Source organism: Balaenoptera musculus, chromosome 7, assembly GCF_009873245.2.
Source record: "Balaenoptera musculus isolate JJ_BM4_2016_0621 chromosome 7, mBalMus1.pri.v3, whole genome shotgun sequence".
Classification (NCBI taxonomy): Eukaryota; Metazoa; Chordata; class Mammalia; order Artiodactyla; family Balaenopteridae; genus Balaenoptera; species Balaenoptera musculus.
This window is the reverse complement of record NC_045791.1, coordinates 63784371-63928549: the sequence shown is the minus strand read 5'-3', so window position 1 is coordinate 63928549 and position 144179 is coordinate 63784371. Positions and strand designations below refer to the sequence as shown.

At 37.2% G+C, this 144179-nt stretch overlaps 1 protein-coding gene across 1 annotated transcript; it reads left to right on the top strand.

Moving 5' to 3' along the window:
* The first annotated feature begins 26978 nt into the window (after positions 1-26978).
* LOC118897959 (F-box only protein 5-like) lies at positions 26979-124566 on the top strand. Its single transcript, XM_036857652.1, is given in 5 exon segments — positions 26979-27316; positions 27319-27563; positions 27565-27767; positions 29286-29396; positions 124380-124566. Coding segments are annotated over 5 exon segments (972 nt in total). The 5' UTR covers positions 26979-27090.
* The last annotated feature ends 19613 nt before the right edge of the window (positions 124567-144179 follow it).

Below are 144179 nucleotides of genomic sequence, written 5' to 3'. Positions count from 1 at the left end.
CAGTAAGGAACTGGCACAAAAACAGAAATATAGATCAATAGAACAAGATAGAAAGCCCGGAGATTAACCCATGCACATATGGTCACCTTATTTTTGATAAAGGAGGCAAGAATATACAATGGAGAAAAGACAGCCTCTTCAATAAGTGGTGCTGGGAAAATTGGACAGCTACCTGTAAAGGAATGAAATTAGAACACTCCCTAACACCATACAGAAAAATAAACTCAGAATGGATTAAAGACCTAAATGTTAGGCCAGACATTATTAAACTCTTAGAAGAAAACATAGGCAGAACACTCTATGACATAAATCACAGCAAGATCCTTTTTGACCCACCTCCTAGAGAAATGGAAAGAAAAACAGAAATAAACAAATGGGACCTAATGAAACTTAAAACCTTTTGCACAGCAAAGGAAACCATAAGCAAGATGAAAAGACAACCCTCAGAATGGGAGAAAATATTTTCAAATGAAGCAACTGACAAAGGATTAAACTCCAAAATTTACAAGCAGCTCATGTAGCGCGATATCAAAAAAACAAACAACCCAATCCAAAATTGGGCAGAAGACCTAAATAGACATTTCTCCAAAGAAGATATATAGATTGCCAACAAACACATGAAAGGATGCTCAACATCACTAATTATTAGAGAAATGCAAATCAAAACTACAATGAGGTATCACCTCACACCAGTCAGAATGGCCATCTTCAAAAAATCTACAAACAATAAGTGCTGGAGAGGATGTGGACAAAAGGGAACCCTCTTGCACTGTTGGTGGGAATGTAAACTGATACAGCTACTATGGAGAACAGTATGGAGCTTCCTTAAAAAACTAAAAATAGAACTACCATATGACCCAGCAATCCCACTACTGGGCATATACCCTGAGGAAACCATAATTCAAAAAGTCATATACCACAATGTTCATTGCAGCTCTGTTTACAATACACTGGACATGGAAGCAACCTAAGTGTCCATTGACAGATGAATGGATAAAGAAGATGTGGCACATATATACAATGGAATATTACTCAGCCATAAAAAGAAACAAAATTGAGTTATTTGTAGTGAGGTGGATGGACCTAGAGTCTGTCACACAGAGTGAAGTAAGTCAGAAAGAGAAAAACAAATACTGTATGCTAACACATATATATGGAATCTAAAAAAAACCAAAATGGTTCTGAAGAACCTAAGGGTAGGACAGGAATAAAGATGCAGACATAGAGAATGGACTTGAGGACATGGGGAGGGGCAAGGGTAAGCTGGGATGGAGTGAGAGAGTTGCATGGACATATATACACTACCAAATGCAGAATAGATAGCTAGTGGGAAGCAGCTGCATAGCACAGGGAGATCAGCTCGGTGCTTTGTGACCACCTAGAGGGGTGAGATAGGGATGGTGGGAGGGAGACACAAGAGGGAGCAGATATGGGGATATATGTATATGTATAGCTGATTCACTTTGTTATAAAACAGAAACTAACACACCATTGTAAAGCAATTATACTCAAATAAAGATGTTGAAAAAAAAAAATAAAGAGATGTATTAAAGAAAAACTTGCCTGAAAAAAGTGAAGAAGAAATTATGAAACAAAAAGGCTAAAGCGTTTAGACTCAAACACTCAGGAAATTGCCCAGAATGCTGCATAAAAGGACAAAGGCATTTTTTAAAAGAAAGAACATTCAAGAAATACAGAAGAACAAGAACCAGTCCCGGCCATGATAACTGTTTCATAACTGCTGTATTTAGGTATAATTTACATACAATAAATTCAACCATTTTAAAGAAAAAAAAAAAAAGAAATATGGAAGATACATTGAGAATCTCCAGTATACACATAAGAGGAGTTCCAGAAGAAAAGAGAATAGGCCATAGGAGCAGAAATATCTGAAGAAGCAATAACTAAGAAATTTTCAAATGTGAAGCAGTACGTGTATCTTCAGATCAAAAATGCACTGCTAGTACCAAGCATAATAAATGAATTCACACCCTGATGCATTACAGTGAAAGTGAAATATCATCAGGAGTGAAAGCATATCAAAAACATACCCAAGTAATACATTAGACATTTTTATCCACATTATTACTTGTATTTTTAAACCTCTCGCATAGTATTTATTTCTCTACTCTTTTTAAAAAATATTTATTTATTTAAGTTATTTTGGCCGCACAGGGTCTTAGTTGTGGCATGCGGGATCTTTTTTTAGTTGTGGCATGTGAACTTCTTAGTTGTAGCCTGTGGACTCTTTGTGGCATGCTTGCAGGATCTAGTTCCCTGACCAGGGATCAAACCTGGGCGCCCTGCATTGGGAGCTCCAAGTCTTACCCACTGAACCACCAGGGAAGTCCCTATTTCTCTACTCTTAATTTTCTTGTCCTTCTCTGATTTAATCTTCACTGTAACTTTCTGAGATCAGTAGTATTATTATTTTACTATAATGTGAGACAAATATTATTATTTCACTAATATTTTAGTCCATAAGGACAGAGACCATGTACTCTTTTTCACAGTTGTAACTCCAGCACTTGGAAATGTCTGGTACATAGTTCTAGTGCCTAATAATGTTTAATAGTTGAAAGAGTAAATACTCTAAGAAATTAAGTGACTTCCCCACCTCTGACTCCTAATAAATGATAGAGCTGAACAACTTGCTGTTGACTGTTGACTCATTGAGAATTCACCACAGGGTCAAATCCTTAAGTATTCTTTCTACATAGGCTACTGCCCATCCATTTCCCCTTCATCCATTTCTGGGCCAACGGTTTCTATTAGATCAATGTTATAATTAATCCTGCTTTTTTTTTTTTAACCCCTGTCTTCTTTTTTGGCTCTTTATTTTGTCATTCAACATGTTATCAGTCACAAATTTAGATAATCCTCAAATTTATTGCACATATTTTTATATCTATATACAAGTTATTGGGACAAATATACCTCAGAAATAGGCAAGTCAAGAAAAGATGATGATTTGAGGAGTTAAGCGCAACTCAACAAATATTTTTTAAGGCATATGTTCACAGCAAGATGCTAGGTACAGCCCTCAAAAATATTATGTAGTATATTAGAAAAGCACATTATAAATATATAAATATGATAGAGGATGATGCTGGGGGAAAGTAATATGCTACAGCATTCTAAAAAGGAAAGATGATATCTCTTTGGGGAGCATAGGGAAACATCATGGAGTACGTGCCTATTGTGAGGGCCTTGCAGAGAGTACCAGCACATTGACAGAAGGATATGGAAGTAGATAGAATTCCAGTTCAAGAAAAAGAATGAGCAAAAAATTGGAAGCAGAAAAATATGGGACTTTTTAAAATGCAGCAATCTCTTAACTTGGTCTTCATGATAGAGTATGTGTGGAAAAGTAACAAAGAAGAAGAAAAGGGTTGGAAATATGGCTTGAGGATATATAGAGCCTTGAATGTCATACTGGAGATCTTGTATATAATTTAGTAGGCAACAAGGAACCATTAAAGACTTTTTAAAAGGGAAATTGTATTATATCAAAGATACGCTTTTTGGAGTTTGAATATGGAGTTAGTACTTATACCCATGAATTTAAGTTTTGGCAGAATATCTAGGAGGAAATGCACAGTTGAAAATGAAAGATGGCACTCAAGAGAGGAACTGGAGCTAGAGACGATGATTAACATCTTGGGAGTGAATAGGGACAAAGACAAATGTAAAACACATTAGGCAGCTGTTCAAGGATCCAGTCAGTGAGCTTGGGGCAGTCAGCAATAATGAGTGCTTCATTAAGTCAAGAGGAAATAAGATTAAGAAAAAGACCCTGGATTTGGCCTCTAGAAAATGTTCTTCAATGATAAATATCAGTACCAGTGGGATGGGTAAGGGCAGAAGCCTAAATGGTAGAGATAATAAATTAAACTGTAAAATAGGAGAAAGAACTAATGTCCTACGGGAAAATCTGGTAGAAAAAGGTGACCACTAAGAGAGTGGAATGGGGTTACTTAGGATAAGGGAATCCTGAGCATTCTTTTGACATAGGGGAAGAATTAGGGCTCTTCTCTTTGTGCTAATGTCACAAACTCTCAAAGTACTCATTCCTCTGTCTTGTGATGCCTGTTCACTGCTCATTCCTCCATGCTAGACTGTAAGTTAATCAAGGGCAGATGCTGTGTCTTATTCACTGTTGTTTTCCCAGCAACTAACCCACTGCCTAACACACTGAAGACACTTAACACAAATATTTTAAGGTTCAAGAAAAGGTTTAAAAATGGTATGAGGGAAAATGAAATTGGTATAGCAAGGTCCTGGAGGGTGTGTGAAGGATTAGGATCAGGAATAGGATGAAGGGTTAAATGTGGTGATAATAGTGGTTTATTATCTAATTATCCCCAGTGGTTTATTTGAAGAGTTTAAAAAGTCTCATTATAGAATTTTTGATATAGAAAATAAATACTAACCTATATAGGTAGTATATATTCTTTATTCCAAAGTAGAACACAGGTAATCTGAGAGTTATGTCACTATATCAGGAGTGTTCTGTTTTCAGCTTTGAAACACCCATTCAAAAAAGTTTGTGTGATTTTAAATAATATTTTAAATAATAAATAAATAAGCTTGAAAGTTAAAGCAAGAAAAATTAATCCTGACTCAAGAAGAAAAAGCTGGAAAATCTAAGAAATCTTTGATGAGCAGAAAGGGGAAGAAAGTCACATAGCACAGAAGCTATAGATAAAACTCAAGAGAATATTCATCGTCCCTATACTATCCCCACTGCCTTCTTTGCTTGTTTGGTTGGCTGGTTTGGGGGTTTTGTTTTTGCCAAGTATTTCTGGCCCTGTGAGAATAAAGAAGCCAGGGTATGGATGTTCGTATTTCAAATACACATGAGTGTCCAGCTTGTTCTATGGTACCAGTTGGAAGCTGCATTCTAAGAATTTGAGAAAAAGAGGAATAAAGGCATCACTGTACCTGCCAGGAATCGACTTGGTTCCCAAAGTAGCCACATGGTGAGAACCTGTCTCTTGGAGGGTCTGGAGATAGAGTCTATCTTGATGTCCAGAAGTTTTGGGTGAGGTCAAAGTGATTGAAGGTGGCAATGTTTTCTATTCCAACTTATCCAGGTGAATAGATTGCAACAGAATAATTATTATGTAAGATGCCTCTAGTTTCAGTTCCTGAAATTTCAAATATGAATGGGATTGGGGGAGGTAGTAGCAATGGACACAGACAGCTGTAAGGAAGTAATGGTGTTTCTCCTGATTTCCCAATTAAGTGAGAGACTCCATAAGAGGAAAGCAAATATGCCTATGCCCATTAGGTATGCTGTCACCTTCTGAACTCATTCAGATGCAGCAACTGAATCTCAGATGTGAAGTGATTTGCCTGTACAGGCACATATGGTGAGCTAATCACAGTGCCTGGATCAGAATGTATCATCCCCCAATTTTCAGTCTGTTCCTGAGTCTTGAGCCATTAGCCTATTATGATTTTACTCTTCAGTTTATCCAGAGATATTTTTATTGCATTTACATTGTATTTCTGTTTAATGTTTCTCTTTCCACCCAAGCAGTCTGTCTTCTAAAACTTTGCTGGCCTTCACAATTATCTCTTTCCCAGTGTGATACCATCTTCTCCACAGCCCTCCCAGTGGGCTAGGTTAGTCATAACTCTGTAGGGATTTTCAGGTTTTGAAGAAGAAGGTGATTTCTCATGCAAAAGCAAACCGTTACACTGGTTTCATACATCCCTGGAGCACTAATCTCCTTAGAGTTCTGGTCCCAGAAAAACAGATGTGTTTCTCTAGTCCTAACACCGAAATTACTCTTTTGGTAACTTTTAATGCTGTTGAAGAAACAAAACTCCATAATAGAGGGAAAGACAAAATAACATGCCAATACTACCAGAGAAATTTTCAACAGTAAGTATGAAATTTGCTTTTTTAATTTCTTTTCATTTCATGAAATATTGGGCAAACACTAATAATTGTCCCTCATTCTCTCTCTGAAAACGAATCCCTTTTTATAAGAGAAAAAAATACTAAAACATGGAGAATGCTTTGCTATAATTCATTCAAGCCAGATCATTTGCACATCAGCATACCAAACTGCTTTTGCACATCAGGACCTAGAATCATAAATCAACTGGCCATGCAAGGCACCAAAAAGTGATCTAGTACAACTCACTACCTTCATTAAGAGGGGGACTCTCAAATCACCTAGTATAGAAGAGGTTTTTAATGACCTTTAAAGAAAAATATATCTTTGTTCTTTCTAATATTTAACAATGCTGAAAGGAGGGAAGGAAGGAAGGAAGGAAGGAAGGAAGGAAGGAAGGAAGGAAGGAAGGAAGGAAGGAAGGAAGAAAGGAAGGAAGGAAAGAAAGAAAAAAAAAAGGAAAGAAAAAAAGAAAAAAAGAAAGAAAGAAAGAAAAAAAGAAAAAGAAAAAAGAAAGGAAGGAAGGAAGGAAGGAAGGAAGGAAGGAAGGAAGGAAGGAAGGAAGGAAGGAAGAAAGAAAGAAAGAAAGAAAAAAATGCCATTATATCCAACCAAAATACTTTAAGGAGCAACAGTAAAATAGCATCAGAGTTTTGTTTTATTTCATAACATATTGTTAATTTCTTAATGACATATTTGATGACTATGGTGGGAAAAGTAAAATTGCATATGTATAATTTATATAATTCATAATTTATATAGCTTTATATTTCCAAATATTTAATACTGGCTCTTAAAAATAACAGATCATTGTTTAGGATGATATAAACAAACAGCATGAACTAAGCCTCCTACACAACATGCTGTTACATAAAACCTGGAGGAAGTAATTCTAGAGGCAACTTTGTATCTTAGAAATAGTTATATTTAGTGGTAGAAGCAATGAATTAATTTAAATAAAAAACTGAACTGAGCAATAACTGAAGAATAGTTTTCTTTCCATCATGTAAGACTTGGACAATATTCCCTTTTAAAGGGATTATGTAAGTGAATTATAGTTTCTAAAAGGGGTATTATGTTTTCACAAAGATGTTTTTTACAGACTAAAATTTTAGTAGGCAATTATTTAAAAACTTTTTCTTAACTTTAAATCTCTTTGAGTTTGTATTGCCTGATATTTACAGTTTAGCTCCCAGATTTGCACATTCCAGACTCAGTATTTTTTTTTAAATCACCAATAGCTTTCTTGTTACAATATGATGTACCTTTTATTAAAATTCCCTGCCCATGCTTGTGCCACCATTTCCAAGGTTACTCCAAACAGAGGATGCAGAGAAGTGACAAGGTTGGTGACAGATAGAGGTCATGGATTTCTAGGAAAAGTTTATGCAAAACTTCAAAGGACTTCAAAATTCCTAAGGGTCATTTCATTTGCCATTGAAAAGAAGAATCAGAGCAATTCCTAGGTCATGGTACACATGAGTTGTTCAAGGACCTTCTCTAGATTTTGTTATTGTCCAGATACTTATGTGCAATCTTCACCTGTATACACAGACCCCCAAGGGGACTGTGGATAAAATTCAGGGGATCAGTGAATGTGGATTGGAAAAAGTAACATTTTTATTTTCACTGACCTCTAAATGAAATTTATCATTTCCTGAAATTATGAGGCAACAAACCACAATGGTATTAAAGTCCTTATGACTTTGTCACCAATAGAAATCATAGATATTTCCATATCACAATATGGTTGTTGCAGATATTCTAAAATATATGATTCATTTATGTTCATATCTACCTTAAAGTAGGGTAGTTATGTACGCTGATAGAGTAGGGGGTCTCTAGAGAAAGAGAACCAGGGATGGCTTTCTTGACATGAGAAGCCATTTTAGACATAAGCCATTTTGTGACCTAAGCCTGGCCACAACAGCTTGCCCCTGAACAGGTCTCAGTAATTAATGATCGTAAGGAAACAGAGGAGTGCAGGAACAAAGGAAAAGCAGTCATGAAACAATAGTTCAGAGATAAAATAAAGTCCTAGTTCCTCCTCGAGGTACATACATAAGATTCTGATACATATCTTTGAGTTCTGTAGTAACTAAGGTCCCCACCCAGGTGGAGGATGGAGACTACCAGCTAAGACCTCAGACTGGTCAGTGGGAACCTGAGGAATGATGGTGTTGACCTTTTCTGGCCCTCGTGACTTCAACCAACTAAAGTTTGGACTCTGTCAACCTTTGTCCCAGTTCTATGCTGAATTCTCCTCTGCTGAAGCCCCTTCATGAGTATGCATATACCAGCCCAGCTCATATGTGAATATGCATGTACCCTTTGCTTAAAACTTCTCCAGTTTAGCTGTTCCAGGAGACACTGCTGGTGTTCTCCAGACTTGCCCCAGTTCTATGCTGAATTCTCCTCTGCTGAAGCCCCTTCATGAGTATGCATATACCAGCCCAGCTCATATGTGAATATGCATGTACCCTTGGCTTAAAACTTCCCCAGTTTAGCTGTTCCAGGAGACACTGCTGGTGTTCTCCAGACTTGCTGCAAGAAACAAATCCTTTCTTCTCCTGATCTTTGGCTTGGCTGTGTCTTTTAGCTCAACACCCACCAAGAGACGAACCCAGTTTTCAGGTAACAATTATTATTATAAAATCCACAATTTTTAAATCTTTTTATGACTACATTTAAATATAATTTATTTCCTTTGCAATCCTATATGTTTCACTTTATACATTTAAAAATTATTCTATAGACACAGAATTACAAATTCTACTTGTAATCCTATATGTTTTACTTCATGCATTTAAAAATTATTCTATGACAACAGGAGTAGCTTTGTTAACCTGTTCCCCAATGAAACTGGTGAAAATTATTTTTGGAAAACAATCATTCATAGACTCTGGAAATAATCCTAAGTACAAACAATTTAAAAAAAAAAAATCAATTCAATAAAATCTATGAAAATTCAATTTAAAAAGATGAGAGTCTGTGGTATGTGAATTGAGACTGTTCCTTCCCTCTCTTCTCCCAGCTCAGCAAGGTGGAGACTCCATCCAGACTGCTGTAGTCAAGAACATAGGACTCCCTCTCTCCCCAGCTCCAGGTCAGAAGGCTGGGACTTCAGTGTTTCTCCTCCTGTCCCCAGCTGCCTGCTGCTGATGTTCAGCCCCAGGTAAGTACTACTAAGAGGTGAGGGTTCTCTTTTTTCTGTCCAAACCCTACACATGGAATGGAGGCTCTGCCTTTGGTATGGCACACTGAAAATATTGGGACCCCATTAGCCCTTTCCCCTACTCATGAGGTAATGGCTCCTTACCAGGAAAAGCAAACCAAGAGGACCTCAGGATGCTAAGCCCCCTCCACTGAGTACTTAGCTCCTAGAGCAGGGATGTCACTCAGAGAGAAGCTTGCCATTGTCTCAAGCCAACCTCCAGAGCCCTAATTCAGAGATTTTGCCTGTGGGGAGAAGCAGACTGTATAAATAAATAAATTTTTTTAAAAAAGCTCCTATTCCCAAAGGAACAAATGTCATCTGAGACAGAAAATGAAGGAGTTTAAGCCTAAAAGGACTCTCAAGAAGAGTAGAAGTCGTGATGAAAGGCAGTTGGGAAGAGATGTGTGCATCTAATGAAAATACAACCTAGATGGTAAATTGGCTAATTTGCAGTAGAGAACCAGGGTCAGGAAATATCAAACACTGACCTCAGGAACTATAAAGGAGCTACAATTTGATTAGATTCGTTTCTGTAGCAAGTTATGTCCCAGGACATTGCTGGAAACAATAGCGCAATCAGTCACCAACTAGTGAAATTTAACAACTGGGTATGGTTCGGGAAAAGAGTGAACTACTGGGACCACAGTCATCCCAGAATGACTGCTGGCATACCCAATCTGCACCTCCCTGAGGTGCAGTATCAGAGATTTAACACTGTGTGGGGGTGGAGAGGGAGAGGAAAATAGACTTCATTAAAATAATCCTGGCAGTCATTATACAAATAAACAAGGGAATAACAAGAAGAAAGGGGTGGGGGGGGCAGTTGGAACCATACACAGATTTGCTACAGTGTATCAAAAACATCCAGTTTCCAACAACAAAATCATGAATCATGGAAAGTATTACACCAGAAAAAAAGCTGGCAACAGAAGCTGCCTGTGAGAGCGTCAAAGTGAGAGATGTCAGATTTAAAAGAAAAAAGATTTCAAAGTAGCCATTATAAATATGTTCACAGAGCTACAGGAAAGAATGACTAAAGAAGTAAAGAAAGGGATGATGGCAATGTTTCATTAAATAGAGAACATCAATAAAGAGATAGAAGTTAGAAAAAAGAACCAAATGAAATAGAAAAACACAATAACTGACATAAAAAATTCCCTGTAGGGACTCAAAAGTAGATTTGAAGTAGCAGAGGAAAGAAATAGTGAACTTGAAGATAGATTGGTAATGATTATGCCAGATGAAGAACAGAGAGAAAAAAGAATGAAGAAAAATGAATGGAGCCTCAAAGAAATGTGGGTACCATTAAGCATACCAACACACTCATTGACGGAAGTACCAGCAGGAGAGGCGAAAGAAGAGAAAATATATTCAAAGAAATAATGGCTGAACACCTCCCAAATTTACTGAAAAATAATAACCTATACATACAGGGAGCAAAATGAACTCTAAGCAAGAAAACACAAACAAATACATTATGGTATAAAAGTCAAAAACAAGGAGAAAATGTTGAAATCAGCAAGAAAAAAATTTGTTTTGAGAAGTTCAGGCACGAGACTGCCACAGGGTCCAATGACACAGAACAAAGTTGAAGACCCTCAGGCATAGTCATATAGAATAAAATAACTGACCACAGGGCACAGTGGGAGGGGGAAAAAAACCCCAGTTTTCAATCTGCTTTTATCAAAATGCTGCAGAAGAAAAAGTGTCCATCATCAAAATGAAAGGGGGGGAGGGGCGGATGTTGGGTTAAACAAAATTAAGTAGATTTTGTTACTACAGGACTTGTCATAAATTTTAAAATGTCACTTGTGACTCTCAAGGTATGGGTAAAACTTACATCATTTCCCAAATTACTTTAACCATAAAAACTTTTTTGGGGTACCTCTCAGGGCTCAAGGTTTGAAGAGCACTTTCAGAAACACTGACCTGCAGTTAATAGAAGTGAGGGGTACTGATAACTGCTGGGGTCAATTAGCAGCTCTGTTTCCCGTATGTCTGCATCAGGCACTACTTTCCTTTAAGGGCATCCATAGTAGACCACTACCCATGTTTTCAAGGACATCCTAGTCAAAGGCTGTCTGAGGTTCCTGGTAGTGCTGCTTGCAAAGGCCCCCAAGTTTAAGTCACCCTAAGGGGTGACTATGCCCTAGCCTGTCTTTTTTGATCTGGGGATCACATTCTGTTAAAAATCTTTAGACTCTATTAATGAGTGCAGAAAAGGACAACCACTGCTAACGGGCTTCTATGCATGGAAAATTTCTTCCCGCTCCTGTTTCTAGTCTTAGGCGCTGGTTTATAATAACAGCCTATCAAAATGTTGCATGCCGCTTCAAAAAATGTAGTTATCATCTGAGAGCTATACTTAACACCAAATGCCAAGGCAGATTTATCAGCAGCTGGGGCCTGGAGCACAGCCAGTTCATGGCACTGAAGATTTGCTCACTGCAACTCACCATCAGAGGGTGTATGTTAGAGGAGGATGGACTCAAGCCAGATCAAGAAGCTATGGCTCAGCAACTTGAATCAGGGTGACAGAAAACAAGGACTGGAGGAGCGGCATAAAAGCACACGAAGACAACTTCAAGAAACATAACATTGCTGTTGCCTGTCAGAAAATAGCAATAGCAGCACAGAGGCCAACCTTAGTGTGCCAGGAGGTGAAGTGGCTTTTTTTGTTTTTTAACAAAAATGCTTACAGCCTCTAAGAGAAAATGTGACTCATAAAAAGAACTAAGCACTATCTACAATGCAAACAGACAAATAAATAGATGGAAACTCACTATGGAAATGACCTTAGTCTAACCAAGTCTAGTGTATCATCAAATAGAAATATTCTACATAGAAAACATGGTTCCTATATATTCTATATGGTCGTTGACCTTTGCTTCTCTAATCCTTCTAACAGTTATGTGAGTTTGTAAATCTCTGAACTGAATCCCATCCAGCCTGAAATACTTAGAATGGTTTCTGTTTTCCTGATCAAAATAATTGTACTGCATTTTTCCAATTAGGAAGGCCATGGACAATCAACTGAATGATTGTAGGGACAGGATTTTACTTTCCTAGAAAGTTGTGCACAAGTTAGTGAGCATTAAATACTGACTCTTTAACAGATTAATGAAAGGTTAGAGTAGAAGTCTATCCTAGCTATGGTGGCCTTCCTATAAGCAAGCCTCTTTCTGAGTAGAAAAAGGAGCAAGTGAGGGAAAAATCTACTGCATGCATAAGATAAAACCAAGAGACAAACAATTACCAACAGCAACAAAAGCAGACCTCAAGGACCCAGAACAACTCTGGGTAACAAAGGGGTGGCAAGCAGGAAGATAAGCATCATAGATAAAGAATATCTTAACTAAAAGAGAACCAAGAGGCAATCAGAAATCCAAGGATTATACCAAGAATCTGTAAAATTGAAAGAGCTCACCTATCATATTGACTTTTTTTTATGATAATATCTCATTTTGGCAAATTCAGAAATGCAACCACTTATACACAGTGCTGATGGGAATACAAATTGCTACACTGATTTAGGAGAGCAATTTGGTGATATGTTTTAAATGTTTAAAGATGTTCAGGGTTTTGACCATGCATTTCTACATCTAGAAAATTTTTCTACCAAAATCACATCTTTGTTTAAAGGAAAAGCCTATGTGTCTCTAAGTGCTTTAAGAATGGCTGGATGAACAGTCTACAGAATACCAACTTATTCCTTCTGGGTATCGAAGAAACTGGTAAATGTTTGTTTTCTGTTTTAATCTTCTTCATTTTTTTTGGAATCTTCTCTGATAAACAGATACTAATTCTATAATACATAAAATAAAATACACTCATATAACAATTGAAAGGGCAATAGAGTGAAAATACACACAGGTGTCAGGAAAACTTGATCATAGTTTTATGTCTCTTGTTAATTATTCTGTGGTTCCAAGGAGGCAAGAGTTAATTTTAGATGCGTTGCTTTAGACCTTACAGTTAGGAACGGTAAAGGGAGACTCCTAATCAAAGTGGTGAAGGCAGCAACTGAGGAGCAACAATTCCTAGTGGAAAAAAAAAATTCCAAAGCCAACAAACATCACCCTAACACAAATAGAGCCTCCAATCTCTGACTCTCATTCAAAAATATATATAGGGAGACTTAAGAGGAGTGGAAGGGAATAGCATGATCTAGTCTAGGAATAGAATAGAAGAGAATAAACATTATCTTTGCTATTTCTGCTCTTCCAGGCTTTCTAAAGCACTCCACATTTCACCCATTATGCCTTTTCAGCAAGGCCAGGAAAATTGTTTTAAAAAATCAAGGAAAAGGAAAACTTCAAAAACAGAATAATGCTAATTTTTTAAATTCAATGAAATTTCTTTTTCTAATAGTCTGTGAGACCCAGGAGGACAGTGGCCTAGTCTCAGTTGTCTTTTCATTTTCAATGCTTAGCAAAGCATGTGGCTCAAGGAAGTCTGATGAACAAATGGATGAATGAATGAATGAACGAATGAATAAACGAATAACAATTTGAATCTTTTCAATAAGTCTCTAAAACCATCCCATTTTATACAGAAAAGTGCCAGTAACAAATCAAACCAAGTATCTTTTGAATAATATGCAAATATATAAAATAAACTTATAAGAATCTTCACTACTTCAATTTTATTGGTATTTGTGTTAAATTCAACTCCTACCCCCATTCATCAGGCTCCTAACAAGTCTATCAAGAGGATGCCGGTTGCCACACTTCTTCAGGTATTTCAGGGCCTTGTGCTTCATAACTGAATCGTTGAGAAGAAACATTTAGGTAGCTGACCCACAGTGAATTTAACAAGAGTTTGACATGCATCAGCAGTATCAAAGCCGACTCATACACAGATGAAATTTGTGCTGACTGGGTGACAGCCTTTACTGTGGGACAGTGAGGGGCTTGAGGGCCTTTACTGTGAATGAGAATGACAGCACTTCAGAAAGGCCTGATGCAAATTCTTTGACAGGTTATATAGTCACATACAAAAGTATTCTTGCTGCTGTCATACATCATCATTACTTTTTAATGTCAAACCTGTATTACACTGAATAAAAAAACTAAAGAAAAATTCTAGTCCTGATTGCATGTGAAATAACAAATTAAAAATGATTTCAATCCCAAATCCAGACCATGATAAAAGAAAACCAGTGACCTGTGTTGTTCTCATGCTCATGGTTTAAAAAACAATTAGATTATTTTATTAGCAAATATATTTTAACTTAATCATTTCAATTATTTAGCAAATACTTGAACAATATCACAGTATCAATGGATTTATAGGGGTGTGTTCCATTTTTTCCAAGAAAATTCATTCAAGGTCAAATTCATTCTGGATTGAGTAAGTTTAGTTATCTCCTTTCTAGGTTCCTGCCTTCATTTCTTGCAAAAGTAGGCCATTCCCTTTTTTATTCTCAGTCTAGCCCTTCTATGAGCTAAATGCTCCTACTATAGTTTTCACACTCCATGAAACTATTGCCTGCATAGACCTCTATTTAGTGCCTCCTACTGGACTTTCTTGACACTGTGTTTTGCCCACCTACTTTTGGGACACTTACTTTTTCCCTGCTTAATAACAGTAAAAGCTCTAACTTACTGAGCATAACCTAGGGCTGTCACTGCACTGGAAACTTTATACCAGTTATCTCTAATCCTCACCACAGCCCATCAAGGCAGGTAATAGCATCACTGTTTTACTGGTGAAGAAGCTGGAGCTGAGAAGACTGAGCAGTTTGTCCTGGGAGATGATATACAGGAAAAGCACATGGCCTTGGAGTTAAAAAAATCTGAGGAGTCCTACCATTAACCAAGTATATGATCCTAAGCAAGTTCATTTGACCTCTCTAAGCCTCAATTTTCTCATGAGTAAAGTATAATACTAAAGTATTATAGGTAGTTTAGGGTGGGGGGCAGGGAGATGTTCACCTGTGGAGCTGAACCTCCTATGACCATGCCATATAATTTTTCTTTCCTGATTAAGGGAAAAGAAAATATTAGTAACTTATAATTACCATCCCCAGGATGGATTGCCTAAGATCATTGCATTCTCTCATTTAAGATTTTTACATGTTTTCCTGAGGGCGAATGAATGACATACATAAATCCCACACCCTGACTTAGGCATACTTCACCTATAACATATCAGTTGCCCCAAACTATATAAGCAAATGCTTGTCCTTTTTTTAAGGCATTGCACTTTGCCCTTTTTTGAGCCCAGCAGAAAGAGCCAGTAGGATTAAGACCTAGAGAGTCTCAAGATTTCTTCATTGGCCACAGCCTCTACCATCTCTGGACCTTGGAAAGGTTGTAATAAGTTGCTAGAGAAGGATAGTCCAGAAATTCTCAACAAGTATCCAGCAGTCAGTTTCTGTGTTGCCCTCTGACTTCCACTGCAAACTTTAGCATTTAACAAGGCTTGACATAGGACCCTCAGACAGCTGAAATCTTTCACTTCCTAGTAGGTAGCTAAAAGTAGGCTTTGAGTACTTCATTAAAAAGAGGGAATCAAAGGTCATATGAAGACTTTGACCAGTTTTTATCTGTTCCTGTCCTGATACTTACTTCTCTCTGCAATTAAAAGGATCTCAGTCTGGCCCAGAGAAGGGAGTCACTCATAATTTTCATGAGATCCTACAGCATAATGGCAAATGAAAATAATAAAACCCTGCTCTTTTAGATGAAAAAAATATAGAATCAGAAATATGATTCTATCTTTAAGAAATTAGTCAGTTTTAATAAAAGTAGACTCTGAGGTACCCACCTGAAGTTTTTGTTTATCCAGAGGCAGTGGGATATATTGCCTCTGGCAATACCACTGACAATGCCATTTTGGGTTACCAAGCTCTTTGGTGGACTACCGCCTGTGAGCTAGTCTCAACTCTCCCGTCTTTCCTTCTTCATGGGTGTTCACCCTCCCTAAGTTTCCTGGCATACAAGGTCAAGGAGATAAGAGCACTCTCACATTTGTACAGAACTGTCTTTATACTAGAATATATATACATATAGTACATATTAAAAAATAAGTTTATAAATATGTGTTCATATGTATGTGTATATGTGTGTTTATATAAACAGAAGTGTTGGGTGAACTTTGAGCTTTGTAAAATATGGAATCATAATACATGACTGGTATTAAAAATATCAACACATTATAAATCTGTACCTGATGCAAACTGAAAATCATTTATGATATAAACTTGCTCTGGTTTTTTTTTTTTCTTCCTCCTTTTCCCATCTCTATCTTCTTTTTTCTAAAAGTAGAAAACTCAGTGTAATTTCTGGTGCTTGAAAAGTAATATACTCTGAGCGTCACTCCACGGCAGTGGTTTGTAGGAAGTTTGTATTATTAAAAATACTTCTAACAATTTCTACCCCTAAAAACAATGCTTATATTATTTTTAATCTTTGGCAATAATGTCTACCTCATGGGGTTGCTGCAAAAATTACGTGACATATTTATAAAGTACTTAGTATGCAATACATAATTATATGATATTCTCTATCACTTACCTCGTAAGTAATGAAACACAAACCCAGGTTTTGCCATTTCGGTCACTTAGGCAAATTAATTTACTTTTTGGTACCCAGTTTCCTTGCCTATAAAAGGGAGATAATAATAGTATCTATCTCACAGGATTGTTATGAGGATTAAAGTTAATATATGAAGCATCCAGACCAATGCCTGGCATGCAATAAAGCTCATGCATTAGATACCATCATCATCATCATTATTATCATTCCAGGCAGGCCTTTAACACACATCTATCTTTAAAACCTGCAAGCTTCTCAACCTATTGCCTACTAGTCTGAACCTAGTCCGATTTCCTGCTGCCTGAAATATCCAAAAATGCCTTCTCTACTTGGTTTATCTGATATTCAGGTTCTCAGGTTGGGAACAGGCTCCCTCTGGCCTTCCATCTGCTGACTAAACCTTGATTGGAGAAATAACCAAGCCTTTGATGAAGCATCTTTCCCCTCTTCTAGGGTTGCCAGATAAAGTACAGGAGACCAACTTAACTTTTAATTTCAGATAAGAAATGAACATTTTTAGTGTAAGTATACTATCTTAGTCTGTCTGGGCTGCTCTAACAAAATACCACAGACTAGGTGGCTACAAATAACAGAAATTTATTTCTCACAGTCCTGGAAGCTGGAGGTCCAAGACCAGAGTGCTAGCATGGTTTTGGTGAAGACCCTCTCCAGGTTGCAGACTGCTGACTTCTTTCTGGTCCTCACATGGAAGGGATGAGCTATCTCTCTGGAGCCTCTTTTATGAGGGTATTAATTTCATTCATGAGGATTCCACATTCATGACCTAATCACTTCCTAATACCATCACTCCGGGCATTAGGATTTCAACATATGTATCTGGGGGGGATACATTCAGATCATAGCATATACCCTAAATATTGCATGGAACATACTTATATTACAAAAGTGTTTCTTGTTTATCTGAAATTCAGATAACTAGACATCCTGTATTTTTATTTGCCATATCTTACCAACCTACCCTATTCTAATCCAGTTCTAACATGATAAATATAGGAAGATGAACTTCTACTTTAGCATCCATTACTATGGGTCTTGTTTTTCTTTGACCTTATTCATTTGGCGGGTGGGGTTGGGGGGCACAGTAAAGGGTGGAGGGGCTGAGGAAGACAAAACTATAGCATAGAATTTCCCCTTATAATGCCAACCTTAATAGCAGCTAATTTCTTTATATAACCGAGGTTGTTTGGGATTCTCCTCATATATTCCAAACCTTTCTTAACACATAAATCTCTCACAACAAATAATGTTACCAAATTTCATAATCTTAACATCAATACTTTCTATTTTATTTAAGTCAACGTCTCTTTCCTTTTAAAGTTTGTATGATTTCAAAAAGTCTCTGGGATCTTAACAATAGAACAAAATTTCAAAAGCCATCATCATTATCATCATCATCATCATCATCATCATCATCATCATCATCATCATCATCACCATCATCATCTCCTAAGGACTGAGAGAGTATCTCAAAAGGCAAAAGTCATGTGGTTTGGGAACTAGCAGTGGGCAGAGCTTAGAATATAGGCTGAAACTCAAATGCCTACACTGCTAGTCAGGTAACTTAAAATGAGTTAAGTCAGCTGTAGAAGAGAATTTGCATACATGCTATGTGCAAGAGAATAAGAAATGGAAAGCATACACCTCAACTGAAAGGGACAATAGACCCTGTGTTGCCACACCATTTGATATTTTTTTTAAGAGAAGCCAAAAATCCTGACTTTTACGTGAAATCCTTCCACTGACTTTTTATTTATAAAACATCATGCAGGTCTAACACAATATACATATAAGAGGTAGTCTTTCTCTCCACACCCTCTCCAGCATTTATTGTTTGTAGATTTTTGGATGGTGGCCATTCGTGTGAGGTGATATCTCATTGTAGTTTTGATTTGCATTTTTCTAATAGTTAGTGATGTTGAGCACCTTTTCATGTGCCTCTTGGCCACCTATATGTCTTCTATGGTGAAATGTCTATTTAGGTCTTCTGCCCCATTTTTAATTGGGTTGTTTGTTTTTTTGATATTGAGCTCCATGAGTTGCTTGCATATTTTGGAGATTAATCCTTTGTCCGTTGCTTCATTTGCAAATATTTTCTCCCATTCTGAGGGCTGTCTTTTCATCTTGTTTCTGGCTTCCTTTGTTGTGCAAAAGCTTTTAATTTTCTTTAGGTCCCATTTGTTTATTTTTGTTTTTATTTTCATTAACTAAAAGTAGAACTACCATATGACCCAGCAATCCCACTCCTGGGCATATACCCTGAGAAAACCATAGTTCAAAAGGACACATGTACCCCAAAGTTCATTGCAGCACTATTTACAATAGCCAGGACATGGAAACAACCTAAATGTCCAACAACAGATGAATGGATAAAGAAGATGTGGTACATATATAAGATGGAATATTACTCAGCCATAAAAAGGAATGAAATTGGGTCATTTGTAGAGATGTGGATGGCCATAGAGTCTCTCCTACAGAGTGAATGAAGTAAGCCAGAAAGAGAAAAACAAATATCATATATTAACACATATATGTAGAATCTAGAAAAATGGTACAGATGAACCTATTTGTAGGGCAGGAACAGAGACGCAGACGTAGAGAATGGACATGTGGACACAGTGGGGGAAGGGGAGGGTGGGACAAATTGTAAGATTAGGTTTGACATAAATACACTACCATGTGTAAAAGAGATAGCTAGTGGGAACCTGCTGTATAGCACAGGGAGCTCAGCTCAGTGCTCTGTGACGACCTAGATAGGTGGGGTGGGAGGTGGGAGGGAGGTCCAAGAGGGAGGGGATATAGGTATACATATCGCTGATTCACTTCATTGTACAGCAGAAACCAACACAACATTGTAAAGCAATTTTACTCCAATAAAAATATATATATATAAAAACATAAAAAAAAGAAAGAGGTAGCCTTTCAAGCTTTGCTCACAGCTTCCAAAATTCAAGTTCCTTGAACTTCAGCAAATTTGGTCCTTATGGATACTTTAGGAAACTCAATAATAACTGAATTTTTAATTACTGATAAATGTAATTCATTTTGAGTCTTCAAAAACAGTTTTCCATTCACAATAAACCTGCCATTCAACATTTTGGTCAAAGGCAGTTCTGCTTTTCAAATCTAGGTTCGTAGACACCATGGGTCTGTCATTGTTTCCTATGCATCCACAGACAGCTGAGGAAAATGGCCATTATGCTGATTCTGAGTCATTTAAAAATGCACATTTTTAAACAAAGATGCTTTAACAGAGCTTTCTTTCTTATTAAATTAATAGAACATTACGCCTGTTGCTTCTATAAAATGTTATTTTTAGACTATAAATGTAAGGCCTAGGAAAGTCATTGTAGAGACATAAACTACTGAATGTTTTTCAGTTTAAAAATATCTTTACTGTAATCATTTTTCTTTATATTTCCTGCAAAGTCATCTGAAATGCATTCTCCAGGATGGGTAAATCGTTCCTATTATAGCTAGTACTTGGTCATATGATTCATGGGGCTTTACACTGCTTGGGTAAGAAATCATTTAAAGTGCTGAGAATTGGTGAATGTAACATGGAAGTCCATCATGGGAATTCCAGCTGCTGCTTTGATGACTTGGGTTTCTGATTAATTACTCAGATAAATAGATAAATATGCAATTACTTTGAGCCAAGGCAATAGAAAAAAATCCTTTCTACCACCCGATTAGGAACAATGAGTTGTGCCCTCAGAAGCCTGCTGTTACTCATCACCAGTGCCTCCAGTGCAGGTGTTGTTGTTGTTTTAAGAAATGAAATGCTTCTGGTGAACGTGAGTTTTTAAGTTTTTTATTAACTTTACAAAAAAGAAGAAAGAAACTAAATGGAAGTTTTAAAGGCACTGCAAACTAATGCTAGGATAAATCTTTTGTGTTCCCATATCTTTATGGTAACTGGAAAGATTACAAGCTTTGGAATAAGCTCAGATGCGGGTTCAAATCTGCCTCTTAGTGCAAGGAGCCCAGAGACAGGACAGAGATTATTGTGTCATGGTGACAAAGTGCTGCTGATGCAGGCCAGTGAAAGATGCGACGGGCGTTGTCTGTGTGGGGCTAGAGGCCCCAGGGGCGGCAGGGAGGCTGCCGGCAGGGGCAGCGGTGGGTCTTTAAAAAAAAAAAATCTGCCTCTTAGCAGACCTCGAGAAGTGTCCATTAATGACTCTAAGCCTCAATTTCATCAGAAAATACAGGTTAGAATACCTACCCAGTAGTATTCTTATAAGAATTAAATGAGCACAATGTCTACTTAAGGGCATTTATATTTAATTTATGATTATATGATTTATATTCCTATACATATATATTTACCAAGTACCTCTCTCCATGAAATAAATGCACCTAGAAAATGAAATCCTCCTAAGAAAAATGAAGCTCACAGGATGAATGCAACTCCTGAATTTAATAAAAATGCTCATTATATAATTGCCACCTGATTTCCTCTTCATGTTTAGTACTGTCTGCCATGTGCCCAGAACCACTTGTATATTAGAAATATTCACTGTTAAAGGAAAACTATTTCTCTACTCTCAGCACTTCCGAAGTCAAATGTGTGGGGGTTTTTTTCCCATGTCGATCAACTTTCCAACTCTCTGAACACCAACTAAGTGTCCTATAACTTAATTCAATACCAGGACTTAGTGTCCAGCTCCACAGATTTAGGGCTCAGTCTAAAAGCCCTCACTTCAGATGTCAGTCACAAGTAATGGGTCTGTCTAGGACTTCCCTGGTGGTCCAGTGGGGAGTGCTTCCACTGCAAGGGGCACAGGTTCGAGCCCGGGTCGGGGAACTAGGATCCCATATGTCATGCGGCAAAAAAAAAAAAAAAAGTGTCTGTCCAACTTGGCTGCAAAGTCAGGAGCTCCTACAAACCTTCCCCCAGGTTAGAATGGCTCACAAAACTCAGGGAAACATTTACTTATACTTACCCATTTATTGTGAAGGATACTATAAGGGATGCAAATGAACAACCAGATGAAGTATACAGGGTGAGATCCAGAAAGATCCAAAGCACAGGAATTTCTGTCCCCTTGGAGTTGGGGTGCACCACCCTCCCAGCATGAGGATGTGTTCACCAACCCAGAAGCTCTCCAAACCCTGTGGTTTAGCGTTTTTATGGAGGTTCCATTATACAGGCACGATTGATTAAATCATTGACCATTGGTGGTTAATTCAATCTCTAGCTCCTGTCCCCTTCCCAGAAGTCAGGGGGTGCGGCTGAAACTTCCAACCCTCTAAATGTGCCTTCATCATTTTGGTGAACAGCCCTCATCCTGAAGCTATCTAGGCGCTGCCAGCTACCAGACATCTCACTAGCATACAAAAAGACACTCACATCGCTTAGGAAATTACAAGAGTTTTAGGAGCCCTGTGCCAGGAGCTAGGGACAAAGATCAAATATCCTACTTTTTATTATATCATAATATCACACCAACCCTGAAGAAAGGCCCAGGAGTGTCAGGAGACAGGAAAGAGAAGCCAGTAAGCCCATGTCTTGGAGGGTAGTAAGCTAGAAGACAACACCTTCCCTAAACAATTTTAAGTATCTCGAGCAATATGGGCTTATATCTTTCAAGCAAGCAAGGTACCAGCATGGAGGTTAGCGATCAGGATGGGGACAGAGCAGGGCCTTTGCCCCTCAAATACCCCACAAGCACACTCAGCTGGTGGTGTTTTCCTCACACAGGAGAAACCAAGCATGAAATACACATGGAATCCAATTCAATTCCAGAAACAGTTCGATCACCTATTTAGAACAAAGAGACTGTTATGTTTCTCACAGAAGCACATTTAAGGAGAGCTGAGCCATGTTTAAATTTTGACAGTGCTACAATTCTCTGGGGACCAGCTGTCCAAGGAAAAGCAGCAAGCCCATGACATTCCCTGAACGGATAATGGCCGCCTGTCAGATCCTTGTTCACGGCGCACACTGACTGCACAGAGCAGTAGCGGTAGCGTAAGATGGAGCACATTGATATCCTGCTCAGGGAGGGAGGTCTAGACGACAAGAATTTTATCTGTTTCTGGTCAATTCTTTAGTCTGTAAGGAACTCAAGGTAACCTCTGGGGGGAAAATGGCTGGGGAGACAGGATTGTAAAGCTATTGCCTCAAACATAGAGGTAGCTTAGTGGACTGACCTTTCAGTCACGCCCAGAGGTCACATGGTCTCTCACTTCATCTCTGGGAAAAATCTGTGTCCCAGATTATAATTTCACTTTTTCATAAATCCTCATGGTCCCAACCCTACCATGTAGTTCCCCTCTTTGCATCCTTTTCATCTCATCCTCCATCTTTAATTGCAAGGATCACCCATGTTTTATAGTGAAAAGTACTGGGAGAGAATCTGATATTCCAAACTCATCTCTTCCTGTCATTGCATGCAAAGGTTACTACCCAGACCAGCTGACCTTAGCTCAAGGTGACCACTCTTGGTCAGTCAGTTGAAAGAGAGTGACTGGGGAGGGAAGAATCAGTGGTTTGCCCCAGACCATGGTTATGAGCCTGCATTCTGGCAAGCTCACTGACGGCCTTATCTATACACCCCCGAAAGGGTAAGCGTAAAAGAAAGGGCAGCATTTCCTGGCTCACTAAGCCTAACTGATATTGTGAACAATAGAAGTTGTCAAAAGGTATATAGACAGCTGTGATTGATAATGTTTGGAACTTTCTTCTCTAAATTCCACCAGGAATTTTAGAATCACATTTAAATGCAAAGTTCAAAGTTTCAAAACACATAAAATTACTTAGAGCAAAAATAAGATTAGTACCCAGTAAAGGTCCATTGGACTTAAAATGAAAACCTGGACATGTTTTCCTTTTGAATTAGACAGTATCAATTTGGCAAACATATGAACCAAAATACTGAGTAAAATGAGTTTTACGCAGCCTTGTTAAGGTTTTTTCATATTCTCTAAATGAGACCAAAAGTTTCCCAAGTCAGGTAAATAAAATAAATAAAATATGCAGTGTTATCTTAGTGCTCACCACATAATAACTTTTTGGGTTTTTTTCTTGTTGGCCACACCACACGGCACGCGGGATCTTAGTTTCCCGACCAGGGATCGAACCCGCGCTTTCACGGAAGTGCCGAGTATTAACCACTGGACCTCCAGGGTAGCCCCCATAATAACTTATTGACCTCACATCTCAAAAGGACAGTGAATGATATATCCTTTTAGATGTTTTTTAAATGATAATGAAAAGTGAATCTTAATAATAAAAATGACCATACTGATTACTTCCCACTTCGAAAAGATAAACAGGTAAATGAGATAGCTGGAGTTTCAAGGAGAGTAACGTGAATGAAATCTGACACTTGGCTACTATTTTACTTGCCCACAGAAGGAGTGATTTTGATACCAAAGGTTGAAATAGGCTTTTCTAGGAGAAAAAGAAATTCAGGTCAAGTCAGAATAAGAGATGAAGGCATATATTGACTAAAGAACAGCTCTGCTGGATAGCTCTAAAATGGGAATATATGGAGGTGGAGTTTAATCACAGATTCCTTAAAGGTCAGGGGAAAGCAGGCAATGAACAAGAACTGCTTTTTGAACAGCTTAAAATTATAAGAATGTTCCAAACATAAGATTTAAGCTTAGGAATAAATAGGTTACTCACTTTTGTATTTTATTATTTCTAAACTGTCATTTAAGAACTTGGGTATTGTTTACCTATGGTACTAGGTTTACTTTATTCCCTACTACCTTTTGCTCCTCTTATCAAGATTTCACAACAGAATATTATATCATTTTTGGGGGATTAGTTCTAAATTACCACATCTTTTTTGTAACCTAACACATATGCCAATTATCTTAGTTTTTCCAAACTCTAATTCCCAGAGCCGGTAGAGACAAACAAATCCATTTTCACTTCCTTCTTTTGATTTGAAAAACAAACTTTTTATCATTCATATTTGTATCTAAAAGCACTAAATTCCCTTTATCATTGTGTATACTCTAAGGGTGACCATAACAGTTTCCTCAGTGTAGCCATAGCAACACTCAGGGCTTTAAAATGGCCAACTGTGGCTAGTGATCTTAATTCTTTTCCATAACAAAAACACTATCTGATACATATATCCCCTTTCAAAATCACTTGCTGTTACTATTGCTTTTTCTCTCCTGAAATGTTATCTTACTTCCCTACCATTGCTTAGTGTACTAGCCCACTAATCTTCAAGACCCTGGACTTTATCTTTTTTCTGTGCTTTGAAAAAAATATATCAATAAAACACAAATGAGAAAAGAAAGATAAAAAAAATAAACACTGCATTATTTATGCTGATAGTAAATAACCAAGGCAGGGTAAGAAGAGAGCTGTCATCAACAGCAACATGACCAATGACAACAGGAACACAAATTTGTCACTGGCTTTCTGTCCAGTATCTATAATTTTCTCTCTGGCTAAACATTATTTATTTGATAAGGTTTAATTATTAGATAATATTCATTAGTTATCAGCATTGTGTACATTGTTCTATTCAGAGAAATGAATATAAAATAGATAAATTGCACAACAGATACAGATCACAAAAGATGTAGGGTAGAGTGGAGAACATTCCAGAAAGCAGGAAGAGCATGTGCAAAGACACAGAGGCATCGGGGAGAGGGAGGATGCAGCCTGTATCGATAGAAACTGAAGGATGTTTGATGCTGCACTAAAGGTCAAGATGTGCACAGGAAGTAGTAAGAGGAGGTCAGAAGAGTCTGTGAAAGAAGGCAGGGATGGCAAGGCCACTGCAAAATAAAATTCAGATGGCTGGCAATGGTTGGCAAACATTCCTGTCAAAGGCCAGACAGTATGCATTTTAGGCATAGGTTCAGGCCACCTATGGTCTCTGTCACAGATTCTTATTTGGTTTTTTGTTTTTCAAAGTGTGAAAACCATGCTCAGATCACAGGCAGTACAAAAGGAGGCCAGGGCTAGACTTGGCCCGTAGGCCTCAGTTTGCTACTTCTGCTGTAGTCAATTGTTTACCTGGTCACATTGCCAGAAGCTCCAGGCACTGGAGAGAGAAAGAGAAACCTAAGAATTACTTCAAAGGAGCTAGCAGGACAATGAAGGATAAGTTGAGGTGGCCTAAAAACAATCCACCTGGCTGCCCAGGATGGGCTGTAGTGATATTACTGTCCCCCCATCCCATGGTTCATTTTAGTTTTTGAACGCTGAGGTGACAGAGAATAATACATAACTGAACATTTTGGAAAATAATACATACACAGGCACAGATTTAGGTTTCTTGGTATGATAACAAGTTTTTTGATCTTTAGAATTACTTGTCCTCTAGCTATCAAGAAAGGCTTTGCTTTCAGAACCAGATCACCATGCAGTGAGTGCAATGTCCTTTTGCATTATAATTCATAGGCTCCTTTGAAAAAGCTTCTGAGTAGAAATCTTACCTGAGCAGTATTTGATTCTTCCTGCTTACTGTATCCATTTCACAAAATAAAAATCTCATACACAGAAATAAGGGGCTTAGCTATAGAGATTTTCAGGTATGTTCAGTGAACCTAAATTAGCTCACAACACACGCCGATAGCCAGTGGGGGCATATCTCCCTGCAAAGAACAAGCACCATATCTGTTTGGAAGACTCTCCATAAAAGATGAGGAAAAGAGGGCACTCTGCAATTATAGCTCACAGTTTTTTCCTTTGCCACCTGTATATCAGTAGCTAGAGGGGTAGCCATTAGACTGACTTAGTACTCACCCTGGGGACCAACACCCTCCCTATTGTGAGTCTAGCCGGGTGATAAAGCCCAAAGTCTTCCTGTGTCTGAGGCACATCCCTAGGCTGCTTCTATGCTTAAAAAAAATCAAGGTTTGTACTCAACGCAGGCATTAGACACCCCAGTTTCCAACATGCTAGTTCTACCCCATGTCAATTAACAGTTTCACCAGAATCTAATTTTAACTAACTAAAAATTTCAACAAACTAGAACATAACCATCACATATTTCTGTATCTGGGGGAATAAACAAGAGTTATTGGGGTTATATTCTTAATAAAAGAAAAACACAATGAAAATTTTAAAAGAATAAACATAAAAACACAGTTCAAAAACTTAGAAATGAGCACAAATTAAGGAAAGCATACAATTAAAAACAGAAAGAACTGACCTTAGAACATAACATGGTTATATTTTGATTACCCAACTAACAATCAAAATCAGAAATGTGAAGTCTCCACAGCTCTGAGAAGTGGGTGGCCTGCTTCTCTGCCGCAGGTGCAGCTCCCTCACCTGAGGCGGACCCCACTTGCCCTGGCGTGAGCCGGCGCCCCTGCAGCTGCTCCCCACGGCGCCCTCCGGTTCCTGCCACTGCAGCTACGGCGCCCTCGCCCCTCGGACGGTTGTAAAGAAGAAAGTCCCACTCTCTCCGTCAAAATGAAGTGGGATTTTAACTATTACCACGTTCATTCTGGAATTAAACCGGTAAAGCCTGATGACAGAAGACAAGGTTCCTACACTACTGCATATTTGGAAGGTTCTTATATAGACTGCATTAAAGACTATGAAAGGCTATCAGATTTTGGGTCACCGATTGTGAGCCCCAGGATCGTAGAACTTGAAACTGAAAGCAAACCCTGGCATAATAAGGAAAATCAACATGTACGACACTTAACAGTTCAAATGACATAGAAGAACTAGAGACCAGTGGACCTTATGAAGACAGTGGCTACTCTTCATTTTCCCAACAAAGTGGCCTCGATGAACATGAAGACAGTAGCCTTCCCCTGGTGAAAAATTTCAGTGACAGTCCACAATCTTGCCCGCTATGGACGCAAAGCGCAGACCAAGATCCCAACAAAAACTTGCTGCCGGCTCTTCATTCTGAAAAAGTGGTTTGTTCAACATTAAAAAAAAAAATGTAAACAAAATCCTAAAATAGACTGGGAGAAGCTGAGGGAATTTATATCCAGTGGAAATTTTAGACTACGGAATATAATTGGCAGGAAAACAGGCCTAAAGTGTGTAGATATTCTCAGTGAACTCTTTCGAAGGGGACTCAGACATCCCTTAGCAAATATTTTAACACAGCTCAGTGATATGGACTTAATCAAGTAAGTATTGTTGTTTTGAGTTCATTAGTGTAAGCCATGAACACTTTTGTTAGGTGGCTCAGCACCACCAGCTCATGCAAAGACATAGCAGGGTAGTCTTGCACTATTGTTCAATTGAGGTGATGACTTTTGTCTGGTTGCTGGTATTTTACTACCTATGTGTCACTAAGAGGAAAGAAAGATAATTTTTAGAGTATGCATTTAATCCAGTTATTTCAAATTTCATATCTATGCTATTAGAAAACTATTTCTGTTAGATTGGGATCTTTGTTCCTTTGGTTCTGAAATTGTTCATAGGTAAGCTACATCTTTTAGTCTTAACTATAAAACAACAGCCTAGGTCTGGTGTACAGGTCCTATAGGCATTATGATTTTTTTTTTAATTAATTTATTTATGGCTGTGTTGGGTCTTCATTTCTGTGCGAGGGCTTTCTCTAGTTGTGACGAGTGGGGGCCACTCTTCATCGCGGTGCGCGGGCTTCTCACTATCGCGGCCTCTCTTGTTGCGGAGCACAGGCTCCAGACGCGCAGGCTCAGTAGTTGTGACTCACGGGCCTAGTCGCTCCGCGGCATGTGGGATCCTCCCAGACCAGGGCTCGAACCCGTGTCCCCTGCATTGGCAGGCAGACTCTCAACCACTGCGCCACCAGGGAATCCCAGGCATTATGATTTTTGTCACACTTGAAAGTATAAAATAATTTCTGGTTTTGTTAGGCCATTTTCAAATTTGACAGTAAATTTGACAGTGATGAAAATACAGAAACCCACAAATGGGTCTGATTATTACTGTCTCTTAGAAACCTTATACTGACCCCCCTTTCTCATTCCACCAAAGAAAACCTGTTAGGATGAAGTAACTGAGAATTAAGATGATTATCTAATCTATTGAATTAGATTGCCTCCAACTCAACTGGGTGCATTTTCGGCTTTTTGAAAAATTTTTTAGAGGTACTCTTTGTGTTACTTTACACTGGTCCATGAAATATAGCTGAAGCAAAACAGACATAAGTAAGGATTGATTTTTATTATTGGCCAGCTTCGTGAGAGATAATCAACATCACAACATTTCTGTTAACAAAATGGATTTTTTAAATTGATTTCTCCTAATAGCAGTGTGTCCTCAAGTTCTTTGAAATTTGTCTAATGTTAATAAATAACCAAGATGGTGCCATATATACAATGGGGCTTCTTATTTGATATTTGTGGATATTGTGAAAAAACGAAGTACGAAGTGTAGTGGTTCTTAAGCCTGGATCCACTTAGAATTACTTAACGGTGAGCTTTTAAAAAAAATACAGAGCCCTGGCCCCCATTTTAGATCAATTAAACCCAAGTGACTAGGCGTGGGCCATCCTTAAATTTTAAGTGCATGCCCCAGGCAATTCTAATGTATAGCCAGGTTTGAGAAGCACTGCTAATAGAAATTTCTTTTTTGCACTGTTAATGTTTCTGTAACATATGCATCTTAGCTCTTTGTAGTGCTTTAATTGTTTGCTTTATAATCATTTACTTTTCCAGTGTGTCTAAAGTGAGCACAACTTGGAAGAAGATTCGAGAAGATGATAAGGGGGCATTGCAATTGTACAATAAAGCAATACAAAGAATTACCATAAAAAAAAGGAATATGAAGTTTCATTAATGTTTTGTATTTTTTTAACATCTTTATTGGAGTATAATCGCTTTACATTGTTGTGTTAGTTTCTGCTGTATAACAAAGTGAATCAGCTATACGTATACATATATCCCCATATCTCCTCCCTCTTGCATCTCCCTCCCACCCTCCCTTTCCCACCCCTCTAGGTGGTCACAATCATTAATGTTTAAGTGGGCAAGAGAGCCTATGAAAAACAGCTCTATCTATTGCAAAGCTTATGTTCATTATTCAAAACACACAAAAGAAACAACAAACAAAATGTTATAAGGTACCACTATACCAAGTACCATACTAGATATGGGGATATAAAAATGACTAAAAGATGTCTTGGGCCCTTTTACTATAGCCCAGTGGAGGAGAAGATACATATGAATAGAGTAAAATGGAAAAAAATACCATTAAAATGGTATGTGTAAATTATTGGAGATATCTAAAGAAGGAAAAAAATAAAGCCTTCACAAAGGTGACATGTGAACTAGCTCATTTGAAACTGTGATTTACTACACAAATGAAATGTCTCATCATTCTATTTATAACAAGAAATGTACGTTCTTAGTCGGATGATGTAAACCACACATGCTCCCTGAACTGCCCCTGCCACATCGGCCCCTGTGGGCCTTTGTCATACCTCTGGATCCCTCTAGATCCCCAGAGTGAACAGTGTCTGTGGCGGCCAAAGCACATCCGCGCCTGGGCAATAAATAGGTCAGTGACCACAAGTGTGTAATGAGTTTAAAAAGTGCCGAATATTTTGGAAGTCAAGAGAAAGAAATTTAAAGGAGAGAAACTCTCCAAAACAGTCTGTAATAACCTATAAGAATATTTCTGAGAGACCTTAATGGAGTTCAAAACAGAGAATTTGACAAGTTGAATCATTGGTTCAAAGGAATAAATCCCAGATACTCTGTAGATATCGTTTTCCAAAACTCTGACTTTTGAGAACTCAAACTTTTTCTCCATAATAATTACCATCTTTCAGGTCCATTAGTTTCATGGATGTTGTCTATTGTTATTTTCTTCTTTCCCTCCTCCTTTCCATGAGAAACTGCTTCTTATTCCCAATCCTCAAAATTTTTTAAGTTTTATTTTTGAAATATTATTAACCCAAATAAACTATATATACAAATATCCCTTCTTTTACTGATACAAAATAAGAATGACATCTTCTCAAGTTTACTAGTTTAAGAACAGGAAGGTACAAATTCATGGTAGATTTCATTTTTACTTGATTTGACTTGTTACATGTTTAAAATTTTGGCAAAAATAATCCAACTAACAAAATAATTTAATTGACAAAATGGAGCATATTGCCTACAGTCCTGTTTATTGCATGAAAACAAGTGATGTTAAGTGATATTAAGCAGGCTCTGTGCTACCCACTGTCTTTTATGTTGCCTCATAAGCATCATCTCAGAAATTATCACATATTCAAGCACTTTCAGACACTAGTAAGCAGGTGGACATGGTGTTGTCTTAATATAGGTATGATGTTCAGTGATGTTCACCTTTTTAGTGATAGGAAACCAACATTTAATTTACACTCACTCACCTAGAATGGAGCCTATGTTTGGTCCAGACCACACGCTAAAACATACTGGGCCAGCCATGAGGAACTGATTTTCAGTCTGGAAGCATCAGTGGACCACAGTGGTTGTCTACAGTGGGCATTACTCTAGTTGTTGGTAAGCATATTGCACAAGTTGTTGAATAGTTTTAATATCATCCCCGCAGCATGTGATCAGCCAAGGCAAGCCCTTCTCTTAATAATCAACAGCACATGAAAAAGTTTTGGTAACGCCTCCTCTCAAATTTTACATGGGCTACCTTAGCCCCTAATGATAAACAGTCAGTGCTAAAGATCTCTCATTTCTTCTCAGAGCAGAGAGAGATTTTTATTTTATTAGTCCAGTTTCTTTTTAGTCTGCCAGCAAATAATTATTATCACTCTCAAAGTGAAAATAAGTTTCAAAAGGTAGGAGCATCCCCTTGGAAACTTCCCAGGTATGAAATTGGCATAATCAGCAATCAGCTTCTAATTAAACATCAGTGGTCATGACACCAGTACAGTCTTGTTAAATCAATTAATTAATTTCTTATTAGATACCATTCAGGATAGGAATCATGCTCTGTTTTTATGTTCAAAAATTAGATCACACCTAAATTTTTATGCCATTATATAATATCTTATTAATTGCTTTAAATCTCCTCTTATACTCTTGTATACAGCTCTCTTACCTTCCCAGCTCAGCTCACTCTGATTTTCAAGGTTATCATACAATTTCCACTCTTTTATTTGACTCAGCACTCATAATTAATCCTTACTTGACAATTGTATAGATCCTCCCAATTTCTCCTTCTATCAGGTGAATATGGTCTCAACTCCCAGAATCTTATCAAATAAATTATATCTGGGCCTATTCCATCTGGATCATCCCAGGTCAATGTATTCTCATCAGGTGTTTATTTTTTTTCCAATCTATATCTTAGTTATCTTTTTTTAAATGCTAGGAACAAGTATATGAAATTTTGTTTAGTTATTCAAAGTTTCATAAAGTTTTTTGACAGCTCCAACTATTATTATTGTTTTCAAAGAATGCGACTTATTATTCCATGCATCATAGATAACTTTTTCTTAGTGTTCATTAAAATGATAGAATAGCTCTAATCTCTAAATGTCTGCCATTTAAATGAAGAACTAAGTTATTTGCATCATAGCTGCCATCACCTACAATGCTGAGACTCAATCAATTTGGCATTTTGAGTTATATTCACGGCAGTAAGAAAAATGGTAATGACTCACTTCTTTTTTCTGTGGTTGTCAGATATTTCTACAGAAAGGAAAAAAATATTGCGCTAACTTTCTTGTTGGACACTCATTTGCAAATACCACGGATCTCAGTAATTGACAGTGTAATGAAAAAAAATAAATTTTCATTACAAACTGTACTTCCTTTTCTGCTACAGAAAAAAAATCTATCAAAGTAATGGCAAAAATTCAATGACTGTTGTTGGCAAAGGAATGTTTTAAGTCTCTACATACAAACCAGTATGTACCAACTGCAGCCCATCTTCAGAGCTTACCGGATTTTAAAAATAATGGGTGTAAATCTCAAGATTTGAAAACTTCTGTGGTTGGTACTTAACTGCTGTTCCATTTTGGCTGACATAGGGACTCAAAAACTCAAAAAAAGACACACTTTTTTACAATAGCAAACTTTTAACAGCATTAAAGTTTATGAGACATCTGACTTAAATGCTGTTTTGAGAAAAGTTTCATTAGGAACTCAGAGAAAATGCTAAGCATGAGCTTGAAGACCTTGTTAATGACCCTTTAATGGTATTTTACATGATGTTGTCACACTCCATATTGACAGATTTTGACAGCTTAATAATATCCTTGGTGAATCAGAATCAATTTATGCTTCAGACCTATGACTCTCTTATGCAACTAATGAAGTAATTACTGCTCCTTCCTTCTCAGGAGAAAGTCTTTACATGGTACTATGTAATAATATAAAATCTCATGCTATGACCCACAATAGCATCCTGAAAATTCTCCCTTCCAGGATACCATTTGTTGAGTTTTCAGTAAATAAAATATAGACATTTAGGAAGGTATTTATTGCCAAAGCAAAGATAATAATTGCTAGTATAGGCTAAAATGTGTTATTTTAGAATTGCTAGCTTCCAGCTTGCAAAAGGCAGCAAAAGTTGAAGTAAAAATACTGAAACATTATTTATTGATATAAAGTTCTTTTTACGGAACTTCCAGAATATTGATCTCATACCTTGACCCCTGAAAGTTAATTTATCAAGTAACTTCAACTCTTCAGAAACTTTCCAAAACTCAAATGTAGCCACAATATCCAATTAGAAATATACCAGAATTTAGCATTCAGGTTTATTTATAAAAAATATTCTTTCCAATATTACTTAGACTAGCTTTGATCTACAACCATTTGCGTATCTACTACATTAAAATACTACTATAAACCATCTCACACTTAGATTTATTCACAGAAAAAAATTATTCTGAAATAATTTTGCTATAAATGTTAATCAACCAAAGAACTAAAACCAGCTTATGCAAAGTGCAACTATCAGAATTCACGGAGGAATGTCGTTCTGATCGTGTTCCTTTGTAGAAATGGACTCTGATTTTGTTATTAATGTTGTGGTTGGAACTATTCTACACCAAGGAACACAAACTATTAATGTGAATGAACCGTTGTGAGTATTATCTTAAGAAGCTAGTTTGAGAAAGATCTATGTCATCATGTTTTCATGTTGTTCATCTGCCATTTAATTGGCTATTGGTGATAGGAGGCCTGTCAAACCTAAAACAAAGTCCTCTGTAACTTTGGGTCTGGTATTTGGGGAAAAAACAAACCCAAATATTATAATCACTGTAATAATTACATAACTAGTACATTTTGGGTCTATAACAGAACAAATTATAGAAAAACTAAAAATTTTTTTCAATTTTAAAAAGGCCAATCTCGGAGCCCAGCTCAATGTCACTAAGCCTGGGCTCAAAAATAACTCAAAAAGAGCTCATGACCAAGCAACTGACAGCCACACTTGGGGATAGGAGGAGGGAGTTGGGTTGAAGAAGGTCCTTACATACTAAAGCAGGAAGGGGAAATGAAAGAGAAAGGAAGTCTCATTTATTTAGCAAATACTATATGTCAGATCTATACTGACTGTCTTCATCCATAAAAAGCTGCCTTAATCAATGTTTACAATGACCTTGTGAGAAAGGTAAGACTAGCCTTATTTTACAGAAAACAAAATCACTTATCCAGGGGAGCAGCTGTGAAAGATAGAGCTGAAGCAGAAATCCAGCTCTCTTCATCCCAGAGACCTCCATCTTTTCACCAGTCTATGCGAGGGGAATTTTCCCTGTACAGGAAGAGAGGATGATTTAGGGCATCAGTCTGTAACTCCATCACCCACTCAAAGATTACCATGAGTTCTTTATCTATTTGGTGGTCCTCCTGAGCCCTGAATTTCTAGAAAGAAAAATTTATAATTTGCTTTTGGTTACTTAGTAATCTCTGACACCATCATTGAACACTTTATCAGTGACTTTTTTCCCTGCAGCACCCAAGAATCACTGCTCTGTACCCAAATGTAACATAATACTAATGGTGCTATAAAATCAGGTACAAATGAAAAAACTTTCTCTCTTATCACAACCAACTTAAGCAGTACTATAGGCATAAGAATGCAACCTCTCAGTGTTTGCTATTAAAGTAAAAAAATAATTCTATTTTCATATTGTAACAGCTTCCCCATAATGAAAGATCTGTGAATGTGCCATTAGTTAGAAATAAGTGCAGTAGTTTGAAGATGACCTTAATGGACATGTATGATACTTGAAGTGTTGTGAGGCTGACTAGCTATATCAATTTAATAAACAGCCCATCAAAAACGCTAGAACACTTTATCCACTGATTTTAAAGATAGAAGTGCCATTTTAAATTTCTTACACATTAGGCTAAATATACAAATAATAATAATAACAATAATAATTACTTGTATTTGCTTTTTAATCTAATGTATACCATGCTAAAATTTTCTTTGCTCAATTTTGTTCGATGATTCATATTCCAATAAACTTAAATAACTATAACATTAATGTTCCCCAGAGCAAGTTTCTATTTGTTCAAGTATCTCTCTTAGTCCAGCCAAGGGAAGGAGGTAATTAAATTTGATATAGTTTGGGGACCATGGCTAAAACTATCAAGCCCTGAAACTCCTCTTTAATGCCAAATCCAGAATGCTAAACCACAGATCTTTCCAGCATATGTCTCTTTTAAAATAAGACTGGGCAGACCAACAACCTTGAATTTCTCACTTTCCCCTTGACATTTCATCCCAATCACATCTCAGTATCCAATTAAATGCTTTCACTTACCATTAGAAGGACTGATTATTGCCAACCTTTTACAACAATGCTTATAGCCGCCTGACAAGCCAGTATCAGTTAATCCCAAGAAGGTCCACTTCAATTTGTCATTGTCCTAAAGGTTTGATATTCCTTGGATATAAATTCAAGACAGGGATGCTTAAACAGTCAGATGGCTTAGCTCAAAGCTGAGCACAGCTGGTTTATGGATGCATCATTATGGGCAGAGTCAGTCAGCATCTGCTCTGGTAGTAGACGTAAATTCTTGCTTCTAAGTGCCAGATACTTGGGCAGGCACCAGCACAGCCTTCTCACTCTAAAGCACAATGACTGCTTCAACATCAGCACGCCTTCACCTCTTTGCAGAGGGTGCCATGACACCTACACTCATAAAACCATTTCAGGAACAAGTCTCCTTCACTTGAAATCTTGAGAAAGATGTTTTCAAGCATTGGAGAAAGAATGTTCTGAAATCATATTGTATCCAACAGTATGAAATTAGAGCATTTAGGGCCAAGGCAGCAGCATTACTCCTTTATATTCATGAAGAGATTTTCTTTTACAGCATTTTTCAGATACGATAACATCTGTCTGCACAACCTTCCCGCAAGGGATGCCAGTGGGAGGATGATTAACCAGATTTTGTACACCAGTAATGACATACAAAGCTCAGAGAGAGAGCGCAAGGTTTTATATTCCTTGTCCCTGGAGAGCTGAGGAAATAATTCAGGTCTTCCGAGTCTCAGGAAAATCTGCTTTCTTTTAAATAGTAAGCTAGCTTTGTTACTCATTAGAGAGCTTGTTTTAAGGGGGATACTCCTTTAAAAGCCCATTAAATGCTTTTATATCAATTTGAAGGATTTGAATCAGAAATGAAGGATGGCTATTAGAAGGTACATGCTGTGCCTGTAGCACAAGGGAAGAAATTGCAGTTACCCTGTCAGATCCAAAATTTGCTTAACGTTTACATTCCTAGGACTAGGACTCTCTGCAGACTTTGGAATCGACAAATTTAGTCAATTTGTTGTACCTCTTATTTCAAATTGGAATCATGATATTTATCCATTCTTCCATGAACAGGGATAAAACAAAAGTCAATCATTTATAGAGTCTCTTAGCACTATTTTAGGTCTCATGTGATATTTAAAATACAATAAATCATCCACCAAGTTCTCAATACTTAGAATGACATGTTGTTCTAATGCAAATACACATGCCAAAGTCAAGAACACATCATTCCCATCCATCCTACTATGGCCTCTCAGCCTTTTATGCAACTTAGCATATAACCAACCTCACATCTCAATTATTTTCCATAATTTATTCATTCTCCTCAGAGAATTTATAGTCAGAGAAAACCACAGCCAGAGAAACTGCCTGTATCTCTGATTAAATATTTTTCCCCGACAATGGAAAAGCCCTGGTCAAAATTAAAAGGCCTAAGTAAAATTTATTTTTACTGCTTTACTCCCAATCAAAAACCTTCCTAGATTAATTTTGTGACTTTTCTTTCATGCCTCAAAGCCACATGAAAATAAAGAAAAAGGAGTGATAAGCATTTATGGAATGTAAAAGGATACCAATGCAGTGTCCTAACCCTCCCCTGCCTGGCTTTTCCTAACACCTACCCACCTCCCTCCTCAGGGCTGAACCCAGGGCGGGCTGAACCCAGGGCAGGCTGCCCCCTCGATAGTGTGTGTCTGTTGCGCACAGTTCCCCATTTCCATCCCATCAGCCACCTGTAGATTGTGCCTGTGAAATATTTCTCAATTTTACCTCCTTTTCTCTAGTTCCACTTCATGTTTTTAGTTAATGCTGTTTTCATCTCTGGCCTGAAAGGCTGCAATATTTTTCTAACTGTGGTCCCAGATGCCAGGCTCATTCCTTCAAATCCATGAATTTTCTAAAGCAAAAATGTGATCATATAGGCTCTGCTTAAAATTCATCAACCATTCCCCATAACCTTCTGGAAGATAATACCGAAACAAGGGAATCACAAGGCCTTCATTAACGGACCTGCAGGCCACTCCCGCCTCGTCCCTCCATGCCCTCAGTACGTCAGACACACAACTATTGCTCCTCTTCTTCTGCTACACACTGTGTCTCTGCCAACATGCAGGTCTTGCTTTACAGACTGCTCCTCCTCTCCCTCCCACAGTTAGCTTGTACGCGTCCCTGAAGATAGCTCAAATTTTAAATCCCTGGTAAAGACTTCTCTATTATTGGTATAACCTTTATTTGCCCTTGTTTTACTATATTAAAATTATGTATAATTTTTATTTACTCAATATTTATTGAGTTCCTCCTCTGTTCGAGCCATATAGATGTGCCTGAGCTCCGAGCATAAAGTATAAGCAAACCAAACATAAACTCAGTCTCATGACAGTTACAGTTTGGTGGGGAAGACAGACCTTCACCAAATAATCACAAAAGAATATGATTACAAACTACAGTAAGTGTTATGAAAGAACAGTAAATAGAGCAACGAAAACGTGAGCAGGAAGACCTGATCTAGTCTTCAAGGTGAGAGACGGTCTCTCTGAGGAAATCACTTTTGAACAACTGTAAAAGGGAAGACAGGAGGAAAGGAAGGAGGAAGGAAAAAAGGGAGGAGGGAATCCAAATAAGTTCAAGGGCATCCCAAGCAGGGAAAAGAGCATAGCTAAAAACCCTGAATCAGAAGAGACCATGAGTTAGTCCTAGCCTACATGTTGGTATACAGAATGATTCTTTGCTACAAAATGGTTTTTTGCTATCTTTCCCAACGTAAGACTCTCTGGTAAAGTGAAAACATATATATTCCGGTTTAATATGGAATTCCTAGAATAATCTCATCTAAGTCAAATGATAAAGATTAGACTCACAATGACACAATTAGGATAGGTATAAGGCAAGTCTTATGTACTTAACACTGGACTCTTATGATTCATCAACATTTTATGTAAGTGACATCAGCAAATTTCTCCTGACCAGGACCTTCCTGCTCCAGTAAGAAATTATTCTCCAATTGCACAAGTGTAAACACTATGAATTTGAAAAAAGTGGAATTTTTGCCTTGAATAATACAAATCATGCAACCCTCAACTTTGTCTCAGTTGCATAGATCTGTTCTTATCCAGATAGAGAGCATAGAATTCAGATCTAGAAGGCTGCTGAAGAAAGAATATAGCCCAGGCATACATCACTAATTGCCCACAACCATCTTTCCCATGGACTGTCAACTCAGCTTCAAAATCTTTCTCCTGGATCACTCCAATTAATTACTTTTAATAAATCAAAACTTTTTTTCAATTCAGATACATTTTGGCATTCCAGTTCTAATCCAGCCTTCTGCCTTGAAGTTGAATTATGTATTTGTTAATGTAATTTTTGTTATAGTAACTTTTAAAATAAAATTATACCTGCGTTTTCCCTAACAAACCCTGATTCTTCATTCATATTACAACTGATGGGACAGGACAGTGTCTGTTTTCCATTTGGAACACTCTGAAGAATAAAAATGATTTAAGAGTTCCAAAGGTTTGAGAGTAAGCATTAATATACAATGTTGGTGAGAAAGAGGATGGATGCTCACAAAGTAACAGCAGGGTGGCCCTTTGCTCTCCTTTGCTTCTAATGAGCTAGTCCTAAATAAAAGTAGTGCATTTCAGAATATACTGCAACTGGAATTCTGGCTCCATATCAAGACAAGACAAGTCAGGACCAAACTCCTGAAGAAGTCATACACCATCCATTGTCATACATAGAAGGACCTGCTTAATTATACTAGGAAGAGAACATGTGCTTAAAAGCTACTGAGGAAGGCTTCAGCCACAACTTGATCTTGGGTAGGAGGCAGTATCAAAATGCTTGAACCAACTAAGACAGAGAGTTGTCTACTCTAAAAGTTACCTTAAAATAAAAATCAGTACTGAATCACTGCCATGACAATATGCTCTATTTTGTTTTTTCTTAGCTTTACCTTGAAAGGACTTTAGAAACTCATCATTTTTAGTCCTCTTACCTCTAGCCGTGTCCTGCTCTAATTCATTCTTGGCATTACAATCCAAATGATATATTTTTTTAATTACAGGATGTTTTATGCCCATCATCACTTAAAATTCTTCAGTGGCTTCCCTTGCTGTCAGTAAAAAGTTAAACCCTTTGATAAGGTTTATCACAATATCCACAACCTACGTCCAGCTTATCTCGCCAGCCTCTAGCCACTCCACCCTCCCTCCCCTTGCTCTCTACTCCCACCATACAGTACTGAACCACCTTCAGTTCCTCAAAAGTGATGCTGCCCCTTGCTTCTCTATTTTTGGCCATGCTATTTCTTCTTTCAAGGAGACAGTGCCACCATCACCAGTTCACTTGGCTATCTCCAGTTCCTCTGTAAGGATCAGGTGATGTATCTACTCTTCTAAGAAGGGTCCTTGGATCCCTAAATTCTGTGCCACTGCTACATGCTCCTATACCATCCTGCCCTTTTTCCATCACAGCACTTATGGTCTATTGTAAGTGCTTAATTAATAAACTGTGTTCTCCACTACTTTGTGAGTCTAGGAGGGCAGAAGAATTGTCTGTCTTGCTCACCAGTGAATATCCAGCTCTAAGTATAATGCCAGGCACATAAAATATGACATGGAAATCATCAAGTTCTCCAAAAATCAGATACCAAACTTTTCCTCAGTGAACAAATGAGTCTGATTCTCTCTCTCTGATATAATTGCATAAAATACAAAATCTACTTGGGTTTCTTAAATATTTGTATGAGTCTCCAAGAAAACATCCCACAAACCTGTTCCAATTGCTGCTTCCCTCTTCAGCCTGTGTTCTTTCCCCAGGTCATCACTCCTTACCCTTTGTTGCTGCATATCTGCTTCTGGAAGCTGCTGCTTTCCCATGCTATTTGGCTCTCTACTGGTGTATTCGTTTTCTATTGCTGCTTAACAGAGTACCACAAACTTGACAGCTTATAACAACACCGTTTATTATCTCTCAGTTTCTGTGGGTTAGAATTCCAAGTACAGATCAACTATTCCTCTGCTCTCATCTCTCCAGGCTGTGATTAAGGTGTTAGCTGAGGCTATCATCTTATTTGAAGACCAATATCCTCTTGCCAGCTCACTGGTTCTTGGTCAGATGTCTGAGATACCTGTTTTCATGCTAGCTGTTGGCCAGAGACTGCTCTCAGTTCCTAGAAGCCGCCCTCAGGTTTTTAATACATGGCCCCCTTCTCTCACAACATGGCAACTTACTTGGTTAAGGCTACTAGGAGAGTATCTGCTGCTGTTTATTATCTCTTTTAAGGGCTCCCTTCAGTAGGTCAGGACTGCCCATGTAACCTCCCTTTTGATTAACTCAAAGACAACTGATTAGGAACCTACATTACACCTGCAAAATTCCTTTGCTTTATGAAATAACATAATCATGGGAGTGATATCCCATAATATGCTTAGGTTCCACCCTCACTCAAGGGAAAGGCACTATGCATGGCATGAACACCAGGGAGAAGGAATCTTGGGAGACACCTTAGAACTCTGTCACACCTGGAAAGAGAAAACTTCCTCAGTTCAACAAAATACAGGGATGAGTTGGCTGTGGTGTTTAAAAGAAAACATCAACAAACTGTTGAATATAGCCAAAGGAACAGCAACTTAGAAAACTTAAAACTGAATCTGATCATCAATGCTCCTAGAGTTCAAAGGTCTAACCCTCTACAGTACACCACCTTGCAGTCAGACCAGCCTACTCATCCACCAAGGAGGGCCTTTGAGTGTCCCTTCCCACCCAGAATCCAGTATCCCTTGCCTTGGCCAAACTGGGACTAGGAGGAGAGAGAAAAATAAGTTTTCCAATTATTTCCTGTCTCTTTCCCATACCCCAATGGTTAGATTATTATCTGATGAGGATAAGCTCACTTTTTCAAAAAAGGAAAACATCTTTATAGAAAGTTGTTTACCTCTTCATTGTCTTAAATCTTTCCATTCCATATCAGAATCTTAGCTTTACTTTTACATAACCAAGAGTCCCATAAAAGTGCTTTATTTTCTTTTAAAAAAAGTTATACACACACACACACACACACACACACACACACACAAATAGAGCAATCTGTTCCCAAGCGTGGAATTCTAGCTTTACCTCTATAACAACTGGAAAAATAAACTGCTGGCAGTTTTAAAAATAAAAGTTCTTCCCCCCTTTCAACTAAACAAGTTTTCAGAAAGATAGACAGAAAGTCTCATTATTCCTTCTTCATAACACCTTTCCAAAGAAATGTTGGCCTATCTTCTGATTGCCTGTATCCTGCCCGTAACTTCTTAAGAACCACATCGACATTGCTCTCTTTGAATAGTGTTTTATCATAGAGCCTAGAACACATTAAAATTGACTGGGAATATTTTTTTAATCTTTTTATTTCCTTCTATCCCTCCCCCACCCCCTCGACTGAGAAATTTTTGTTCCTTCATGTGTTTGTTTGTATGTTTGTTTTTAATACCAATGAACAATGAATCTGAATCTCTGTGGGGGAGCTTAGAAAACAATTTTTATTAACCCATTCTATTTCACACATTCACAGGACTGCAATTCAGGCTGCAGATCAGCAGATTGGCTGAGGTCATACTGCTCCATGCATTCAATACCTCCTCTTGGGATCCAGGCTGGAAGAGCAGTGGCTACCTAGGGCACCTCAATGCAGAGGTGAATAACTCCCAGAACTTTCCTCTTCCAGACTGAATTTACCTATCTGCCTGAAACAACCCCTCAAATGGACAAAATATGTGAAACAATGGTTTTCAAGACACTGGACAATGGTTTTCAAGACATCAGGAAATGAGGAATAGTGATCTCTGCTAGGGATAAAACACAAACAAGTTGAGCCCTACAATTGCCTTGAGTATGTTTAGGCTATGGTTCAAAGATGGGGAACTGGGGCAGGGCCCATCAGACTCCCTGACTTAAGAAAATGAAGTACCATCTACAATAATAGAATAAATAAATGAGTTTAGCAAAGTTGCAGGATATAACATCAATATGCATAAATCAATTGTGTATCTATATGCCAGAAACAAACATCCAAAAATTGACATAAAAGGCAATCTTAATTGTAATCACATAAAAAATAGAAAATACTAAGGGATAAATAAATCTGACAAAAGATTGCAAGACTAGTATACTAAAAACTAAAACAATATGCTGAAAAAAATTTTACAAGACCATAATAAATGAATAAATATGCCAATATACCAATAACAAAAGACCCAATGTTTTTAAGATGTCAATTCTTTCCATATTAATCTATAGATCCAATATATTTGCAAATAAAATCACAGCAGAATTTTTTTGTGAAATTTTAAATTGATTCTAAAATTCATATGGAAAAGCAAAGGACCTAATCATCAGAGAAATGCAAATCAAAACCATAATGAGATATCACCTCACACCTGTCAGTATGGTTATCATCAAAAAGAACAAAAATAACAAATGTTGGCAAGAATGTGAAGAAAAGGAAACCCTTGTACACTGTTGTTGGGAATGTAAATTAGTGCAGTCACTGTGGAAAACAGTATGGAGGGTCCTCAAAATACTAAAAGTAGAGCTAACATATGATCTAGCAATTCTGCTCCTGGGTATATATCCAAAGAAAATGAAAACACTAATTCAAAAAGGTATATGCACCCCAATGTTCATTGCAGCATTATTTAATACAATAGCCAAGATATGAAAGCAACCTAAATGTCCATCAACAGATGAATGGATAAAGAAAATGTGGTGTGTATATACATACATATATATATGTATAAACACACACATAATGGTATATATAGAGAGATCTATAGATCTATATAGATATATACAATGCAATACTACTCAGCCATAAAAAAGAATGAAATTTTATCATATGCAACAACATGGATGAATCTGGAGGGCATTATGCTTAGTGAAATAAGTCAGAGAAAGACAAATACTATATTATATCACTTATACATGGAATCTAAAAAATAAAACAAACATAATTTTTTTTAAAATAAAGCAACAGACTCACAGATATAGAGAACAAACTAGTAGTTACCAATGGGGAGAGGGAAGGGGGGTGGGAGGAGATAGGGATAGGGAATTAAGAGGTACAAACTACTATGTATAAAATAAATAAGAAACAAGGATATATTGTACAGCACAGGGAATATAGCCAATATTTTACAATAACTTTAAATGGAGTATAATCCATAAAAATTTTTGATCACTATGTTGTACACCTGAAACTAATATAATATTGTAAATCAACTATACCTCAAATTTTAAAAACTTTAAGTTAAATTTTAAAAAAAGAAAGTAAAAGATTTGAAGATACACTTTACCAAAGGAAACATATACATGGCAAATAAACCCATGAAAAAAGGTTCAATGTCATTTGTCATTAGGGAAATGAAAATTAAAGCTTGTTGCCTCAAAAAAAAAAAATTAAAGCTTGTTCAGATACCACTAACTCCTATTGGAATGGTTAAAGTTAAAAAATACAGACAATACCAAGTGTTGAGAAGGATACGGAGGAAATGGAACTTTATACACTGATAGTGAAAATGTATGTGATGCTACAACTTTGGAAAACAGTTTGGCAGTTTCTTAAAAAGTTAAATATAAACCTACAATGAGATCTAGCCATTCCACTCCTAGGAATTTATCCAAAAGAAAACATTCACACAAGGACTTGTACACACGTTCATAGCAGTTTTACTTGTAAGAATCAACAACTGAGAACAACCCAACTGTCATCAATAGGTGAATGGATAAACACAATAAACACACTATATATAGAACAAAGACAAAAATGACATATGAAAAAAAAAAAAAGACATATGAGTTTGCAGCACTATATTAAAGAGTTCTGAAGTCCTTGCATTGTCCAGGAAGAAGGGGAATATACTGACTAATATTTCACTTTGGAAAGTCAAGGAGACATATTGGATAGGGCCAACTTTGTGGGTAGAGAGGAGGCACAAGGACTTCTAAAGTGGTGGCAATATTCATTTCTTGACCTGGGTGATAGTTATACAGCTGTCTGCTTTGTAATTAATCATTGAGCTATATATTTTTGTTTTGTGCATTTTTCTGCATGTGTTATATTTCACGCTTAAAAATTTTTTAAATCTGAGGGACATGGAGGACTCCCAGGGTCAAGCTCAAACTCTTAAACACTTTTCAAGCCTTTGTTCACATCACATCTGCTAACATCCCACTGACCAAGGCAAGTCATACGGCAAAGCCTAAAGTCCAGGGTGGGGAGGAACTCTTCACCTTCCATTAGGCTGGGGATTTGCAAACTTTTTCTGTGAGAGGCCAGATAAAAATATGTTAGATTTTACAGGCCACATACCTTCTTTTTGGCAAATTCTTCTTTTTGTCAAACTCTTTGAAAATATAAAGGCCATTATTGGCTGAGGATCTTACAAAAACAAGCTATAGCTGGATTTGGCCCACAGGCCATACTTTGCCCACCACCGCATTGGGCCATGATAACATTACTATAGGAAAGTTTTTTTAAAAAGTGGGACAAATAATTTAATCTTCCACAATTCACTTTCTTGGTTATAACTATTCATATCCCTATCATGAGCAAAATATATTCACCCCCATCCCAAAACACTCCCAAATTCACCCAAACAAAGCGTCAAGCCAATGTCCTGATCTACATCAGGTTCAAATGTGGCCACTCTTGATCCATAGATCTAGGAAGTAAAAAGACAAGTTCCACAATGGTCAAAGGAGGACAGTATAACTGTAATAAAACATTTCCATTCAAAAAAAGAGAAGAATGATAGGCACATAGGAATCACTGGTTCCTGGAAATTTTGAAATTGTATTGGGCAAATGTTACCCTCTCCATCAAAGTAAAGGAATTCTCCTTGGTAAGACTCTAGTTTTAGAAATAGATCAATGCCTTCCTGGAGCAGGGTTGTTTTTGTTTGTTTGTTTGGTTGGTTGGTTGGTTGGTTGGTTTTTCATGGTAATTATCAGGATCTCCCAGAAGGCAAACCTAGCCATGCAAGCCCCTTTCTTGTCTGCTACTATCCCATTTGTCAAAGAAAGTGATATGGCCAAGTTCAAAGTCAAAAAGCAGAGAAGTACATTACTGTACACCCACCATAAGGCCATGACAAGAATGTGGTTGCATAATACTACTATAAAAAGACTAAAGCATTAAGGTCAATTGTTTAATCTGCCTAAAGTGCCCCACTTTATGATATAATGGCATAGAAATTTAGGTTTGACCTATAGTGATTCCATATTGAGACTGTTTTCCAAAAACAAATTAGATCCCAAATCAGGGTCACCTGAACATAAACACAAAGATTTTTGTTTACAACAATGAATCTTAAATTTTAACAAATATTTAAAGTCAATAGACAAGATCCTTAGAATGACTGCAAAGAGTTAAACTTTATTCAAAGAAAATAAATCTAATAGTTAAAAGGGAGAGCAGTTAATGTCAAGAAATAACACACCTATACTGAACACCAATCTGTGTGAAAATGGATTTTAGTTGATTCACTGCTTATTATGAGCGGACATTGTAATGAGTCTTCCAAAAACCTAATGGAGTCAGGATGCATTTAGAAAGCAGAATACTCAACACAGGGGATATTGTCACTATTCTTCTGACTGTTCAAACCACATATTATAAAATATGTTCCATTTTAAGAGTCACATTTTAAGAGAAGCATTGATTCAATGGAATGGTCTAGAGGAAGGTGACCAAAAGAATGAAGTGTCTTTGAATAATGCTATATGATAAATATGGAAAGGAATTTCAGAAGTTCATCATGGAAAACAAAAAGGGAAGAGAGGGAGGGAAATATGAGAAATGCCTTGAAATGTTTTCAGGCTGTCATTTGGAAGAGGAAATAGATTTATTTACTGCTGCTATAGATCAAAGGTTGGCAATATGTAGGGCCAAGGATGGGCCTACTTTTTCAGTAATAAACCACCTAGCACATAAATATTTTAGGCCTTATAGTCTGTTGCAACCACTCAACTTTACCACTGTAACAGGAGAACAGTCATAGATGGTACATAAACTAATGTGTGTGGATGTTCTTAATAAAACCTCATTTATTTACCCTCAAATTTGATTTTCATACCGTTTCCACTAGTCACAAATATTATTCTTCTTTCCAATATTTTTCAACAATTTAAAACCGTAAAAAAAAAAGAAAAATTCTTAACTCACTGGCCATACAAAAATAGGTAACAGACTGAACCTGGCCCACACACCAAGTACACCAACGTCTGCGGTAGCTAACAACCTAAGACATTGGGTCCTAGTGATAAGAAAGCAAATATCAGCACACACACACACAAAAAAACATTGTTTTAATAATTGAAACAAAATGGAATGCTGAGCAGGTGCTGTTGAAAATCTGTCCTGTATCCCCTTGGCCCACCTCTGTTTTCCATAGACAGTTCCTCTGCAAACTGATAGCTGTCCCTTTTAAATACCCTCTACTCTGCTACTCTGCCTGGAGGATTTCTCCAGCATCAGAGGAGCTGGCCTAGCCCACCTGCAGGGCAAACTGGGAGTGCTGACAATTAAATTCTACCTGGAGCAATCTTGACCAATGAGGGCTAGGAGACAGAATAATACCTCAGTTTCCTCCCCTTGGTGGAACAATTCTAAGGTGGATTCTACACTGTCCATCAGAGACTCCCCATCATAACTGAACTCCAGTTGCCTCATTAATGCAAGCTATACTAGCTTTCCCCTGTCAATGTCTCATTGTTTTCCACTCTCACTTATACTTCTGAGGATAACCTCTCAAATTAACTACCTGCCCTCAAGGACTTACCTCAGATTCTACTTTCTGCAGACTCAAATTAAAACAGATGTGTCAGGTTGGAGTTAATGAGCATGCCCTTAGGGACCAGATGATCACTTGCTATCAAAATGGAAGCGATTTTTAAGTTAGACTAGTGATTCTCAACTGATTTTGTCCCCTAGGGGCAATTTTTGAGTATTATGACTGCCCCTACTCCCACTCTGGCATCTAGTGAGTAGAGCAAAGTGATGCTCCTAAATATCCCATAATACATGGAATAGTCCCACACAACAAAGAATTATCTGGTCCAAATGTCCATAGTGCTGAGTCTGAAAAACCCCAAGTTAAACTGGAGATTGATCTAAATGGACTCTAATGTCCATGTACTATTCTAAGATTCTACGATTTTAAGAAATCACACTGGGATTCTTAACCTGATGAGCTTCAAAGGATTCATAATGTCTTGGAACTTAAGTGCATAATTTTTTGCCTGTATCTATTTTTACATTTTTGTGGAGAGTGTGCACAGTTTTCATAAATTTCTCTAAGGGGTCTGTGACCCATAAAGGTTAAAAACCAAGCTCTAATAAATAATTCTTAATAATTTTACTATAGGTCTAAATCTTTAATCACCTTTTTTTCTCTACCATAACATTAAGAAATATAGGATTGACTTTTCATGTTTGACAGCAGCTTTTCCTAAGTCTGTGTAATTCTGATAGGTATAAGAAGTAGGCAACGAAGAGACTGAATTTGGTTAATTATGATACATTAACAGTACACAAACTTCCTGGCAATCAATCTGGCACTTTCCTCAAGTACAAATAAAACTATTTTTTAAATCCCTAATTAATATAGATCAGCAAATATCACTACATATTGAGGAAGAAATTGAGCAAATGAAAATTGCATAGAGAGAACAGTCCTTTACATCCTCTTATCCCATATCTTTTTGGACATAAAGCCACTGTCAATGAAGTGCCTAAGATAAAGAATTGGTATAGACCTTCCTTTCTGTAGATTTCTTAAGCTGGGACCATATAAATCAAATAGGATTACTTTATCTGCAGCTAAGAATTCTGTAGAGACATATTGAACCTATAAGAGATGGCAGAACCTGGCCAAGTTCTGTCTTTTAGATAATAAATTCTACTACCATTCTGACTCTGCTTTCAGAGTCTTTTCTATATTTATTTTAGGGCAAGATATGTGGATTTATCTGCAATATTAAACAGATTTTTGTTTTACAAAACAAAGTTTGCTGGCTTAGATTAAGTATGACTCTTGTCATTGTGCATATGTGAAAGAATGAGAAAAAATAGTAACAATTAAATATATGTGATAAAAATTAAATGTAAAACACAAGTCAGACATTAGACCACTCTGAAATAATATGATATGCAACTTTCTAATGATAGCTACCCTTTATGAAAACTTACTGCCAGATATGATAGATTCGGGTAGATAGGTAGATAGGTTATAGATCAATACATAGATATATTTAAATCTCACAACAGTTATTTGAGCTAGAAACAATTTTTCCATCCCTATTTTACAATTTGAGGCTTAGAGAGTTAAAATAATTTACCCAGGGCTATGGAACTAAAAATGCCAGAGCAAGGATTTGAATCCAGGTCTCTCTAGCTCCAAAATTTATCTTTATCCCCACAATACAATACTGCCTTACATGGTATAGCAGTTTAATTAGGAAATGTTGGGAAGATGTGAATCTCTGCACTGGGAATATCTGAGTCACCAGAGAAAATTTTGGAAAGTAGCTGGAGTTGATAACCTGACCTGAAAAAGTTTTAACCTTCAAATAAGTTTTGGGGCACCAAGCCTTCTATGCTGTACAAGTGAGCAAGGAGTTTGAGGTATTCATCACCAAAAGAGGCCAGAGCTTTGTGGGAGGCATAAAGACACATTTAGGCTTTGAAAAAGAGCGTAGGAGCCGGCTTCTGTCAAAAGCAGAAAGCTGCGTCTATCAAAAGCGTATGAGAGCAAGAAGCTGCTATGTACCAATGACTAAAAAGACTGAGCCAAGAACCTGGCCTCGAAGAAGTGAAGAGTTTAACTTACACCTGGTTTTGACAATTAACTACAAAATCAATTTAGATTAATGGAATAATTCAGAGACAAATGGGTCAAAGGTGAGAGTAAGACTTCCAAGTCCTAGAACAATTCAGAGTAAAGATGGTAACTAAATGTCAGCACACACTCTACAGGGGATATTTACTGAGAAGAATGTGGGGAGCAGCAGATAGGAAAATGCTTCTGTATTCGTAAGGACAATTTCAGTTTTAAACCAAAGAAACTAAACTTACCCTACCTTAGGAAAAAATATATCTATTGGCCATACAACTGAAAACTCCGAGAATAAATCTAGTTTCAATTAGGGCTAGATAGAGGTGATCAGAGGTTGCCAGAGAACTTTCTCTCCAACTCAGTTCTGCTTTCCTCTGTATAGGCTTCCTCCTCAGGTAGACAACTTCTGTAATAATAAGGTGGCCACCATAAGCTGCAGGCCTACAAGGTCCTAAAAGATCTTAGTCCGCCCAAAAAAGAAAGCCTGTTTCCTGATAGCGTTGACAAAAGTTGGGGTCTGACCTGGCTTGGATCATGTGACCATCCCTAAGCCAACCACTGTGGCCTGATGGCACAGGTCTTGATGGAGTAATTGCATGTCATTCCTGGCCCTGTTTTAGGTAGAGTAGGGATTGAAATCAAGCCGACTCAAACACAGGGACAGAGCATAGGTGGGAGGGATAGTTTCCTATAAGAAGATGCTGGGCAGGAGAAAAAAATGAAAATAGAAATAATGTATCAAAGCCTGAACAGGATTTGCAGTACAGGTACAGGTTGAAATGCAGTGCGGTCTGGAGCCAGAGGCACACACGTGGGGTATCAGGGGGCGGGGAGTCACACTTCAAGCAGTTAAGCATTTGTTGAATATTTACTACCATATTTCATTGATTGTAAGATGCACAGCTAAGCATTTGTTGAATATTTACTACCATATTTCATTGATTGTAAGATGCACATTTTTCACATTTTAACAACTCAGATATCAGAATGTTTCTTACAATGAATGACATCCTATAATGGCTGCTGGCCAGAGGGCAGCTGTGATATAGTTTTCAAAGTCTGCACAGAACTGGGTCATAATCCTTCATATTCTCATCTCTTCAAATGAGTTATATACATTGTTAATACTATATTTGTAGAGTTCAAATGCTGTTTAAAATATCTTCTGAAAGATTAAACTATGATCCGGCACTGAAATGAAATATTATATATGCAGAAAAGGAATCTGTGTGACAGGGCATCCATTTAATATTAATGAAGCACGCATTAACGGTTGGGAGAATGATCGCAATTCCATATTTTTTTTGCAAAGTAACACCAAGTGCTTTTTGACACCTAAGAAGGGATGACACCTGAGTGAGTGAGAAAGGATGATACCCACAAGTAGATGAAGCTGTATCACATTTTTTTACTGATATATATGAAAAGCATTGCCTTTCACATGCCAAATGCCCCTAAAGATAGTAACACTGAATGATAAGCATGGATTTCTAAATAGTCCAAAATAACTCTTTCAATAAATTTCTGTTAAATTAAATTTATAATTATAATTAAAGTAATAATAAGTCACTTAAGTAAGTGGTAGCATTTGTTGGTAGTACATAAAATAATGTTATGTCTTAAAATCAATAGCAATGGATTGATGAAATAAGGTATATGACAGGCACAGCGGTAGGTACCAAAAATGCAAGAGAACTAATTCATGGTCCCTATATTTGAGATGTGCACTTTTAGTGGGGTGTGGTAGGGAGGGGTTATCAAGACAACCTTCACTAAGTCAGAAACGTTACTTCACATATCACACACCTTTTGTATTCTGACCCAATCTCCATTTCCAAAGTATTATATGAAAAACATTTATGGGAATGTTTGCAGATTTTAAACTAATAAATGTACTGATTATCAAGTATTTAACTGCCTTGGAAACTCCAATACTCCAAATACTTAAGCCAAAAACCTTAGAGACATCCTTGACTCCTCTCTGTCTCTCACATTCCACATCCAATGCATCAGAAAATCTTTAGCTTCAAAATATATCTAAAAAATCTGAGTACTCTGCTACTGTTTTAATCCTACCCACCATGACCTCTTACCTGGAGTACTGCAGGAGTCTTCGTACAGGTCTTCCTGCTTTCATCTTCCTTCATCCAAAGCAAAAGTGATTCTTTTAAGCATAATATAGATTATGACACTCCTGTGTCACAAATTCTGAAATGGCCTACCATTTCACTCAGAATAACAGCCCAAGTCCCTGCAATGACCAACACCCTAAATGACTAACCTTGTGTTACCTCTCTGATTTCTACTATTGTTCTCCCTTTTAGTTACTTCACTCCAACGTCCTGGGCTCCTTGCTGCTCTCTGAACACACCAGGCATGCTCCTGCTTCCAGCCTTTGCTCTTGCTCGTCCCTCTGCCAAATGTTCTTCTGCGAGATAACTGCTTGGCCAACTCTCACCTCCTTTCAGCCTTTGCTCAAATCTCATCTCGTCAATGAGGTCCCTCCTGATCACTCTGATGACGACTGCAACTGTCCCTTTTCCTCGGCTCTCCCAGGCCCCCTTACCCTGATCTAATTTCCCTTTTTACTATAGCATTTATCTGCTTCTAACACATTATATAATTTACTTATTTGTTATGTTTATCTCTTATTGCTTCATTCCCCACTTCTTCCATCTCATGAATCTAAGCTCCATGAGGACTACCTTTCTTTTTTCTGTGTATGTATATTTTTTATTTATTTATGTTTCTTATTAGTCATCCATTTTATACACATCAGTGTATGCATGTTAATCCCAATGTCCCAATTCATCACACCACAACCCCCACCCACCACCGCTTTCCCCCCTTGGTGTCCATACGTTTCTTCTCTACTCCTGTGTCTCAATTTCTGCTCTGCAAACCGGTTCATCTGCACCATTTTCCAGGTTCCACATATATGCGTTAATATACGATATTTGTTTTTCTCTTTCTGACTTACTTCACTCTGTATTACAGTGTCTAGGTCCATCCACGTCTCTACAAATGACCCAATTTCCTTCCTTTTTATGGCTGAGTAATATTCCATTGTATATATGTACCACAACTTCTTTATCCATTCGTCTGTCGATGGGCATTCAGGTTGCTTCCATGACCTGGCTATTGTAAATAGTGCTGCAATGAACATTCGGGTGCATGTGTCTTTTTGAATTATGGTTTTCTCTGGCTATATGCCCAGTAGTGGAATTGCTGGGTCATATGGTAATTCTATTTTTAGTTCTTTAAGGAACCTCCATACTGTTCTCCATAGTGGCTGTATCAATTTACATTCCCACCAACAGTGCAACAGGGTTCCCTTTTCTCCACACCCTCTCCAGCATTTGTTATTTGTAGATTTTCTGATGATGCCCATTCTAACTGGTGTGAGGTGATACCTCATTGTAGTTTTGATTTGCATTTCTCTAATAATTAGTGATGTTGAGCAGCTTTTCATGTGCTTCTTGGCCATCTGTATGTCTTCTTTGGAGAAATGTCTATTTAGGTCTTCTGCCCATTTTTGGATTGGGTTGTTGGTTTTTTTAATATTGAGCTGCATGAGCTGTTTATATACTTTGGATATTAAACCTTTCTCCATTGATTCATTTGCAAATATTTTCTCCTATTATGAGGGCTGTCTTTTCGTCTTGTTTACGGTTTCCTTTGCTGTGCAAAAGCTTTTAAGTTTCATTAGGTCCCATTTGTTTATTCTTGTTTTTATTTCCATTACTCTAGGAGGTGGATCTAAAAAGATCTTGCTGTGATTTATGTCAAAGAGTGTTCTTCCTATGTTTTCCTCTAAGAGTTTTATAGTGCCCGGTCTTACATTTAGGTCTCTAAACCATTTTGAGTTTATTTTTGTGTAGGGTGTTAGGGAGTGTTCTAATTTTATTCTTTCACATGTAGCTGTCCAGTTTTCCCAGCACCACTTATTGAGGAGACAGTCTTTTCTCCACTGTATATCCTTGCCTCCTTTGTCATAGATTAGTTGACCATAGGTATGTGGGTTTATCTCTGGGCTTTCTGTCCTGCTCCATTGATCTATATTTCTGTTTTTGTGCCAGTACCATATTGTCATGATTACTGTAGCTTTGTAGTATAATCTGAAGTCAGGGAGTCTGATTCCTCCAGCTCCATTTTTTTCCCTCAAGACTGCTTTGGCTATTTGGGGTCTTCTGTGTCTCCATACAAATTTTAAGATTTTTTGTCTAGTTCTGTAAAAAATGCCATTGGTAATTTGATAGGGATTGCATTGAACCTGTAGATTGCTTTGGGTAGTATAGTCATTTTCACAATATTGATTCTTCTAATCCAAGAACATGGTAAATCTCTCCATCTGTTGGTATCATCTTTAATTTCTTTCATCAGTGTCTTATAGTTTTCTGCATACAGGCCTTTTGTCTCCCTAGGTAGGTTTATTCCCAGGTATTTTATTCTTTTGGTTGCAATGGTAAATGGGAGTGTTTCCTTAATTTCTCTTTCAGATTTTTCATCATTAGTGTATAGGAATGCAAGAGATTTCTGTGCACTAATTTTGTATCCTGCAACTTTACCAAATTCATTGATTAGCTCTAGTAGTTTTCTGGTGGCATCTTTAGGATTCTCTATGTATAGTATCAGGTCATCTACAAACAGTAACAGTTTTACTTCTTCTTTTCCAATTTGGATTCCTTTTCTTTTTCTTCTCTGATTGCCGTGGCTAGGACTTCCAAAACTATGTTGAATAATAGTGGTGAGAGTGGACATCCTTGTCTTGTTCCTGATTGTAGAGGAAATGCTTTCAGTTTTTCACCATTGAGAATGATGTTTGCTGTGGGTTTGTTGTTTACGGCCTTTATCATGTTGAAGTAGGTTCCCTCTATGTCCACTTTCTGGAGAGTTTTTATCATAAACTGGTGTTGAATTTTGTCAAAAGCTTTTTCTGCATCTATTGAGATGATCATATGGTTTTTATTCTTTAATTTGTTAATATGGTTTATCACATTGGTTGATTTACGTATATTGAAGAATCCTTGCATCCCTGGGATAAATCCCATTTGATCATGGTGTATGATCCTTTTAATGTGCTGTTGGATTCTGTTTGCTAGTATTCCGTTGAGGATTTTTGCATCTATATTCATGAGTGATATTGGTCTGTAATTTTCTTTTTTTGTAGTATCTTTGTCTGGTTTTGGTATCAGGGTGATGGTGGCCTCATAAAATGAATTTGGGAGTGTTCTGTCCTCCGCAATATTTTGGAAGAGTTTGAGAAGGATGGGGGTTAGCTCTTCTCTAAATGTATGATAGAATTCACCTGTGAAGCCATCTGGTCCTGGACTTCTGTTTGTTGGAAGATTTTTAATCACAGTTTCAATTTCATTACTTGTGATTGGTCTTTTCATATTTTCTATTTCTTCCTGGTTCAGTCTTGAAAGGTTATAACTTTCTAAGAATTTTTCCATTTCTTCCAGGTTGTCCATTTTATTGGCATAGCGTTGCTTGTAGTAGTCTCTTAGGATGATTTGTATTTCTGCGGTGTCTGTTGTAACTTCTCCTTTTTCATTTCTAATTTTATTGATTTGAGTCCTCTCCCTCTTTTTCTTGATGAGTCTGGCTAATGGTTTATCAATTTTGTTTATCTTCTCAAAGAACCAGACTTTAGTTTTACTGATCTTTGCTATTGTTTTCTTTGCTTCTATTTCATTTATTTTTGCTCTGATCTTTATGATTTCTTTCCTTCTGCTAACTTTGGGTTTTGTTTGTTCTTCTTTCTCTAGTTCCTTTAGGTGTAATGTTAGATTGTTTGAGATTTTTCTTGTTTCTTGAGGTAGGCTTGTACAGCTATAAACTTCCCTCTTAGAACTGCTTTTGCTGCATCCCATAGGTTTTGGATCATCGTGTATTCATTGTCATCTGTCTCTAGGTATTTTGTGATTTCCTCTTTGATTTCTTCAGTGATCTCTTGGTTATTTAGTAACGTATTGTTTAGCCCCCATGTGTTTGTGTTTTTTACATTTTTTTCCCTGTAATTGATTTCTAATCTCATAGCGTGGTCAGAAACAATGCTTGATATGATTTCTTAAATTTACTGAGGCTTGATTTGTGACCCAAGATATGATCTATCCTGGAGAATGTTCCATGCACACTTGAGAAGAAAGTGTAATCTGCTGTTTTTGGATGGAATGTCCTATAAATATCAATTAAATCTATCTGGTCTATTGTGTCATTTAAAGCTTGTGTTTCCTTATTAATTTTCTGTTTGGATGATCTGTCCATTGGTGTAAGTGAGGTGTTAAAGTCTCCCACTATTATTGTGTTACTGTCAATTTCCTCTTTTAGAGCTGCTAGCAGTTGCCTTATGTATTGAGGTGCTCCTATGTTGGGTGCATATATATTTATAATTGTTGTATCTTCTTCTTGGATTGATCCCTTGATCATTACGTATGGTCCTTCCTTGTCTTTTGTAACATTCTTTATTTTAAAGTCTATTTTATCTGATATGAGTATAGCTACTCCAGCTTTCTTTTGATTTCCATTTGCATGGAATATCTTTTTCCATCCCCTCACTTTCAGTCTGTATGTGTCCCTAGGTCTGAAGTGGGTCTCCTGTAGACAGCATATAGATGGGTCTTGTTTTTCTATCCATTCTGCAAGCCTGTGTCTTTTCATTGGAGCACTTAATCTATTCACGTTTAAGGTAATTATTGATATGTACGTTCCTATGACAATTTTCTTAATTGTTTTGGGTTTGTTTTTGTAGGTCCTTTTCTTCTCTTGTGTTTCCCACTTACAGAAGTTCCTTTAGCATTTGTTGTAGAGCTGGTTGGGTGCTGCTGAATTCTCTTAGCTTTTGCTTGTCTGTAAAGCTTTTGATTTCTCCATCGAATCTGAATGAGATCCTTGCTGGGTAGAGTAATCTTGGTTGTAGGTTCTTCCCTTTCATCACTTGAAGTATATCATGCCACTCCCTTCTGGCTTGTAGAGTTTCTGCTGAGAAATCAGCTGTTAACCTTATGGGAGTTTCCTTGTATGTTATTTGTCGTTTTTCCCTTGCTGCTTTCAATAATTTTTCTTTGTCTTTAATTTTTGCCAATTTGATTACTATGTGTCTTGGTGTGTTTCTCCTTGGGTTTATCCTGTATGGGACTCTCTGTGCTTCCTGGACTTGGATGGCTATTTCTTTTCCCATGTTAGGGAAGTTTTCGACTATAATCTCTTCAAATATTTTCTCGAGTCCTTTCTCTCTCTCTTCTCCTTCTGGGACCCCTATAATGCGAATGTTGCTGCATTTAATGTTGTCCCAGAGGTCTCTTAGGCTGTCTTCATTTCTTTTCATTCTTTTTCCTTTAGTCTGTTCTGCAGCAGTGAATTCCACCATTCTTTCTTCCAGGTCACTTATCCATTCTTCTGCCTCAGTTTTCTGCTATTGATTCTTTCTAGTGTATTTTTCATTTCAGTTATTGTATTGTTTATCTCTGTTTGTTTGTTCTTTAATTCTTCTAGATGTTTGTTAAATATTTCTTGCATCTTCTCGAACTTTGCCTCCATTCTTTTTCTGAGGTCCTGGATCATCTTCACTATCATTATTCTGAATTCTTTTTCTGGAAGATTGCCTGTCTCCATTTCATTTAGTTGTTTTTCTGGGGTTTTATCTTGTTCCTTCATCTGGTACATAGCCCTCTGCCTTTTCATATTGTCTGTCTTTCTGTGAATGTGGTTTTTGTTCCACAGGCTGCAGGATTGTAGTTCTTCTTCCTTCTGCTGTCTGCCCTCTGGTGGATGAGGCTATCTAAGAGGCTTGTGGAAGTTTCCTGATGGGAGGGACTGGTGGTGGGTCAGGACTATCTTTTTTGTTCACTGTTGCATTCTAGCACTTAGAACAATGATGGGCAAATAAGTAGGTGCTCCATAAACATTTGCTGAATGAATAAATGGGTGATTTTTACTAATCCAAATAGGTATATGAGTATAAATTTATGTATATAAAACCACTTGGGATGGGCAGAGAGGACATAAGCAAAAAACCCTCTAAAATCGAAAAGTAAATTATGTCCTGACAGAGTAACCAAAGGAAAATTACCTATAGAAGCTATAGTACTAAGAGTCCAGAAAACAGAGAGGGGAGGAGAGACAGGGAAAACAGAAAAGAGGATTGCTACCTTGGGTGAAGGGCAGGTCTGCTAAGATTAATGGTTCAAGCTTCTGGCATTAACGCCTCCAGACTACACTCAGTTGAATGGATAAAAGCTTCCAACAAGCTTCTCCAAAAATGAGCAAACTCAGGGACATCTTCCATTCCCCCACACCTACCCCTAACCCCTACCTGGGGCTACAAGGAATGTCCCAGCAGGATACTCATCTTCTAAATAGAACCCAGATCTGTGTACCCAAAGCTGACATCTCTCCTTCTGTCAAAATGAAGCCCACAGATTGCCTGTGGACACACAGCCGGCATAAGCAAGCCAGCAGCAATCCAATCATGTATTCTGCTTTCTCTTCTTTCTCCCTTATGTTCTATATGCCAAAGGGGTGAAAGGAGAAGAGACAGTAATAAAGCTAATTGGAGAACCATTAAACGTTTTTTTACTCTCAGCTTTATCTATATCTGTCTTTAGGGTAAAACTCTGTTATGAAAATAAAGGTTTTGAAATAATATTCAAAATCCAATAAAAGTATATGTCATGGAAAGCTGACTACCTGAAGGTTCAAACTACTTTACCTCCAGAATCTCAAATTCTCTCTCTGACACAGGCATCTTATTTCTCACTTTTCTCTCTTCTCTCTTAAATTGGACAGGCCCCCTAGAAGACAACACACTTCCTCCTAACATTTGCCCCATCTCTACTGGCAGAAATCCCACCCATCCTTCAATGCCTAGCTCCAATTCCAAATCCCTCGGGAAGACTGCAGCATTTGGCTTGTTCCCTTCTTCTGACATGTCCCTTGTCCTTTCTCCTTTTCAAATGCATCATGTGTGCATTTGATACAATTTTCCATAACAGACCTGAGTTTCTCCCTTATCTCTGCATCCCAAAAGCACGCTGAGCATAATAGCCCTGAAGTGCAGGACTGTAGAGGCCACAACCATGAAGGAAGCACACTTGGAAATGCAAGAAAAAAGATTGTTCCAAGAAGATAAAAAGGATCTGAAGGATTTTCTAATGCCCTCATTTATATCACACAGACACCCTTCCATATTTAGAACCTAGTAGATTTTTTCAAAAATTTTAAAAAAATTCATCTACCTGATTGTTGTTATTATTATTGTTGTTTTTATTATTTTGCTCTATCTTGGTAGCACTTGTAGGAAAAAGGTCAAATTTATAATGCAGACGAATTCAACTGACTCTTTTATTTTCTCCAGAAAACTTGGGAAAGAGAGTAAACTCAGTTTGCCTCTATGCTGAAGGTCTCTCTCTCTCTCTCTTTTTTTTTTTTGGCTGCACCAGGCAGCATGTGGGATCAGTGCTGGAGGTCTCACAAAAGGTGTAGGAAGAGGAATGTGGTACTGTTGCCAATACCTAAGATAGCACTTCCAGGAATGAGTACACCTCAATTCAAGGAGAGGAAACCCTTCAGGTGTAATAGAGCCAAGTTAGTAGGTAACCCTACAATTTATTGTCCAAACTAGGTCACTTTTGAGAGTGAAAGAGGCACCATTAACCATGACATCAGGCAGCAGGTATTAACTGTAACTGTCCCAGGCAACCGGAACCTATGACAACCCTTCAAAAAAGTCAGTGAACCTGAAGCTTCAGGGTACACACAGCAGGAGAGAGACCATTGTAGGTCTAAAGCAGCTCTAGCTAGCTTAGAATAAATCCTCTGACAAAGCTGCCTATTGAAAGAGCCATTCAACATTCTACCACTTCTAGAAAGCTCAGCAGGAAAAAAGAAAGTGTGGAGAATGTTATGTTGAATAACTCAATCACCATGGGATTAGGAGAGTGGAAGCTCCTAGAAGTCTTTACCATCCATCAAAATTCACCTCCCACTGCTGTCATCAACAATTAGGACCAGCAAGTAACCTACCAGGATGAAGAGACCTTATTATCTAGGAGTCTCTATCTTCTCTGCCATCAAGGCAGAGGTAACGACTGAGAAAGAAGAAAGGTTCCATTATCTTCCACACCAAATGAAGAAAAGAACCATAGAGATACAAAATGTTGACACTAGAAAGTGTCTTAGAGACAATCTAATCCAGGTTCCCAATTTATAAATGAGGTAATTTAGCTCAGCAAGAATAAATAAAACATTTTATGTACCTAGAAGAGAAAAACATTTATGATTTCATTCATTTATTCCTTCATTCAACAAGCATGTATTGAGTACTCCCAACATGTCAGGCACTATGATAAGCACTGTGGGGGGAAAAGGATAAATAAGACATTTTCCTGCCCTTGAGCACCTGTGTATTTATAGTTTAAATGTTTAATTATTTAAATAATAATATTTTAAATACTGTTTGTTGAGTATATCATGAGACTATTGGGTTAATACCACTTGACAATTCTAACCAAATGGCAAAAAGAAAAGAATTCTTAGGAATCCCTAAGGATTCTTAGGAATCCCTACTCTTATTAGGGAGAATGTGGGTAAATACTGCCACTATATGGTAACTTTGCTCAGAATTCTTGCAGTGAAAAAATGTTTAATAATAAACCTTCCATTTGTCTTATTTTTCTATTCTTTCTTACCCCACATGTAAGCATCATCATATACAAAACAATGAGAATCAAATTGAAGCCTACAATATTCTTGTGTATATATATACTATAAATATTGAAGTTCAAAATATACATTTCCAGATTTCCTAGAATCCTAAAGAAAACAAAGCTAACTTATACTTTTTTTTCTATCTGTAAAACAAATGTGCCTCCAAAACCACACTAATGAATCTTTACCATTTATTCATAGAATGTCATCATGTAGAAAGATGGTCATTATGTGAAATTAGTTTAAGTAGAAGATCTTCCTGATTCATTCATTCTTTATAGAATTTATAATAATAATCATGTGGCATTCTAAATGTTTTGTAAGAAAGAAGGATTTAGAATTTAAATGAAACCAGTATCTAGAAGAACAATTTCAACATACCCAAATAAAACAATACTTAAACCTGAAAATATTGGTTACACTCTTTCCTAGAAAACCATTTCAATTACTGAATAAAATTATTTAACATATCAATAAAGCATCCGAACCCAACACTGTGAAAAGTTTTGTTGTAGTGTGACAATTTTATTTTATTTTTTCTAACTTCATTTCTCAATATTGTAAATTCAAATTTTTTTTTTTTTAATTTTTTTTTTTTTAACTTTGGGTTTTTTATTTATTTATTTATTTTTATGGCTGTGTTGGGTCTTTGTTTCTGTGTGAGGGCTTTCTCTAGTTGTGGCAAGTGGGGGCCATTCTTCATCACGGTGCGCGGGCCTCTCACTATCGCGGCCTCTCTTGTTGCGGAGCACAGGCTCCAGACGCGCAGGCTCAGTAATTGTGGCTCACGGGCCCAGTTGCTCCGCGGCATGTGGGATCTTCCCAGACCAGGGCTCGAACCCGTATTCTCTGCATTGGCAGGCAGATTCTCAACCACTGCGCCACCAGGGAAGCCCGTAAATTCAAATTTTAATCAACAGTTTCATTAGTCTTCCATATTCAAGTATAATATGGTTTCTCCTTAAATACTCATTAAAACAAATGTTTCTTTATGTACACGTGAACAGTTCAAAATATAATGTGTCATGAAAGAGACTGAAAATAATATGAATTTCTCCAATATTGTACTTTAGTATCCAATTACAATAAGAAACTGGCACATGTTTTCACAGCCTTAAATATTTTCAAATTACATTGAGCATAATGGTTTGCATTACATGAATGCTAAATTAAATGAGGATGAGGGGAGTGAAAATATATTCAGAAAATATATTCAGAAACCCTCATACCATTCCTGGTTAGTATGGTTTCTTTATGGGACAAAAGGTATTCAAATATAGTCCAGCGCTAAAAATATTTGAGCCCCCTGTAGTTCATAGGAATAATAATGATTAAAAAAGAAAAGAATAGTATTAACTAAAATATATTATTTCCAAAACAGAAAGAGACTCACAGACACAGAAATCAAACTTATGGTTACCAAAGGGGAGAAGGGGGTTGGAGGAGGGCTACATGGGAGACTGGGATTAACATATACACACTACTATGTATAGAATGGATAACCAACGGGGATCTACTGTGTAGCACAGAGAACTATATTCAATATTATGTAATGATCTATAAGGGAAGGGAATCAGAAAAAGAATATGTGTATATATATATATATATATATATATATATATATATATATATATATATGTATGTGTATATATATATGTATATATGTGTGTGTGTATATGGCCGAATTGCTGTGCTGTACACCTGAAACTTACACAATATTATAAATCAGCTATACTTTGATTAAAAAAATTTTTAATATAACTACCAAGTCTATATAGTGTGGCTAAGCACAGATGAAAAAACCAGTATTCTCCTGAGCAGGTTCTATACATGTTTGGAACTTCACAGACTGCAAATGGTGAGAAACATTCTAAATCATAAAACAAAATAAATATTTTATTTCACTTCATAATCACACATGTAAAAGGTCACCAGCCTAGACTGAGACTCTAAAATGTGTTTAGCTTGATTTAGCACTGGCCTTCATGCAAAACCATAGAGTGCTGTCATAGAGTCAGGTTTGCTGCACACTTTGTTCATTTACTCATTAGAGGCAGGAAGAGCATAGCACAATGTTTACAAAGATGGGCTTTCAAATCATACAGACGTGGGCAAAATCCTGGTCTTATGATTTTGCACAAGTTCATCCAAGTTTCTAAACCTGTTTCCTCATTTCAAAGAGTAGCTGGATAAAATGAAACTCAGTATGTTAACTGTTTATAATTATTGCTTATTAATAGAAATTTTATCCAGCATCACCGTGGTAGGCAAAATAATGGCCCTCCAAAGATGTCCACTTCCTAATCTCCCGAACCTATAAGTTTGTTACCTTGTGTGGCAATGGGGAATTAAGGTTGACAATCAGCTGACCTTAAAATATGAGGGTTATCCTGGATTCTCCAGATGGGCTCAATGTAATCACAAGGGTTCTTAAAAGTGAAGGAAGGAGGGGCTTCCCTGGTAGCGCAGTGGTTAAGAATCCACCTGCCAATGCAGGGGACACAGGTTCAAGCCCTGGTCCGAGAAGATCCCACGAAGCAACTAAGCCCGTGTGCCACAACTACTGAGCCTGCGTTCTAGAGCCCCCGAGCCACAACTAGTGAGCCCGCATGCCACAACTACCAAAGCCCACGTGCTTAGACACCATACTCCGCAACAAGAGAAGCCACTGCAATGAGAAGCCCGTGCACAGCAACGAAGAGTAGACCCCACTCACTGCAACTAGAGAAAGCCCACGCGCAGCAATGAAGAGCCAACGCAGACAAAAATAAATAAAATAAATTTAAAAAAAAGAAAGACTGTTTAAAAAAAAAAGTGAAGGAGGGAGGCAGGATTGTTGGAGTCAGAGGGAGATGTGACTACAGAAAAACAGCCACAGAAATTCAATGTTGCTGGCTTTGAAAATGAAGCAGGGGGCCATGAGCCAAGGAATGTGGGAAGCATCTTGAAGGTGGAAAAGGCATGGGCAACGATTCTCCCTTAGAGCCTCCAGAAAGGAATGCAGCCCTGCCAACACCTTGACGTTATAGCCCAGTGAGACCAGTGCCAGACTCCTAACCTGCAAAATTGTAAGACAGTAAATTTGGGTTTTTTAAGCCACTAAATTTGAGGCAATTTGTTACAGCAGCAATAGAAAGCTAACAGCATTACCTATATGGCAAGAGCTCTGCTGGGTTCTAGAGATAATGAATTAAGTAAGACACCCCAAGGATGTATTTCCATCTCAACAAGTCCCATTTTATAGCCCTGGAGAAACTTATTATAGTATATAATATCAAGAGTATTGCTCAGAAAAGTTCTATACCTATAGTCTAGACAACTAAGATAATTTATTAAAACAAATCTTTGGCATTCTACAGACCCATATCTTGCTCCCCTTCTACTTAGGGTAAATAGTTGAAAGCAGAAATTTTGGCATAGATGAAGCTTTTGGCAGAAATAGCAAGTTGCCTGCCAAAATTCTGTCTCCCCTTCTTCCCTTATTCTTACACAATTGGTGTAGCAATGTTTCCAGCTAAAATCCTAAATTTCTAAGTTGCTCTTGCAGGAAAAGGTATCTAATGAGATGTGAGCTAAATTCTCAAGATAGAACTACATGGAAAGTTCTCTTAAGGGGATTACTTATCTGACAGACACTCTTATTCCTTTCTCCTTCTTTCTGTCTGGAATAAAGTAGCAACTTTGTGACCATAAGAGAATGATGATAGAAACCAAGGATAGAAATTAAGAGAGAACCCAATAATAAAAGCCATGCTTAATGGAAGGGGTAACAGAATTATTGAAGGAGCCAGGGATGACATGGTGTAAGTATGAACACTAGACTGCCCACCTATGGAATTCTTTTACATGAGGAAAAATAAAGTTTTAACTTGTTAAGCCAGCCAAAAGCAATTCCTTATGCCTGACCTAGTATTCCTTTCTCTAGTTTTTCAAGTGAAGTTTCCTTAAAATCAGTCAGAATTTAACACTGAAAAGAGGCCACTAAATGGTGCTGGAACAAGTGGACATCCACATGAGAAAAAAATGAACCTATACTTAACCTTACAACCTTCACAAAGAAATAACTCAAAATGGGTTACAGACCTAAATGTAAAATGTAAAACTATAAAATTCCTAGAAGATAACATAGGAGAAAACCTAGGTGACCTTGGGTATGGTAAGGTCTTTTTAGATACAACACCAAAGACATGATCTACAAAAGAAATAACTGATAAGCTGGACTTGATTAAGATCAAAACCACTGCTCTGCCAAAGATACTATCAAGTGAGTGAAAAGACAAGCCACATAGTGAGAGAAAATACTTGCAAAAGATATATCTGGTAAAGGAATGTTATCCAAAATATACAAAGAAGCCTTAAAACTCAACAATAAGAAAGCAAACAGCCTGATTAAAAAATGGACCAAACACCTTAAAAGACATCTCACCAAAGAAGATATTCAGGTGGCAAATAAGCATATGAAAATATATTCCACATCAAATGTCATCAGGGAAATGCAAATTAAAACAGAAATGTGATACTACTACATACCTACTAGAGTGGCCAAAATCCAGAACACTGGTATTATCAACTGCTGGCAAGGGTATAGAGCATTAGGAGCTCTCATTCATTGCTGTTGGGAATGGAAAATTATACAGCCACTTTGAAAGACAAGTTGGAGGTTTCTTACAAAACTAAACATATTCTTACCATACCTCCAAGCAATTGTGCATTTTGGTATTGCCCAAAGGAGTTGAAAACATGTCTGCACAAAAATCTGCACCTGGATGTTTACAGCAACTTTGTTCACAATTGCCAAGACTCAGAAGCAAGCAAGATGACCTTCAGTAGGTGAATGGATAAATAAACTGTAGTACATTCAGACAACAGAATATTATTCAGAAATGAGGTATCAGGCCATGAAAATACATGAAGGAAACTTCAATGTATATTACTAGTAAAAGAAGCCATTCTGTCAGAAAGAGAAAAACAAATATCATATATTAACACGTATATGTGGAATCCAGAAAAACGGTACAGATGAACTGGTTTACTAGGCAGAAATAGAAACACAGATGTAGAGAACAAACGTATGGACACCAATGGGGGAAAGGGGGTGTGGGATGAATTGGGAGATTGGGATTGACATATATACACTACTATGTATAAAATAGATAACTAATGAGAACCTGCTGTATAGCACAGGGAACTCCACTTTGCTGTACAGTAGAAACTAACACAGCATTGTAAAACAACTATGCCCCAATTAAAGAGAAGAAAAAGAAGCCATTCTGAAAAGGCTACATACTGTATGATTACAACTATATGACACTCTGGAAAAGGCAAAACTGTGGAGACAATAAAAAATTAGTGGTTTCCAGGGATTAGGAGGGAGGGAGGAATTAACAAGCTGAGTACAGTACTACTCTGTCTGACACTATAATGGTGGATACATGTCATTATAAATATGTCCCACCCCATAGAATATACAACATCAAGAGTGAACCCTAATGTAAACTATGGAGTTTGGGTGATAATGATGTGTCAACATAGATTCATCAGTTGCAACAACTGTACCACTCTGGTTGGGAATGTTGATAATAGGGGAGATTATGCATGTATTGGGGTGAAGGAAGTATATGGGAAATCTCTATATATTCTGCTTAGTTTTTTGCCTTCTTTTTTCTCAGTTTATTTATGTCATTATAAAGATTTATATGTAGAGACACAGAGAGAGACATATAGACATATATATATATAAAGATTTTATTTTTTGAGCAGTTTCAGGTTTACAGCAAAATTAAAAACTACTATTTCTTTCATGGATCTTGCCTTTAGTTTTATATCTAAAAAGTCATTACCATACCTATGACAACGTTATCTCTTATGTTATCTTCTAGGAGTTTTATAGTTTTGCATTTCACATTTAGTTCTGTGATCCATTTCTAGTTAGTTTTTGTGAAGGGTCTATGTTTAGATTCACTTGTTTGCATGTGGATGTCCAGTTGTTCCAACACCATTTGTTGAAAAAATTATCTTTGCCCCAATACATTACCTTTGCTCCTTTGTCAAAGATCATTGACAATTTTGATATGAGTCTATTTCTGGGCTCTATATTCTGTTCTATTGATCTATTTGTCTGTTCTTTCACCAATATCGCACTGTCTTGATTACTGTAGCTTTATAGTAAGTCCCGAAATCAAGTAGTGTCAGTGCTCCAATTATCTTCTTCTCTTTCAATATTCTGTTGGCTCTTCTGGGTTTTTTGCCACCACATAAAAACTTTAGAATCAGTTTGTTGATAACCACAAAATAATTTACTGAGATTTTGATGGGGATAGGTCAACTTAAGAAGAACTAACATCTTGACAATATTGAGTCTTCTTAACTATGAACATGGAATATCTTTCTATTTATTTAGTTCTACCCTGATTTCATTCATTAGTTTTGTATCTTTTTCTTATACAGATCTTGTCGATATTTTGTCAGATTTATACCTAAATATTTCATTGGAGAGGGGGTGCTAGTGTAAACAGTATTGTGTTTTTAATTTCAAATTCCACTTATTCATTGCTGGTATATAGGAAAGCAGCTGACTTTTGTACATTAACCTTGTATCCTGCAACCTTGCTATAATCACTGATCAGTTCCTGGAGTGTTTTTATTGATTCTTTTGGATTTTATACACAGATGATCATGTCATCTAAAAATATAGTTTCATTTCTTTCCTCCCAATCTATATACATTTTATTGCCATTAATGGTCTAATTGCATTAGCAAGGACTTCCAGCATAATGTTGAAAATGATTAATGAGAGGGGACCTCTTTGCCTTGCTTCTGATCTTAATTAGAAAGCTTCAAGTTTCTCACCATTAAGTATGACGTTAGCTGTAGTTTTTCTGTAGATAGTCTTTATCAAGTTGAATAAGCTCCCCTTAATTCCTAGTTTAATGGAAGTTTTTATCATGAATGGATACTGGATTCTGTCAAATACTTTTTCTGCATCAATTGATATAGTCATGTGATTTTTCTTCCTTAGCCTGTTGATGTGATAGATTACATTAATTGATTTTTAAATGTTGAACCAGCCTTGCATTCCTGGGATAAAGCCCACCTAGTTGTGGTGTATAATTATTTTTATACATTGTTGTATTTGTATTCTTCCTTAAATGTTTGGTAGAGTTCACCAGTGAACCCATCTGGGCCTGGTGATTTCTGTTTTGGAAAGTTATAAATTATTGATTCAGTTTCTTTAATAGATATATGCCTAATCAGATCGTCTATCTCTTCTTGTGTGAGTCTTGACAGCTTACATATTTCAAGGAATTGGTCTCTTTCATTAAGGATATCAAATTTGTGGGCATTGAGTTGTTCATAATATTCCTTTATTAGCGTTTTAATGTCCTTGGAATCTGTAGTGATGTCTTCTCTTTCAAATCAGATAATAGTAATTTGTGTCCTTTCTTTTTTTCTCAGTTTGCCTGGCTGAGGCTTATTGATTTGATTTGATCTGTTCAAAGAACAAGTTTTCGGTTTTGTTGATTTTCTCTATTGACTTCCTGTTTTCAATTTCATTGATTTATGCTCTAGTTCTTTTTATTTCTTTTCTTGTGCTTACTTTGGATTTAATATGCTCTCCTTTCTCAGTTTCCTAAGGTGGAAACTTACATTATTGATTTTAGATTTTTCTTTTCTAATGTATGCATTCAACACTATAAACTTCCTTCAAGCACTGTTTTTATTGCATCTCACAAATTTTGTTTAGTTCACTTAGTTCAAAATACGTTTTTTGTGAAAAGGAACAGGTGAAGTAATAAGTGAGTATAATTCAAAATATGATTTTGAATATACATTACAGTAATTTTTGAACAAGTACTTGATTATAGCATAAGAATCAAATATGGAATACTTAAGAGGGAAAGAAAATGAGCTGCCCAGCTACACAATGAGGAATAAGTTGCTAAGTATGTGTCAAACAGAAAAATATGTAGAACTTAGTAGTCCACAAAATATCAACAAAAGGAACAGCATATCATAAGAAATGCTAGATAAATCTCATCAAATTCTAAGCTTGAACACAATCATTTTTTAGTTTCAGTTGTACAACATAATGGTTTGATATTTGTATATATTGTGAAATGATCACCATAATAAGTCCAGTTAAAATCCATCACCATACATTGTTACAATTTTTTTCTTGTGATGAAAACTTTTAAGATTTACTTTCTTAGCAATTTTCAAATGTGCAGTAGAGTATTATTAACTACAGTCACCTTGCTATACACCCCTGTGACATTTATTTTATAGCTGGAAGTTGTACTTTATAACCCCCTTCACCCATTTTGCCCACCCCCCACATTCCCACCTCTGGCAATCACCAATCTGTTCTCTGTATATATGAGCTCAGTTTTGTTGTTGTTGTTGTTGTTTAGATTTTTGTTTTTAGATTCCATAAATAAGTGAGATCATATGGTAATCGTCTTCCTGTCTAACTTATTTCACTTAGCACAATGCCCTCAAGGTCCATCCATGTTGTCATAAATAGCAAGATTTCATTCTTTTTTATGGCTGAATAATATTCCATTGAATATATATCCAATATATATACCACAATTTCTTTATCTATTCATCCATCGATAGACATTTAGGTTGCTTTCTTATCTTGGCTATTATAAATAATGCTGCAGTGAACATGGGGTGCATATAGCTTTTTGAATCAGTGTTTTTGTTTTTTTCAGATAAATACCTAGAAGTGGAATTGCTGGATCATATGGTAGTTCTACTTTTAATTTTTTGAGGAAACTCCATATTGTTTTCTATAGTGGCTGTACCAATTTACATTCCCACCAACAGTACACAAAGGTTCCCTTTTCTCTATACCCTCAGCAACACTTGTTATTTCTTGTCTTTTTGATAATAGCCATTCTAACAGCTATGAGGTAATACCTTGTTGTGGTTTTGATTTGCATTTCCCTGATGATTAATGATGTTGAGCACCTTTTCATGTACCTGTTGGCCATCTATATGTCTTCTCTAGAAAAATGTCTCTTCAGATCTTCTGCCCATTTTTAAATTGGATTGTTGGGGTTTTTTGCTATTGAGTTGTATAAGTTCTTTATATATTTTGGATGTTAACCCCCATCAGATATGTGATTTGCAAATATTTTCTCCCATTCTGTAAGTTGCCTTTTCACTTTCTTGATGGTTTCCTTTGCTGTGCAGAAGTTTTTTAGTTTGATGTAGTTCTGCTTGTTTGTTTTTGCTTCTGCTGCCTTTCCTTTTGGTGTCAAATCTAAAAAGTCATTGCCAAGACCAATGTCAAGGAGATTACCATCTATGTTTTCTTCTAGAAATTTTATCCTTTCAGGTGTTACATTCAAGTCTTTTGCCTATTTTGAGTTAATTTTTGTGTATAGTGCAAGATAGTGGTCTAGTTTCATTCTTTTGCATGTGGCTGTCCATTTTTTCTAAAAGCATTTATTGAATAGACTATCCTTTCCCCATTGTATATTCTTGGCCTCTTTGTCATAAGTTAATTGGCCATACATTTGTGGGCTTATTTCTCGGCTCTCTGTTCTGTTCCACTGATCTATGTTTTTATGCTGATACCATACTGCTTTGATTACTACAGCTTTGTAATATAGTTTGAAATCAGGGAACATATGCCTCTAGCTTTGTTTTTCTTTCTCAAGATTACTTTGGCTATTCTGGGTCTTTTATGGTTCCACAGAAGTTTTAGGATTGTCCTATTCCTGTGAAAAATTGCCATTGGGGTTTTGATAGGGATTGCACTAAATCTGTAGATTGCTTTGACGAGTATGGACATTTTAACAATATTAATTCTTCCAATCCATGAGCATGAAATATCTTTCCATTTATTTGTATCTTCATCAGTTTCTTTCATCAATGTCTTTCAGCTTCTTGGTCAAATTTATTCCTAGGTATTTTATTCTTTTTGATGCTAGTTCAAAATATTTTTTAAATTTCTCTTGAGATTTCTTCTTTGATCCATGTGTTATTTAGCAGTATTTTGTATAATCTCCATATACTTTGAGATTTTTCCAATTATCTTTCAGTTATTAATTTCTAGTTTAATTCCATACTGGTCTGAGAGCAAACAGTCTGTGGTTTTCTAGTTTAATTCCACACTGGTCTGAGAGCAAACAGTCTGTGGTTTCTATTCCTTCAAATGTGTTAAGGTGTGTTTTATGACTCAAAATGTATCTGTCTTTGTAAATGTTCCATGTGAGCTTAAGAAGAATGTGTATTCTGCTGTTATCGATGAAATAGTCTATGGATGTCAATTATATGCAGTTGACCGACAGTGTTACTGAGTTCAACCATGTCTTTACTGACTTTCTGCCTGATGGATCTGTCCATTTTTGATAGAGAGATACTAAAGTCTTAACTATAGCAGATTTATTTACTTCTGCTTGCAGTTCTATCACATTTTGCCTCATGTAGTTTGATGCTTGGTCGTTAGGTGCATACATGTTAAACATTATTATGTCTTCTTGGAGGATTGACTCCTTTATGATTATGTAATGTCTTTCTTTATCCCTGATAACTTCCCTTTTTTTGAAATCTAAAATTAATATAGCTCCTCCTACTTTCTTTTGATTAGTGTTAGCATGGTATATTTTTCTCCATTCATTTACTTTTAATTTATAAATGTCTTTATATTTAAAGTGGTGTTCTCGTAGACAACATATTGAGAGATTATTCTTTAACCACTCTGACAATTTCTGTCCTTTAACTGGTTCATTTAGACCATTGAAATTCAAGGTAATTACTGGATTAATTTCTACCATATTTGTTACTGTTTTCTATTTTTTGTCCCTGTTCTTTGTTCCTATTTTGGTCTTCCACTCTTTTTCTGCCTTTTGTGCTTTTAACTGAGCATTACTTGATTCCATTTTCTCTCCTTTATTAGCAAATCAGTACACATCTTTTCTTCCTTTTTTTTAGTATTAGCCCTAGCATTTGCAATATACATTACAACTAATTCAAGTCCACCTTCAAATAACACTATATCATTTCATGGGTAGTGTGAATACCTTATAAAACAAAATTATCCTAATTTCTCTCTCCTATCCCTTGCATCATTGTTGTCATTCATTTCACTTATATATAAACATACTTAATTGTATATATATATATATATATATATATATATATGGGGCTTACATAATTAAATACAGTGTTGTTATTATTATTTTGAACAAACTGTTTATCTATTAGATCAATCAAGAATTTAAAATTTTCAAATTTATTTTACCTTTAATTATTCCTTCTTCAATGCTCTTCCATTCTTTATGTAGATCTGAGTTTCTGACCTATAAGATTTTTCTTCTCTATAAAGGACTTTTAACATTTCTTATAAGGCAAGTCTACTGACAACAAATTCCTTGAATTTTTGTTTGTCTGGAAAAATCTTTATTTCTCCTTCACTGTTTTTTTTTTTTTTTAATTATTATTTATTTATTTATTCATTCTTGGCTGTGTTGGGTCTTCGTTTCTGTGCGAGGGCTTTCTCCAGTTGTGGCAAGCGGGGCCACTCTTCATCGCGGTGCGTGGGCCTCTCACTGTCGCGGCCTCTCTTGTTGCGGAGCACAGGCTCCAGACGTGCAGGCTCAGCAGCTGTGGCTCACGGGCCTAGTTGCTCCGCGGCATGTGGGATCCTTCCAGACCAGGGCTCGAACCCGCATCCCCTGCATCGGCAGGCAGGTTCTCAACCACTGCGCCACCGGGGAAGCCCTCTCCTTCACTTTTGAAGGATCATTTCACAGTGTACAGAGCACTAGGTTGGTGGGTTTTTCCCCTCTCAACACTTTAAATATCTCACTGTATTCTCTTATTGTTTGCATCATTTCTGAGAAGGCAGATGTAATTCTTATCTTTGTTCCTCTACAGGTGAGACTTTGTTTCCTATAGTTTCTCTCAGTATTTTTTCTTTATTTTTGATTTTCTGTAGTTTGAAAATTACATGCTTATGGGGTCATTTTTGTTGTTGTTGTTGTTTTTGTTGAGGGAGGGCAGTGGCATTTATCCTGCTTGGCATTCTCTGTGCTTCCTGGTTCTGTGGTTCGGTGTCTGAGATTAATTTGGGGAAATTTTCAGTCATTATTGTTTCAAATACTTCTTTTCTTCCATGCTCTCTCTTGTCTTCTCTGGAATTCCCATACGTTACATATGCTACTCCTTTTGTAGTTGTTCCATAGTCCTTGGATATTCTGTTCCTTTATGTTTATTTGGTTTTTGGAGTTTTGGAGGTTTCTACTGAGAGATCCTCAAGCTCAGAGATTCTTTCTTCAGCCATGTCCAGTCTACTAATAATAAGCCATTCAAAGGCATTCTTCATTTCTGTTGCAGTGTTTTTTTATCTTTAACATTTCTTTTTGGTTCTCTCTTAGGATTTCCATTGTTCTGCTTACACTGCCTATCTGTTCTTGCAGCCTTTCTACTTCACCCATTAGAGCTCTTAGCATATTTTTCATAGTTGTTTTAATACCCAGTGCGATAATTCCAACATTTTTGCCATGTCTAATTCTGACGTTTGCTCTGTCTCTTCATATTCTGTGTTTTGCTTTTTGGTATGCCTTGTAATTTTTTTCTTGATAACCAGATATGACGTACTGAGTAAAAGGAACTGATGTATATAGGCCTTTAGTAATGTGGTAAGGTTTGGGGAAAAAGGAAACGTTCTACAGTTCTATGATTAGGTCTCAGTCTTTTAGTGAGATGCCTCTGGACTGTGAACTTCTCAAGTATTTCACAGTTTATACTTCTCTCCCTTGGTGGGACAGGATGGCGAAAGTTGGCTGGAGTTGGGTATTTCCCTTTCCCCAAGTGAGTTAGGCTTTGATAACACCCCAGCAGTTTAGGCCTTGTTAACCAGTTTCTCCTAAAAGCACGCCTTGTTAAGGAGAACAGAGTGCACTGGGTACTTCAAAATGCCTCCTTTTTCTCCCTCTGCTGGAAGCAGAAGAAGATTTTTCTCCAATATTTGCTGTGAGAACTGGTCAAGCTCCTTGAGGTAAAACTCACAAAAATATGGGGCCCCCTATGACTAAGTTCCCCTTGAGCTTTTAACTCCCAGAGTTGTCCACACTGAGCTTCCATCAGAGTCAATTACAGTTCAGATTTTCCTGCCCAGCACTAGTTCCCATAGCAGTTTCCTCTTGTAAGGCTCTGCTCTATCAGCCATGACTCCCTGTTTTTGCCTGAATGTCTCTCCACTCTTTGGGGCAGTGGTTTATCCTGTGTCCTCACCTGTCTTATGGATCCTAGGAGAGTCGTTGATTTTTCAGTCTGTTTGGATTTTTTACCTATTTTAGGATAAAGTGGCAAATTCCAAGCTCCTTACATGTAGAACAAGAAAGAAGTCACTTCTGCTCAATTTTGTGGTGAACCTAAACTGTTCTAAAAAATTAAGTCTGTTAATAAAAATATTTTTTAAAAGAGGCCTCTAGCTCCTTCAGACTTCTGGGAACTGATAGCATAAACTACCCTTCACTTAACCCAGTCTCCTGAGCCTCCAGAGCTCTTACTTTCAATAAATAATCAGTATTCTGATAAATACCTATTCACAAATGTTACAGTCTTAAAGAATCCTTCCTATGTTTTTGTGTCTGAACAGAGCAGCAACAGTATATGCTATTTCCTTGGAAGGAACTATAATGAACTACTAAATGGGTTTAATAATGAGGCTGCTTATAAGAAAGCTTGAGAAGTGTTAAGCCTTTCCTGTTTGCATAGAAATTCTAAATACTAGTATAGTATGTAGATGACAATTTTAAGGGACCTAGATTTCCACCCATTACTGTTCTGGTGTGAAGACCTGAATATTTTCCATCATGGCAACTCAAAACTTGCTTTAAAAAAAAAATCATTATAATCAGTTCACAGCAAGACATTGAGGAACAGCCAGAGGCAAGAAAAATGTACGGGCCTCAAAACTAACTTTAAGAGAGTTAAATCGTAAAGTAGAATTCTGTATCACTTTTTCTCCTAGATTTTTGCCTTGTTAGCACCAAAGATTTATGATGAAAAGCAGCAATTTCTCATCTAATTCCTCCCCTCTTTCAGATACATCTCCAAGGATAATATCTCTTAACTTTTTATGTTTCTAGGAGTTTCAGTGGTTATCTCTATAAGTGTAAGTAAGAAGTTTGTTTCTTTTTATTATCTTGACTTATTAAGTTTAGATAATATCTGTTGACTGCCATCTTTATGAATTGTGAAAATTGAGTTCATTTTCCTTGCTCCCTCCTCCCCTTCTCCTCTTCCCAGTGTTGGATATTTATATTGTTATTTTTGCTTTTGTATTTGTTAACCATTAACTATAAATAACATATTAAACACCTACTTCTCATTACATTGCCTTTCTACAGAAGCTCCCGAACACACTTTGTAACATAAGCACATTAACATCCAAACATATTTTCTCTGGTTTTCATTAGATTGATTCTAAAAGATGGAAATCAATAAACACAACAATAATGACTATGTAAATTTGCTCTAATGTTATACTAGAAATATATTCCCTTCTCTACAGGTCTCATTATTTGAATAACATATATATGTTATAATGTGGGTTTTGCCTAAAAGAATTAATTCAACAAACATTTATTTAGCATTTACCACACACAAGTCAATATCAAATCTGATGGATAAATATATGAAGGAAAACTATGTGTTCCTGTACAAAAAAAAACTACGATTCAGGCAGAAAGTCATGAGATCTGAAAAGTATTCGGTATGTTGTGAATGCTGATTTAACCCTTTTTTTAAGTGATTGGAATTTTAATTATTGGGATGCATTTAGACATGCAGCAAATATTCAAGTGCTTACTATGTATCAGGTACTACATAGAGCACTCAAGAAAAATTGGTAAGCCAAAATAAAGACGGGGCTATAAAGACTCTAAGGAAAGGTACGTTATAAGAACATAATAGAAGTGGACATGATTTAGTCCTGGGAAAGTGAAGACAGAGTTGGGAATGACAGTTGTGCTAAGATTTAAAGGAAATGAAAATTAAAATATGTCGAGAGGAAAGTAGGAAAATGGCAGGGAAAGTAGCATCCTGAGCAGAGCAAACAACATGCCTAAAGCCCTTGGGATTGCTCTTTAGATAAACAGAAAGAAAACCAGGTGGAACCCAGAACACAAGGGAGAATGCAAATTGTTTGATGCTTGATAGATGAATGATATGTATGTGTGTGATTACAATACATATTATGTAAGTAATTTTACATATATGTGTGTTCATTTGACCCTTGAACAATGCAGGTTTAAACTGTGCAGGTCCACTTACACTCAGGTGTTTTTCAATAGTAAATACTACTGTACTATATGGTCCACAGTTGGTTGAATCCATGGATGCAGAACCACAGATATGGAGGAACCAAATCACATATACAGAGGGACAACTATAAGTTTATATAGGATTTTCAACTGTAGGAAGTGTTGGTGCCCTAACCCCTTGGTTATTCAAGGGTCAACTGTGTGTGTATATATATATATATATATATATATATATATATATATATATATATGTACACATATATATAAATAAATATATAAATTTCATATATGTGTAAAAAATTTAAAAGGATATATTATCATAAAAAATCATATCTGATGTTAATTCCTATATATCAATATTATACATATAATAATACAATTATGTATCCCTATATGTATTATATATGAATTTCTAATTAATTTACCAATTCCTCTATGGATTACTAAAATAATCAATTCTCTTTTCCAATAGAATTGTATAAGCAAACTATGAGAACCTATGTAACCCCACATGTAAGATTTAAGTTATTTCTTCCAAAAAATTTTCAGCCACCTGTTTATTGTAGCTGGAAAGACAAATATGATTTATGTAATGTCCACACTAGTGAAATTATTCACTGCTTTGCAGTTCTTGCAGCTCTTTTTTACCCCTCCCCTTTGTTCTTCAAACACTGCATGCTCTTGTAAACTCTGTTGTTTCTGTATGGCCCATTTCTTACAATAGTATTTTTTTCAGCGGAACTTTGAATCCATTAATAAAATCAATTAAGTGAGTTGATTTTTTAAAAAGTAATAGGATAGAATCAAACTTTAAAAATATTACAGTGCGGGGCTTCCCTGGTGGTGCAGTGGTTGAGAATCCGCCTGCCAATGCAGGGGACACGGGTTCGATCCCTGGTCCGGGAAGATCCCACATGCCACGGAGCAGCTAAGCCCTTGCGCCACAACTACTGAGCCTGTGCTCTAGAGCCCGTGAGCCACAACTACTGAGCCCACGTGCCACAACTGCTGAAGCCCGTGCGCCTAGACCCCATGCTCCACAACGAGAGAAGCCACCGCAATGAGAAGCCCACGCACTGCAACAAAGAGTAGCCCCTGTTCGCTGCAACTAGAGAAAGCCCGCGCACAGCAATGAAAACCCAACACAGCCAAAAATAAATAAATAAAATAAATAAATTTATCAAAAAAAAAAAGTTAAAAAAATTCATTAAAAAAATAAATGTTACAGCGCATTATACATAATGGGCAGTGTTGTTTCTGAAGCTTTTGTTTCATTTATATATATACACGCATACACACATCACATGGAAACTTTCTTATTGTCATAGTCAAAAACATGCGAGAAATACTGATCTAGAAACTATTATGCTAGAATAGTCAATAACAATGCCAAGGGAGTATTTTTTCCAGCATATATATGATTCAATCTGTCTGCAATAGAAGTGTTTGCACCATCATCATCAAATGTTAGGAAAGGCAGTCTCATGCATGCTATCTTTTGGCCACATAAGAACGAGCCTTGGGCCTAGAACACGAACACTTCCTCACCAAGAGATAAAGAATCCTCACAGTCTGTACTGGGTTATCACCTCCTGTGAGATTATCTTTCCCTGTTTCAGACTCAATGTGTATTACTTTGTTCTGGTTAGGCACATATGTCAATGGCCCTCACCCATGTTCCCTGCTTTCTCTATTTCAGACCCCAGAGGAGAGGGGCCAAGGTCTTTCTACTGCAGTAGGAAATGGGTGAATACAGCTATACTGCCTGTGCTGGCTTGCTGCAGAGTAGATCCACTGGCAATGGGGGACAGACACATTGCAAAGAATTGGATTTGTGCACTCTTTCTCTCCACTTGCTATAAGTAAATGCTGTACCACTTGAGCCTGGGGTACCTGTTGTCTGTCCTCAGCAACCTCAAATAATGGTCTGGTTTCTCCCCTGTGTGGCACTTACTGCCTTTTAATCTTGGCTGCATAGCCTGGCCACTTAGTGAATGGTGAAACATTAAGTATATCATCAAATAAGATTTAGTAAATGACTATTTAACTTGTAGAATACAGACAGAATTGAGCCTTGTTAAGACAGAGTTATATAAACGCTGCAACTTCCTGATTGCACATATTCCAAACATCTGAATCTTGACTGGAACAGAAGATAGGGTTCCCCAGATCAGGCATCTATGTACAGCAATACTTAAAGTAGTTAGTTAATTTACAAAAGAATTACAAAAGTTGAACCACATTCAGTGCCCTTCAACATCATATTAATATACAATAAAATATAAAGAATATACACTAGTTCTCATGTCAGACTCCAGTGTTGACTCACTAAGGAACTATTGATAACCTCTAATGTTTGTGGTAAAGGAAACAGTTGTGATCAATATACAATCCTCTTTCCATTTCCAACATTGGAGAATTTTCTGAAGTGGTAAGACTTTAATCAGTTGGGGGACACTATTCACTGAACACCTAGTATACCAATCAGGGAAGACCTTTCATGGACTGAGAGTGTGTCATATACTAAGGACTATGGTTAAATCAAGTCTGTGCATCTGAAGTTTGAAAAAAAAAAAAAGAGGACGAAGAAAACAAGCATAAACATTGCTTCCTATGTCAAGAGACTTAAAAATTAGTACAAATTAGGAAAGAAGGAGAATTTTTCAGCAGTATGGAAAACTGATTGTAGGGAGACCATTCTAGGTGAGAAGAATAAGGAAGAAGAATATTCAAGTTTATCATAGTACTGAAATTGTTTCCTAAAGGTTTGTATAAGCAAATATTTAATTTGTCCTACTTCTAGAATTTTTTTTTTATCAAATGTCTGTGCTTACAGCACTCTAAAATCAGTATTCTTTTTGTGAAAATAAGTTTTAAAATATACCAGAATCTAAATCAGAAGACTATAAGAGGAAAAATTATCACCTAAGAAGCTGGGTGAGCAGGTTTTGAAAACTCATAGTCATCCCTTCAGGAAGAAGCAAGGTAATTTAACTGGAAATGATGCTGGTTGAAAGGGAGATCAATATGTAATTTTAGCTAGATCGCTTCCCTATTGTCTTTTGGGCAAATGCCAAAGAAACTCTCTGCCTAGCTTGGGACAATGGGTCAAACCAGAAACACTGCTTTGCACCTGAAAGAGAAAATGAAGCTGGTACAGACAGTATGCTGAGACAGCCTGAGATTCCATTAGAGTGTCAGTCGTGAATAAGGTGAGATGCAATTTCTGTGGCTTTGAGATAGTTTCACCATCACCAAGTCTCCCTGGGCAAATTCATTGCTGTATTTATGATGAAACTTCTCATTTTCTGCTATGTTTTCTCTCTTGGACCTTAAAGTATATTCATCTTTTATCAGTTCCACACTTCACTGAGTGTCATGAGCTGGAAGAGATAATAAAATACTGGCTGGTGCTGCCCCGAGAGAGGACACTGAACCTTCCTTCATTTCAGGAGACTGTTCTTACAGGAATTGATTTACCTGCCAAGACCACTATTAAAAAAAAAAAAAAAAAGAATCACCTTAAAGCAAAGCAGAGCCAGAAAATTAGAAGCTGTTGTCTAAATGTAGACACTGTCCTCAAAGACTGGTAGGAAGAAGGATAAGATGGTATCATCAAATTCAGAGAAGCAAGAATGAATAATTATTATCATCAATTCTTCCTTAAATTTTATTTTTATTTACAAATATTTTTCAGTGTTTATTTTGCCCTCCACTTCTAGGCAATAGCATTCACATTATTTTAAATCCCATAGATTTTCTAGAGAGAAAAATAACATTTAAAAATAAGTCTTCTCAAGATCATGGGTCATATTACTGGTGTGTGTGTGTGTGTGTGTGTGTGTGTGTGTGTGTGTGTGTGTGTGTGAACACAAAGGTCAGGCATATCATTATCTAAGATCTTAACCATCAAAGTAATAGCACTTTTACCTTGAGACATGCCTTTAAATACAAAAGTTTTAGCCCTAGTACTTTAGTGATTACCCTCTTGCTCAAACTTGTTCTTCTCAGTCAAAAAAGTGGTTTCTTCCATATTGAGAAAAGTTTTCCAGATCAACATATTTTAATTCACAGTCAATGATTTTTACCTCTATTTAGACAAATATTAGGAGAATATAGTGAAATTAGGAAAAGACCTGGGGAAACCAGCACAGCTTAAATTGGAAACATTGAATCCCATTGGCCTATCTATTCTGTAAGACTTTTATGAAGTCAGCTATCTTCAGAAGACTCTACAAAGGAGATACAGTTATTATGGGATTATTTTCTGATTTATTTTGATTTAACATTAAAATCTGCCAAATATCATGACTGCCTCTGAAGGCAAATCTAAAATATCCTTTCATAACCAATAAATGAATCCAGAATGTTAAATTCCTAAGTAATAAAAAGAGTTAAATTCCCTCAGATAATTTGTATAGGGGACATCGTTGATGGCATCTGTTGTCCCTTCCCTGATTTCTAACATCTGCTCAAGTATCCACCCCTAGGTCATTTAGCTCATGAACTTGAAGAGAAATTGATCACACTCACAATTTGAGGGTTGGCCCTGAGTGCTCCAACATAATGTAGTTTCCTTGCCATGACTGGTTCAAAAACCAGACCTAACCCAACCAGCCCATAGCATTCCTTGGGTTGCAGGTTATTAACTAAATGATTAGGCTAGTGAGGCATGAGGGGAGGTTTACTAGACAAAGTGAAAAGAAGTTTCCCTGCCTTAAGAGAAAGGCAGAAAAGACAGCCCATGTATGTAGTTGTGTATGGATGTGAGGCTTAGTACTGCTGCAGCCTTCTTGTGACAAGACTAAGAGGAAAACAACACAAAAAGGATGAAAATGCCAAGAATATCTCAGCCAATCAGACCAAGTTCTGGTTAAACTAGGCCTAGTTGCCACCCCAACTATAAATATTTTGGGGTTCTTGAGGGCTAGTTTGAGTTGAATCGTCCATTACTTATGACTTAAAATACTCTAACACATATAATTAACAGGCTTCTCTTTCATAATTAAGACAATTATATAACTAATCATGTTTCACTTTTTGCTGCTAGGAATTGAGATTCAAATTTGAAACTCAGCCACAAAAATTACGTAAGCCTTGTGGCCTACATTTTTAGTACCATTTAATAAGGTCCACTTTTCCATCCTGTCTATTTTTTTCTGGTTTTTCAACTTTTTCTTTATAATTTTTAACTTTTATTATAAACCACCACAGATTACTTGCAGAATAAGTTGAGGTATAAATAAGTTAATAAAATAAAATAAAATGAATTAACACAAAATAAGTGGAACTTTCTCAGAAGGCCCGTAGTACAAACACAAGCAAGGAAAATCAAAGAAATGATTAAAAGTATTTTACAAATCAGAAACTTTTTATTAAAGAAAGTATGTTCTGTTCATTTTCCAGATAAATGAAACATTATTATATTTTATGTAATCAAGCAGAAGAAATAGAATTGGTTTTATATGATTTTTGATGATCTAAATAGAATTCAAATTGCAAAGCAACAGAATTGATAGCCTAAGAATTACTGCAAAGTGGCTCATGTTATGCAACTCATTTTATTTTTCCTGACTCAGACCATTTCACTTCACTAATCTAATTAATTTGTACTAAAATATGTCAAACCTGTTGCATTAAATTTTACATTAAAGTTGTTTGCTTGCCAAAGAATGTTTTTCTCTAGAATTGGGTTTTGGAATAAATGCATATTGCCCATTACACATTTTTCACCATTTTGATAGGCATACACTTTCTTTTCATAAGTATCCACAGCATGGAGATCATAGTGCATTTTGTACCTGAAATACATATTAAATATCTGATGAGAGTATTACAAACACAATTTAAATATATATATGAATTTACAGTAAGTCTGGTGGGAAAGCAATCAACTCTGCTTAATTTCATCTTTCCTTCTTTGTGATTACAAATCCAAATTTTATTCCTATAGGACCTAAACCTTAAAAAGCAAGACAGGCTGTCAACCAGACAGGAGGGAAATGTTTGTCAATCCGTATAAGGACTAGCAAATATGGTTTCTCTAAAAAAATTAATGGATAAAATATTTTGATAATTCTTTGGCACATTAATGGCTTACAAATAATAGAATGGGTTACTTTGAGGAATACAGGAAAGCACACTGAAGAAGGAAAAAGAAAAAAAAAAAGGAAGACTTCCCTGGCCCCTGAGAGTACAAACTCCCACCATTAGAGCTTCTTTTATATTGAGTATTACTTTCATCACTAAGACACTTGGGATGATCACTTAAATTTTCAGTTCTCTTAATATCATGAAAGCAAGATTTGATTAAGGGAAGAAAGTAGCATGGTGAGATTGGACAACAAAATGGGAACACCATAAACTTTGCCTATTTCCTCATTAAGCCCACGCCAGCTAAGAGGTATGCAAACACAGGTCAGCACTATTTCAACCTGTCTAAGTCATCCACATGTGCTGAAGACTCAGTAACCAGGCCAACTACAGAGAGAGGTTCTAGGCAATCTTATTGACCTCTCACTGCTCTACTTGTAGCGCTCATTGTAAATGATATATTTGTTATGTGGTTGTATAAAATCATTTACAAATCAAAATTCATGAAAAATTTCTCTTGTAATAATTTGGAAATTTGTGTCAATTATAACTACAAAATTAAATATAAACAATTTTAAAATCTGCAACCCCTATACAAATGTATCTATAAATGATTTTCATTTAGTGACAACTATATATTTCTATGTGTGTCTTCATTAGATGGCAGCTGTCTTTAACAAATTGGCATAAACTGCAAAAGGAACTCAGATTTGTTGCTGCTTGTCAGTCAAGCAAACACTTATTTAAGCACCTATACAGTTCTGGGCACTTCTGACCGCCACGAATATTCCCACCCCATTTTCCATCACTAATATGCTCTTGGGTAGCTTCATGGACAGCTCATCTGGGGGTTCGTAAGACTATTGCTGTAAGTAACTAGAATCTGAATGTGAGCAAATCACAACATATACCCATGTAAAGTCTCTGTGCAGGAAGACAGGCAACTCTCTCTTTAAACAGATTATTTTTAAACTTAAATGACTTGAACAAAGCAAATAATACAAGACTCTAGGAGCAGGGCAAAGTTCAGTGTCTGAGGCCTCCGTACCTTAAACCAAAAGTCTCAAATCAGGCTTCTTATGGAAACAATAAGAATGGAGAAAAAGCTATTCCCCATACACCCTTATGCCCCAAAGCAGAATTTCCTCACTCCCATTTCCTGAAGGGCCCACAGACCTCTCTGGCCTCAGAAATAGTTATTCTGAATGTGTTTGTGGTTTAAGAATTGTGGATAACATTTTACTTATTATAGTATTTACATGTAACACTCATTCACCTGTTTTCTTACTCTTGTTTTCCTGTTAGAATCATTGCAATAGCTATCCATTATTTACTAAGACAAATAAGAATTCAAACTGACAAGAACTTTCAAACTCCAGCAGAGCAGAGATTATGCTTTAGTGACTAGCTGTGAATTCATGTATATGGATATTCATAAAAACAAGTAATTTCAATTTTTCTCTTTAGTGTGTCTGCTCTTATGGAGGGATAAATGCTGACAAAGAGATGTTACATACGAACTCAAAGACCTAAGAGTTAATGTGCACTTTATTGTTGTCCTGCAATTCCTTCCAATCTGGCCCTAAATCCCTAACAATGACTTAAAAAGCTTTCAAGAAAAATACAAGAATATTGACAACTTTCTGAAATGCTGCCCTCAAAGTCCATGCCATCGATCTTTTATTCCCCAGTCCTATGCAGCTATAATCACAGAATGCCACAGAAGACAGGATTGACTTCTGAGTCAGACAGCCCTGGATTAGTATTCCAGCACAGTATTCTTCTTACTGTGCACTTATCTGCTCTAAGCCTCAGCCACCTCATCTACAAGATGGAGATAATATGAGCACCCACTTCAGAGGGTGCTGGAAGCTTTAATGGGACACCTAACGTACAGTGGCAGTGTCTGGCACAGTGAGTGCTCAGTAAACATTACTCCTTTCTCCATACCCCTCTACAATGCCTAAACTATTGCTAACCAGGGCAAAACTACAGATTAGGAGACAGAATCTCTCATGTAAATGGGATTCATAATTATGACTGCCATAGTTTCAGTATCAAACATGTGTAGGTAAATCCTGGGCCCATGCATGCTCACAGCACTGTTGCTTTCACCTAATTCCTCTTGTCACCATTGGACTTTCTGCTGTGTTCCAACTGAACTTTCTCAGATGAAAATGTAGCATTGTTTATTTCCTTGGACTGACACTCATCCTACCTCTTGCCAACTATTTCTCCAAGAGAGCAGAAAAATTCAGCCTTCTCCCTCACATCCTTAAAGGATGGCTAGAGTTCTTCTTCAAATGAACAAATTATCTGAAAACTTTGAGTAATGCTGCTGTTAAGAAACCCCTATCTTGGTGGGAATGTAAATTGATACAGCCACTATGGAGTACAGTATGGAGGTTCCTTAAAAAACTAAAAATAGAGTTACCATATGACCCAGCAATCCTACTACTGGGCATATACCCAGGGAAAACCATAATTCAAAAAGACACATGCACCCCAATGTTCATTGCAGCACTATTCACAATAGCCACATCATGGAAGCAACCTAAATGCCCATCAACAGACGAATGGATAAAGAAGATGTGCTACATATATACAATGGAATATTACTTAGCCATAAAAAGGAACGAAATTGTGTCATTTGTAGAGACGTGGATGGACCAAGAGACTATTATACAGAGTGAAGTAAGTCAGAAAGAGAAAAACAAATATCGTATATTAACGCATATATGTGGAATCTAGAAAAATGGTACAGATGTACCAGTTTGCAAGGCAGAAATAGAGACACAGATGTAGAGAACAAATGTATGGACACCAAGGGGGGAAAGGGAGGGTGGGGTGAATTGGGAGATTGGGATTGACATATATACACTAATATGTATAAAATAGATAACTAATGAGGACTTGCTGTATAGCACAGGGAGCTCTACTTCACTTCACTGTACAGTAGAAAGTAACACAACATTTTAAAACAACTATACCCCAAATAAAAAAATAAGAAGAAGAAAGAAAGAAACTCCTATCTTGCTCGCCAATTGGGTTCCATGGTTACTGGGGAAGATAACATTTCCAGAAACAGCATAATCTTAGTAACAACATTTTGCAAAACATACTACTGAAATCATAGGCTACATTTATGGAAGGCCAAGCTATGCTCAACTTAAATGTCTTATGTTCCAAAACACCATGTGTAAGCCAATTATTTGGAACTCAAAATGCATTCTCCCATAAAATGTTATACATTGATTTAGTGTTTCTGTCTATCACACATAAACTACTATAATTCATGATGCAATCTACCTGAGATAGAGTACCAGACATACTGATGTGCACAATTAGTCTCTATTTGTGTAACTCAAGTATTCACAGCCCTCATCAGCCTTCAAGTTTAAATTTGTTCATTTGTTCAACACATGAATATGATATGTATTGCCTGATGCTAAATGCCAGGCACCTTTCTAGATACTTCAGATATAATGACAAGACAAAGCTCTTGGCCTAATCATGTTTACAGACTAATGGGGGAAAGAAACAAAGAACAGATAAGCACTATATAACTTCAGGTATGGAGAAGTGCTATGAAAGATTTTTTAAATCTTAGAGACATTCTTTCTGAGGAGATGACATTAAAGCAGACCTAAATAAGGTGGGGATGGTAGCAAAGTTATTATCAGGGATAAGCATTCCAGTCAGAGAAAACAGCAGTGCAAATGTCCTTAACTGGATTGGGCTTGGTAGTCAGAATGTTCTCAGTCAATGTCAAAGGAAAATTGTACCAGATGGAGTTAAATAGGCAAGGAAGAGTCTATTCAAGACTATTGCAATAGAGAAATGAAACTTAACTCTGCTGAAACAAAAGGTGGGAGAGTTTTTAAGCACTGTGGTGAGCTAGTGGAAAAGTACTGGAGTAAGTTAGGGAGGAGGTGGGTCAATCTGATTATACCATCTGTGTTTGCTAATTGGTGGTAATCAAAGTTAGGCTCCTATCCTTCCATAGAGACTGAGAGATAAAGGTGCTTTCTTTTTTGACAAGATTCCATTTCAAAGGGATGGCTCTCAGGTCCTTAAGAAAGACATTTTTGGGTTGAAGAAGACCTCAAAGGGGCAAAGAAAGAATTTACAGTTGCAATTTTTCTAAAGTAAACACTTTAAAGTGATATCTAATTGTGGTTTTGATTTGCATTTCTCTGAGGATTAGCAATGTTGAGATTTTTTTGTGTGCCTGTTGGCCATTTGTATGCCTTCTTTGGAAAAATGTCTCTTCAGGTCTTCTGCCCATTTTTTAATTGGGTTCTTTGGTTTTTTGATATTGAGTTGTATGAGCTGTTTATATATTTTGGATTTTTACCCCTTATCGGTCATATCATTTGCAAATATTTTCTCCCATTCAGTAGGTTTTCTTTTCATTTTGTCAATGGTTTCCTTTGCTGTGCAAAAGCTTTTAAGTTTAATTAGGTCCCATTTGTTTATTTTTGCTTTTCTTTCTTTTGCCTTAAGAGATGGATCCAAAAAAATATATTTCCACAATTTATGTCAAAGAGTGTTCCACCTATGTTCTCTTCTAGGAGTTTTATGGTTTCAGGTCTTATATTTAGGTCTTGATCCATTTTGATTTTATTTTTGTATATGGTATGAGGAAATGTTCTAATTTCATTCTTTTACATGTAGCTGTCCAGTTTTCCCAGCACCACTTATTGAAGAGACTGTTTTTTCTCCATCGTACATTCTTGCCTCCTTTGTTGTTGATTAATTGACCATAAGTGCATGAGTTTATTTCTGGGCTCTCTATTCCGTTCCACTGATCTATATATCTTTTTGTTCCAGTGCCATGCTGCTTTGATTACTGTAGCTTTCTAATATAGTCTTAAGTCTGAGAGGGTGATACCTCCAGCTTTGTTCTTTTTCTCAAGCAATTCAGGGTCTTCTGTGGTTCTATATGCATTTTAGGATTATTTGTTCCAGTTCTGTGAAAAATGTCATGGATGTTTTGACAGGGATTGCACTGAATCTATAGATTGCTTTGGGTAGTATGGACATTTTAACAATATTTATTCTTCCAATCCAAGAACACAGGATATCTTTCCATTTCTTTGTATCATTCTCAAATTCCTTCATCAATGTTTTATAGTTTTCAGAGTATAGGTTTTTCACCTCCTTAGTTAAGTTTATTCCTGAGTTTTATTCTTTTTGATGTGGTTATAAATGGCTATCATCAAAAAGTCTACAAATAACAAATGTTGGCGAGGATGTGGAGAAAAGGGAACCCTTGTACACTGTTGGTGGGATTGTAAATTGGTGCAGCCACTATGGAAAACAGTATGAAAGTTACTCCAAAAACTAAAAATAGAACTACCATATGATCCAGCAATTCCACTGCTGGATATACAACTGAAGCAAACAAAAACATTAATTAAAAAAGATACATGTATCCCAATGTTCAAAGAAGCATTATTTACAATAGCTAAGATATGGAAGCAACCTAAGAGCTCATCAACAGATGAACAGAGTTATATATGTATGTATACACACACACACACACACACACACACACACACACACACACACACACACACTGGAATATTACTCAGCCATAAAAAAGAATGAAATTCTGCCATTTGCAACAACGTGGATGGACCTAGAGAGTACTGTGCAGAGTGAAATAAGTCAGACAGAGAAAGACAAATACTCTATGTTATCACTTATATGTGGAATCTAAAAAATGAAACAAATGAAAGTATGTCAAGCTGAGGGGAATGTTAAGGCTGTCTTGGTCAGTAAAAACATCAATATTCAATGACTACAGTTAATAAGAGAAATCTTTGTCTAAAATTTTGCCAGCTCTCTGTTCATTGCTGCTAAAATTCCTTAAATAAAGTGATACATAATGTCAGCACATGAATGCCATCTGCTCCAGAAAAGGTTGTCAAAGGCCCAGAATACTGTTGGAGCAGACACTACTCAGCTATAGGTAAATACAGCTCTATCCACCTCCCAAATGGTTAGAATGTCAGATACATGAAATTTCAGAGATTGATATACCTCTTTGTCTTTGGGGTCTGGAAATGTCTGCCTTGTTGTTTTCTGTTTGTTTTCTTTGATTTGTTTTTTAAGTATCAAAAACCAAAAGTTTAGTCTAGAGAAAAGAGTCAGCCCTGATTTTGGCAAGGGCCTAAAAGAGTTATTTCCTAGAACTTTGAACCTGAGAACATTGCCTCCTGAGAAAACAGAGTTTCTTGATTCAGGCTTCCACACTATTCATACAAGGTCATGTAAATCAAATATTTATAAGTCAAGAACTGCATACATAATGTCAAGATTAATAGACAGTTTTTAATTCTTTGTCAGTTTTTAAAAGATAGGGACATTTTTAACATTTGCAAAATAACAAAATTATAGAGATAGAGAATAGTGGCTCCTAGGGGTTAGTGATAGGGGAAGGGTGCAGGTGTGACTACAAAGGGATAGTACAGGGAGACTTGTGGTGATGATACCACCATAAGTTTAAGAGTAAATTAAGTATCTTAATTGTGGTGGTTTCACAAAGCCATATATGTGATTAAATTGCATAGCTATAGAGAAAGACACACACACACACACCCACACACACACGCGCACACATGCATATGTAACAGATGAAATCTAAATAACCTCTATGGTTTCTACCAATGTCAATTTCCTGGGTCTGCAACGGTACCACAGTTACACAAAATGATAACATTGGTGGAGGATGGGTGAAGAGTTCACAAAACCTCCCTATAAATTTCCTGGCAACTTCTTGTGAATCTACCATTATTTCAAAATAAAAAGTTAAGAGAAAAGATATGGACAGATTGAAGTGCCTCCAGAGGGTGACCAAAAAGGTAAGGAATTGGGGATATTTAGTCTTGATAAAGAAAGTAGTAAGAGGAGGCACTAAAGACCTTAAAATTGTTGAAGCATTATTATAAAGAAGTTGAGATTAAATTTATTCTGGAGAGCTCCAGAATTTAAAATCAGAAACAAAATGTAGAAGTTCAAGAGAGGAAGATTTCAGCTCAGTGGAAGGGAGGGGAAGGTTTACTAATAAATTAGAGCTTTCTAAAATGAAAATGGAGTCTTGAAACACAGTAAACATTCTTTTACTGAATGTGTTCAATCAAACCTGGTTGAGTAATTTTCAAGAACACTGCTGGGGTAATTTCAGAATAGGGTAAGAAGATGGATTTTTCTAAAGTATTTGGCCAAAAAAAATATCCCCATGACTACTGTCTTCTCTGGCTGTAAGCATTAGTACATATAGTCTCTACCTACCTTATACTTACCAGCCCAGACTTGAGTAGGAAAAAAAAAAGTAACTGTAATGAACAATGTCATTTTCTCTGATTATCCAGAGAGATTCAAAGGGTGACACACTTATGTTAAAACAAATGGAAAACATATAGCAAATTATTTTCTAAAATATTTGAGTGAACAGCTAAAATAGAGCTGTTCACTCAAAACAGGAAACGTGATGGAATTTAGAAAAAGAAGCAATATTGCAATGCTGCAATGCACAACTTCTAACATGTACAAATTTGAACCAGATTTTCAAAATTTAAATATATGCAGTAAAAAAAAAATCCCCCAAGTGTTGGAAAACTATTTTCTAGTTCAAATTACATTAAAACCAAGTTTGTTTTTAAATTGTCTAAAATTACAGACACAATGTGTCAAAGGTATGATGGAATGATAGAATGTTTAAGACAGAAGGACCTTCGGGTTCCTTTGGTTAAACTGAAGGACAAACCACCTAACTCTAGCCAGAATTTCTAGACCAGTGTTTTTTCTACTATTCCTCGTTCTATCTAAATTGAATACCCCTTAAAGTAGTTATGCTGCAAAGAGCTTAAAGAAAGACAAACCACACTTACGTGAGTAGACAGAAAAGCTAGAAATATGAAGTCAGACAAGGAACATGCACTAATGGCATGATCGACGCCCTGAATACTGTCTCTGAAAGAACAATGATTGAAAATTGCTTATGTTTCTAGTACATTTGGGGTTTTATTTTAGTTTGTAAAGGACACATAAAGAACAAAAGGATAAAATGTTTCCACCTTATGCTCTAGCATGAGGGTCACACTTGGAGATGAAAAGCTCACATATAACCATTTGAGTGAGAAAAAGAACTACTTAATTCAGATGGCAGTGGTGTGGTGAGGAATGAACAAAAAAGGCAAGCAGTCAGCAATTTAGTGGTGAGGCGAGGAGCAAAATCATAGGAACCAAATTTATTTAACCAAACCAAAATTATAGGAGCAAAATTATAGTGAGTTCCAAATGAGTTCTGAGTAAGCATGCTCCTATCTGAATGGTGCACTAGCAATTAGATTAAGTTTTGTAGCATCAATAAGAACTGTTATTGCAAGTGAAATGAATAGTTTAAGCATCGATTTCTTCAAATCTTCCCTAGAAATATATAACTTGCTTGATACAGCATCCATATAAATTGTATTCTAATAACTGTTTAGTTCATCCATATATTCATCTAATACCCACACCGGGGTCACTTTAGTGCATCTATCCATTCATTCACTTATTCAATGTATATTTACATCATGCTTGTCATATGACTGTTACCTTCCTAGACACTAGTGATACAAATATAAATAAGTAAATGTTTTAACCTTCCAGCCAACGTAGGATTCTTTCTTAGAATGTCCCTGAAAGCTAGTCCCTGTTTGACTAGATTCAGTGACAGGAAACTTATAATTTCTCTGGCATGCAATTTCATTTTTGGACTGATAAAATTGTTTAAGAATTCTATTTGAGATAGGTATAAACTGTTTTAAAATATTGAGAGCACATATAATGTCATATTTTTGAAATCAGAAAAACCAAATTAAAACAAATTCACCAAGATTGGCAGGAAAGTCACTAGGAGTCATTCCATGGGACTTCCTACACTCTCTGCATGTGCAATGACTCTATGTGACATAAATTTAGGTACTTATGATTCATTGTAGGTTGGCAGCTCAGTTGGCCATGGCAGATTCTCCCTGAGACCCAGACACTTAGCACCAAGACCTTCATAGCCTCTCACCGCCACAACCTCTAAGGTTCTGCAATCTCAGAGCTGATGCATTCATGGAGGCTCCAGAAACCAAGTTCACCTGAAAATTTACTACCCTCTCTAAACTACCAACAATGTCTCTAGGTCAACACTTTAAGTCTAAGCACACAGCTTGTATCTCCTTCTCTCTTAGACAATTCTCTAATTGCTTCTCAGAGCCTTGATTTGTTAATTTCTCCTTGAGGGTAAGAAAAATATGGATTTTAAAGAAAATGCTGCTACTTCTTTGGAATAAAGAAGGGGAAAATACTTTTCATTTGTTTAAGCATGAACAAGACATGGTTAATTTCTCCATAGGTGGTTCTGAATAATTAAATGTTAATAACTTATCTGCTACATTCATCATGACATGAAATCTCTCATCCTGTAAATTCTTCCAAACAGTCCTAATCATGCCTCTTGTAAAGTCTACCATCAAAGGAGAGAGGCCGTGATATTTTAAGGCAGCTCTCCAGTTTAAATATTGAAGTCTTCTCCAGTTTAAATAGGCTCAGTGCCTTCAACTGCACCCAGCAGCACTTTATCATATTTAACACTGAAAACCTCTAATATGGCTAGAAAAAAAATTTTAAGTAGAAGAATGGTATGTCAGAATAGTGGCTGATTTTAAAGCACTTGATTTGCATCTCAGGGCTCAAACTCAATGATGGGTGATTCTAGGTTTGGCCCTCATTAAACCAGCATTAAGAATTTCTTCACTTCTTAACATTCTTTTCTTATCTCTTCCCTGTTCTCATCAGCTGATAAAACTGTCTCACTGTCAACTCTAACTCAGACATGGAGATTAATCCATCAAGCTATAATAGTAAGTCTCTAGTCATTAAGATGATCCAGCTAACTCTGCTTTTTATTATTCTTTGTGTATTAATAAATCACCAGTACCTATATAAAGAAAAAGTGAAAGAATCTATACAAAAGAATATTCAATAGCAAAACAAAGAGTGGTCGATTTAATCAAGGAAAGTTGATGAGAAGTGGGTCGATAAAAGCTCCAAAGAAGAAGAAAACTTTGAAATTTAACTCTGTTAGCTGGGCAGGGATGAAAAAGAGAAGGCTTTTTTTTGCTTGTTTTGGGGGTTTTTTTTTGGTCACGCCACACAGCATGCAGGATCCTAGTTCCCCAACCAGGGGTCGAACCCAGGCCCCCTGCAGTGGAAGCGCAGAGCCCTAACCACTGGACCACCAGGGAATTCCCCAGAAGGGCCTTCTTGACAAAGAATTTTAGGTCTGTCCCAGACTGTAGCCCCTCAGGTACTGAGTTAACAGAAATCAAAGGAGTCTGGGCTTCAGGAAATCACTGGTTCAAGTCAACCTTTCTCTGGCTGGATTAACTATGGAAGTTTGCCTTTTTTCTCTGGCCAACCCCTTGGCTTTTCTCAAAGGATGTAAATCCCTGCCTTACTTTCCAGTACTTCTATTCCCCAAGGCTTAGATTCCTTCCTTCCATTTCAAGCATCCTAGAAGAGAAAATGCTGTTTGTAAATCTGAGCCTTGTAACTGGGCCCCCCACCACACCCCTACACACACATCTACAGCCAAATCAGCCTGCCTAGATTTCCACCAAAGGTCTTCAGCTCACCCTGAATTCTTTTCCCTGCCAAAATGCTAAGACATTCTCCTATTTGAGCTTCCTTCATCTGGACATTTTCTGTAATTTCTATGAAGACTTTTCTTACTAGTGGGTTTGTTTGGTTTCTGGATTCCAACCTTTCCCAGTCTGGCCATCATAGAGAAGTCATAATTATAATTCATTTGTAAAACATCTACTTTGCTTGTAAAGAGCAAAACTGACTTGCGTGTGATTTATTTCACCTAAAAAAATAATGCTGCTTTGAAAGACTTAAAAAAACTTAAACAAGACTTCCAATTTGGATAGGCTAGAATACTTCGTAGCAAACTAAATTTGCCACAAAGAACAACCAGATCAGCCAGATAAAACAATGTTTATACTCATCAGAGGTCTGAGGAACTATGGGAGTTAAAATTCTAAAGGGAGAATCTCAGAAAGGTAAGCTAGTGATCTGGAGCAGCTTTTTTCCTAGGGTCATTTGCTGACTCTGGCGCTCAGGCAAAAGGCTGAGGATCTGAAAAATCTGGTCTTGCCTCAAGCAGAGTGCCACGGAGTTAGGGTGACAAAATTGGAGACTTAAAAGGTCTCAGAATGACATTTCCCAAATTTTGAAGGCACATGGGGCTGGAGGCAGAAACTTCTGAAAAGTAGAATATTTTTCAGTCTTTCAAAGCTTTGAACGTTACATATTGGAGATAAGGAACCAGCAGAGAAAGGGTTCCCAGTAAATACACCAGGCTTTTAGTTCAAAGACTTGTAGAACTGTACCCTAGGCGCAAGAGCAAGTAAAAGATGGACTACAGCCTTAAACACAAAATAAATAAGTAACTCCATTCAGCCTTAGCACAGCTCAGTCATCAACTGGATCAGTGTGATTAGCTTGCACTCTGTAAGCCACACTCCTTATAAACAATGTCTAATACTAAATCAAAATCAGTATACATGCCAAAAATATGAAAACCAAGAGAAAAACAGGCAATAAAAATAGATGCACGACTGATCCAAATATTGCTTTAGCAGACAAAAGTTTAAAAGAACTATAATTAATAGGTTCAGGGAAAGAGAGGGAAAGATGGAGAAACTATATTAAAATGGAGACTTTTGCCACAAAATTGATATCTATAAAATAATCAAGAGCTTCCCTGGTGGTGCAGTGGTTAAGAATCTGCCTGCCAATGCAGGGGACACGGTTCAAGCCCTGGTCCAAGAAGATCCCACATGCTGCGGAGCAACTAAGCCCGTGCGCCACAACTACTGAGCCTGCGCTCCAGAGCCTGTGAGCCACAACCACTGAGTCCACGTGCCACAACTACTGAAGCCCGTGTGCCTAAAGCCTGTACTCTGCAACAAGAGAAGCCACCGCAATGAGAAGCCCGCACGCAGCAACGAAGAGTAGCCCCCGCTCGCCACAACTAGAGAAAGCCCGCGGGCAGCAATGAAGACCCAACGCAGCCAAAAATAAATAAATAATTTTTTTTAAATTAAAAAAAATAATAAAATGAAAATTCTGGAATAAAAAAATGTGTCTGTTATTAAGAACTCAATAGATGGGCAAACAAAAGGTTAGAAATAGAAAGAAACATGATTGATGAACTAGAGGACGGACCAATTTCTGGAAAGAAACACAAAGAGAAAAAAGGATTAAAAATCCAGGAAAGATTGTTAGAAATGTGTGGGACATAAGGAAAAGGTCTCATACTACATGTGGCTGGAGCACAGAAGAAGAGGACTGAAACAGTGGGGAGGAGGAAATATTTGCAGAGATAATGACCAAGACTTTCCCACTGATGACGGACATCAATCCAGACTTAAGAAATCCATTTAACCACAAGTAGGATAAATCCAAATAAAAACTATACTTGGCATATAATAGTAAAACAGCTGAAAACCAAAGACAAAGTCTACAATATGTCTGACTGCTTTTAAAAGTTTCTCTCATGAAACATATCACAACTTCCCAGTTAATAATTTTCAGCAAAAATAGCTCTGGAAAAATTACATCACTTTTCAGAAAAATAAAATTTTGATATAGTAACTTTTTCCCTCAAAACAAACAGTATTTGTTTCCTAAGAATGCTGTAGCAAATTACCACAAACTAGGTGGCTTAAAACAATGGAGGCTAGAAGTCGGAAAACAAGATAACAGCAGGGCCGTGTTCCCACTGAAACCTGTAGGGAAGAATCCTCGTTTCTCCTAGCTTGTGATGTTTGTCTGCAATCCTTGACATTCCTTGGTTTATAGATCCATCACTCCAATCTTGGCCAGCGCACCACATGGCTACCTTCTCTCTGTGTCTCTCTTCCCTCTTCTTATGAGGGAGGATACTAGTCATTCAGGAGTAGGGGGCTACCCTACTCGAGTATGACCTCATCTTAACTAATTATATCTACAATAACCCTATTTCCATATAAGGTCATATCCTGAGGTTCTAGAGTTAGAACTTCAACACATCTTTTTGAAGGGCACAATTCACACTAGATAATTATATTAAGATAAGTGATATTTCAATAAGAGTTCATGAAAAGACATATTCACCAATTTACCCAACTCAGGAGTTTCTAGTCAGAGAATACCATATGAAACAAATATGAATTACATACCGTGTTTAGATATCCCAGAATACATTCTTTTACAAATGTACACCAGGTAAGAAGGTTGGAAATGTAGCATTTTCAACAATTCTTCAAAAGTAGTATTTTTTACCATTCTTCAATTTGTTGTATGTATGTTCTATGTTTATGTGTTTTAAACTTCTCTCACGTTTAGCCTTTATCCTCCCCTAAAGTTATCCCTGTGGCTATAAATTTCTGATTAAATAGTGTTTAAATATTAGCCAACCAAGAGCCTCAAAAAAGTTGAAAAATTGGTGACAGAAATGGTGCAGAAAGAATGTTCCTTCCAAAAGAGTGATTCTGTTGCACCCCTCCTTCACCAACTACTACCTCCTATCAAGTCTTCCTTTTTCAGTGAGTACAACAGACCTTCATTTATTGCATTTCAAATTTTGGTTTATAACCTTATAGACTTTTTTCTTTGTTCAGTTCAATTATTTGGGTGCCTTAGATTGAGATGGACTATGTTATAACATCTCATTAAAATTAAATAGAATTTTTAAAATTTAATAGTTCTTCACCTAATGTCAGGATTTTCAAGAAGCATTAGTCATTAAACAACCAATGGATATAAATTCAAAGGAGCTACAGTAAGACTAAAAGAAAATTTCTCAACAAAAATGATAGAAGCCAAAGACGATGGAAAGACTTCCTTAAAGTTCTAAAAGAAAATAACTGCCAATTTCTAATTCTATGTGAAAATATCCTCCAGAAATAAAGAAGAAATGAAGTCATTATTGAGATAAATGAAAACTGAGAGAATTTATATCCATCAGACATTCACTAAAAAAAATTATAAAGGTATATCTTCAGGCAGAAGGAAAATTATCATCAAAGTGCTAAAAGAAATGAAGAGCAAGTGTAAATGAATTGGTAAATATTTGCATAAATATAAATATTACTTTGACAATATAGTAATATCTTCTTGGATTGAAAGTAAGTAAAATTAAAATGCATAACAACAATAACATAAAAGGAGAGAGGGGATAAATATAGCATCATAAGATTCCAGTATTATCAGGGAAGTGGTAAAATAATTGGTATTAGACCATAATAAGTCAAGGATGCCTGTTATAATCTCTCATATCAGGAACACTAATAGTGAGAGAATGTATAACTAACCAGTTATCACGTGAAAAAATTAAAAGAAAGTATTTATATGTATAAGTCCAGTAAATAATAAGTATTTAATTAAGTCTTTGTTATTATTAGAATCAATAATAATTTTAAACACAGTCTATGCCACCTAATAAGGCAATAGTTATAGAAACAAAATTACCTTGAATTATAATTACAAGCCTCAGGAAAGGCACTTCGGTTCTCAGAGGTGTGACTAGTCATACCTAGCAATACTATTAATAAATCTCACAGGCACTAGATTTTTTTTTCTCAGGAGCTATCCAGTCCAATCAGGCTAAGATGGAAATTCTTAAGAAGCTTCACTACGTTTATCAAGATGCTCACTTTTCCCAAGAGAATACGGAGTAGGAAATAGGAGTGAGGAGAATAGAGACTCAAAATTTCATCAAAAATTTGAGTCCATAGCTACTGAAATCATATATATTTCTTATATTGCTTCATCATCACCTTCAATCACAAACTCTACTGATGGTTAATTGACAGACTGAAATCACAAACCACCATGAAACACAGGTGGTATCCCAGAACTTCCTTGTGATACAACACTGTTGAGTTGGCTGCAACTCTGCTGTATTAGCAGCATTTGAATACTAAATGGTAAAATGACTTTCAAATGGCTGCTGAATGATTAAGTAATGCGGTAAAGTCACAAGAACAGAGAGTAATTAATGTTGAAGAATGACAGGCACACTTCCCTGGGAAATAGTAGCAGTGGGGAGTCCAGCACAGTGAGCGGCTATCAGGGAAGGATTACTCTTGGAGCAAAGCCAGAAGCCAAACTCTAGTATAGGTCTATAAACAACTAATTCTTCAAATAATTAATTTCCTTTATCTAGTGTACAAAGTATCTTTGGCTCTACATTGCACTGGAAAGGGAAATATCCTCTCCCATGTTATTATACCAGACCCACTTCTACCCACTTTCCTGCTAGTTACCAAGGGTGGTAGAGTCACAGTCTGCTGGGTCAGAGCCCAGACATTCACTGGGCCATGGTTACGTAGTAATTGAAGTAATTGGGCCTTCAAGTCAGCACTGTGGAGTGTAGCATTCTATTCTATTTTCTGTGGCAAACTTCAACTTTTTTTCTCTGCAACTTCAACTGTGTCATCAGTTAGGTAACGGTAATCTCTGAATATCCAGACATTTTTTTTTTCTTTTCCCTCACAGACATGCCTAATGTACCAAATTTAGACTTACAGAGGAAGTGCTCTCGCCATGTGCTCCAAGTCAGTGTACCAGAGGGCCTTGCAATTGCAGATTATTGAAAGTTCTTGACATAGATAACAATCAACTTGCATTTTGATTGTCAGTTTTGTTATTTCTTATGCATAGTTTCCACTTTTTAAAAACTTGAGGGGAGGATAGATGATCAGTAGGGCGTATTTTGGACACCATAGAATCTGTAGCCATAACACTATTATAATAATGCCAAAATCCAACCTCCATCACAAATAGTCTTTTCAGCTACAGTCGTGATCATTCTAGCCATAACCAAAAATCATTATAAATATCATAATATTTTTATTAACATCTTTATTGGAGTATAATTGCTTTACACTGGTGTGTTAGTTTCTGCTGTAAAACAAAGTGAATCAGCTATACGTATACATATATCCCCTCCCTCCTACCTCTCCCTCCCACCCTCCCTATCCCACCCCTCTAGGTGGTCACAAAGCACCGAGCTGATCTCCCTGTGCTATGCGGCTGCTTCCCACTAGCTATCTATTTTACATTTGGTAGTGTATATATGTCCATGCCACTCTCTCACTTAGTCCCAGCTTACCCTTCCGCCTCTCCATGTCCTCAAGGCCATTCTCTATGTCTGCATCTTTATTCCTGTCCTGCCCCTAGGTTCGTCAGAACCATTTTTTTTTACATTCCATATATACGTGTTAGCATACGGCATTTGTTTTTCTCTTTCTGACTTACTTCACTCTGTATGACAAACTCTAGGTCCATCCACCTCACTACAAATGACTCAATTTCGTTTCTTTTTATGGCTGAGTAATATTCCATTGAAATGTCATAATATTTTAATATATAAAATCAATCTAGATATATTAAGTGGTAATCCTAATTTTAAACCTACAAATATGTCATGTGTGTGCAGAAATATTTCATATCCTCCAAATATGAGTATGACAGTAAGAATACCTGAAGGCCTAGGATCTCTATAAGTTTGAATTATTAATCACTTTAAAGTGAGTTCTATAACAACCTTTTATATAATTAGAGAGCTGAGGACACATCAATAAGGTCTTTTCTGGTTGTAAAGGACAGAAAACCAACTCAAGCTGGTTTAAGTTAAAAAGAAATTTGTTGGCACAGAGATGAAAAGTACAAAGATAGAACTGACTCAAGAACTTTGCAAGGCAGTTACTCAAAGAATGTCATTAGGATGTATCTATCTCCATCTCTCAATTCCTCTTTTTTCTGACATACCTTCTTTCCCCGTAAGATATCCACAAGTAAATCAGACTTAGAAATCACAATAGAATGAAACTGTCCCCAGACTTCCCTGGTGGTCCAGTAGTTAAGACTCCATGCTCCCAATGCAGGGGGCCAGGGTTCAATCCCTGGTCAGGGAACTAGATCCTGCATGCCACAACGAAGGAGCCCACACACCGCAATGAAGATCCCGTGTGCCGCAACTAAGACCCGGTGCAGCCACATAAATAAATAGATAAATAAATGTTTAAAAAAAAATAAAGAATGAAACTGTCCCGTTCTTAATAGTTATAGCAGAAGCCCCATGGCTGCTCTTCATAGGCCCAGATTAAGTCATATATCTATCTCTGAAACAATCTCTGTGACTCTAATTATTTGGACCTAGGTCATGTACCCGGCCATGGACAACAGGGACTGAGGGTATGAGTGGTTCCCCTTTAAAAGATCAGTGTACAGTTAACAGGAAAAGGAATGAGGTTGAGTAAGATAGAAATAAGCAAATATCTTTTCTCTGAAATTTTCTCTACAATGGAGAAATTTTGCTTAATAGAATCTGTGGACCTGATAATGAAACACTTGCATAAATTCATATTTCAAAATTTTTCTCCAAATATAAGAAATCCAATTTGACAACATTTGAAATTACTGAGAGTGCAATTATCATATAAGCTAGGGTGCTCATCCATGCAGTGATTCTTTCCCCTCCTCTCTAACTTCTTACTAGCATTTAAACTGTCTCTTTTGATGGCTCCAACTTGATGGAGACTGCATAATTTTATGTATTTATCATAAATTCAAGTTTGAGACAGGCATAAAGGGAGAAATGTATTCTGCATGTTCTATATAATTTATTCATGATTACAGATGTTAGAAGTTTAAAATTAGAAATTATCTAATGCATTACTACTTTCTATGTTGTAGAAAGATTTTTAAATGCTGCCTTGGAATAGATCATTACTTCGAAAAATATGCATCTAAACTCTTCATAGGTCCCCCAATTTGGCTCTACAAATGATAAAGAAAATAGGATTTCCATTATCTCATTCCAGTTGTTACCTTACTGATTTGCTATGGGCTGAACAAAAATTTCCATTGGGCTGCACAAAGATTCTGGGTGGCTTTTCAGAGTTCACTGTGGGTATTGCATAAAACTGAAGAACAAAGCCATTGTGAATCATGTTTCTGCCTTCATTCAAAGAATAATAGGACAGTTGAAAGACCTATACCAAGTCATTAAATTCAAAGCATTCCTCTTGCTCTCTCTCTTGCCTGTGACAGACATCACTAACTGATCAATGTACTCCTTACACCTTTCTCAAAATAGCACTCCAGACAGCCACTATAAACAAAGGAAGCACTGAAAACAAAATTATTTACCAATTTTGTCCTTTAACAATGTTTACTAAGCCAACCAACAAGAATTGAAAAATTATCTTACATTTTATCAATGACCCTATATGGATTTTTCTTCCAATCCTGGATCTTTTGAGCTTAATTTTCTTGGAATTATATCTATCTATACTTTTAGGCATAAACAATATCAATAGCTACCTAAGACTCCAGAGTTATTGGAATGTTCCATGAATCCCTGCCTAATCCCATCCAGAGGGCAATTTGAAATAGCCAGGAACAGCACTCAGAAGTGCTATGGACAGTGTTATGGACTCCTCCTGCCCTTTAGAATACCTAAAGCATCTCTATCAGAGTGCGTTCCTGGGAGTGTCTAAGGAACCCAGAGAGCTCAGGAATAGCCCCTTGCCTTGCATAAGCCCAAATGTTGGCTCCAAAGATTTCCATATTCTCCAGGATTCCCTCAGCACAGAAACCTTCTTCTAGTCCTTTCCCCGGATGAAAAGGGATGAAAAGTCTTTTTTCAAAGAACCATTCATTTAGCCAACTCAGTTTGCTTTTGAGATAAGTGCAAAGATCTGCTTTGAGATTTCAATCCATTTGCTTTTTCTTTTTTTTTTTTAACATCTTTATTGTAGTATAATTGCTTTACAATGGTGTGTTAGTTTCTGCTTTATAACCAAGTGAATCAGCTATACATATACATATATCCCCGTATCTCCTCCCTCTTGCGTTCCCTCCCACCCGCCCTATCCCACCCATGTTCCCTTTGGTTGCCTTGATAAGGAAACATAGCAATGAATAAATTAATAAATAATTAGAACAGTGTGATTGTTTTGATACAAATGTGCTTACCCATGGGATGACCGTATGGTTTTGGCATCATGTACTGTGCATCTGGGCAGAAGTCTGCTTGGGGAGTTACCTTGAGTCATACCCTCCCTCAGTGTGTGGAAGCAAATTCATGGAAATGAATTATTCAGTCTCCAGGGGCAAGAAAGCATTCTGGCAATGACATGAGCATTAGTTTCAGCACTGTTTCTAAGAGAACCAAAGGACCTTTCTATGAAATGAATTGCTATTAAACTTACAAAACATAGTAAAAAATATATCTCATCAAGCAATGTGGTATCCCTCACTTTATAGAATAGTGGTGTTTGGCCAAACAGTTTATAAAGGCAAAGTGAATCACATGTTGTAAATGTCTGTTATAAAAATCATGTGTGTTTCCACATGGAAGAGTCCACCAAATGATGGGATTTATCAAGTTTTAAAGGAAAGCAGTCACAATTACAGCTATGTCCCATGGCATGCATTATGCCTGCACTTAGGGATAGACCTCCCTAGCAGTTCATTTTTCTTCTGCAGCACTTTTCTCGTTACAGACCTTCTTCCTAAGGCCAGGCACAATACTATCCCCATCACCTCAAAATAATATGAATTCTGGACAATCCCAGAAATTATGTGACTCAACAACCCCAACATGTCCCCTCAGATGCTTTTTGTCAAGACATTTATAGTATCTAACAGCTTAAAATTGTCAAATTAAGTGAAACTGGAAAGGTGGAAAGGGCAGACTTGAGAGAAGCTTTTGAATTACCAAATTACCAGCAGGTACTTTCAACCTGAACAATTATGAGAATGTAAGTTCGGAGGTGTGTTTATAAACAGCTACCTGTCATCTACAGAATTCCTTATCAGAAGAAAATATTCTCATTTGTTCCTCTGATTTGACATTAAATTTAAATATTTATTTTAGTTTAGTTGATTTTTAGTATGCCTGAAAAAGTATCAGTACACTGCTATACAGCACAAAGAAACTAAGTGACTTGCCCATAATTTGATCATTTGCTAAGAATCACTGTCTTTTTTAAATATAATTTTTATGAAATAAACTTGATGTCATTTATGCTAATTCAAATGACTCAATAAAATTTCAGAGTTAAGATGTAACTAATTACATTAGATTAAATCATAGGTTCTCCTATACAATACATGCAACATTTCCAGTTAATTAGCCAAGTCAGTCCTTCATTTATTCATCTCGTTGTGTGCAAGTTATTATGCTAACTGCTGTGAAGACTGGAGCAATGTACTCAAGCAAGTAAGACATAAACAGTAAAACTACAACCTAGTGTCAAAACTGATAAGTGCAACGAGAGAGGAACAAGGAAATTTCTATGGGAGTTTAAAGAAGAGAGACAATATTTCTATTTGAAGGAATCAAGAGAGTAGCAGAATTGGCCTTGAAAGATAGGTAGGATTGTATTTTTTAAATAGATCTTTATTAGAGTATAATTGCTTCAAAATACTGTTTTAGTTTCTGTTGTACAACAAAGTGAATCAGCCATATGCATACATATGTCCCCATATCCCCTCCCTCTACAGCCTCCCTCCCACCCTCCTTATCCCACCTCTCTAGGTCATCGCAAAGCACCGTGCTGATCTCCCTGTGCTATGCTGCTGCTTCCCACTAGCTACCTGTTTTACATTTGGTAGTGTATATATCAATGCTACCCTCGCTTGGACCCAGCTTCCCCTTCCCACCCCATGTCCTCAAGTCCATCTTCTATGTCTACATCTTTATTCCTGCCCTGCAACTGGGTTCATCAGTACCATTTTTTTTTTTTAGATTCCATATATACGCATCAGCATACAGTATTTATTTTTCTCTTTCTGACTTACTTCACTCTGCATGACAGACCCTAGGTCCATCCACTTCACTACAAATAACTCAATTTCGTTTCTTTTTATGGCTGACTAACATTGCATTATATATATGTGCCACATCTTCTTTATCCATTCATCTGTCGATGGACACTTACGTTGCTTCCATGCGCTGGCTATTGTAAATAGTGCTGCAGTGGACATTGGGGTACGTGTCTCTTTTTCAATTATGGTTTTCTCTGGGTATATGCCCAGTAGTGGGATTGCTGGGTCATATGGTAGCTCTATTTTTATTTTTTTAAGGAACCTCCATACTGTTTTCCATAGTGGTTGCATCAATTTACATTTCCACCAACAGTGCAAGAGGGTTCACTTTCACCACACCCTTTCCAGCATTTTTTGTTTCTAGATTTTTTGATAATGGCCATTCTGACTGGCATGAGGTGATACCTCACTGTAGTTTGATTTGCATTTCTCTAATAATTAGTGCTGTTGAGCATTTCTTCATGTGCCTCTTGGCCATCTGTATGTCTTCCTTAGTGAAATGTCTATTTAGGTCTTCCGCCCATTTTTTAACTGGATTATTTGTCTTTTTCATATTGAGCTCCATGAGCAGTTTGTATATTTTGGAGATTGATCCTTTGTCTGTTGTTTCATTTGCAAATATTTTCTCCCATTCTGAGGGTTGTCTTTTTGTCTTGTTTATGGTTTCCTTTGCTGTGCAAAAGCTTTTAAGTTTAATTAAGTCACATTTGTTCATTTTTGTTTTTATTTCCGTTACCCTAGGAGGTAGGTCAAAAAAGATCTTGCTGTGGTTTATGTCAAAGAGTGTTTTTCCTATGTTTTCCTCTAAGAGTTTTATAGTGTCTGGTCTTGCATTTAAGTCTTTAATCCATTTGGAGTTTATTTTTGTGTATGGCATTGGCTAGTGTTCTAATTTCATTCTTTTGCATGTAGCTGTCCAGTGTTCCCAGCACCACTTATTGAAGACGCTGTCTTTCCTCCATTGTATGTTCTTGCCTCCTTTGTCATAAATTTGGTGACCATGTGTGCATGGGTTTATCTCTGGGCATTCTATCTTGTACCAATGATCTATATTTCTGTGTTTATGCCAGTACCATACTGTCTTGATTACTGTAGCTTTGTAGTATAGTTTGAAGTCCAGAAGCCTGAACCCTCCAACTCCATTTTTTCTCAATATTGCTTTGGCTATTAAGGGTCTCTTGTGTTTCCATAAGAACTGTAAAATTTTTTGTTCTAATTCTGTGAAGAATGCCTATGGTAGTTTGATAGGGATTGCATTGAATCTGTAGATTGCTTTGGGTAGTACAGTCATTTTCACAACGTTGATTCTTCCAATCCAAAAACATGGTATATTTCTCCTATGTCATCTTCGATTTCTTTCAACAGTGTTTTATAGTTTTCTGAGTACAAGTCTTTCGCCTCCTTAAGCAGGTTTATTTCTAGGTATTTTATTCCTTTTGTTGCAACGGTAAATGGGAGTGTTTCCTTAAGTTCTCTGATTTTTCATTGTTGGTGTATAGGAATGCCAGAGATTTCTGTGCATTAATTTTCTATCCTGCAACTTTACCAAATTCATTGATTAGCTCTGGTAGTTTTCTGGTAGCATCTTTAGGATTCTCTATGTATAGTATCATGTCATCTGCAAACGGTGTGTTTTGCTTCTTCTTTTCCAATTTGTATTCCTTTTATTTCTTTTTCTTCTCTGATTGCTGTGGCTAAAACTTCCAAAACTATGTTGAATAATAGTGGTGACAGTGGGCATCCTTGTCTTGTTCCTAATTTAGAGGAAATGGTTTCAGTTTTTCACCATTGAGAACGATGTTGGCTGTGGGTTTGTCATATATGGCCTTTATTATGTTGAGGTTGGTTCCCTCTATGCCTACTTTCTGGAGAGTTTTTATCATAAATGGGTGTTGAATTTTGTCAAAAGCTTTTTCTGCATCTATTGAGATTATCATATGGGTTTTATCCTTCAATTTGTTAATGTGGTGTATCACATTGATTGATTTGTGTATATTGAAGAATCCTTGTATTCCTGGGATAAACCCCACTTGATCATGGTGTCTGATCCTTTTGATGTGCTGTTGCATTCTGTTTGCTAGTATTTTGTTGAGGATTTTGGCATCTATGTTCATCAGTGCTATTGGCCTGTAGTTTTCTTTTTTTGCGACACCTTTGGTTTTGGTATCAGGGTGATGGTGTCCTCATAGAATGAGTTTGGGAGTGTTCCTCCCTCTGCTATATTTTGGAAGATTTTGAGAAGGATAGGTGTTAGCTCTTCTCTAAATGTTTGGTAGAATTCGCCTGTGAAGCCATCTGGTCCTGGGCTTTTGTTTGTTGGAAGATTTTTAATCACAGTTTCAATTTCAGTGCTTCTGATTGGTGTTTATATTTTCTATTTCTTCCTGGTTCAGTCTCAGAAGGTTGTGCTTTTCTAAGAATTTGTCCATTTCTTCCAGGTTGTCCATTTTATTGGCATATAGTTGCTTGTAATCTCTCATGATCCTTTGTATTTCTGCAGTGTCAGTTGCTAGTTCTCCTTTTTCATTTCTAATTCTATTGATTTCAGTCTTCTCCCTTTTTTTCTTGATGAGTCTGGCTAATGGTTTATCAATTTTGTTTATCTTCTCAAAGAACCAGCTTTTAGTTATTGATCATTGCTGTTGTTTCCTTCATTTCTTTTTTATTTATTTCTGGTCTGATCTTTATGATTTCTTTCCTTCTGCTAACTTTGAGGGTTTTTGTTCTTCTTTCTCTAATTGCTTTAGGTGTGAGGTTAGGTTGTTTATTTGAGATGTTTCCTGTTTCTTGAGGTAGGATTGTATTTCTATAAACTTCCCTCCTAGAAGAGCTTTTGCTGCATCCCACAGGTTTTAGGTCGTCGTGTTTTCATTGTCATTTGTTTCTAGGTATTTTTTGATTTCCTCTTTGATCTCTTCAGTGATATCTTGGTTATTTAGTAGCACACTGTTCAGCCTCCATGTATTTGTGTTTTTTATACTTTTTTTCCTGTATTTGATTTCCAGTCTCATAGCGTTGTGTTCAGAAAAGATGCTTGATACGATTTCAATTTTCTTAAGTTTTCTGAGGCTTGATTTGTCACCCAAGATATGATCTATCCTGGAGAATGTTCCATGTGCACTTGAGAAGAAACTGTATTCTGCCACTTTTGGGTGGAATGTTCTATAAATATCAAATCTATCTGGCCTATTGTGTCATTTAAACCTTGTGTTTCGTTTTTTATTTTCTGTTTGGATGATCTGTCCACTGGTGTAAGGGGGGTATTAAAGTCCCCTACTATTAATGTGTTACTGTCAATTTCTCCTTTCATGGTTGTTAGCATTTGCCTTATGTACTGAGGTGCTCATATGTTGGGTGCATAAACATTTATAATTGTTATATCTTCTTCTTGGATTGATCCTTTGATCATTATGTAGTGTCCCTCCTTATCTCTTGTAACAGTCTTTATTTTAAAGTCTATTTTACCTGATACGAGTATTGCTACTCCAGCTTTCTTTTGATTTCTATTTTCATGGAATATCGTCTCTCATCCCTTCACTTTCAGTCTGCATGCACCCCTAGGTCTGAAGTGGGTCTCTTGTAGACAGCATATCTATGGGTCTTGTTTTTGTATCCATTCAGCCAGTCTGTTTCTTTTGGTTTGGGCATTTAATCCATTTACATTCAAGGTTATTATCAATATGTATGTTCCTATTACCATTTTCTCAGTTGTTTTGGGTTTGTTTTTGTGGGTCTTTTTCTTCTCTTGTGTTTTCTGCCTAGAGAAGTTCCTTTAGCATTTGTTGTAAAGCTGGTTTGGTGGTGCTGAATTCTCTTAGTTTTTGCTTGTCTGAAAAGCTTTTGATTTCTCCATCAAATCTGAATGAGATCCTTGCTGGGTAGAGTAATCTTGGTTGTAGATTTTTCTCTTTCATCACTTTAAGTATATCCTGCCACTCCCTTCTGGCTGGCAATTTCTGCTGAAAAATCAGCTGATAACCTTATGGGGATTCCTTTGTATATTATTTTTTGCTTTTCCCTTGCTGCTTTTAATATTTTTTCTTTGAATTTAATTTTTGTTAGTTTAACATGTGTCTTGGTGCATTTCTCCTAGGGTTTATCCTGTATGGGACTCTCTGTGCTTCCTGGACTTGGGTGACTATTTCCTTTCCTATGTGAGGGAAGTTTTCCACTATAATCTCTTCAAACATTGTCTCAGACCCTTTCTTTTCCTCTTGTTCTTCTGGGACCCCTATAAGTTGAATGTTGGTGCATTTAGTGTTGTCCCAGAGGTCCCTGAGATTGTCTTCAATTTTTTTCACTCTTTTTGCTTTATTCAGCTCCTTGGCAGTTATTTCCACCTTCTGTCTTCCAGCTCACTTATTTGTTCTTCTGCCTCAGTTATTCTGTTATTGATTCCTTCTAGTGTATTTTTCATTTCTGTTATTATGTTGGTCATCTCTGCTTGGTTGTTCTTTAGTTCTTCTAGATCTTTGTTAAACAGTTCTTGTATTTTCTCAATCCGTGTCTCCATTCTATTTCTGAGATTCTGGATAATCTTTACTATCCTTACTCTGAATTCTTTTTCAGGTAGACTGCCTGTTTCTTCTTCATTTGTTTGGTCTGGTGGGTTCTTACCTTGCTCCTTCATCTGCTGCATATTTCTCTGTCTTCTCATTTTGTTTAACTTACTGTGTTTGGGGTCTCCTTTTCACAGGCTGCAGGTTCGTAGTTCCTGTTGTTTCTGGTGTCTGCCCCCAGTGGGTATGGTTGGTTCAGTGGCTTGTGTAGGCTTCCTGGTGGAGGGGACTGGTGCCTGTGTTCTGGTGGGTGAGGCTGGATCTTGTCTTTCTGGTGGGCAGGGCCACGTCTGGTGGTGTATTCTGGGGTGTCTGTGAATTTAGTATTATTTTAGTATGATTTTAGTTATGTTCCTGTCTTGCTAGTTGTTTGGCATGGGGCATCCAGCACTGGAGCTTCCTGGCCGTTGGGTGGAGCTAGGTCTTAGCGTTGAGACAGAGATCTCTGGGAGAGCTCTCACCGATTGATATTACATGGCACCGGGAGGTCTCTGGTGGACCAATGTCCTGAACTCAGCTCTCCCACGTCAGAGGCTCAGGCCTGACACCAGGACGGAGCACCTAGACCATGTCAGCCACACAGCTCAGAAGAAAAGGGAGAAAAAAAAGAAACAAAAAATAATAATAAATAAATAATTTTTTTAATTATTAAAATTAAACAAATTTTTTATTATTAAAATAAAAAAATAATAATTTTTTAAAAAAGAAGAGAGCAACCAAACCAATAAACAAATCCACCAATGATAACAAGCACTAAAAACTGTACTAAGATTCACATAAAAATCAGAAATAAGTCAGTCACAGACAGCAAACCCTAAGTCTACAGTTGCTCCCAAAGTCCGCCGCCTCAATTTTGGGATGATCGTTGTCTATTCAGGTATTCCTCAGATGCAGGGTACATCAAGTTGATTGTCGGGATTTAATCCGCTGCTCCTGAGGCTGCTGGGAGAAATTTCCCTTTCTCTTCTTTGTTCTCAAAGCTCCTGGGGTTCAGCTTTGGTTTTGGCCCCACCTCTGCATGTAGGTCATCCTCAGGCATCTGTTCCCACCCAGACAGGATGGGGTTAAGGCAGCGGCTGATTAGAGGACTCTTGCTCATTCAGGCTGGGGGGAGGGAGGGGTATGGTAGTTATAATTGGAATGCGGGGCGAGCCTGCGGTGGCAGAGGCCAGTATGACATTGCAACAGCCTGAGGCACACCATGTGTTCTCCCGGGGAAGTTGTCCCTGGATCACGGGACCCTGGCAGTGGCGGGCTTCACAGGCTCCCAGGTGGGGGTGGTGTGGATAGTGACCTGTGCTTCCACACAGGATTCTTGGTGGCTGCAGCAGCAGCGTTAACGTTTCATGCCCGTATCTGGTATCCGCGCTGATAGCCGCGGCTCGTGCCCATCTCTGGAACTCGTTTAGGTGGTGCTCTGAATACCCTCTTCTCACACACCCCAGAACAATGGTCTCTTGCCTTTTAGGAAGATCCAGACTTTTTCCTGTACTCCCTCCTGGCTAGCCGTGGTGCACTAGCCCCCTTCAGGCTGTTTTCACACAGCCAACCACAGTTCTCTCCCTGGAATCTGATCTCTGAAGCCCGAGCCTCAGCTCCCACCCGCCACCTGCACCAGCAGGTGACCAGACAAGCCTCTCAGGCGGGTGAGTGCTGTTAGGCACTGATCCTCTGTGCTGGAATCTCTCTGCTTTGCCCTCTGCACCCCTGTTGCTGAGCTCTCCTCCGTGGCTCCAAAGCTTCTCCTCCATGACCCCCATCTCTGCCAGTGAAGGGGCTTCATAGTGTGTGGAAACTTTTCCTTCTTCACAGCTCCCTCCCAGAGCTGCAGGTCCCTTCCCTATTCTTTTGTCTCTGTTTTTTCTTTTTGCTTTTGCCCTACCCAGGTACGTGGGGAGTTTCTTGCCTTTTGGAAAGTCTGAGGTCTTGTGCCAGCGTTCAGTAGGTGTTCTGTAGGAGTTGTTCTACATGTGGATGTATTTCTGATGTATTTGTGGGGAGGAAGGTGATCTCCACGTCTTACTCCTCTGCCATCTTGAAGGTCCCCCAAGCCACTCTTCTTGAAAGACCTAAAATACAGTGTCCAGGGGACCTCCATTATACTGCAGAACTAGCACAAGGCGTCCACACTCCAGCTTTCAGCTCTATCACAGTGATAATAAACAACCCTATAAAACTGTCTCCGTACCACTGAAAGATTTTCAAAGATAGTATTGGTATTTAAGCTGACTGTATAGAACAGAATCCTTAATAAATGTGGAATTGTTAGCCATTTTAAGGATATTCACAGACTACAACAGAACTTTTCATTTTTGCAGCAGTAATTGACACAAAAATAGCTTCATGTGGTTACTCTGTATTCTTACAAGCTTTCTTCGAGAAATGATACAACAAAATGTTTTCACCTCATTTATTCTCTCTTTCTGGCTAATGTGATATGGCATTAAATCTTTCCTAGGGCCTGGAGTCTGACTGTGGTAGACTTTAATTTTCTAGTTACAAATTTGAAAGAAAAAGCAGAACAGAAAATAAAAGAAATATAGAATTAAGGTTAGTAAACATGCCCTAGACTATCTTCCCTTATAATTTATCACTCTTTCTACAAATATTTATTGAGTCCCAACTCTGTGTCAACTACTATTTTAGTTACTGGGAATATAGAAATAAACCAAACAGAAAAACTGTCTGCTCTAATGAAACTTACATCAAACTAGAAGACAAAAGATAAACTAGAAAACAAATACATTAAAAACAATTTCACTTAGTGATTTGTGCTATGAAAAAACTAAAGAGGACACTATAATCATTACTGGTCTGAGTTGGGAGTGTAGCCTTAGATTGGGCAGTTATTTTTAAGCACAATGGGAAGATGAAAAATCTACTAGATGGTTTTAAGCAGGAAAGAAACATCCAATTTAAATTTTTGAAAGACGTTATAGGCCGCTGTGTGGGTATTAGATCATAATGGTACAAAAGCAGAAACAGCGTAACCATTTACAAAGTTATTGTAGCAACTGAGGAGCAGTGGCACCCTGGTCCAGTGTAGGATTAGAAAAAAAGATCATCAGAAATAGATTGGGGATATACCCTTATGGTAGAGCACACATGACTGGCCAATGGATTGTATCTGGAGATGAGGAATCAATAAAACTTCTTAATTTATTAATGTGATACGATGCTGCTTAGTGATATGGAAAAGGCTGGAGAGAAGCAGATTTGGGGGAAAGGGTTCTGGAGCGTTCTCCTGCAGTCCTTGGATTAGGATAGGATACATTCTGCTATGGTAATAATAACTACAAAATCTCAGTGACCTATCATAACAAAGATTTATTTCCTACTCAACCTACATGTTCATTGTTCAGCAATGGAGCTATGCACCACACAGTCCCTCAGAGACCCAGGATGATAGAGATTCCATCATGTGGTAGGTGCATTAATTGAATCACAAAGCTCCCTCAGTTGCCAAAGGAAGAGAGAGAGAGAGAGACTAGAGAATTATTCATGGGCTTTTCACTGCAAAGTGTGGGTTTGCATTTCACTGGCCAGAACTAATCTCATGGCCCTGTCTAACTTCATGAGGTCTGGGATATGTAGAGGAGCAAATTGAAACTTTGTTGAGATTTCTGCCTCTGCTATAGTCCTGTGGTTTCTGAGATGCTTATCAGTCATTCTTGTTTATTGTTTTCCTTCTGAAACCATGCAAGTTATTGAGATTTTAGTCAATCAGCAAAAGTGATTTCTTATCAAACCAATCACTCAGAGCTAAAACAATCATGTACTGGTTAACATACTTCTTTGGATCTGAACATTCCAAAATAGTAGGGAACTTCAGCTATCAAAGTCTCAACAAAAAAAGGATAACACACTCAATTTAGGATAGTTCGAGGATGATTTGTAAAGGGCCTTTTTTTTAAAACAAAGCCGTGGGTGAGTATAGGAGAACCATACGGGAAATAGTGCAGGAACCTGGATTAACCTCCAAAATATACAAGCAGCTCATGCAGCTCAATATCAAAAAAACAAACAACCCAATCCAAAAATGGGTAGAAGACCTAAATAGACATCTCTCCAAAGAAGACATACAGATGGCCAAGAGGCACATGAAAAGATGCTCAACAGCACTAATTATTAGAGAAATGCAAATCAAAACTGCCATGAGGTATCACCTCACATCAGTCAGAATGGCCATCATCAGAAAATCTACAAACAATAAATGCTGGAGAGGGTGCAGGGCAAAGAGAACCTCTTGCACTGTTGGTGGGAATGTAAATTGATACAGCCACTATGGAGAACAGTATGGAGGTTCCTTAAAAAACTAAAAATGGGGGAGGAGCTTCAAGATGGCGGAAGAGTAAGATGCGGAGATCACCTTCCTCCCCACAAATACATCAGAAATACATCTACACGTGGAACAACTCCTACAGAACACCTACTGAACACTGGCAGAAGACCTCAGACCTCCCAAAAGGAAAGAAACTCCCCACATACCTGGGTAGGGTAAAAGAAAAAAGAAAAAACAGAGACAAAGAATAGGGATGGGGCCTGCACCAGTGGGAGGGAGCTGTGAAGGAGGAAAGATTTCCACACACTAGGAAGCCCCTTCGCGGGCAGAGACTGCGGGGGGCAGAGGGGGGAAGCTTCGGAGCCACGGAGGAGAGCGCAGCAACAGGGGTGCAGAGGGCAAAGCGGAGAGATTCCCGCACGGAGGATCGGTGCCAACCAGCACTCACCAGCCCGAGAGGCTTGTCTGCTCGCCCGCCAGGGTGGGCGGGGCCTGGGAGCTGAGGCTCGGGCTTCGGTGGGATCCCAGGGAGAGGACTGGGGTTGGCGGCGTGAACACAGCCTGAAGGGGTCTAGTGCACCACAGCTAGCCGGGAGGGAGTCCGGGAAAAGGTCTGGAGCTGCCGAAGAGGCAAGAGACTTTTTCTTGCCTCTTTGTTTCGTGGTGCGCAAGGAGAGGGGATTCAGAGCGCCGCCTAAACGAGCTCCAGAGACGGGCGTGAGCCGTGGCTATCAGCACGGACCCCAGAGACGGGCATGAGACACTAAGGCTGCTGCTGCCGCCACCAAGAAGCCTGTGTGCAGACACAGGTCACTATCCACCACGCCTCCCAGGAGCCTGTGCACCCCGCCACTGCCATGGTCCCGTGATCCAGGGACAACTTGCCCAAGAGAACGCACGGCGTGCCTCAGACTGTTGCAATGTCACGCGGGCCTCTGATGCCACAGGCTCGCCTAGCATCTGTACCCCTCCCTCCCCCCGGCCTGAGTGAGCCAGAGCCCCCCAATCAGCTGCTCCTTTAACCCCGTCCTGTCTGAGCAAAGAACAGATGCCCTCAGGTGACCTACATGCAAAGGCGGGTCCAAATCCAAAGCTGAACACTGGGAGCTGCGCGAACAAAGAAGAGAAAGGAAAATTTCTCCCAGCAGCCCCAGGAGCAGCAGATTAAATCTCCACAATCAACTTGATGTACCCTCCAAAAGTGGAATACCTGAATAGATAATGAATCATCCCAAATTTAGGAGGTGGACTTTGGGAACAACGATATATATATTTTTTTCCCCTTTTTCTCTTTTTGTGAGTGTGTATGTGTATGTTTCTGTGTATGATTTTGTCTGTATAGCTTTGCTTTTACCATTTGTCCTCGGGTTCTGTCTCCGTTTTTGTTTTTTTTTTATTACTTAAAAAAATTTTTTTCTCAATAATTATTCTTTATTTTTTATTTTAATAACTTTATTTTATTTTACTTTATTTTATTTTATTTTATCTTCTTCTTTCTTTCTTTCTTTTTTTCCTCCCTTTTATTCTCAGCTGTGTGGAGGACAGGCTCTTGGTGCTCCAGCCAGGCATCAGGGCTGTGGCTCTGAGGTGGGAGAGCCAAGTTCAGGACACTGGTCCACAAGAGACCTCCCAGCTCCACATAATATCAAACGGTGAAAATCTCCCAGAGATGTCCATCTCAACACCAAGACCCAGGTCCACTCAATGACCAGCCAGCTACAGTGCAGGACACCCTATGCCAAAAAACTAGCAAGATAGGAACAAAACCCCATCCATTAGCAGAGAGGCTGCCTAAAATCATAATAAGGCCACAGACACCCCAAAACACACCAGAAGACGTCAATCTGCCCACCAGAAAGACAACACCCAGCCTCATCCACCAGAACACAGGCACTAGTGCCCTCCACCAGGAAGCCTACACAACCCACTAAACCAACCTTAGCCACAGGGGACAGACACCAAAAACAACAGAATATACAAACCTGCAGCCTGTGAAAAGGAGACCCAAAACACAGTGAGTTAAGCAAAATGAGAAGACAGAAAAACACACAGCAGATGGAGGAGCAAGGCAAAAACTCACAAAACCTAACAAATGAAAAGGAAATAGGCAGTCTACCTGAAAAAGAATTCAGAATAATGATAGTAAAGATGATCCAAAATCTTGGAAATAGAATGGAGAATATAAAAGAAAAGTTTAAAAAGGACCTAGAAGAAATAAGAGCAAACAAACAGAGATGACCAAAACAATAAATGAAATTTAAAATTCTCTAGAAGGGACCAATACCAGAATAACTGAGGCAGAAGAACGGATAAGTGACCTGGAAGATAAAATAGTGGAAATAACTATTGCAGAGCAGAATAAAGAAAAAAGAATGAAAAGAACTGAGGACAGTCTCAGAGACCTCTGGGACAACATTAAACGCACAAACATTCGAATTATAGGGGTCCCAGAAGAAGAAGAGAAAAAGAAAGGGACTGAGAAAATATTTGAAGAGATTATAGTTGAAAACTTCCCTAATATGGGAAAGGAAATAGTTAATCAAGTCCAGGAAGCACAGAGAGTCCCATACAGGATAAATCCAAGGAGAAACACGCCAAGACACATATTAATCAAACTATCAAAAAATAAATACAAAGAACAAACATTAAAAGCAGCAAGGGAAAAACAACAAGTAACACTTAAGGGAATCCCCCCCATGAGGTTAACAGCTGATCTTTCAGCAGAAACTCTGCAAGCCAGAAGGGACTGGCAGGACATATTTAAAGTGATGAAAGAGCAAAACCTACAACCAAGATTACTCTACCCAGCAAGGATCTCATTCAGATTTGATGGAGAAATTAAAAGCTTTACACACAAGCAAAAGCTAAGAGAATTCAGCACCACCAAACCAGCTTCACAACAAATGCTAAAGGAACTTCTCTAGGCAGGAAATACAAGAGAAGGAAAAGACGCACAATAATAAACCCAAAACAATTAAGAAAATGGTAATAGGAACATACAAATCAATAATTACCTTAAATGTAAATGGATTAAATGCTCCAACCAAAAGGCATAGACTGGCTGAATGGATAAAAACAAGACCCATATATATGCTGTCTACAAGAGACCCACTTCAGACCTAGGGACACATACAGACTGAAAGTGAGGGGATGCAAAATGATATTCCATGCAAATGGAAATCAAAAGAAAGCTGGAGTACCAATTCTCCTATCAGACAAAATAGACTTTAAAACAAAGACTATTACAAGAGACAAAGAAGGACACTACATAATGATCAAGGGATCAATCCAAGAAGAAGATATAACAATTGTAAATATTTATGCACCCAACATAGGAGCACCTCAATACATAAGGCAAGTGCTAACAGCCATAAAGGGGAAATCGAAAGTAACACAATCATATTAGGGGACTTTAACACCCCACTTTCAACATGGACAGATCATCCAAAATGAAAATAAATAAGAAAACACAAGCTTTAAATGATACATTAAACAAGATGGATTTGATATTTATAGGACATTCCATCCAAAAACAACAGAATACACATTCTTCTCAAGTGCCCATGGAACATTCTCCAGGATAGATCATATCTTGGGTCACAAATCAAGCCTTGGTAAATTTGAGAAAATTGAAATCGTATCAAGTATCTCTTCTGACCACAATGCTATGAGACTAGATATCAATTACACGAAAAAATCTTTAAGAAATACAAACACATGGAGGCTAAACAACACACTACTTGATAACCAAGAGATCACTGAAGAAATCAAAGAGGAAATCAAAAAATACCTAGAAACAAATGACAATGAAAACACAACAACCCAAAACCTATGGGATGCAGCAAAAGCAGTTCTAAAAGGGAAGGTTATAGCTCTATAAGCCTACCTTAAGAAACAAGAAACATCTCAAATAAACAACCTAACCTTACACCTAAAGCAATTAGAGAAAGAAGAACCAAAAAACCCCAAAGTTAGCAGAAGGAAAGAAATCATAAAGATCAGATCAGAAAGAAATGAAAAAGAAATGAAGGAAATGATAGCAAAGATCAGTAAAATTAAAAGCTGGGGGCTTCCCTGGTGGCACAGTGGTTGAGAATCTGCCTGCTAATGCAGGGGACACGGATTCGAGCCCTTGTCTGGAAAGATCCCACATACCGCGTAGCAACTAGGCCCATGAGCCACAACTACTGAGCCTGCACGTCTGAAGCCTGTGCTCCGCAACAAGAGACGCCACGATAGTGAAGAGGCCCGCGCACCGCGATGAAGAGTGGCCCTTGCTTGCTGCAACTAGAGAAAGCCCTCGCATAGAAATGAAGACACAACACAGCGAAAAATAAATATAAAAATAAATAAATAAATAAAAGATTACTATTTTTAAAAAAAGCTGGTTCTTTGAGAAGATAAACAAAATTGATAAAACATTAGCCAGACTTATCAAGAAAAAAAGGGAGAAGACTCAAATCAATAGAATTAGAAATGAAAAAGGAGAAGTAGCAACTGACACTGCAGAAATACAAAGAATCATGAGGGATTACTACAAGCAACTATATGCCAATAAAATGGACAACCTGGAAGAAATGGACAAGTTCTTAGAATAGCACAACCTTCTGAGACTGAACCTGGAAGAAATAGAAAATATAAACACCAATCAGAAGCACTGAAATTGAAACTGTGATTAAAAATCTTCCAACAAACAAAAGCCCAGGACCAAATGGCTTCACAGGCGAATTCTACTAAGCATTTAGAGAAGAACTAACACCTATCCTTCTCAAACTCTTCCAAAATATAGCAGAGGGAGGAACACTCCCAAATTCATTCTACAGGGACAAAATGACTCTGATACCAAAACCAGACAAAGATGTCACTAAGAAAGAAAACTACAGGCTAATATCACTGATGAACATAGATGCAAAAATCCGCAACAAAATACTAGCAAACAGAATCCAACAGCACATTAAAAGGATCATACATTATGATCAAGTGGGGTTTATCCCAGGAATGCAAGGATTCTTCAATATACACAAATCAATCAATGTGATACACCATATTAACAAATTGAAGGAGAAAAACCATATGATCATCTCAATAGATGCAGAGAAAGCTTTCGACAAAATTCAACACCCATTTATGATAAAAACCCTCCAGAAAGTAGGCATACAGGAAACTTTCCTCAACATAATAAAGGCCATATATGACAAACCCACAGCCAATATCGTCATCAATGGTGAAAAACTGAAACCATTTCCACTAAAATCAGGAACAAGACAAGATTGCCCACTCTTACCACTATTATTCAACATAGTTTTGGAAGTTTTAGCCACAGCAATCAGAGATGAAAAAGAAATAAAAGGAATCCAAACTGGAAAAGAAGAAGTAAATCTGTCACTGTTTGCAGAGGACATGATACTATACATAGAGAATCCTAAAGATGCTACCAGAAAACTCCTAGAGCTAATCAATGAATATGGTAAAGTAGCAGGATACAAAGTTAATGCACAGAAATCTCTTGCATTACTATACACTAATGATGAAAAATCTGAAAGTGAAATTAAGAAAACACTCCCATTTACCCCTGCAACAAAAAGAATAAAATATCTAGGAATAAACCTACCTAAGGAGACAAAAGACCTGTGTGCAGAAAATTATAAGACACTGATGAAAGAAATTAAAGATGATACAAATAGATGGAGAGATATACCATGTTCCTGGATTGGAAGAATCAACATTATGAAAATGACTCTACTACCCAAAGCAATCTACAGATTCAATGCAATCTCTATCAAACTACCACTGGCATTTTTCACAGAACTAGAACAAAAAATTTCACAATTTGTATGGAAACACAAAAGACCCCGAATAGCCAAAGCAATCTTGAGAAAGAAAAACAGAGCTGGAGGAATCAGGCTCCCTGGCTTCAGACTATACTACAAAGCTACAGTAATCAAGACAGTATGGTATTGCCACAAAACAGAAATACAGATCAATGGAACAGGATAGAAAGCCCAGAGATAAACCCACACACATAAGGTCACCTTATCTTTGATAAAGGAGGCAAGAATATACAGTGGAGAAAAGACAGCCTCTTCAATAAGTAGTGCTGGGAAAACTGGCCAGCTACATGTAAAAGAATGAAATTAGAACACGCCCTAACACCATACACAAAAATAAACTCAGAATGGATTAAAGACCTAAATGTAAGGCCAGACAGTATAAAACTCTTAGAGGAAAACATAGGCAGAACACTCTATGACATAAATCACAGCAAGATCCTTTTTGACCCAGCTCCTAGAGAAATGGAAATAAAAACAAAAATAAACAAATGGGACCTAATGAAACTTCAAAGCTTTTGAACAGCAAAGGAAACCATAAACAAGATGAAAAGACAACCCTCAGAATGGGAGAAAATATTTTCAAATGAAGCAACTGACAAAGGATTAATCTCCAAAACATATAAGCAACTCATGCAGCTCAATATCAAAAAAACAAACAACCCAATCCAAAAATGGACAGAAGACCTAAATAGACATTTCTCTGAAGAAGATATACAGATTGCCAACAAACACATGAAAGAATGCTCAACATCATTAATCATTAGAGAAATGCAAATCAAAACTACAATGAGATATCTCACACCAGTCAGAATGGCCATCCTCAAAAAATCTAGAAACAATAAATGCTGGAGAGGGTGTGGAGAAAAGGGAACCCTCCTGCACTGTTGGTGGGAATGTAAATTGATACAGACACTATGGAGAACAGTATGAAGGTTCCTTAAAAAACTAAAAATAGAACTACCATACGACCCAGCAATCCCACTACTGGGCATATACCCTGAGAAAACCGTAATTCAAAAAGAGTCATGTACCACAATGTTCATTGCAGCTCTATTTACAATAGCCAGGACATGGAAGCAACCTAAGTGTCCATCGACAGATGAATGGATAAAGAAGATGTGGCACATATAGACAATGGAATATTACTCAGCCATAAAAAGGAACGAAACTGAGTTATTTGTAGTGAGGTGGATGGCCTTAGAGACTGTCATACAGAGTGAAGTAAGTCAGAAAGACAAAAACAAATACCGTATGCTAACACATATCTATGGAATCTAAAAAAAAAAAGAAAGAAAGAAAGAAAGAAAATGGTTAGAAGAACCTGGGGCAAGACGGGAATAAAGATGCAGACCTACTAGAGAATGGACTTGAGGATACGGGGAGGGGGAAGGGTAAGCTGGGACAAAGTGAGAGAGTGGCATGGACATATATACACTACCAAACGTAAAACAGATAGCTAGTGGGAAGCAGCTGCATAGCACAGGGAGATCAGCTTGGTGCTTTGTGACCACCTAGAGGGGTGGGATAGGGAGGGTGGGAGGGAGGGAGATGCAAGAGGGAAGAGATATGGGGACATATGTATATGTATAACTGATTCACTTTGTTACAAAGCAGAAACTGACACACCATTGTAAAGCAATTATACTCTAATAAAGATGTTAAAAAATGAAAATTAAAAAAAAATAAAAATGGAATGACCATATGGCCCAGCAATCCCACTACTGGGCATATACCTTGAGGAAATCATAATTCAAAAAGACACATGTACCCCAATGTTCATTGCAGCACTATTTACAGTAGCCAGGACATGGAAACAACCTAACTGTCCATCGACAGATGAATGGATAAAGAAAATGTGGTACATATCTATAATGGAATAGTACTCAGCCATAAAAAGAAATGAAATTGGGTCATTTGTAGAGATGTGGATGGACCTGGAGTCTGTCATATAGAGTGAAGTAAGTCAAGAAACGAAAAACAAATATCATATATTAACTCATATGTGTGGATTCTAGAAAAATGGTACAGATGAACCTATTTACAGGGCAGGAATAGAAAGGCAGATGTAGAGAATGGACGTGTGGACACAGGGGGGAAGGGGAGTGTGGGATGAATTGGGAGGTTAGGTTTGACGTAAATGCACTACCATGTGTAAAATAGATAGCTAGTAGGAACCTGCTGTATAGCACAGGGAGCTCAGCTCCGTGCTCTGTGATGGCCTAGTTGAGTGGGATGGAGCAGGGAGGGAGGTCCAAGAGGGAGAAGATGTGTGTATGTGTATGGCTGATTCACTTCACTCTGCGGCAGAAACTAACACAACATTGTAAAGCAATTATATGCCAATAAAAAATAATAATAATATTGGCAAACCTGTAGCTACACTAAAAAAGAGAGAGAAAATATGCAAAAAAAATAATAAAAGAAAGAGGAGACATTATAACTGATAACTCAAAAATAGTGAGGAATGGACTTCCCTGGTGGCGCAGTGGTTAAGAATCTGCCTGCCAATGCAGGGGACACAGGTTCAATCCCTGGTCTGGGAAGATCCCACATGCTGCGGAGCAGCCAAGCCCATGCACCACAACTACTGAGCCTGTGCTCTAGAGCTCACGAGCCACAACTACTGAGCCCATGTGCCCTGGAGCCTGCACACTGCAACTACTGAAGCCCATGTGCCTAGAGCCTGTGCTCTGCAACAAGAGAAGCCACCGCAATGAGAAGCCCACACACCGCAACGAAGAGTAGCCCTCACTTGCTGCAACTAGAGAAAGCCCACATGCAGCAGCAAAGACCCAACACAGACAAAAAATAATTTTAAATAAATAAATAAATAAATAAAATGTTTTTAAAAGTGACGATTATAAGAAATTACCATAAAAAATTACATGCCAACAAATTATACAACCTAGAAGAAATGGATAAATTCCTAGGAACATAAAACCTACTAAGACTGAATCACGAAGAAACAGAAAATCTGAACAGATTGATTACTAGTAAGCAGATTGAATCACTAATCAAAAACCTCCCAACAAACAAAAGTCTAGGATCAGATGGCATCACTGGTAAATTCTACCAAACATTTAAAGAATAATTAATACCAATCCTTCTCAAGCTCTTCCAAAAAATGGAAGAGGAGGGAACACTTCCAAAGTAATTTTATGAGGCCCAAATTACCCTTATACCAAAGCCAGCAAGGACACTACAAGAAAAGAAAATTACAGGCCAAAATTCCAAATGAACATAGATGGAAAAATCCTCAACAAAATGTTAGCAAACCAAATTCAACAATACATTAAAAAGATCATACACCATGACTAAATGAGATTTGTTCCAGGGATGCAAGGACAGTCTAATATCCACAAATCAATCAATATGATACATTACATTAACAAAATGAAGGATAAAATCATACGATCATTTCAATGGATGCAGAAAAAGCATTTGAGAAAATTTAACATGCTTTCATGATTTAAAAAAAAAATTCTCAACAAACTGAATACAGAAGGAACATAACATAATAAAGGCCATATTCAACAAGCCCACATCTAACATCATACTCAATGGTGAAAAGCTGAAAGCTTTTCCTCAAGATCAGGAACAAGTGAAGGATTTCCATTCTCACCCTTTTGTTCAACATTAGTACTGGAAGTCCTAGCCAGAGCAATTAGGCAAGACAAAGAAATAAAAGGCATCCAAATCAGAAAGGAAGAAGTAAAATTGTCTCTGTTTGCAGATGACATGATACTATATAGAGAAAACCCTAAAGATTCAACAACAACAAAAAAAGCCTGTTAGAATGAATAAACAAATTCAGTAAAGCTGCAAGATACAAAATCAGTATTAAAAAATCAGTTGCATTTCTATACACTAACAATGAACTATTGGAAATAGAAATTAAGAAACAGTCTCACTTACAATAGCATCAAAAAGAATAAAATTACTTAGGAATAAAGTTAACCAAGGAGGTGAAAGATCTGTACACTGGAAACTGTAAGACACTGATGAAAGAAATTGAAGAAGACACAAATAAATGGAAAGATATTCCATATTCATGAATCAAAAGAATTAATATTGTGAAAATGTCCACACTAACCAAAGTGATATACAAATTTAATGCAATCTCAATCAAAATTTCAATAGCATTTTCACATAAATAGAAAAACAATCCTAAAATTTGTGTAGAACCACAAAGACTCTGAATAGCCAAAGCAATCTTTGAAAAAGAACAAAGCTAGAGACATCACACTTTCAAATTTCAAACTATATTACAAAGCTATAGTAATCAAAACAGTATGGTATTGGCATAAAAACAGACACATAGATTAATGGAACAGAATAGAGAGCCCAGAAATAAGCCTATCCATATATGGTTATTTAATTTTCAACAAAGGAGCCAATAATATACAATGGGAAAAGAACAGTACCTTCAATAAATGGTGCTAGGAAAACAACAGCCACATGCAAAAGAATGACACTGGACCACTATATCACACCATAGACAAAAATCAACCCAAAATAGATTAAAAGACTTGCACGTCAGGCCTGAAACCATAAAAATCCTACAAGAAAACATAGGGGGTAAGCTCCTTTACATTGATCTTGGCGATGAATTTTTTGGATTTGACACCAAAAACAAGGGCAAGAAATGCAAAAATAAACAGGTGGGACTGCATCAAACTAAAGCTTCTGCACAGCAAAGTAAACCATTAACCAAATGAAAAGGCAACCTATGGAATGGGATAACATATGTCCAAACCACATATCTGATAAGGGGTTACTATCCAAAACATATAAGGAACTCATACAACTCAACAGCAAAAATAAATAAATAACCCAATTTAAAATGGGCAAAGAACCTGATAGACATTTTCCAAAGACATACAAATGGCCAACAGGTACACAAAAAGGTGCTCAACATCAGTAATCATCAGAGAAATTCAAATCAAGACCACAATGAGATATCATCTCACACCTGTTAGAATGTCTATTACCAAAAAGACAAGATAATATGCTGGCAAGGATGTGGAAAAAGAGGAACACTTGTGCACTGTTGGTGGCAATGTAAACTGGTACAGCCATTATGGAAAATAGTATGCAGTTTCCTCAAGAAATTAAAAATAGAACTACCATACAATCCAGCAATTCCACTTCTGGTTATATATCTAAATGAAATAAAATCAGGATTTCGTGGAGAGGGTGTGGAGAAAACGGAACCCTCTTGCACTGTTGGTGGGAATGTAAATTGATACAGCCACTATGGAGAACAGTATGGAGGTTCCTTAAAAAACTAAAAATAGATTTACCATATGATCCAGCAATCCCACTACTGGGGGTACACACAGAGAAAGCCATAATTCAAAAAGACACATGCACCCCAATGTTCATTGCAGCACTATTTACAATAGCCAGGTCATGGAAGCAACCTAAATGCCCATCGACAGACAAATGGTTAAAGAAGTTGTGGTACATATATACAATGGAATATTACTCAGCCATAAAAAGGAACGAAATTGAGTCATTTGCTGAGACATGGATAGATCTAGAGACTGTCATACAGAGTGAAGTAAGTCAGAAAGAGAAAAACAAATATCGTATATTAACGCATGTATGTGGAACCTAGAAAAATGGTACAGATGAGCTGGTTTGCAGGGCAGAAGTTGAGACACAGATGTAGAGAACAGACATATGGACACCAAAGGGGGAAAACTGCGGTGGGGTGGGGATGGTGGTGTGCTGAATTGGGCGATTGGGATTGACATGTATACACTGATGTGTATAAAATTGATGACTAACAAGAACCTGCAGTATAAAACAAACAAACAAACAAAACAACTAATACTAAACTTTCATTGGGTTATTTGTATGGAAATATGTTAATATAAATGTTTCAGACATTACATGAAATTTCTAAAAATCTTATATGTTCTGGTATAATGTTATAAGTCATAATTCTAGTTATTAGTTTAAAATGTATATCTCAGAAATAAAAAAAAAAAGAAAAGATTAACTATGAATTGAACCTGGATGATGGATACAGAAGAGTTCATTATACTGCTATTTTTGTTCATATTTTATTGTTTTTATTGTTTTCTATAATAAAATGTTTTTAAAAATTAAAAAAAAAAAAATCAGGATTTTGAAGAGATATCTGTTATCTTCTGTTCATTGCAGCATTTTAACAATATCCAAGGAATGAAAACAACCTAAGTGTCTATCAGTGGATGAATGGATCAAGAAAATGTGGTACAGATACAAAATGAACTATTATTTGACTGTTAAAAAGGGAAATCTTGTCATCTGCAATAACAAGAATGAAACTAGAGGGCATTATGCTAAGTGAAAAAATCCAGACAGAGAAAGACAAATATTGCATGGTATCATTTATATGTAAAAAAAAAAAAAAAAAATAGGCTCACAGAAACTGAGTAGAATGGTGGTTGCCAGGAGCTGGTTGTGGACGGAAATAGAGATTGATAAAAGGGTATAAACTTTCAGTTATAAGATGAATACGGTCTGAGGATCTAATGTATAACATGGTAACTATAGCTGATAACACTGTACTGTGTGATTGAAATTTGTTGAGAGTAGAACTTAAATGTTCTCTCACACACACAAACAAAAAAAAGGCAAATATGTGAGGTGAATGGTGTGCTAATTAACTCAATGGGGGAAATCCTTTCACTTTTTATATGTATATCAAATCATTACATTGTACACTTTAAATGTATTACAATTTTATTTGTCAATTATACCTCAATAAAGCTGAAAAAATAAATAAAGATCTTTGACTTCTCTGGGAAAAAAAAATAAGTAACAACTGAAGTCATAGGTAAATGTTATCACCTAGGGAACATGCATAGAGCAAATGGTTGAAGATGGACTCTTAGGGAATACTGCATTTAACATGTATTATTGACTAGGAATACTCATTACACTAAGTCAAGTGGTATTCACATCCCATAGAAATATCTTTTAAGTATTTTTGACACTGAAATATATTAAGAAGGGTAACTGAAAGAAACACAAAATATAACATTTATCAGTATTTGGTATAACAAACTGATAAATCCCTCTTTTTTCCCTTCCCATGATCCTGGCCTTGCTTTAGATGGATCAAGATGAGAGAAGTAGTTCTTTTACATGTTATTTTTTTGCCACTTCTGCTGCCTCACAGGTTTTGTGTTTCTATCAGCTGTATCTCAGCCATTCTGCTCTTTCAGTGGTTCACAATGCCCACTCTAGTTGGAAGAATGGGTTTCATCTTCATTCCCCACTCTTTATGTTTTTCAAGCCAGAGAGTCGCTTCCAGTTTTTTTAACTAATTTCTTTTTCCTAGCTTTCCAACTAGTTCTAGAACAGTTTATTCCCAATCAGTCTTCCAATCACTCCCTGTTCCATGAAATATTTGTACAATATAATTCCAGGTGTTGGGACAAGAAAATTCCATTTTCTCTTTCAATTTAAGATCAAAGGAAAGTTGGACCATTGCCAAAAAACACTGCAATGCCCCATTTCTTGACCCTACAGACAGAGCTGGTACAGGCCTCAGAGGCACGATACCAAGCCTGATGGAGCAGGGGAAGAAAGAGATGTCTCGAAAACAGCTGAGTCCTGAAGAAGCAGAGAAGAAAAAACTGACAGTTTGTGACTAATGTGTGAATTTTTGACTACTCTCTAAACACATTAATCTCAACCATCTAGCTCAGTGAATAAATACTGTATACTGATGTTAAGATTTCTGATCTAAAAAATACTAATGGCATCATTACCAGTTTCTACAAAGCTCCTTAAATATAAAAGGGTGCTTGTCAGCTGACTGCTATTTTGAATATACCCAACTGAAATTTGGTTTCTTCTTTTTGACCATCTTTTTTCATCACTCTGCTCTGACTTTCAGCTCTGGTTAGCTGATCTGAGCTGATCTTTTTCCCTGATGGCAAAGGAGACGAAAGCATTAGAAGCCCGTGCCTCTGCTCAGTCATCTATTATCAGCTGAAGATTTGGCAGATACAGAAGGGGAAATCAGGCTGCAGGGTCTTTATCTTACCCTCATTGTTTCTATCTATTTTAGGTTAGAAAAGGTTTTAGAAGTTAGGGCTATTTTATGCAGTATGTCATAAATTCTGGGCAAGTTATGTAAAACTAAAAAGGCAGACTTCAGAAACAATGGGGTTCATATCATATCCTGTGACCATTTTCTCCTCTTTCCCTAATTGTTGAAAATTTTCACAGTGTTAAATCTGAATATCAATAATCTATAAAAAATAACATATTTCTGGTGATGACAGAAATTTCATGAAATCATGTATCTCAGATTGGAGAGTTCTCAGAGGTAATCTACCTGATTTAAATAACATTGGATAAGAAGACATACAATATAAAGCAATAAACAGAGCAATCTTGTGCATCTACTCTAGCATAATCTTTGCTAGTAACTTATCAGGAATAACTAACCAGGAGTTCTGATTTAACTAGAACATACCCAGTTTTGATTATCTTTATGATGCTAGCTGTGGACTGAATTGTATACTCTCAAAATTCATAAGAAGTCCTAACCCCCAGTGTGATGGTATTCAATATTTGGAGATTGGGCCTTTGGGAGGTAATTAGGGTTAGATGAGGTCATGAGGGTGAGGACCTCATGATGGGATTAGCAGTTTATAAGAAGAGGAAGAGAGAGAAGGAGGCCACCTGCAAGTCAGGGACAGGGCTCTCACCAAGAACTGAATCAGCCGGCACCTCCATCTTTGACTTCCCAGCCTCCAGAACTCTAAGAAGTAAATGTGTTGTTTAAGCCACCCAGTGTATGGTATTTTGTAATTGCAACCATTGCAGACTAATACAATGCCCAGGTGGAAAAATAACTTGCTTAACAAAAGAGTAACCAAAATCACCAAAGAATTTAAATTACCTCCCCAAGTTACCTTAATTGTAGATGGAAACAGTATCATATGAAGGCACAGTATATGTTATCTCTTTTCCTCAACTCCCACATTTAATTCATAAACAAGTTCCGTTAACTCTACCACCAAATGATCATATGACAAATCCAACCATTTCTTTTCATTTTACTAAAGCCACTACCATCATCTTTCACCCAGATAGCACAGTAGCCTCCCAACATGTCTCTCAGCTTCATCTCTGGGCCTCCCACAAGCCATTCTCCCTACAGCAGCCAGAGTGGCTTTTTAAAAATACAACACATGCTCCAGCTTAACAATCTCCTATGGCTTTGCACTGCACTTAAATAAAATCCAAATTTCTCACCCAGTTTACAAAGCCCTGTACATCCTGGGCCCTGATTACCTCTCCAGCCTGGTCTCATATCACTCTCCTCTTCAACTTTGCTGTGTCCCCAGCCTGCCCATCAAGCACATTTCTGCCTTAGTACTATGCTATCAGTGTTCTCTTATGAGGTCCTCTTCACTTTGCTCTTCACCTTGCTGGCTTCTCTTCGTCGTTCAGATCTCAGTTTAAAAGTCAGCTTTTCAGAGAGGTTTTCCTGACCACACAGCCTAAGATAAGCACTCTGTCATTCTCTATCACACCATTCTGTCTTAATTATGTAGAGCATTTGTTGCTGGCTGATATTTTGCTTATTTACTTCCTTATTTATTGAATGTAAGCTCCATGAGAGCCAGAACTCATTTATCTAGCCAGCTCCTAAGAGAGCCTGGCACAGAGGTAGTCACAAACATTTTTAAAGTGAATGAATAAACTATATAATTTCAGAACATTAAAGAGGTCTACCTATAGAAATGTATTCCTTTTATTTGCCATAGTTCCAGAAATTTCTACAATTAGAATCATTTTTATGAATGGAACTTTATTAAAATACAAGGATGTAAGTAAAATAACCTACTGAAGTATAATTAATCATTAAAACTTTCATATAATTAATTAACCCTAGATAAAAACATTGCTTCAGGGCTTCCCTGGTGGCGCAGTGGTTGAGAATCTGCCTGCCGATGCAGGGGACACGGGTTCGAGCCCTGGTCTGGGAAGATCCCACATGCCGCGGAGCAACTAGGCCCGTGAGCCACAACTACTGAGCCTGCGCGTCTGGAGCCTGTGCTCCACAACAAGAGAGGCCGCGATAGTGAGAGGTCCGCGCACCGCGATGAAGAGTGGCCCCCGCTTGCCGCAACTGGAGAAAGCCCTCGCACAGAAACGAAGACCCAACACAGCCAAAAAATAAATAAATAAATAAATAAATAAATAAATAAATAAATAATTTAAAATGAATTAAAAAAAACAGGAACCTCTTCACGACTTTCCATTTACAAAGTGGGAGGAAGGAAGCTAGAGTCGGGCAAAAAAACATTTAAAAAAACAAAAACAAAAAACATTGCTTCAACAGAATGAGTTGTAAGAGGGGGGAAAAAAGGAGTGTAGAATTTGGAAGTTACTTCCCAGAAAGAGAAAGTAACATAATAGGAAGGCCTTGAGTATCTAGAGCACGTCATGGAGGTAAATTAGTGAAGGGGTCACCTGAGCTACAATTGTGTATAACTCCTGCTCTGAGAAAAGTGTATGTACTGAGTAAACGAAGGCAACCCAGGAACTCTTAATTTTGTATCTCATTTTTTTCTCTCAAGTGTTAAAGTACTTTCCTAGTTATGTTCTCAGTAATCATCTACCGTCTCTGTGAATCAGGCAGGTTGCATTGTCCCTGCCAATCCACCAAAATGGAGAAATTAGACACTCTGCCACATGGTTAGTCACTGGTAGATCTGAGATTCCAGCCACAGCTCTTCTCATTGCCAACCCATTCTTTCACAATGTCCAGTTTGGACACCTAGCTCAGAAAATTCTCACTAAAAATTCTATGAGCTGGTATGATTTTCATATTCTATGAGTAACATGAGAGGCATGAAAGGTGCTGTTTGGAGGGAAGCAAATTACAGGGATGAAACGATTTTGGAAACATCAATAACCTCACAACTAGCCTCCTATCCTGCTCCACCCACCTCCAGATTGTTGCTCACATATTTACATCACTTGATTGCACTTTGCTTTGTAATTCACTCATTGAACATTCAGCAAATATTTATTGAGCATATGTGAAGTGACAGGCATTGGTCTAAGTACCTGGGACACACTAGAGAACAAAATTAATTCCTTTTCTTTATTTTACTTTATTATGCAGATATTGCAAGGTTTTCAAGTTCCTTAATGGCAAAATGTATTTTTTTATTCAGGTCTATAATCTTTCCCTTAGATATCCCCTATCCTTACTCCATTGCCAAATAAATATTTGTTAAAGTTAATGGTATTGAATGGAATAGGACAGAGTAGAACAGCATGCTCTGTGTTCTAACCCCACACCCTGCACCCAGGTCATGTTTGTCTTATGCTGTTTAGGGCTTAAGTAGTATTGTGGAAGATTTGCAAATGTTGCAAACAACTGAAAGCATAAGTCAGTGTTTCTCAAAGTAGGGTCTTTGGACCATAGGCATCTGTGGTCTAGGATATCCGTTAAAAGTTAAAATTCTAAAATTCCAACCCAATCTATTGATATTATGTCAAAATCTCCTAGGCACATCTGCAGGAATCCCAAGATTCTTAGACACTTTCAAGTTTGAAAACCACTGCTTTAAGGCTCAAATTAGAGCCAGAGACAATAAAATAATGTACTCCACTTGTTCTGAGAGTGTTAAATCACTTATAAATTATTTCTTTTTGTATCTCTTTTGTTGACACAAGTTCAATTGTTAGTACTTGATAGATAAATGACAAAAAAATTTTAAAAGCAGTCATCTTAGATAAGGCCCTGAAGTTAAGATGTATATCTAGAGCTTATCAAGCATCTGATTGACACAGTCACTTTTGTGGAAGTTCTGCAAAGGGCAGACAGCATCTCTCCAAAACTATCTAGTGATGACTGACTTTGGTTCTTTTATTTTAGCTGAATAATTAACTCAAATAAAGGCAGCTTTTTGATCTAAACATCCCTCAACAATTATTCCCATTTTCTGCTTGATTTTAATTGCTGAAGATTTGGTTGACTGATGCCAAGTAAATATATTGCTATCATTTTTAATAATATAATTCCAATTATTACAAAATTAATTGTGAAATCAGAACTACATTTATTGATAGGAGCACTTTTTTCCATATGAAGGTAGCTTGCGTTATCACAGTAATTCTACCTTAATTTCTTTACGTTGATTTTTTTAATATATCACTCTTTCAAACTATTTGTAGTCTCATCAAGGCATTTATCTAATGAAATCCTTTAAAACTACTTCCCCAGATAATGTCAGAACATAATAACATCAAAATGGCCCTATCGTGTAGTCCCACTGGGTTCTTACTTAAATTTTTTATTTGAATATATTGAAAAATAAAAAAGAAAGGGTGCTTCTATGGATTAGAATATAATCCTCATGAGAATCTATTACATACAAGTTCTTCCTGTCCATTTTTTAAAAGATTTTGTGCTGTGTAACGTCTTTATTATGGCTATCTATTTAAGGCTGGGTATTATCAAACTATCTGAATTTATTTCCCCTACTCTGAGAAAGAAACCACCACTCAAAACCACTGAAAATATAGTTCTTTGTTTTTACCATGAGACACAGATTCAAATTAACCAGTTTTATTTCACAGATTAATCTGCTTTATATGCTACTTCATTTTATCACTTCTTTTATTGCAAGTAATATATAAACCCAGCCCACCTCCAAAATAAAGTCATTTACATTTAATTTATTGATTCTAACATAACTTGGTAAAGAGTGGTAGAGACTTGCAATAATTTGAAGGATGGATTTTTTAGGTCTAAAGTTTACAGAGTTTTAGGCTATATCCAGAAAAATATCAGCAGCCAGAGTTTTAGGAAGAAATAGTGATATTGGCTCCATAATTTCCATACTCATAGCTCATACCCAGTCCCTCTCCAGGCCCAGTATCCTATTCCATGCTTTACTCTCAGCCTTCTTCCCAAAAAGGTTCTTGATAGGCCAGGAGTTTCTGGGATACAGATGGAGGACAGTACAAAAAAAGAATCAAATGGCTGTGAGAGAAACCTGAAACAGGCAAAGGAGTGTAAAGGAATGAAACTTTACTGTGGTTCAATCTGTTCAGCCAGGAAAAGATGGAACAGAAGTACTCCCTTTCTCCTATTCCCATATTTATGGACAAATATCATCAGGCTACTTTTGTAGGAGTTGTGAAGAGACTCTAAAACTAGAAAAGCTGAAAGTACCACATGCTGCTCCATACCTTTTAGGTCAGGTGATTTGAGTGGGTGCTTCTGGGGTATTTTGGTTGGAGGGAAGGGGAGAGTTGGCAGATTTAGCAAGTAAAAATACAGAACCACCAGTTAACTTTGAATTTCAGATTTTAAAAAATGACAGGCTTTTAATATAAGTATGTTCCTTGCAATATTGGGAACATACTCATACTAAAATAGTATTCATTATTTATCCAAAGTTCAAATTTAAGTAGGCAACCTGTATTGCCTTGGAGTGCAAAAAGTAACAGGAAAGGGCCCAAAAAAGAGGGAGTAGAAGAGTCACTGGCTCCAGGGACAGAGAAAAGAGGGAACAAGGAGATAGAATACCTTCTAGGAAATCTATCCTATCTCATCAAAATGGGCAGAAGATAAAACCTGTCATCTGATCACTCAGCAAGGATATCCATTTGATTTAGGAGAGAAAGGACTGACCCAGAGAAGTTAAAGTACTTTAAAAATTAAAGAGCATATAAGAACCACGCTCTAACCGATTGCACCACTGGAGCTAACCTAGTAAAGAGTAAAGAATAAAATAGATGAAACACATTAAGCCTGTTGATTATGCTTATAATAAAATCATTGTGTTTAAATTCACCATTTAGGAGGCAGTAGCTAAATGGTTTTCCTTCAGACAATTTAAGATGCATATATGAAACTTGCCCCTGAAGGGTCAAAATTAAAAGTCAATGCAGTTTCAAAAAAAAAAAAAATTAAAAACACAATCTTAATCTACTCACTACAGAGGGTAATGTTGCCCCAGAACTTGCTCTAAAACTCAACAATTTGGAACATACTTTATAATAATAAATCTATTCTAAGAAAAAAAAATTAAGTTTGACTGCTTCTCTGAAACTTGCCAAAAGTTCTGGCTGAGCGGTCAGGTGAGATATCGCTCATGAACAAGTTTCATGTAAGGTTTCAAACTTAAGTAGCTGCTTTTTTTCCCCCCTCAGTTCTTTCAGGTACCAGGAGAAATCTGCTGCACAGAAATGTTTATTTGAAATTATTAGATCCATGTGATCAATTTGAATTTTATTCAAATTATCCTTCATTGAGAAATATCAAGCTTTTTGGTTTCAATGATTTGTGCTCAGATAGATTGAGTTAAATTCCCCCAAGATTTAGAACTTAAAAGTCCATATGTTCAGGCAAATAATATTAAGACATTCTTAATGTTCTTTATAATTTCCTTTAGAAAAATATTTATAAACTTTGATAAGCAATGTTACAAAAAACCTTCTTAGCAAAAATATTATGCTGTCATTCATCATTTAATGATCTTAATAAAGATCAGTTTTTATTAATCTTTCTTCTTTTATCTCATCACAAACACTTTGACATCTGATGACGTATTGCATTCCAGGAGCTCAAAATCAAGGGAATATTAATATATGATATTACATTATGTTATTTTTATACAAATAAGGAAACTTGTTATATGAGAGAGATGACATTGCAGATCAATTAAAAGCCAGTCAATAAACAGAGCTAGGAAAATTAGTTATCCTTCAGGGAAAAAATACTGAATTCCTACCCTACACCAAAACCAAAAATCTATCACAGATGGACTAAAGATTTAAATATAAAAAAGCAGAATTTCCAAGTTTTTTGAAGAAAATCTAGTAGATTATCTTCATGACTTTAGGATAGGGAAAGATTAAAACAGTAAAAGTATCCATCATTTTTTAAAAATTGGAAAACATTAAAATTAAAAATTTCTGCTCACCAAAATAGAATTTTTTTAAGTAAAAGAGACAAGCCACAAACCAGGAGAAGATATTTACAACACATATACAGGCATATCTCATTTTATTGTGCTTCACTTTATTGCGCTTCTCAGATACTCCATTTTTTACAAATAGAAGGTTTCCGGCAATTTTCATTGAGCAAGTCTAAGGGCACCATTTTTCCAACAGCATTTGCTCACATTGTGTCTTTGTGTCACATTTTGGTAATTTTCACAATATTTCAAAACTTTTTTCATCATTATTATATTTGTTAAGGTGATCTGTGATCAGTGATCTTTGGTGTTACCATTACAAAAAGATTATGACTCACTGAAGGCTCAGATGATAATTAGTATTTTTTAATTAAGGCATGTACTTTTTTTAGACATAATGCTATTGCACAGTTAACAGACTACAGTATAGTATAGCATAACCTTTAACTTTCAATGCACTGGGAAACCAAAAAATTCACATGACTTACTTTACTGTGATATTGCTTTATTGCAGCAGTCTGGAACAGAACCAGCAATATCTCCAAGGTATGCCTGTAATGACAAAAGATTAATTTAAGAATATATAAAGAATTCCTACAATCAATAAGAAAAGAATAGGAACAGTCATTGCACAGAAGAGGAAACAAAAATGGCCAATAAAAATATGAAAATATTCTCAACCTCATTAGTAATCATGGAAATTCAACTTAAAGCCATAATGAAGTTCCATTATGGTAAAATTAATATTATGCTCACTAGATTGGCAAAAAAATTAAAAAGCTGATAGTATCAAGTGCCAGCAAGCACTGGAGCAAGAGGAACTCATAAATAGCAGGTAGAAGTATAAATTGTTACAATCTGTTGGAAAAATGTTTTAGCATTCTCCTATAAATCTGACCGTGAATTTACCACAGCTCAGTCATTTCACTCCTATATGTTGTATGTATGTTTGTATATACAGATATAGATATATAGATATAGATATACAATATAGAAGAGGGAAAATGTCTTTTTCCTCTACCCTTCTAACACCTGTAACGAAAAAAGGATTAGCAAGAGAAAAGCATACGAATTCACTTAATATAAGTTTCATGTGACACAGGAGCCTTCATACAGAAACAAAGACCCAAAGAAGTGGTTAAACCTGAATGGTTTTATGCTAGGTTTGATGAAGAGTGCAGAGCCATAGAACAATGTCATAGAACAAAAATAGAAAATGAGCTAAGTGTGGTAAACTGGGGGAAACAGCAAGGCCTATTCACTCAGATTCCTCTTGGTATCTTGGAGATAAGGATGTACCTTTCCTCTGGGCATAAGGAGGGCACCTCACACATGCTTCAGGGGAAGCTCCTTCCTGCCCATGCCATTTCTCAGATTCCTTCAGCTTGAAATATTTAATATGCCAAAGTGCCATATTTTGGAGTAGTGTGTTCTGAACCCCATCAACATACACACATACCCTGTAGACACTCTTATACATGTGTAGCAGGAGACGTGTTCAAAAATGTTAATAACAGCAATGTTCATGTAGCAAAGAAATTGATAACAACCCAATTGTCCATCAAAAGGAGATTAGATAAGTTGGAGAATATTCACACAATAGAATATTATTTAGCAGTGAAAATAAACTAATCACTATACACAATACACTCAACTATATATCAGTATACACTATACGCAATATTGGATGATTTTCATATGCATAATATTACTTTTTAAAAAAAGTCACAAAACACTACATATAGTATGATACCACTGAATACAGCTGAAAATAAGCAAAACTAAAAATACATTATTTACATTCATATATGGTAATTTTTCTAAAGCAACATAATGCTGAATGTTATTGCTGTCAAAGAAATAGGGGAGTGAGAAGTACAGATAGCTTCAATGTTATAGGTAATTTTCTGGTTATTAGTGGAGAGGTCTGTTCATAAGGATTTGTTGCATTATTATGTTTAATAAATTTAAGTTATATATTCTGTTGTGTGACTCAAATAGTACATACAAATGTTTATTAAAGAATTAGAGCATTAGATTTTAGCTGGATTGACTGATCCAGCTGATCTCCCATGGCAAATCTCAAGCCAAGAAAAAGTCATCAAAGCAATGGAAAGTTACAGAGAAAGAAGGAAGGAAGGAAGGAAGGAAGGAAGGAAGGAAGGAAGGAAGGAAGGAAGGAAGGAAGGAAGGAAGGGAGGGAGGGAGGGAGGAAGGAAGGAGAGAAATCAGACCATACGCCATCATTTAATTGTGTAGACCTGGCAACATTCAATGTTTTTAAGTATATTGGTCTCCTTTTCACGATCTAAATCATATCTGGAGAGGTAAAATTACTTGCTCAAGTATCCATGATCCAAAACCAGACAAGACCAGGCTGTATTCTGCTTCCAGGAGTGTTGGGAATCATTCTTAAAAATAAGACTTCCCTTAAGCCACTGAAAATATTTATATAGCTCTTTGCAGTGCTCTAGGATAATATTCTTCTTCTGTTGCTAAGCGTCCTACAAGAATAAACAGCTGGTTACAAGACAGTGTGCCAACTGCTATGATAGAAAAGTTCACAGTGTGTTGGGAGTATATAGCTATGACACCATACAGAGGGAAGTAGCTCAAAGGCTTTCCAGAAGATGGCATCTACTTGAAGTTCAAAGGACATATAGGAGTTGTCAAATGAATAAAGGGGTGATGAACTATTCAGGAAAATGTAGTCATTCATTCCTAAAATACTACCAGGTATACTTTATGAACAGTTTAAGAGATCTTCAGGGGGTAATTCCTGGTGTTCCAGATTTTTGCCTTAAATGGTAACTTTGGAACCTAATTCCTGCACTAAATTCAATCCTAATATATATTGAAACACTGCTCTTGAATTCCAAGCTAGGATATTTAGCTTTTAGAGTTTCTTTTCTAAATTTACTCCTAACCACCATATTAGTTTTAAAAGTCATGTAAATACAGTCTTGGAAGAGACTTGAAGGATCATCTAATCCATATCCTTTATCTTATATATGCAATTCTAATAAATCCAGAATCACATGTGAATCAGTTTCAAAACAGTGGCATATTTTAAAAGCTCAATTAACAATCAAAAGTAATTTTTTTAGTTCCATTTTTACTTACTTTTCTCATAAACCATTGTAACTGATTCACTGAGTGAGCTAGACTCATTCAAAGATGAAAGGAACCATATTCTTCTTACTGCTCCCGATTAAGCCAGCTTCATGGATTCATTTCTTTGCCCCTTCTGGATGGAATCCCAGATAGGTCCCAAAGCTTTTCCAGTCACTATTACATATTAAATAAGAGGAAGCTTAGTTTTTGGCATTTTAAAAAATGTAACCCAATATATAAATCAGGTAAGTCTGTCCAGGCCAGTGTAAAAATCAGAACTCAATTCAGAACTTCTTCCCTCCCCAAAATCACATCTGACCCCAAGGGTCAGTTTGGAAGCCCAAGGGATGAAGGCAGCCATGTGGTAAGGCCTGCCTTCTTCCTCTCCCATATGCTACCCCCTCCAAGGCCACAGCATAAAGCTAAACAAGAGGTAAGCAGAAGAAGTCTCACAGGACTGCTCCAGTCAGGATCTTGGATTGGTGCCCTATATATATGGCAGATGTCCAAAGTGAATCCTTTTTCTCTTGGAGGGAAATGAGGAGACTTTGGCAGGCACCTCACAGACCTCCTCACTAGGGACCTCAGACAGCAAGTCTATATTCCCAGGGGCAAATGCAGTGCCTCTCCTCCAACTAGATGCCTACAACGATTAATTCCATTCCCAGTGTTCACCTTCTCTTCTTTGGGTTACATTGTCTAATGGTCTTCTTGGGCAGGATAGTTTTTAAGAAGTCTCTGACTATCAATATCCATAGGCTCCAGGACTTCCTTGGTGGTGCAGTGGTTAAGAATCCGCCTGCCAATGCAGGGGACACAGGTTCGATCCCTGGTCCAGGAAGATCCCACATGCCGCAGAGCAACTAAGCCCATACGCCACAACTACTGAACCTGTACTCTAGAGCCTGCAAGCCACAACTACTGAGTCGGTGTGCTGCAAATACTGAAGCCCGCATGCTTAGAGCCCGTGCTCCACAACAAGAGAAGCCACAGCAATGAGAAGCCCGCGCACTGCAACGAAGAGCAGTCCCTGCTCGCCACAACTAGAGGAAGCCCGCGTGCAGCAATGAAGACCCAACACAGCCAAAAATAAATAAATAAATTTATTTTAAAATATATACATATCCATAGGCTCCACATCTGTCCCCAAGAAATCTTGCCTTTGCCCCACCACTGGTGAAAATGCAGCTTGCTTCTATTACAGCCCACATTCCTCTATAATCAGAAAGGACCAGCTCCAGCTTCTCGCCTCTTGACATTTCAGACATGAGTTAAATATCAGCCTGGAGTCCTTCATCTCCTAAAGGACACAGACAAACTTTCTACTGGGTTTAAAGTAAAAGGGAAATATCCTCCTACCCATTGCCTGTGCTGGGGCATGGCTGGTGAAAGAATAATCCAACATACTGACAACTTTCTCCAATAAATTCTCTCTCTCAGCCTCTTCAGCCTCACCCTCTTATATGGATGCAACATGGGTGATGGATTACTAAGAAAATCCAACTTGGGCCACTCCCTTTGCAAGTGCCACCTAGGTTGCAAGCACATCACTTTAGAATGTGAGTCCCCATCAATGCTCTCAGCCTTTTGACCTCTTCTGAAACTCCAAGGCAAGAGGAAGACATGGTATTGACATCTTGTTTCACCATGAACACACAAACCACAGCCTCATTAACTCAAATTCTTGTTCTTCTATCTGCTTCCTGACACCCCACAGCTGTTCCAGTACCATACAGCCCTCCAAAATATACCCTCCCCCAAATAACTGTTTATCCATCAGAGACAGACCTGAATTTCCTTTTTCTTCCTTTACCTTGCTTTTGGCCTTTTTTCCAATTGGCTTTTAAAAATCCTTTGGAAGAAGTAAAAATTACCTGCCAGGTACAAGATTCATTCTTCATAGGCTAGGACAGTATGAGGAAGTCGATGCACTGGCTCAAGTTAATGACTTGTCCCTTACACATATGAGGAATCATATCTAGAGAAGTAAAATAATTTGTTCAAGTTCACATAACTAATTAGGGGCAGAGGTGCCAATAGAACCTTCCTGGGACCAAGAAATACTCTAATCAGTAGAATAAATTACATTACATCTTATCAAGGATTTAGCAAACAATTTAAATAATCTAGGAGGTTTTAAGCACATCAATCTATTGTTGGTTTGGAAGCCATTTTTTTTTTAAATGGCAACTCCGTGGTTTCTTGAATGAGTAAGATAGTTTACAGTGAGTTATCCTATCATTTCTGATAATACAAATTCCTAGTCACTGAACCATACAGGTTGCTTGGACATGTCAATCTTTGTACATGGGTAGCAAAAAACAAAACAACAAAACAAAAAACAATTTAGAGGCACTAATGAGCATAATACCTCTTAAGATTTTGAATTCCTATGTCTTTTGCTGGAAGCACATCTGCAACTATAATTAGATCCCCCAGTTAGAGAAGGAGAATTTCTATAAAGGTTTATTTCCTTTTTGAAAAAATAAATTAATACCTACTATGTGTCTAGCCCTATGTTAGACAGGGTAGAAGATATAAAGATGAATAAAAATATACCCTGCCTTCCAAAAACTGACATTTTTATTTTTTAAAAAATCAATATATATTACAAGTATAAAAATGAAAGTGTGAAGATAAAATGATATGGGTTCACGAAAGGGTTCTCAATAAATATTTTTTGAATGAGTGAATGACCACTCTCTGGAGGAGGTGGCATTTGAAAATGGGTAGAATGTGAACATGCAGAGACTGGAAAAGGACCTTAAATCAGAGGGACTAGCGTAAGTAAAGGCAGGTGAGAAAGCACAAAGATAGGAACCACAGCTACAATTTGTGCCTGGCACTTCACTTAGCATCTTACAAGTATTCTCTAATTCTGGCCTCACAGTAATGATGTTATTATCCTGATTTTACAGATCATAATAAGAGCTAAGCTTTATCGAATGCTTATTTTGTGCCAGGCATGTTCTTAGTACTTGTATGTATATGTAGTCCCATTTAATCTTCTTAACAAACCTATGATATGAACAATGTGATGTTTCCATTTTACAGTGAAAAAAATAAGGATCAGAGCGATGAAATATTTTGCCAAGGTCATGAAGCAAGTAATGATGAAGCCTGATTTCAAGCTCAGGTCAATTCAATTTGCTCTAAATTTCTGTTATGCTCCTTCTCTAGAAAGTAACAAGTTCAGTTTGGTCTGAACAAAGGGTATAAGAAAAAGGATAGTTGAAAATAAAGTATTAAAAATAAAACAGGTCTTAAATATTTGGCTATGTTTGGGCTTTATTCTATGGACATCAGGAAGTTATTTAAGCCTATTTGTAGGTTCTGGGCTTCAAAAACCATTCACAACAAGAATGTTTATTGATTTTTATTCTAGATGTTAAAGAGCTCATAACTGCGCGTCTTCATACTTGCGTTTGCCAAGTGTGGGAAAGGCAGACTCTGTGACAAACAACCTCCCACAAACTCCACATAGTGGTGGGGGAGGGGAGTGTGGCCTGTGAGCTCCTCCTTCAAAGACTGAGGAGAAAAGATCAAAACCAGAGAATTCCCTGGCAGTCTAGTGGTTGGGACTCTGTGCTTCCACTGCAGAGGAAACCAAGGGTTTGATCCTTGGTCAGGGAACTAAGATCCCACAAGCCACATGGCAAGGCCAAAATAAAATAAAATAAAAAGACAGCCGTCATTTTAAAAAAAAAGATCAAAACCAGTGGCCCCCCCAGCCAAATCCTGGACACAAATGTGTTTCATTTGGTCCATACCTTGTTTTAAATGTTGGAAATTTTCACCTAAAAATCTGAATTTCAGGCTTTTCTTAAAAATTCAGCAGATCTGACAATGCCATATTACATGGCAATATTTAGCTGGAGCCAAATAGAGCCTGCCTGCTTTAGACAGGTCATGCTCTCCAGCTTGCCACCATCCCTAAAACTCTCTATGTGTTTTTATTTAGCCCTTCCTTTATCTTTTTTAAACTTTTTAGGACTAATTATAAAATATTTCAAACATACGAAAAAATCACAGAGTAAGAAAACAGACACACATCTACCCAACCCACCACTCTATTCAAGACACTTTGTCATACTTGCTAAATATCAACGTATTTAATTTAAAGAAAAAATGTTATGGAACTTTTTAATATTTCTGGTGGGAGTGAAAACTACTATAAGTACTTTGGAGAGCAATTTGGCCATACCTAATAAAGTTCAAATCTTCAGACATAACCAAATCTAGAGACATGTACTCTAAAAAAACTCTCATACATATGCATGAAACACATGACTTTCTGTTCACCTATAATCAGCCCACTTCACTTATTTATATTATTTCCCTCTGCTTGTTACCTGTCACTGATCTATGTCCCTAATTACCCACTAGTGTGCAGTCCTAGGACCAGCAACATCAGCATCACCTAGGAACTTGTTAGGGATGCAAATTCCCAGCTCCCTCCCTAGACCTACTGAAATTCACAGGGAGGGGATGGGCTCCAGAAATGTATATTTTAATGTTTGGAAAGCACGACTCTAGGATTACAGACTAACTTCATCTTTAAAACATATTTTTCCTAAGTGTTATGGGCTGAATTATGTCCCCCACCCCAAATTCATATGTTGAAGCCCTAACTCCCAATATGTCAGAATATGACTATGTTTAGGGACAGGGCCTTTAAGAGTGATTAAGTTAAAATGAAGGTTAGGGTGTACTCCAATCCAATATGACTCGTGTCTTTATAAGAAGAGGACCTACAAGTTAAGGAGAGGCCTCAGAAGAAATCAAACCAGCTGACACCTTGATCATGGACTTCCAGCCTCCAGAACTGTGAGAAAATAAATTCCTATTGTTTAAGCCACCCAGTCTGTGAGATTTTGTTATGGCAGCCCTAACAGACTAATATATTAAGTGAAATACATATTATTTTTAATTAACCATATCAACTCTCTCCTCCATGATTTGGATTATTTTTATCCTGATCTATACTATTATGGTTTCACATCTTCATTTGGACCCTTTTCCTTTTTTTTTTTTTAAAACATCTTTATTGGAGTATAATTGCTTTACAATGGTGTGTTAGTTTCTGCTTTATAACAAAGTGAATCAGTTATACATATACATATGTTCCCATATCTCTTCCCTCTTGCGTCTCCCTCCCTCCAACCCTCCCTATACCACCCCTCTAGGTGGTCACAAAGCACTGAGCTGATCTCCCTGTGTTATGCGGCTGCTTCCCACTAGCTATCAGTTTTACATTTGGTAGTGTATATATGTCCATGCCACTCTCTCACTTTGTCCCAGCTTACCCTTCACCCTTTCCATGTCCTCAAGTCCATTCTCTAGTAGGTCTGCATCTTTATTCCTGTCTTGCCCCTAGGTTCATCATGACCATTTTTTTTTTTTTTTTTTTTAGATTCCATATATATGTGTTAGCATACGGTATTTGTTTTTCTCTTTCTGACTTACTTCATTCTGTAGGACAGACTCTAGGTCCATCCACCTCACTACAAATAACTCAATTTCATTTCTTTTTATGGCTGAGTAATATTCCATTGTATATATGTGCCACATCTTCTTTATCCATTCATCTGTTGATGGACACTTAGGTTGCTTCCATGTCCCGGCTATTGTAAATAGAGCTGCAATGAACATTTTGGTACATGACTCTTTTTGAATTATGGTTTTCTCAGGGTATATGCCCAGTAGTGGGATTGCTGGGCCGTATGGTAGTTCTATTTGTAGTTTTTTAAGGAACCTCCATACTGTTCTCCATAGTGGCTGTATCAATTTACATTCCCACCAACAGTGTATGAGGGTTGCGTTTTTCCCACACCCTCTCTATCATTTATTGTTTGTAGAATTTTTGATGATGGCCATTCTGACCGGTGTGAGATGATATCTCATTGTAGTTTTGATTTGCATTTCTCTAATGGTTAATGATGTTGAGCATTCTTTCATGTGTTTGCTGGCAATCTGTATATCTTCTTTGGAGAAATGTCTATTCAGGTCTTCTGCCCATTTTTGGATTGGGTTGTTTGTTTTTCTGATATTGAGCTGCATGAGCTGTTTGTAAATTTTGGAGATTAATCCTTTGTCAGTTGCTTCATTTGCAAATATTTTCTCCCATTCTGAGGGCTGTCTTTTCGTCTTGTTTATGGTTTCCTTTGCTGTGCAAAAGCTTTAAGTTTCATTAGGTCCCATTTGTTTATTTTTGTTTTTATTTCCATTTCTATAGGAGGTGGGTCAAAAAGGATCTTGCTGTGATTTATGTCATAGAGTGTTCTGCCTATGTTTTCCTCTAATGGACCCTTTTTCAATGTAAGTCCAACTAACTGCTCTCTCTTCAATACCCAGCTCTGTCCTGCCCTCTGTGCCTTTTCAGTCTGGTCTTGTCTGCAAATGCCCAACCACAGATCCATCTAACCTGCACCTTCTCTGCTCCTGTCACTGGACTACTCATAATGAAATAAGGATATTAGTCACCCTCTGTCTTTCTCAGTTGTAGGCCCCTTAAGAAAAACACTCTGTTTTCTACCTGACCCATATTAGTTGTGTGTTGAGTGAAAAAAGAAAAATCTACATTTGAAAGCAAAGATTTGAGAAAACTAGTGTGTCATGATGTACCAAGAACAAAGCTAATGAAAAGTTTTCAGAATAAGGGAAATAGTACAGAAAACTTTACATAACAAAGAACTTGAATATGAATTCAGGGATTTCTCAAATCACACTTCATTGTGAACCGTGCATATAACTGAACATTTGCATCTGCTGAGGAGCACACACAGCCAACAAATTTATTGACATGAACTGAACAGCTGATCTAGTAAGGTGAGGACATGCTGTGAATTCCATGAGAAAGTGATACTGAAATGTCAAGTATAATTGAACAACTTACTGTGGTTTCTCTTAAGCTCAATTTTTTAAAGTTAATATTAGTTCTAAACTACAAAAAGAAAAGACAAGTATACACAAAATTAAGAGGAAGATGGGCCAAATAAATTTCCTTCAGTGAATGAAATTATAAAAATGAGACTTACTAAATGGTCACAGCTGAAATTATTTAATAGGACACAGTTCTGCAACAGCCTTGGGGGAAGGGATTTCTAAATGTTCTCCCTTCAAACACGAGAGGATCTTAGCACCTGGAACCACCTCTAGATTTACTAATTTTTTTAAAAAGTCATACTAATTCAGGCATGTAAGTAGGTTTGGCAGGGGAGAAGCTTAATTCATTACTTACTTTATGCTGCATTCATCCTACTGTTGGCTTTTGGGAGAAGTAAGGTAAAACATTTTCTAGAAAATAAAACTGTTTTCTGGATACTCACATGCACTGTACTCAGTATATGACCACTGGATGTATGTTGATGTGAATTTATAAAACAATCATTGATGAAAAAGAACAGCAAACTTCTACCAGGAATAGTATAGTATTTGCTATCTAGAAAGTTGTTCATGGAAGTACATGGAGGGCACTACCCTTTCATTTTCAGAGTTTCTTTCACTCACTCATTTGTCTATTTTTTTCATGCAACAAACATTTCTGTGCACATACTATGTGCCACCTTTGAGCAGCCTCTGCACTCAAGAAACTCCAATCAAGCAGGTGAAACAGGTAAGTAAACAGCTGATAGTCTGATGGACCAGGACCTTTAATCAGATATGAAGCAAATGTTATGGAGCATGGGACAATTAAGTATTCATAAAAGTGTAACATGATGTTAGATGTAAAAACCATTTCTGCTCCCACAGAACTTTCCACCTGGGGTAGAGACTACACTGGAAACAGTTCAGAGCTGAGAACAAAAAGAATTTCATGATTCAACCCCTAAATTCAAAGAAAATCGGCATAAGTAACACTATATATAAATGAAAGTTTTCAAAGTCCAAGAGAATGTTATAGCAAAACATTGCCCCTTCTCCCAACTCTGCCATCTGTGTAGAGAGTTTGGGAGTTATCAAAGATCCCTTGCTCACCTCCAGCCTCCTTCCCTTGGGGATGGGTTTTTTCTTTCCCCCCAACCCCAAACTACAGAGCCACAAGCCTGCAGATGGACCTCATTCTGTCAGAATATGGGGAAAAGTCTATATGGGAAGCTGAGAGATGGAATGCCCAGGGTGGTCTGAAACCCCACTGCTTAGCCTACATAGATGTCTACTCTGGTACTCCCTGAGTTTAAAAAAATACCCCTGAAGGCAAGTGGGACTTAAGCTGTCTGTTGCTATCCTATAAGGACTGCCCACTGAACTAGTAAGACTCCAATTCCAAGACTTCTCACCAAGAGGATAAAGAGTGGCTACAGTTGGAAAGAATCAACCATATTGGAGAGCTAATCACCCACTAGCTAAGAGGAAGCCAGTGCAGATTCCCCAGAAGAACTAATGAGAGAGCCAACATTTACGTGCCAGAGGCATAGAGAGAGCCAGCAGACAGCTGGTGTTAGGTGGAAAAACAACAATGACCAACAGAAGGGGGGATCACAATTGCTACCGCCAAATCATGGTCTTTCATGGGAACAGACATTCACATACACACACACACACACACACACACACACACACACACCTGCAGCTTCTGCAGCTGTGTGGACACAGTGAGCTGGGAGAGGAGAGAGGGACGAGTTCAGACACAAGACTTTCTTTGGTCAGTGGAACTCTGCAGCTGTGTGGGAGCTCTGCCCGAATCCTGGGAAAGGGACTTTGAAATAGACCCTCACATACAGTATCTCCAGTTGACTGAAATGAAGCTGCTTTAAACTGGAATTGACTGAAGAGGGGAGGGGGGAGATTCTGAGACAGAAAAACAAATGTGAAAAATATTCCATATTTGAACATCACTATTGAAACGCTTAGGTCACATCTACTGCAATAATCAAAATTTTTAAAAACTTAAATTTCCATATCACATTTGAGTTTTCAAAGAAATTTAACACATTTCTATTTCCTTTTATTATCTCAGTAAATCTGTGGTGTAGGAAGAGTAATTGGACTCATCACTATTTGACTGATGTGAAGACTGAAGTTTACCAATATCACACAGATAATATATTGCAGAAGTGAGACTAGAACTCAGTTTCACTTTAAATGGATAACATTTTAAATGGATAAACTGGCTTTAAGTAGGTAATTCTGATCACATGGCCTAGAACTTTTTTTAAATTGATACTAACTAAAATTTGTAAAGCTTACCA